The sequence below is a fragment of the Acinonyx jubatus genome, chromosome E2 (assembly GCF_027475565.1).
Source record: "Acinonyx jubatus isolate Ajub_Pintada_27869175 chromosome E2, VMU_Ajub_asm_v1.0, whole genome shotgun sequence".
Lineage (NCBI taxonomy): Eukaryota > Metazoa > Chordata > Mammalia > Carnivora > Felidae > Acinonyx > Acinonyx jubatus.
Window position 1 is genome coordinate 43,349,259 of NC_069396.1, and position 107,436 is coordinate 43,456,694.

Genomic DNA, 107,436 nt, shown 5'->3' on the forward strand with positions numbered 1-107,436 from the left:
CATCTTGCTAATGGATGCACAAAATAAGTCGAGATAAAAGCACAGATGCTCACAGACATAGTTCAAAGCTCTGGAGTCTTAATGTTAAGACGCTGAGTGTAGTTCCCAGGGAAGGAGCATGGTGGTTGCCTCTCTTGCTGCTGGGAGTGCCCACTGCCTCTATTAATGGCTCACTGCCAAACGATGCTGAATGCTATTTCCACTTTTTGCCTTTTTTTTTTTTGTAAAAGTGAAAGTCCTCTTAGGATTCCTTATGGCTAGTGAAAACAGGTACTAATGTAGATCTTTCGTGAAAGCAAAGTGGAGTAGTACAAGCTTTTGAAAAGTGAGGGGTACCTGTATATGAAATGTCTATAATAGGAAAAATCCACATGGACAGAAATCAGATTAGAGGTTTCCAGGGGATGGGGGAAGAGGAGAATGAGGAATGACTACTTAAATGCCCCAGGTTTCTATCTGGGGTGGTGACATTTTTCGGGAATTGGACAGTGGTGATGGTTGCACAACATTGCGAATGCACTAAAATCCAATGAACAGATGGGGGCCATTTCTGAGCAGACATTTCATAAGCCATTGTATGATTCAGCTATTCTTTTTTCTCTACCTTGAGATCTGCAGGATCAAAAATATCATCTTCTTCTTCAGTCTGGATCCTGTAATGAAGATGACCTGGAGCTGGCTGAAAACAGACTGAGCCACTGAGACTTAGGAGTCATTTGTTCTTGGAGCATAAATTGGCCTAAGATAATTGACATAGCCCCCCTCATTAACTGTGTTTCACACAGAAAGTAACTCTGTTTGCACCTCAAGTTACACAAAAATATTTCTTGATGGTGGATCCTTCAGCTTCTCCCATAACCTTTCCCATCAAAGAAACTCTAATATTTTTTATTATACCTGGGCATGGTCAGCAATCAGTGTCTGCTGACTGGATTAATAAAGTAAGGGCTGAAAACTCACACAAACATCTTCAATTGGTAGATCTTCCTATAAGATTTACTGACATAAAAAAATCTGAAGGTGGGAACTGGGTCAGAGGCACACCCCAGTTCAAAGATGATCTTAGAGATGAAGAGGGACCTCTAGTCTCTGGAGTTCTGAGAAGAGTTTCCTGGTTTGTGGGTACTTCTGTCATCAAGCTAAATGGACTGAAATTATTGCAATGTAGAGCCACAGGTTTAGGATGATGGCTGTGAGGCCCATGGCAAAGGCCAGCTGGAATATTTCTCCACCTTATGCTCCTTCCATGCCTAATGCTTTCTTGGTCTATGGAGGTAAAGAAAGATGGGTGGGAGTGCCCTCAGGAATCAGTGTGAAGATGGGGAGAAGGGAAACCAGTGCAGGGCAGAGTCCCTGGAATGAAGCAAGAGGGGCTAATCCAGGAAGAGAGGTGGAGATGGAGGGGGGCCACTGTAAAGAGAAAAGAAGGAAGGATGTGGAGAGAGGCAAGGTAGGGTTCCTCTGTGAAAGAGAGGAAGTGGAAAGAAGTTGGATAGAAAAGGATAAAGTTCCAGAGGAGGAGAGAAGAGATGGTTTAAGGCTGCCTGTGGGAGAGGGGAAGTAAGCAGGGGTGCTGATCTCCATTGAGAAGGCAAGGGAGGGGCGCCTGGGTGGCTCAGTCGGTTGGGCGTCCGACTTCAGCTCAGGTCACGATCTCACGGTCCGTGAGTTCGAGCCCCGCGTCGGGCTCTGGGCTGATGGCTCAGAGCCTGGAGCCTGCTTCCGATTCTGTGTCTCCCTCTCTCTCTGACCCTCCCCCGTTCATGCTCTGTCTCTCTCTGTCTCAAAAATAAATAAACTTAAAAAAAAAAAAAAAAGAGAAGGCAAGGGAGACACCAAGAAGGGTGGGAGGAATTGGGACCACACCCACTTTGCAGGTAAAAATGCTGTCTGTGATCCCAAAGGGCAGGCAGCAGAAAAAGGGACACCCTAAACAGAATCAAGTAGTTGTCAAAGTGGAGATCCAGGGACATCTCATCACCAGGGTTCTGTGGCATGACCTACAGGGCTTGGAGGGCAACAGATTGAGGTTGATCAGGGTGAGGGAAAGGATCTTATCACAGTGGCCAGAAGAATGGACAGCAGAGACCTAAATGAATGGGGACCAGGCTAAACCAACTCTGCAGATCAGAGGAACTCTGAAAGGTGGCACCACCCCAAGGTGGGACAGCCTGGCCCCCACATCACCCCACTGCCCCATTTCCTCACTGTCCTCTAGAATGCAATTTAAGTTGCCTGACTTCCCTCCCTTCTTGATTTATCCTTCCTGTTCCCCACAATCCTCCCTGACACCCAATGACCCTCTCCCTGTCCTCTCCAATACTGTTTCTGTCCCTAGTGAATTTTCTCTGTCCTCCTTTATTTAAAAAAATTTTTTTAAATGTTTATTAATTTTTGAAGGAGAGAGAGATACAGCGTGAGTGGGGGAGGGGCAGAGAGAGAGGGAGACACAGAATCAGAAGCAAGCTCCAGGCTCTAAGCTGTCAGCACAGAGACGGATGCCGAGTTTAAACTCACAAATGGTGAGATCATGACCTGAGCAGAAGTCAGACGCTTAACCAACTGAGCCACCCAGGTTCCCCATTCTCTGTCCTCCTTTAAATCCTCCCTGTCTTCCCTTCTCTTTGCACATGTATTTTCGATTTCATTTCTTCCAATTCTTTGATTTTTCCTCTCTACCATTTTTTGGGCTAATTAGCTTGTTTTAAACTTTTTGAGTGTTTCAAAAATTACTTCTTGGTTTTCAGCCTTTCTTTTCTTTTTTAAAGTTTGTTTGTTTGTTTGTTTGTTTGTTTATGTAAGTAATCTCTGCATTCAGCGTGGGCTCAAACTCACAACCCCCGAGATCAAGACCTGCACGCTCTTCTGACTGGGCCAGTTAGGTGCCCCTCAGGCTTTCTTTTCTAATATATGCATTCACAGCTATACGTATAACTCCAAACATGGCTTTAGCTCTACTCACAATTTTTGATTTCTAGTACATTTTGTTGAAGTATAACATACATACATACATACGTAAAAAGTACACAGATCCCAACTATATGCTACTATGCTATTCACTATTATGCTACTATTACTATTATTATTATGCTAGTATGGCTTTCACTAGTAACACACTCTTAAAACCACCACTCACAGAAATAGAAATTTCCAATATCTTAAAAGTCCTGCTCTTGTCCCATCACTATCTGCACAAATATACTTACATTTATATCACCATAGATTTGGCTATTTCAGAATTTCATACAAAAGGAATCATAAAGGATATATCTTTAAAAATTTGTTCCTCCTCTTTGCTGTACAGTATTTCCTTACATAACTATATCATAACCTATTTATTCTTTTTTTTAAGATTTTATTTTTAAGTAATCTTCATATCCAATGTGGGGCTCAAATTTACAACTCTGGGATCAAGAGTTGCATTATCTATTGACTGAGCCAGCCAGGTGCCCTTATATTCTCTTTTGTATATTAGATGTTCTAGCCTTTTGCCCACTTTGTATTTATGTCGTCTCTTTCTGGGTTATTTATATATGCATGTATTGATATAATTCACATACCATAGACTTCACCATTTTGAAGTAGATAATTCAGTGGATTCTAGCATATTCACAAGGTTAGACAACCATCATCACTAATTCCAGAACATTTTCATCATCCCAAAAAGGAAACTCACATCTATTAGTCACTCCCATGTCTACTCCCATCCCCTGGCCACCACTAATTTACTTTATGTCTCTATGGATTCATCTGTTCTGGACATTTCATGTCAACGGAATCATGCAATTTGTGGCCTTATATGTCTGACTCCTTTCACTTTGTATACTGTTTTCAATGTTCATTCATATTATAGCACAGAGAAGTACTCTATTCCTTTTTATGGCTGAGTAACATTCCATTGTATGATAATACCACACTTTGTCTATCTTCTAATGTGGTCATAGATATTTGGGTTGTTTTTACTTTTTGGCTATTATGAATAATACTGATATGACTGTTTGTTTTCATTTCTCTTGGGTATATACCTAGGACTGGAATTGCTGTTTCATATGATAACTTTATGCTTAACTTTTTTTTTTTATATGCTTAACTTTTTAAGGAACTGCCAAACTGTTTTTAGTAGAGCAGTGTACTAAGCATGTCTTTTTATTTTGATGCTTTGATATCTTGGAGCCTTGCTGAGCCAGGAAAGACTTCTCCCAGAGCTAGCTAATTCCTGGAGATAGCAAATGACTCCCCTGGGACCATGCCTTTGATATGCAAACCAACCAAGCCAGAGCCTACCCCTAACCACCTCCTTTGTGGGCTCTTACAGGGCTCTTACATGCCAGACCATTATCCCTCTACCTCATCATCCCAGCATCATGTACCAGATGACTAGAAACAGCCTTTATATTCAGAGCCCACTGAAATTATTAAAATGAGTCAATCTTTAGCCAGCTTGCCATGCTTTGCCATGCCTTTCTTGCCAAAACCACAAGAAAGGCCCTTGGGGCGCCATGGTGGCTGACTCTTGATTTCAGCTCAGGTCATGATCCCAGGGGGATCCCGTGGGATCAAGCCTTGTGTCGGGCTCCGCACTAGGCATGGAACCTGCTTAAGATTCTCTCTCTCTCTCTCTCTCTCTCTCTCTCTCTCTCTCTCTCCCTCTCCCTCTCCCTCTCCCTCTCTCTCTCTCTCCTCCTCCTCCTCCTCTCCCCCTCTCCCCCGCTCATGCACTCTTCTCTCTAAAAGAAAAAAAATCTCTTGCACATATTTTCCCCTCACTTCCTCTGACTCCTGGATGACCCTGGCACTTCCCAGTGTTGTCCTGCATGGTATGGTGTGCCCTCTCCTCTTAGGAACTATGAACAAAAATCTTTTTTTTTAATGCTTATTTATTTGTTGAGAGAGAGGGAGAGAGAGAGAGACAGAGAGCTCATGCAAAGAGCAGGGGAGGGGCGGAGAGAGGAGAGAGAATCCCAAGCAGGCTCCATGCTGTCAGACCAGATCCCGACATGGGGCTTGATCTCATAGCCGTGAGATCATGACCTGAGCCAAAATCAACAGTCAGTCACTCAACCGACTGAGCCACTCAGACTATACAGATAGCCACCAGACTATCTTTTCAATGGCAGTCATCTCCTGATCTGTTGGCCCCACCATACCTGAATAATGATAAAGTCCACATTTTAAAAGAAGCAGCTGCACCACTTCACATTAGCACCAGCAATGAATAAGGGTCCTAATTTCTCCACATCCTTACCTATGCTGTTATTTTCTTTAAAGAAAAAAATGGGTTACTATAGCCATCCTAGTGGCTGTCAACTGATACATCACTGTGGTTCTGATTTGCATTTCCCCCAATGACTGGTGATGCTGAACATCTTTTCATGTGCTTATTGGCCACTTTTACATCTTCTTTGGAGAAATGTCTGTTGAAATCCTTTGCTCCTTTAAAAAATTGGGTTATTTGTCTAATTGTTGAATATCTTTTTTTTTAAGTAAGCTTTACACCCAATGTGGAGCTTGAACTCATGACCCTGAGATCAAGAGTCACAAGCTCTACTGACTGAGCCAGCCAGGCACCCCAAATGTCTTTTTTTTAATGTTTATTTATTTTTGAGATATAGAGTGCAAGTGGGTGGAGTGAGGGCAGAGAGAGAGGGGGACAGAGGATCCGAAGCAAGCTCTGCACTGACAGCAACAAACCCGATGCAGGACTCAAACTCACCAACAGTGAGAGCATGACCTGAGCCGAAGTCAGACGTTTAACCAACTGAGCCACCAAGGTGCCCTTCTTTTTGTTTTTAAGGTATAGAAATTCTACATGTTTTCTAGGTATAAGTCAACTTATATCCATAGCACAAGTATATTTCCCTATGCTATGACTTTGCTTTTTTACTCTCTTAATGGCATTTTGGGAAGACTAGAAGTTATTCATTTTAATGTAGTCCATTTATCAATCTTTTCCTCATGTTTAGTTTTGTGTCCTATTTAGGACATCTGTGCTTTGTCTAAAACCCTGAAATTGTCTTCTACGTTATCTTCTAGAAGGTAAACTATTTTACATTCCACATTCAGATCTGGGATCATTCTGGAATTTGTTTCTGCATATAGTGTGAAGTTGGATCTAGATTAAATTATTCCCATATTTATGCAATACACCCTGCATCATTTTTTTTAATATATGAAATTTATTGTCAAATTGGTTTCCATACAACACCCAGTGCTCATCCCAAAAGGTGCCCTCCTCAATTACCCATCACCCACCCTCCCCTCCCTCCCACCCCCCATCAACCCTTAGTTTGTTCTCAGTTTTTAACAGTCTCTTATGCTTTGGCTCTCTCCCACTCTAACCTCTTTTTTTTTTTTTTCCTTCCCCTCCCCCATGGGTTTCTGTTAAGTTTCTCAGGATCCACATAAGAGTGAAACCATATGGTATCTGTCTTTCTCTGTATGGCTTATTTCACTTAGCATCACACTCTCCAGTTCCATCCACGTTGCTACAAAAGGCCATATTTCATTTTTTCTCATTGCCACGTAGTATTCCATTGTGTATATAAACCACAATTTCTTTATCCATTCATCAGTTGATGGACATTTAGGCTCTTTCCATAATTTGGCTATTGTTGAGAGTGCTGCTATAAACGTTGGGGTACAAGTGCCCCTATGCATCAGTACTCCTGTATCCCTTGGATAAATTCCTAGCAGTGCTATTGCTGGGTCATAGGGTAGGTCTATTTTTAATTTTCTGAGGAACCTCCACACTGCTTTCCAGAGTGGCTGCACCAATTTGCATTCCCACCAACAGTGCAAGAGGGTTCCCGTTTCTCCACATCCTCTCCAGCATCTATAGTCTCCTGATTTGTTCATTTTGGCCACTCTGACTGGCGTGAGGTGATATCTGAGTGTGGTTTTGATTTGTATTTCCCTGATAAGGAGCGACGCTGAACATCTTTTCATGTGCCTGTTGGCCATCCGGATGTCTTCTTTAGAGAAGTGTCTATTCATGTTTTCTGCCCATTTCTTCACTGGGTTATTTGTTTTTCGGGTGTGGAGTTTGGTGAGCTCTTTATAGATTTTGGATACTAGCCCTTTGTCCGATATGTCATTTGCAAATATCTTTTCCCATTCCATTGGTTGCCTTTTAGTTTTGTTGGTTGTTTCCTTTGCTGTGCAGAAGCTTTTTAACTTCATAAGGTCCCAGTAATTCACTTTTGCTTTTAATTCCCTTGCCTTTGGGGATGTGTCGAGTAAGAGATTGCTACGGCTGAGGTCAGAGAGGTCTTTTCCTGCTTTCTCCTCTAAGGTTTTGATGGTTTCCTGTCTCACATTCAGGTCCTTTATCCATTTTGAGTTTATTTTTGTGAATGGTGTGAGAAAGTGGTCTAGTTTCAACCTTCTGCATGTTGCTGTCCAGTTCTCCCAGCACCATTTGTTAAAGAGACTGTCTTTTTTCCATTGGATGTTCTTTCCTGCTTTGTCAAAGATGAGTTGGCCATACGTTTGTGGGTCTAGTTCTGGGGTTTCTATTCTATTCCATTGGTCTATGTGTCTGTTTTTATGCCAATATCATGCTGTCTTGATGATGACAGCTTTGTAGTAGAGGCTAAAGTCTGGGATTGTGATACCTCCTGCTTTGGTCTTCTTCTTCAAAATTACTTTGGCTATTCGGGGCCTTTTGTGGTTCCATATGAATTTTAGGATTGCTTGTTCTAGTTTCGAGAAGAATGCTGGTGCAATTTTGATTGGGATTGCATTGAATGTGTAGATAGCTTTGGGTAGTATTGACATTTTGACAATATTTATTCTTCCAATCCATGAGCAGGGAATGTCTTTCCATTTCTTTAAATCTTCTTCAATTACCTTCATAAGTTTTCTAGTTTTCAGCATACAGATCTTTTACATCTTTGGTTAGATTTATTCCTAGGTATTTTATGCTTCTTGGTGCAATTGTGAATGGGATCAGTTTCTTTATTTGTCTTTCTGTTGCTTCATTGTTAGTGTATAAGAATGCAACTGATTTCTGTACATTGATTTTTGTATCCTGCAACTTTGCTGAATTCATGTATCAGTTCTAGCAGACTTTTGGTGGAGTCTATCAGATTTTCCATGTATAATATCATGTCATCTGCAAAGAGCGAAAGCTTGACTTCATCTTTGCCAATTTTGATGCACCCTGCATCATTTATTGAAAATAACATCCTATACCTACTAAACTCCAGTGCCACTTTTACCATAAATCAAATGACCACATATATGTGGGTCTGTCTAGACTGTATTGTATTAGCCAACATGTCCAGCCTTACACCAACACCACAACATCTTAATTATTATAAAATTCTAGTAAGACTGGCCATTTGTTACTGTAAGTTTGACAACTTTGTTTTTCTTCCTCAAGATTGTCTTGGTTCTTCTTAAGCCTTTGGATTTCCACATACATTTTAGAATTAGCTTTACGGTCTCCACCAAAAAAAAAAAAAATGTTCTATAGATCAATTGGGAGAGTGGATATCTTTACAATATGGTCTCCAATCCATGAACATGGTCTAATCCTTCCTTGTATTTAGGTCTTTTTAATATATTTCACTAAGGTTGCATAGTTTTATGTGTAGAGGTCCCATGAGGGAGGAGGTCATAAGAACCTCCAATTTGCAGTCAAGTTGTGGGTGACCTGGGTACCTACTAATTGCAGTTGGCATCTGAAGAGAAGCAGCAGTCTTGAGGGACTGAGCCCTTACCCTGTAAAATCTGATGCTATGTCCGAGTATGCAGTGTGAGAATTAAATTGCAGGACATGCAGCTGGTGCCACAGAATTTCTTGCTGTGGGAAAAATCCCTACATATTTGGTGACCAGAAATATCAGAAGTGCAGTGGTCTGTAAACAATAAAGGAGACAAATAGCAGGAAATACTGTGTTTTTCCTTATACAGATGCCAATTTGCTTTTTTCACTCTCATTTTCTCATGAGTATACAGAGTTTTGCAAGAGCTACATGATGTGTGATACACAGCAACAGACTAAATGTAGAAGAATATGAGAATCCAGTATCTTCTATTCAGCCAGACAGGAAAGAGATTTGCAAAAATGTAAAACAATGCTACTCTGTTCACAAATGTTTTGAAAAATATAGTTATTTTCATGACAACAATGTTATTTGTATCAGCATGTAAAGGGTTTTTATTTTTATTTTTCAAATTAATAATTTTTTCAGTTTTAATCCCAGTACAGAAAATACCAATAGATACAACTCATATAAGCAAAAGCTTCAGGTGAATTCTCAAAAAATTTAAGAGTGAAAGGGGTCCTGAGACCAAAATATTTGAGAACTGATGTTTGAGAGTCATCATCAGTCCTTAGGTCATGCTCCCCTGCCAGTCAGTAACAGGCACCCTGTGTGCCCTCACCTGCCAGCAGTGCCACACACTGGACATCTGAGGAACTGCAGGGCATCCACTACTTGTGGTCCTACCTACTCATTAAGATGTACCTTATCTTCAGAGCATCAGTCATGCATCTCCCCCTTCTCTAAGTCCTGTAACACCACCTCTTCCCTATTGTATTCCAGGTCTAGAAGTAGGAGTGGAGTTACCTTAGGCTTTACCTTTTGCTCTTACAGGATTCCAATCCCTGTTTTAAATCCCCTTTGTTGGAATACCTATGGTGTCTATTTTTCTGACTGAACTCTGATTGATATGCCTGCTATACTGAATATCCTCTCTTTGGATGGCTCTGAGAGGGCCCTGTAGCCCTATAAGAAGCTTCCCTTCTTAAGCTAGTTTTGAGGGGTGTTTTTTCCTTGCAATGAAACCATCTGTGATTAAGGCATAGGGTCCATGTTTTACCTGCATTCAGACACATTCCATCCCTCCTTCCCAACGTGAAGAGGGTGAGGGATGGTTCCCATATGCTCTGAATCACATTATTCTCCTCCGCCTCCTCCTTCCTCTTTTCCTCCTCCTTCACCAAAACCACCACCATCATCACCATCATCATCACCATGTTATATAATACTCACTATGTGCCAGGCACAGTTCTAAGCATTTTACATACATTAGCTTACTTAATCCTCTAAATGAGGATTAATCCAACTAAATGAGGGAGAAACCATTATTATCCCTATTTTATTTTATTTTTATTTATTTTTTATTTTTGTGAGAGAGAGAGCCCGTGCACGCATGTGCCCACAAGCCAGGGAGGGGCAGAGAGAGGGAGAGAGAGAATCCGAAGCAGGCTCTGCACTGTCAGTGCAGAACCCGACGCAGGGCTTGAACCCATGAACCACAAGATCATGACCTGAGCCAAAGTCAAGAGTCTGAGGCTTAACCGACTGAGCCACCCGGGCACCCCAGGAGAGAGAGAATCTTAAGCAGGCTCCATGCCCAGCACAGAGCCTGATGCAGGGCTCAATCCCACAACTCTGGGATCATGACCTGAGCCAAAATCAAGTCAGAGTCTCAACCAAGCCATCCAGGTGCTGCATTATTAACCCTATTTTAAAGGTAAGAAAACATGCACAAAGAGATTAAGTGACTTGCGCATGGCAACACATCAAGTTAGTGGCATGTCAGGAATTCAAGCCTAGGTAGCCTGGTCCCAAGGCCCAGGCATATTGATTCAGTCCACATTTATTGGGCATTACTTTATGTCAGTTCCTGTTCTAGATATTAAGGCTATAGGGAGAACAAACAAATGTCCTCAGCTTTACTAAACCATCTCTCCCACATCTCCATCCCCTCTCTCACTGGTACATTGTCTATCTCATCTTTCCCACCAAAACCAAAACAAACAAAACCCCAAAACCCACTCCCCTAAACCGCTGAATCCCCTTTAAACTATGAATCTGGGTTTGATTGTTGGTTCATTCATAATTACAGAGACAAAAGGAGAGGCAGAACATGGGGCCATGCTACTGTCTTTTCAGAATTTCCATCCAATGGAATATTCCCAAGTCCCTCCCATCTTAAAAAAAAAAAAATCACTCTCACTCCCCTGCTCCTACCCCAGTACTGACTTTCTTGGCCCTTCATCAACAAGCTTCTTAAAGAAAATGTCTATATCATTTCCACTTCCACACCTCACAATCAATCCATGGCTCTCTGAAACTGGGCATTGGCCCTGTGGTGCCCCAGAAACTGGAACCCACATTCTTCTCAGGATTTTTTTCCTTCACCTCCAGAGTTTTGGAAAGTGATATCTACACTCTGTCTACACTCCCCTCTTCTTTTTTTAAATGTTTATTTATTTTTGAAAGAGAGAGAGAGAGAGCGCGCGCGCTGGGGAAGGGTGGAAAGAGAGGGAGATACAGAATCTGAAGCAGGCTCCAGGTTCTGAGCTGTCAGCACAGAGCCCGACACGGGGCTCAAACTCACAAACCATGAGATCATGACCTGAGCCGAAGTCCAACACTTAACTGACTGAGCCACCCAGGCTCCCTTATACTCCCCTCTTCTTGTAAACCATTTGGGTCCCTGCAATATGGCACCTGTTCCCTCTCGCCCATTGATCCTCTGAAATTGCCTTCACCAAAGGTATTAACACCTCTCTGCCCTTAAATCCAGAGGATACACCTCATATCTTGACATGCTTGTCTATGCCCTCCTTTCTGAGACCTTTCCTGGCCCTTTCCCAATTCTGGCCCAGATGCCTCCCTTCCTCTCGCACTCCCCAGAGCCATGGGGCACTCTGGAAAACTGGCACCAAGGGTACTGGAGGAGGCTTCCTGGGGACCAATACCTTTCTAGACTTGCCCCTGAAGATGAAACCAATCAGAAAGCAGGTCCTCTAGGCATACTTAGGTGAGTAGTCAGCATGTCGTTTGATGAACCAGTCAGGAGTTTAAAGTAAAGATAGAGTTAGAGCTTGACTATCTCAATCATGGAAAGGCAAGTGATACCTTCAGACTTGTAGCTGACTACAACTCAGAAGGAGGTAGGTTGTCCCTTCCTACTAAGGACTCTGACAAAATCCTTCACTTTCTGGAAATAGAAACCCAACTTCCCAAGCCAAGAAAGCTACTATGCAGAGGAAGGACAAAAAAAAAAAAAAAAGTAAAAGAGAGAATGAAAGAAGAAAACAACAGGAAACAAGAGATACACAGTAAAGAGGGATACTCATCAAATCTGCCCACTGTCTTTAGTCATCATAACCTTCTCTTTAGGAATCCCAGCTGTTGACTACACTATGAAGACTGGGCACTGTCACCACTGCCCAAGACCTAACCTCCTGAGTATACCAAGAGCATCTATTTCTCCACTCTCCACTCCTGCATCTATTTCTTCCCAGAACTGACCACTGGAGGTGGGAGATGTCCTGGCTCTGCTACCTTCATGGACATCCTCAATAGTTCTCTCAATTCATTCTACAAAGCCACACATTCCTTCTACCATCATGCTCCAATAGATTGAGAAAGCACCTTGGAAGTAAACTGTTACACAGCAAGGACAAATTCATGTCCAATGCTTTTCTTGAGTATTTATGCCATTATATGTACATAAATGCAGTTTCTATGTTCAGTCTCTTGTTGGTTAGGTGACCCTCCAGCCAAGGGACCCACCAGCTAAAGATCACTGCAGTTGAAGGACTCACCTGACAAGGGATACATGGGCTCAGGAATTCAGAACCCAGACAAGTTACCATACCAAAGCCACCTCAGACAAAATATTCACTAGGCAAGAGAACCCCACCACCAACCCAAGGTTCTCACCATCCAAGGGACCTCCTGGAAACCAATATACATTATTCATCCCACCCAACATTGAATTCTTTCCCCCCTCACCTCATTTTTTTTTTTATCTGGAATATCCACCTTACCCTTTAAAATGCTCCAAGATAATTCATTCTGTCAAGCAGAAGACTAGTTACCAATACAAGGAGAGGGTAGCAAAGATCATTACAATGCCAACCACCAGAAATAGAAGTCCAAACACGTCTTCCCACTGCATCTTGGTATCAGAGTTGCAAGGAAAATACAACACAGTAAAGTACTGGATGGGGCACTTTTACTCACATAAAGAAGAGAAAGAGCAAGATCAGCTCCAATAGTGGGTGTCTGGGCAGCAGGTGCAATTAGCCTTTATGAACTTCTCTTGTGCCACAGTGGAAGAACCCTGATCTCCGCCTTCATGGAGTCTGAAATACTAAAACCTGGGGTTGTGCCTGAGAACACAGGTACTTAAGCAGAACAAAGGAATACACAATGAGCCTGAAACAAGGAAAAATATTCCCACACAAGGTGATAAGCCTTGCATACACTGTGTGGGCTCTTTATCTCTTGGTCAGAAAGTGTTTCAGGCCCAAGACCCATTCTTATGTGGCAAGGGGACATTGGAAGACTGTGTACATGAGATCGCTTTTCCTAACACATTTCATGAAGACTTTCCTGGCCCCTGGGTTGTGTGTGTTGCTGCTGTTCTTGGTGCTTCTAGGTCTTTGCCTGTGCTTAAATACAGCTGTGTCATTGACAAACCACAAACTTAGTTACTAACTCACAGTTCTGTAGATCAGAATGGCTAGATTCTCTAGAATGCTCAGGATCTCACAAGGCTAAAATCAAAGTGTTGACCAGTCTGTGTTCCCATCTGGAGCTAGGATCATCTCCCAATCAAATATGGTCATAACAGGATTCAGATCCTTACTATTATAGAACTGAGGTCCCATTTCCTTGCTAGCTATCAGTTGGGAGCCACTTCAGATAGGGGCTGCCTGCATTCCTTGCTATGTAGTCTCCTCCACTTTCAAGCTAGCAATGGAGAATCTCCCTTGACTGCACTCCATCCCATGCCTTGAATCATTTTTGCCAGTAAGATGTTGTCCCTTTTAAGAAGTCACTGGATTAGTGTCCCATGGAGGACATTTTCCCTCTCTTAAAGTTAACTGATTGGGGAATTTAACTACAGGTACAAAATCCCTCCACAGTAGCACATAGATTAGTACTTGAATGAACAACTGGGAAAAAGTGTGTGTACACCAGGGAGCAGGAATCTTGGGGCCATCTTAGAACTCTACCTACCACAATGGTGATTTCCCATTTCCATCATTTCATCCACACTTATTAAATGACATTCAACTTTTAAGACCTTCCCCGTTTTCACCTTCTTTCTCTTTCAGTCAGTATAGACTAAAGAATTCTTTTCTAATTCAATATTTTATAATCTGTTATTGACATTATTCCTTTTCCTTCCCTTCTGTTTGTAATCTCCTCGTTTTCTTACAGGGCTTGTCTACTTCCTCTCTTCCATCTAGAGACGCAACTCTGGTACTGCCCTCCTGTAGCAGACTGGGGTCTGCAACAAGGAGGAGCCAGGATCCCATCTTACAGTTTCCAACAAATCCCTATCAGGACGGGTGGAGCCAATGTCCTGATAGAGGATGGAACCAAGCTCCAAGCTCCGAGTCCAGGAGAAGCAGAGAATTGTGGGACCACGCCCCCTTATGCAGACAGCCAATCAGGACTTGAGGCACTGGTTTCTCCATTGTGAAGAAGTGGCCTTTAACGTTTGGAGTCTTGGGATGCTGGAGTCTTGGTTTTAAACTAGGGGAGGTACAGTGGGCTTGGCTCTCTGTTTTCAAGACACTCAGGATCTGTCTTTGTCTGGGTGGAAAGATCATGCCCCCAAAACCCGCCCCACCTGCTGCAGGAGGTCCTCCTGCTTCAAAAGGCGCGGCTGCTGCAAAAGGCGCGGCTGCTGCAAAAGGCCCGCCTGCTGCAAGAGTCCCGCCGGCTGCAGGAGGCCCGCCGGCTGCAGGAGCCCCGCCGGCTGCAGGCGCCCCTGAGAAGCCGCCAGAGGAAACACAGACACCTGAAGAACTGGCATTTTATGCCCCGAATTACTTATGTTTGACCATCCTGGCCGTAATTTTGTTCCCTCCCCTGGGATTAATAGCTATATTCTTCAGTTACAAGGTAAAACAACACCTATGCGATGGCCCATCCTGCCCTCTACCTGCCCCTTACACCTGTTTCTGCCCTGGGACCTGGATAGGGGCTTTCCCTCAGTGACCATTGGTCCCCAGCCCTTCCCCAAGGGTATCACAAGGCTAGACTCAGAAGCCCATACCTAAAGCTCCCATCCCTACAGACTTCGCAGGCCAACAAGAACAGCGAATGGGAAGATGCTTACCTCAACTCAGGCCGAACTGGCTGGCTGGATGTATTTGCCATACTCATTGGTTTAGGCATCATTTATGTCTATACCCTATTTATGTGAAGGCCAGGCCAAGTAGTCCATGAGTCCACCTCAAATAGGACTTACCCACCAAGGCCCTAACCAACCAAATCAGCCACCATGCAAGAAACCAACAGCCAAGACATCTTCTAGCCAGAAAACCTATTGGCCAAGAAACTCAACATCCAAGCAACCCACTAGCCCAGGGACATCATACTACTTCATCCTTTTCGCTGCTGGAGCCATCTTCATCCACCTTGAGGGTCCTCACTTTCATGCCCTATATGTGCTTAGCTCCATGATACTTGGATGCTTTTTCAGAAAAAAAAAATATTTAAACCAATAAAAAATGAAGGGAATGTTCCAGCTTCTCATGTGTGTGCATGTGTTTATTTGTTTCTGAGTCAGTGTCTGTGTTTTGCTGGAGCTACGTGTTTCATATCCCTGCTTTTTCTAGGCAAACAGAACCCTCCTTCAACTTTTGAGATCCAAAAGTGAAATTGTTAAGGGAAGAATGGAAAGACCTCAAGAAATAAACAATAGATTTGGTGCAAGAGCTGATGAAGATCACCCCTCCCCCAGTCCTGAAAGGAATAAAGGAAGTAGAGAAAGAGAGACTACATGCAAGTATAACCCTAAGGAGGGTTGCATCTCAGGAAGGGGTGAGGTGTCAAAGACCCCAGATACTATTTGTATTACCTCTTCACAAATAAGTCCTATAGAGGCTCCAAGGTCGCAAAGAAAATATGCTGCATGGTAGGGAGGTCTAGGAAGAAATGACCTTAGACAGCCAAGTAGGGTAGCCCATGTCTCAGCTTGGTGAGAAGGAGGTCTACAGAAATGCAAAGTACCAGGGTGGGAATGACTAGCAGAGGGGAGCCAGGGATAACACAGGAGCCATCTAGAATGAAGGAAAACAGAGATCTAGGGTGACACGATGGATGACAAACATCGAGGGGTTCCCACCGATACCCTAACTTCATGAACAACCCCAAATTCAGACCAGAAACCCTAGACTTAGCAGAATTAAATTTCCACAATGAAGGAGAATGGGGATTACCAATAGAAAGGAGGTTAAGTAGCTGTGGAAAAGACTGCTAACTCTACCAAGGCTCATCTTTTCCTCCCGGGAGCACAACTCAGCCACATTTCCTAGGTTCCCCTGTGTGGCCATGAGACTGTCTTTGGCTCTATGGAATCACTTCTATCAGAAGTCATGTGTGCCACAAACAGGCCTGGCTTTGAAACATCTCCCATGGGCACTCTCCTCCATACTCTTCTTCCCCTAGCTGACTGGCCAAGTGACATCCATGATGCTTTGAAGGCCACAAGTTATAGAGAGGAAGAACTCCCATCAGCCTTGGTCTCTGAACCACTGTAGGAACAGTCACTGTTTCCCCAACTGCCCCCCTGGTTAGCAGAAAATACGTATTGTGCCATCACGTGTCTGGTCTATCTATTTCATAACTCAATCCACCCTAACTAGTGAAGATGCTGGAAAATAGAGTTACATTTCTCAGACATCTGGGGTGGCTACTTGAAATTCATGCCCAACAGACAGACCCATTTTGTTGGGCAGTTTATAGGAAATAATGAACGAAGGAAACAACAAAGGTCTTAGTCCATAGTTAACCTTAATCTTAATGGTCATGATGCTGTGTCTGTTTCCTACAAGATCCTGGGTATCTATGTGAATTACATGTGCTTATGGGACAATGCTCCATGTTAAGGGTGTGTCTGGAGAGGGGATTATTCCTGGTTGTCTGCTATGTTAGTGGGCCTAGAAGGTCAGCCATCCCTGTCCCTCCCCAGAGAAGCCCAGAATGCTGGGCCTGTCACATTCAGCTGCAAAGCCATGTGGAATCAGAATGGCCCATGTCGGCATGAACAGCCAGGTTCAAAAAAGTCACACTGTGCTACAAGACTTGGAAATCCAGCCAATCTTCTCCATTCCAGCTCTCTGACTCCCTCTAACCTGTATTCCACTCTCAGGCATTTATCTGGTATTTATCATTCATGTAAATATAAAACAAACAAAATTTGTAGTCTTGCATCTTGAAACATCATCATTTGAATTACTATGACACATGCAGATTTAACAATTTTATTCACTCTTCTCTCTCTCCACTATCTCCCACAGAATGAGATGACAATTTTTAACTCAATTTACAGACTTTCCATTTCATTATGCCTGTATAAGTAGATCCATTACTGGACTACTATGGTGATTACGTACTCTTGCTGACTCATATTTGAACTCAGGAGCCAACCAATGCATCTGTCTGTAATCCTTCAGATTTTTCTTCCTTTTCTTCTTCTTCTGCCTCCTCTTCCTCCACCTTCTTCTCTTCCACATCCTGCCCCTCCTGCCCCTCCTCCTCCTGATCCTCCTCATCTTCACTTTGTTTTTTCTACTTCCTCAGTTATCTATGTGCCCCTTCACTAATCATTCCCAAACTCTCCAGAAGAATTCTATCACTGCTTTCAACAGAATTTCCCCATGGTCAAGTAAGCCAGGTAATTTTTCAATTCTCTTTCTCCCTTGGATCATTAAACCTTGGATCATTTATTTACTTGGGATTTTTTAATTTACACAACATTCACAAAAATACACCCACAAGTAATACAAAGAGTATGGAAGAGCTCACTTCATGGCTGGATGTGGTATCATTTTCCTCTCTCAAAGGTAATTGCTGTCAATATTTTGTTGTAACTCTTTCTAGTTACCTTTCTATGCATTTCCATGTGCATTTGTGTCCACACACATTGCCATTACACTGTTTTTCTGTTTACCACTAGGTCTTGATGATCTTCAACACTCAATTAGTACTGAAGATCTTCAACACTCAATGCCCTGTATTCCACTTTTGAATTATTCCCCTCTGTCTTCTTCTGGCCCAAAGGGTACATTCCCATGTTCTCAGACCTGCCTTTTCTCTCTCAATGGTAGCTCACGGATTCCAGCACCTGGCATGAACCTGTAGGCCCTTCTTCCTCCTGGGAGGATAAGGATATCCTGAGTAGGGTAAGAGGGAGAGTATCCATAGAATAAACAGCTGCAGGAGAGCAGATTCTGCTGTATACCAAGAACTATTTTTGCAAATTTTATTTCTGACCACTGAAAACTTAACAAACTTTAGGACACTCACACTGTGACATTATTACCATGTCCTATGATTGTGATTCTTAACCTCTAACAGTCTTCAATTCTGATGACCCATTTATTGTAGCACCCTTGTAATAATACTTAAACTGATGTCCTCATTTTCTGGAAGAAACATGTACCTTTGAATTTTCTTTGCTGTTTTTTGGGGTTTTTTTGGTTTTTTTATTTTAGAGAGAGAGAGAGAGAGCGCATACATACAAGCAGGGGAGAGGGGCAGAAGGAGAGAGATAGAGAGAATCATAAGCAGGCTCCATGCTTAGCATGGAGACTGATGTAGGACTCAATCTCATAACCCTGGGATCATGACCTGAGCCGAAATCAAGAGTCAGACACCCAACCAACTGAGCCACCTGAGTGCACCTGAATTTTCTTTGTTAAGCCAGAAGGACATTACTAACATGAAATCCATGGGTATGTGGATTAAAAAAAGAAAAATAATAATTCCCCAATAACCCATGATAGAGCTATATTTCTTATTCAAATGAAGAGTATGAGAATCTGAGTCTCATTTAAATCAAGAGTACACTGGGTTTCTAATTTTAAAAATATTTTTATTCAAGTGCATAAGAGTGTACAAATCATATGTGCATACCAATGAACTTCCACACACTTTCACAAAATGCACACTTATGTAACCTGCTCCTTAAACAAGGCATAGACCAGAAGACTCCGGTGCCCTCTTCCAGTCACTTCCTACAAAAGATAACTCCCACCCTAACCTGCTCTCCCTTTTTAAAATAACTGCCTGGTAGACCATGTCAGGGAATGCCAAATTTACTAACGGGACTTCCTGTTGATGGATATTTAGATTATTCCTACCTTTTGGCTGCCACAAACCATAGTGCAAAGAACATCCCTGAGCATGCTTCTCTGTTCATATGAGCAGGTTTTTCTCTAGAACAGAGTCCATGAAGTGGGACTGCAGGGTTGAAGCATAAAGGGCTTTGTACACTTTGATGGCTAATACCATGATGACTTCTGCAAAGGCTTCATCAAATCACACACCTAATCCCAGTGTTTGAAAAAAACATTCTTTGTCTTCTTGTCATCACATGATATCATCAATCCTATGAAATTCTGCCAATTTGATGAGTGAGAAGTGATAGTTCCTTATTGCTTTAATTTACATTCCTCTGATGACTAGTGAATTTGAACACTGCTAAGGACTGAATTGTATCCCCCCAAAATTGATATATTTTTAATTAGTTTTTTTTGTTTTAATTCAAGCATAGTTAACATACAGTATTACAGTAGTTTCAGGTGTACAAAACAGTGAGTCAACAATTCTATACATTACTCAGTGCTCATCATGGTAAGCACACTCTTAATCCCCATCACCTATTTCACCCATCCCCCACCCACTTCCCCTCTAGTAACCATCATTTTGTTCTCTGTAGCTAAGAGTCTGTTTCTTGGTTTGTCTCTCTTTTTTTGTCCTTTTCTCATTCATTTTGTTTCTTAAATTCCACATGAGTGAAATAATATGGGATTTGTCTTTCTCTGACTGACTTATTTCACTTAGCATATGCATATACATCTGTATACATACCATATATATGTGTGTGTGTGTATACATATATATATGTGTGTGTATACATATATATGTATATATATATGTATGTGTGTATACACATATATGTATATATATACACATATGTGTGTGTGTGTATATATATATATATATATATATATATATATACACATACCACATCTTCTGCATCCATTTATCTATTGATGGGCACTTGGGTTGGTTCCATAATTTAACTATTATAAACAATGCTGCAATAAACATAGGGGTGCATGTATCGCTCTGAATTAGTGTTTTTGTATTTTAGAGGTAAATACCCAGTAGTGCGATTACTGGATCATGGGGTAGTTCTACAAAACTGATATACTGAAACCTTAACTCCCTACATAACTGTGTTTGAAGATAGCTGACAATATTGTTTTGAGAATATAAAAAGCCAAAAACAACAAAGATTAGAAAGGACCAGAAAACACCACCAGAAACTCCAACTCTACAAGCAACATAATGGCAATAAATTCATATCTTTCAGTACTCACTCTAAACATCAATGGACTAAGTGCTCCAATCAAAAGACACAGGGTAACAGAATGGATAAGAAAACAAGATCCATCTATATGCTGTTTACAAGAAACCCACTTTAGACCTAAAGACACCTTCAGATTGAAAGTAAGGGGATGGAGAACCATCTATCATGCTAATGGTCAACAAAAGAAAGCTGGAGTAGCCATACTTATATCAGACAATCTAGACTTTCAAATAAAGACTGTATCAAGAGATGAAGAAGGGCATTATATCATAATTAAGGGGTCTATCCACCAAGAAGACCTAACAATTGTAAACATTTATGCGCCAAATGTGAAAGCACCCAAATATATAAATCAATTAATCACAAACATAAAGAAACTCATTGATAGGAATACCATAACAGTAAGGGACTTCAACACCCCACTTACAACAATGGACAGATCATCCAATCAGAAAATCAACAAGGAAACAATGGCTTTGAATGGCACACTGGACCAGATGGAATTAACAGATATATTCAGAACATTTCATCCTAAGCCAGTGGAATATACATTCTTCTCCAGTGCACGTGGAATGTTCTCCAGAATAGACCACATACTGGGACATAAATCAGCCCTCAGCAAGTACAAAAAGATCGAGATTATACCATGAATATTTTCAGACCACAACACTATGAAACTCGAAATCAATCACAAGAAAAAATTTGGAAAGATAACAAATAGTTGGAGACTAAAGAACATCCTACTAAAGAACGAATGGGCTAACCAAGAAGTTAAAGAGGAAATTGAAAAGTATATGGAAGCCAATGAAAATGATAACACCACAACCCAAAACCTCTGGGACACACACAGCAAAGGCGGTCATAAGAGGAAAGTATATAGCAATCCAGGCTTTCCTAAAGAAGGAAGAAAGGTCTCAGATACACCTAACCTTACACCTTAAAGAGCTGGAAAAGAACAGCAAATAAAACCCAAAACCAGCAGAAGACAGGAAATAATAAAGATTAGGGCAGTAAGTAATGCTATTGAAACCAAAAAAAACAGTAGAACAGATCAATGAAACCAGAAGCTGGTTCTTTGAAAGAATTAGAAAAACTGATAAACCACTAGCCAGTTTGATCAAAAAGAAAAAGGAAAAGACCCAAATAAATAAAATCAAGAATGAAAGAGGAGAGATCACAACCAACACAGTAGAAATAAAAACAATAAGATAATATTATGAGCAATTATATGCCAATAAAATGGGCAATCTGGAGGAAATGGACAAATTCCTAGAAACATATACACTACCAAAACTGAAACAGGAAGAAGTAGAAAATTTGAACAGACCCATAACCAGTAAAGAAATCGAATTAGTAATAAAAAATCTCCCAAAAAACAAGAGTCTAGGGCCAGATCGTTTTCCAGGGAAATGCTACCAAACATTTAAGGAAGAGTTAACACCTATTCTCTTGAAGCTGTTCCAAAAAATAGAAATGGAAGGAAAACTTCCAAACTCTTTCTATGAGGCCAGCATTACCTTGATTCCAAAACCAGACGGAGACCCCACTAAAAAGGAGAACTATAGACCAATTTCCCTGATGAACATGAATGCAAAAATCCTCAACAAGATATTAGCCAACCAGATCCAACAATACATTAAAAACATTATTCACCACGACCAAGTGGGATTTATACCTGGGATGCAGGGCTGGTTCAATATCTGCAAAAACAATTAACGTGGTTCATCACACCAATAAAAGAAAGGACAAGAATCATATGATCTTCTCAATAGATGCAGAGAAAGCATTTGACAAAATACAGCATCTTTTCTTGATAAAACCCTCAGGAAAATAGGGATAGAGGATCATACCTCGAGATCATAAAAGTCATATATGAACGACCCAATGCTAATATCATCCTCAATGGGGAAAAACTGAGAGCTTTCCCCCTAAGGTCAGAGACAAGACAGGGATGTCCACTCTCACCACTGTTATTCAACATAGTATTGGAGGTCTCAGCCTCTGCAATCAGACAACACAAAGAAATAAAAGGCATCCAAATCGGCCAAGAGGAGATAAAACTTTCATTCTTTGCAGATGACATGATACTCTACATGGAAAACCCAAAAGATTCCACCAAAAAACTGCCAGAACTGATTCATGAATTCAGCAAAGTTGTAGGATATAAAATCAATGCACAGAAATCAGTTGCATTCCTATTCACCAACAATGAAGCAACAGAAAGAGAAATCAAGGAATCAATCCCATTTATAATTGCACCAAAACCCATAAAATACCTAGGAATAAATCTAACCAAAGAAGTGAAAAATCTGTACACTGAAAACTATAGTAAGCTTATGAAAGAAATTGAAGCAGACACAAAAAAATGGAAAAAGATTCCATGCTCCTGGATAGGAAGAACAAATACTGTTAAATGTCGATACTACCCAAAGCAATCTACATATTCAATGCAATCCCTATCAAAATAACACCAGCATTCTTCACAGAGCTAGAACAAATAATCCTAAAACTTGTATGGAACCAGAAAAGACCCCAAATAGCCAAAGCAATCTTGAAAAAGAAAACCAAAGCAGGAGGCATCACAATCCTGGACTTCAAGCCATACTACAAAGCTGTAATCATCAAGACAGTATCGTACTGGCACAAGAACACTCAGATCAATGGAACAGAATAGAGAACTCAGAAATGGACCCACAAACGTATGGCCAAGTAATCTTTGACAAAGCAGGAAAGAATATCCCATGGAATAAAGACAGTCTCTTCAGCAAGTGGTGCTGGGAAAACTGGACAGCGACATGCAGAAGAATGAACCTGGACCACTTTCTTACACTATACACAAAAATAAACTCAAAATGGATGAAAGACCTAAATGTAAGACAGGAAGCCATCAAAATCCTTGAGGAGAAAGCAGGCAAAAACCTCTTTGATGTTGGCCGCAGCAACTTCTTACTCAACACATCTCCGGAGGCAAGGAAACAAAAGCAAAAATTAACTACTGGGACTTCGTCAAAATAAAAATCTTCTGCACAGTGAAGGAAACAGTTAGCAAAACTAAAAGGCAACCAACAGAATAGGAGAATATATTTGCAAATGACATATCAGATGAAGGATTAGTATCCAAAATCTATAAAGAACTTATCAAACTGAACACCCAAAACACAAATAACCCAGTGAAGAAATGGGCAAAAGACATGAATAGACACTTCTCCAAAAGAAGACATCCAGATGGCCAACAGACACATGAAAATATGCTCAACATCACTCATCATCAGGGAAATACAAATCAAAACCACAATGAAATACCACCTTACCCCTGTCAGAATGGCTAACATTAACAACTCAGGCAACAACAGATGTTAGTGAGGATGAGGAGAAAGAGGATCTCTTTTGCATTGTTGGTGGGAATGCAAGCTGATGCAGCCACTCTGGAAAATAGTATGGAGTTTCCTCAAAAAATTAAAAATAGAACTACCCTACGACCCAGAAATTGCACTACTAGGTATTTATCCAGGGATAACAGGTGTGCTGTTTCGAAGGGACACATGCACCCCAATGTTTATAGCAGCACTATCAACAATAGCCAAAGTATGGAAAGAGCCCAAATGTCCATCGATGGATGAATGGACAAAGATGTGGTATATATATACAATGGAGTATTACTTGGCAATCAAAAGCAATGAAATCTTGCCATTTGCAACTACATGGATGGAACTGGAGGGTATTATGCTAAGCGAAATTAGTCATTCAGAGAAAGACAAATATCATATGACTTCACTCATATGAGGACTTTAAGAGACAAAACAGATGAACATAAGGGAAGGGAAACAAAAATAATATAAAAACAGGGATGGGGACAAAACATAAGAGACTCTTAAATATGGAGAACAAACAGAGGGTTACTGGAGGGGTTGTGGGAGGCGGGATGGGCTAAATGGGTAGGGGGCATTAAGGAATCTACTCCTGAAATCATTGTTGTACTATATGCTAACTAATTTGGATGTAAATTTAAAAATATATAAAATTATTAAAAAAGAATATAAAAAGTGTGCCAAAACCAAATATTTTTTAAAAATCCAATTAGAAAATGGACCAAAGCATGGCCATTCTTCTACCAAAGAAGATACACAGATGGCAAGTAAACACATGAATATGTTAAACTCATTAGCCATCAAGGTAATGCAAATTAAAGCCACAATGAGATATCACTGCAAAACTGCCAGAGTGGCTAAGATTTACAAAAAGTAGTGGTAACATCAAATACTAGCAAGAGTGCAGAGAAACCTGATCCTTATACATTGCTGGTGGCAATGGAAGACGGTATATCTAGTTTGGAAAACAATTTAGCAGTTACTTATAAAACTAAATACGCAATCCAAGAATTGAGTTGTTGGATATTTACATCTGAGAAATGAAACTTACATTCACACACAAATGAATTCACACTTGCACATGAATGTTTACAGAAGTGTGGAGCTTGAACTGACCTTGAGATCAACACCTGAGCTGAGATCAAGAGTTGGACACTTAACTGACTGAGCCACCCAGGTGCTACTATATATGTTTTCTTTGTAACAGACAAAAAAATAGAAACAATCCAATGTCCATCAATAGGTGAATTTATATACAATTTGGTATTTCCATACAAATAAATATTAAGCAGTAATAAATAGGAATGAATTACTGATACACACAACATGGATACATCTCATAATTATGTTGTGTGAAAAGAAAACAGAGAAAAGAGAGCATATATTATGATTCCAATTATGTAAAAATTCTAGAAAATGTAAACTAATCTATAATTACAAAAAATGGAGCAGTGGTTTCCTGGGGATGCTAGGGGTTATGGGGACAGAGAGTGCTGGGGTGAAAAGGGATTTCAAAGAGGCTTGAGGAAACTTTTTGGGGTTATAGAGGTGTTCATTATCTCGACTGTGGTCATGATTTCACAAGTGTTTACATGCATTCATCAAAACTTATCAAACTGTACATTTAAGTATGTGTAGTCTAAAACACAGCCACATTCCTTTATGTACTGACTTATTGTCTATGACTGTTTCTATGCTACAACAGCAGAATCGAGTAGTTGCAATGGAGATTACATGCGTGCTCTCATCACTTTGCACTGCTTCTTGGCACACTACAAACACTCATGATGCAGTTAAAATTCAAGAGAGTTTCAAGTGCCACATATATCCACATACCATGACTTGTTTTTGTTTTTCTTAATGTCATGAGCCAAAAAAGGAGAGAGAGAAAAATGGCTTCGAATGTCATGCTTTTAAGTGTGGATTATTGTGTTAATGAACTATATGGTAAACATTGTGTTTATTACAAAACAACACTGTAACTGTGCTAAAAGACCACACTATATATTGAAATTACCAGAATAAAGCCCCCTATGCAATATTCCTAACCCACTGGAAAGAAATGTTCAGAAAAATTAGAATGTGTAAAGTGGAATATCTCATCACAAATTTCTTCACAAAAATAAAAAATGAAAATGAGGCTACAGCCAAAGTAAGTTTCTGAATGGCCCATTTTTTCATCAAGCAAGGAAAGCTTTTACCAATGGTCAGTTAATTAAATCATATTTTATTGCAGCAAAAGAAAATATGTCCAGAGCAAGTAAAGTTATTTAAGACTATTCACCCTTCATGAGAATTACTAAAGAGTAGGGAGGATTGGAAGCAACATCACGGTCAATTACTAAAACATATCTACAGTAGTCAATTCATACAGACCAAAAGTAGAAAGGTAGTTGCCACAAATCAATAAATGTGATAGACTGCATTAATAGAATGAAAGATAAAAATCATGTGATCATCTCAATACATGCAGAAAAAAAACATCTGACAAAATACAGCATTTCATGATAAAAACTCTCAACAAATTTGATATAGAAGGAACATATCTGAACACAATAAAAGCCATATATGACAAACCCACAGCAAGTTTCATACTCAATGGTGAAAAGTGGAAAGCTTTACCTCTAAGATCAGGAACAAGGCAAGTATGCCCACTCTTATTCAACATAATACTGGAAGTCCTATCTAGAGCAATCAGGAAAAAAAAATACAAAGCATCCAAATGAAAGGAAGAAGTAAAATCATCTTATTTGCAGTTGATATGAACTTATATATTGTAAAATCCCCAAGACTCAAAACTGTTAGAACTAATCAACAAATTCACTAAAGTTGTAAAATATAAAATCAACATACAGAAATTAGATGCATTTCTATATGCTAATAATGAAATATTTGAAAAAGAAACAAAATATTCCCATTCACAATAGCATAAAAAAAACAATAAAATACTTAAGTATAAATTTAACCAAGGAGCAGAAAGATCTGTACACTGAAAACTATAAGCCTCTGGTCAAGAAAAATTGAAGAAGACACAAACAAATAGAAAGATATTCTATGTTCATGGACTGGAAGAATTAATTTTGTTAAAATGACCATACTACTCAAAGCCACCTACAGATTTCATGAAATCCGTATTAAATCTGTATTCCAATGACAATTTACAGAAATAGAAAAAACACTCCTAAAATTTGTATGGAGTACTCACCCAAATAGCCAAAGCAATCTTGAGAAGAAGAACGAAGCTGGAGGTATCACACGTCCTGATTTCAAACTACCAGAAAGCTAAAGTGATCAAAGCAGTATGGCACTAGCATATAACTAGACATATATATCAATGGAACAGAATAGATAGCCCAGAAACAAACCCCTGCATATATGGCCAACTAATATTTGATAAAGGAGCCAATATTCAATGAGAAAAGCATAGTCTCTTCAATAAATAGTATCGGGAAAACTGCATAGCCACATGCAGAAAAATGAAATTGGACCTTTATCTTACACCACTCACAAAAATTAACTCAAAATGAATTAAAGACTTCAACATAGAATTGAAACTGTAGAGGCGCCTGGGTGGCTCAGTCAGTTGAGTGTCAGACTTTGGCTTGGGTCATGGTCTCACGGTTTGTGAGTTCGAGTCCCACATTGGGCTCTGTGCTGACAGCTAGGAGCTTGGAGCATGCTTCAGATTCTGTGTCCCCTCTCTCTCCGCCCCACCCCTGTTTGTGCTCTCTCTCTGTCTTTCAAAATGAATAAACATTAAAAAAAAATTTTTTTAAAGAATTGAAACTGTAAAACTTATAGAAGAAAACATAACGAAAAGTTCCTTGACATTGGTGTTGACAATGACTTTTTTGGATATGACACCAATAGCACAAACAACAAAGGGTAAAATAAATATGTTAGACTACATCAATCTATAAAGTTTCTGCATAGCAAAGCAAACAATAAACACAATGAGAAGGCAACCTATGGAAGGGGAGAAAATCCTTGCAAACCATATACATGATAATGGGTTCTATCAAAAATATATGAAGAACTCATACAATTCAATAATGAAACAAAATCAATCCAGCTTAAAAATAGGCAGAAGAACAGAAAAGACACTTTTCCAAAGAAGACATCCAAATGGTCAACAGGTATATGAAAAAACACTCAACGTCACTAATCAGCAGGGAAATGCAGATTAAAACCACAATGAGCTATCACCTCACACCTGTTAGAACAGCTACCATTAAAAAGACAAAAGATAACAAGTGGTGGAGGATATGGAGAAAAGAGAAATGCTGTACACTGTTGGTGGGAATGTAAATTCATACAGGTGCTAAGGAAAACAATATGGAGGTTCTTCAAAATATTAAAAATAAAACTATCATATGATCCATCAATCTACTTCTGGGTATATAGCTACAGGAGATGAAAATAGGCTCTCAAAGACATCTGCACTCCTGTGTTCACTGCAGCATTATTCACAATAGATAAGACATGGAAACAGTAAGTATCTGTTAATGGATGAACAGATAATAAAGATGTGGTAAAAAAAACTCATACAAATACATGTTTGGACTATATATTACATATATTTATTATATGTTATATATTTGGATATATATTCAGCCATGAAAAAGAACGAAATTCCGACATTTGCAACAGCGTGATATAAGCCAGACAGAGAAAGACAAAATATCTTATGATATCACTGATATGTGTAACCTAAAAAAATCCAAACTCAAAGAAACAGAGAGAACAGTGGTTGCCAGAGGCTGTGTGTGGGGGTATTGGGGAGATGTTGCTCAAAAACTACAAACTCCCAATTAGAAGAAGAATAGGTTCTGGGGACGTAATGCACAAAATTGTAATGATAGAGAACAATGCTGTACTACTTACTTGAAAGTTGCTAACAGAGTAAATCTTAAATAGTCTCATTACAAGAAAGAACTGGTAATTATCTGTCATGATGGAGGTGTTATCTAACATTACAGTGAGGATAATATTGCAATATATAAAAGTATATCAAATCAACACATTGTACACCTTAAAATGACACAATATTGTATGTCAACCAAAACTAACCCTTGAACAATGCAGTGTGGGGGACCCCCATGCAGGTGAAAATCCACCTATAATTTTTGACTCCCCAAAAACTTAACTACTAATAGCCTACTATGGACCAGAAGCCTTACCAAGAACTTAAGCAGTCAATTAACATGTATTTTGTATGTTATAAGCAGCATATATGGTATTCTTACAATAAAGTAAGCTAGAGAAAAAATGTTAAGAAAATCATAAGGAAGAGAAAATGCATTTACAGTACTGGACATATATTTATTGGGAAAAAAACCTCCACATATGGCTTTCCTGGTGGGCCAGAGGCTGGGGAAATCTATGATGTTTCCTATTAAGCCAATAGTATCAACAATAAACTTCATTCACTGTTGTCAGTTCCAGGAATTTTTGTCAGAAATAGAAGCTGAATATCCTGATTTAAAGAAGAATCAGATAGGGAGTCAACATGGTGGAGAAGTAGGGGGTCCCGAAGTTCCCTCATCTCAAATACAGCAGTATTGAGGCCAGAAGACTTGGAATTCCAGGAATCCAGGCTACAGAGTAACAGAAACATATCCAGAGGCCCACAGGGACAGCTTGGGCAGTGTAGGCACAGAGGGGAAGGATCCCCTTCTGTGGAGAGACAAAAGGAAGAGAAAGAGAGGCTGTGGAAGTGTGGAATTGTATTTGGACAAGAGAAAAACCTCTCTGGACCAAGGTCTGGGGAATGGAAAAAACGGAGTCAGTTTCTAACTTGCAAACAGCCTTAGGAGTGATGATCCAGGGTTGGCATGACTTTCTCCAGACCTCAGCTACCCTGGGTGGAGGGTGAGGGAGCCAGCTCTGGCTCGGTAGCTAGCTCAGAGGCGAATTGGGAGAGCAGTCCCCTCTCTCGAGCACTGTAAGAAGAAGGTATATTGCAGCTCCAAGGACAAAAGACCTGCAGGTGCCAGCCAGAGGCCCTCTGTTGGCTGGGCAGAGTGGCATTACCCCAGAACCAGGTCATGCAGAGTGGAATCCTTTAAGACATAGGGATTTGAATCCCAGCCCAGCACCTGGGAGGCATGGGAGACTGTGGAGTGGAACAAACTGGCCTGCTCGCATCCCCGGCACTGTGAGGACAGCCTTAACAGTGTGGTTTGGGACACATGGTCCAGGGAGGAGAGACAGGGGTGTTGCCATTTTTCTCCCCATCACCAACATGATGGGCTTCAGAGAACAGGACAGCTGCCCCAGTGGAGACCAGACCTGCTTACACCAAACCCCACCCCTCTGTGCCTGGTAACTGCATATCTACCAGAGCAAGATTGACACTGAACCAGAGGGCTCCTCCTCCAGACCAGCACAGCCACTTGTTCCAAGGCACCACTGGACATTGGTCCAGTGGTTTTGCATTTTCTGATTTGATTCTTGGTCAATTCTTATTATATATATATTTTTTTCTTTTCTTCTTATTTCTTCCCTTCTCTATTCTGATTGTTGGTTTGTTTAAGCAGGAATTTTTAATCTATTCTTCTTACACCTCTTCTGTATCTCCTTCTTTATTTTCCTCTCTCTCTCACTCGCTCTCTCTCTTTCTCTCTCTAGATTAAGCCGTATAGTTTCTCTGATTCTCTGCCTGGTCAATTTTTTTCTTTTCTTTTTCCCTGCCCCTGTCATTTCTCTCTTTGTATGGGATGAGGCTTCTTCCACCACTACTCCCCTTTTAAATTTTTTCCAGGCTTACTTCAATGAACAAATCAAAGCACACCTGGTGGGAAGTCCAAACCATCACTACGAGTAGGGAGATAAAGCAACCAGAGTCACAACAACAGGGAGCACACAGGACACTCCAAAACACCTCCTGAAGGGCCAGGCCCTGGACAGCGTATGACCCCTTTTGAATACAGTAGTACTAGCAGGTGCAGGACACATAAAAGACAAAACTAGCCAAAATGATGAAACAGAAGAATTCTCCTCAAAAGAAATTGCAGGAAGAGGGGCGCCTGGGTGGCTCAGTCGGTTAAGCGTCCGACTTTGGCTCAGGTCGTGATCTCGCAATCCGCGAGTTCGAGCCCCATGTCAGGCTCTGTGCTGACAGCTCAGAGCTTGGAGCCTGTTTCAGATTCTGTGTCTCCCTCTCTCTGACCCTCCTCCGTTTATGCTCTGTCTCTCTCTGTCTCAAAAATAAATAAAGGTTAAAAAATTAAAAAAAAAAAAGAAATTGCAGGAAGAAATGACAGCCAGAGACTTTCTCAAAACAGATATAAACAATATATGTGAACAAGAATTTAGAATAATAGTCATAAGACTAAGAGCTGGGCTTGAAAAAAAGCATAGAAGGCAGCAGAGAATCTATAGCTGCAGAGATCAAGGACCTCTGCACAATTAATTAAGGACAATTAATTAAGAAATGCTGTAAATGAGATGCAAAATAAACTAGATGCAGTGACAGCAAGGATGGGAGAATAAGTGAAATACATGATAAAATTATGGAAAATGATGAAGCCAAGAAAAAGAGAGATAAGAAAATACTAGACCACGAGGGGAGAATTAGAGACCTAAGTGATTCAATGAAACATAATAATATCTGTATCATAGGAGGTCCAGAAGAAGAGAGAAAGAAAGGGGCAGAAGGTTTACTTGAACAAATTATAGCTGAGAACTTCCCTAATCTGGGGAAGGAAGCAGACGTCCAAGTCCAGGAGGCACAGAGAATTCCCCTCAGAATCAACAGGAACAGGTCAACACCATGGCATATCATAGTGAAACTGGCACAGTACAAAGATAAAGAGAGAATTCTGAAAGTAGCTAGGGACAAATGGGCCTTAACCTATAAGGGTAGATACATAAGGGTTGCAGCAGACCTGTTCACTGAAACTTTGCAGGCCAGAAGGGAGGGACAGGAAATATTCAATGTGATGAATAGGAAAAATATGCAGCCAAGAATCATTTATCCAGCAAGGCTGTCATTCAGAATAGAAGGAGAGATAAAGGCTTTCCCAGACAAACAAAAACTGAAGGCGTTCATGATGATTAAAACTAGTCCTGCAGGAAGTCCTAAGGAGCACTCTGTGAGTGGAATGCTTCAAAGACTACAAAGGACCAGAGATATCACTACAATCATGAAACCTACAGATAACACAATGACGCTAAATCCATATCTTTGAATAATCACTCTGATTGTAAATGGACTAAATGCCCCAACCAAAAGACATAGGGTATCAGAATGGATTAAAAAAAAAAAAACCAAGATCTATCTATATGCTGTTTACAAGAGACTCATTTTAGACCTGAGGACACCTGCAGATTGAAAGTGTGGAGATGGAAAACCATCTATCATGCTACTGGAAGTCAAAGGAAAGCTGGAGTAGCCATACTTATATCAGACAAACTAGATTTTAAAGACTGCAACAAGAGATAAAGAAGGGCATTATATAATAATTAAGGTGCCTATCCATCAAGAAGAGCTAATAATTGTAAATGTTTATGTCCCCAACATGAAACACCCAAGTATAAAATTAGTCACAAACATAAGCAATCTTATTGATAATAATACGGTAATTGTAGGTGACTTTAATATTCCACTTACAACAATGGACAGATCATCTAGGCAGAAAATCAATAAAGAAACAATGGCTTTGAATGATACACTGGACCAGATGGACTTGATAGATATATTCAGGACTCTTCATCCAAAAGCAGAATACACATGCTTCTCGAGTGCATGGGACATTCTCCAAAATGGATCACATACTGGGTCACAAAACAGCCCTAAATAAATATAAAAGGATTGAGATCATACCATGCATATTTTCAGATCACAACGCTATGAAACTTGAAATCAACAACAAGAAAAAATTTGGAAAGCCTCCAAATGCATGGGGGTTAAAGAACATCCTGCTAAAGAAATAATGGGTAAAACAGGCATATAAGAAGAAATTTAAAAATATATGGAAGCAAATTAAAGTGAAAACATGACAATCCAAACACTTTGGGATGCAGCAAAGGCAGTACTAAGAGGAAAATACATTGCAATCCAGGCCTATCTCAAGAAACAAGAAAAATCCCAATATAGAACCTAACCTCACATCTAAAGGAACTAGAATCAGAGCAACAAAGAAATGCCAAATCTAGCAGAAGAAGAGAAATAATAGAGCAGGAAAAAGCAATACAGAATAAAAAAACACAGTAGAACAGATCAATGAATCTAAGAGTTGTTTTTTTGAAAAAATAAACAAAATTGATAACCCCCTAGCCAGACTTCTCAAAAAGAAAAGAGAGAGAACCCAAATAGATAAAATCACAAAGGAAAGAGAAGATATCACAACCAACACCACAGAAATACAAACAATTACAAGACAATACTATTAAAAATTACATGCCAACAAACTGGACAATGTGGAAGAAATGGGCAAATTGCTAGACACCCACACACTACCAAAACTCAAATTGGAAAAGATAGAAAATCTGAGCAGACCCATAACCAGGAAAGAAATTGAATCAGTTATCAAAAATCTCCCAACAAATAAGAGTCCTGGGCCAGATGGCTTCCAATGGGAATTCTACCAGACATTTAAAGCAAAGTTAATACCTATTCTTCTCAAGCTGTTCCAAAAAATAGAAACGGAAGGAAAGCTTCTAGACTCATTCTATAAAGCCAGTATTACCTTGATTCCCAAACCAGACAGAGACCCCACGAAAAAGGAGAATTACAGGCCAATATCCCTAATGAATACAGATGCAAAAATTCTCAACAAGATACTAGCAAATCGAATTCAACAGTATAATTAAAAGCATTATTCACCATGATCAAGTGGGATTCATTCCTGGGCTCCAGGCTGGTTCAGTATTCACTAATCAATCAATGTGATACATCACATTAATAGAAGAAAGGATTAGAACTATATGATCCTTTCAATAGATGCAGAAAAAGCATTTGACAAAATACAGCATCCTTTCTTAATAAAAACCCTCACAAGAAAGTCGGAATAGAAGGAACATACCTTAACATCATAAAAGCTATATATGAAAGGCCCACAGCTATATAATCCTCAATGGAGGAAAACTTAGAGCTTTCCCCATGAGATCAGGAACATGACAGGGATGTCCACTCTCACCACTGTTGTTTAATATAGTGTTGGAAGTCCTAGCCTCAGCAATCAGACAATAAAATGAAATAAAAGGCATCCAAATTGGCAAACAAGAAGAAGTCAAACTTTCACTTTTTGCAGATGACATGATACTCTACAGGGAAAACCCAAAAGATTCCAGTAAAAAACTGCTAGAACTGATACATGAATTCAGCAAACTCACAGGATATAAAATCAATGTACAGAATCGGTCACATTTCTATACACCAATAATGAAGCAAAACAGAAAGAGAAATCAAGAAATAAATTGTGGGAGGCCAGACCCCGGTGCCAGGCTGAGACCGGGTCGAGCAACGGCTCCGTTGACTCAGCCAACCCGGTGGTTCCCCCTCCCATTCCCCTACTTGCAAAGGCATACGAAAGCCTTGTCAAGGCTGAGAAAGTTAATTCCTGAAGCCTGTGGTCTGTGGGTGTTGGCAGTAATGTTACCGCCCCCTTTTTTCTACCCCGGGTCAAATAGAAACAAACATGGGAACTGTGTTTTGCTAGCAATCTATCAACAAGGTCTTGTTGTGATCCGTTTAGAAAGTTCACAAGGTACACAGAACTAAATGTTTTGGTTGGCAGCGATCATGTGAAACCTGTTTATTCTTAGAATGACCTGATCCATAAGAGTCTTATATTATAAAAGATTGTGTACAGCAACAATAAAGCCGTCACTTGGGCCATCAGCCCAGGGGACCCTCCTGTTCCCAAACTGGCTTCTCTTCTCTTTTTTTTCTTACATTCCCCTACCTTCAGGACCCTGATCTCGGTGTTTGTTGCGCCGGTCGCAACAATCAATCCTATTTACAATTTCACCAAGAACCATAGGATACCTAGGAATAAACCTAACCAAAGAGGTAAAAGATCTATACACTGAAAATCATAGACAACTTATGAAAGAAATTGAAGAAGACACAAAGAAATGGAAAAACATTCCATGCTCATGGATTGGAAGAACAAATATTGTTAAAATGTCAATACTTCCCAAAGCAATCTACACATTCAATGCAATCCCAATCAAAACTGCACTAGCATTCTTCTCGGAGCTAGAACAAATATTCCTAAAATTTGTATGGAACCAAAAAAGACTCTGAATAGCCAAAGTAATGTTGAAAAAGAAAACCAAAGCAGGAGGCATCACAATCCCAGACTTTACTACAAAGCTGTAATCATCACTGGCACAAAAACAGATACATTGACCAATGGAATAGAATAGAGAACCCAGAATTGGACTCACAAAAGTATGGCCAACTAATCTTCAACAAAGCATGAAAGAGTATCCAGTGGAAAAAAAGAGTCTCTTTAGCAAATGGTGCTGGAAAAACTGGACAGCAACATGCAGAAGAATGAAACTGAACCACTTTCTTACACCATACACAAAAATAAACTCAGAATGGATGAAAGACCTAAATGAGAGACAGGAAACCATCAAGACCCTAGAGGAGAAAACAGGTAACAACCTCTTTGACCTCAGCTGCAGCAACTTCTTACTTGACACGTCTCTGAAGGCAAGGGAAATAAAAGCAAAAATTAATTATTGGGACTTCATCAAGATAAAAATCTTCTGCACAGCAATGGAAACGATCAACAAAACTAAAAGGCAACTGACAAAATGGGAGAAGATATTTGCAAATGACATATCAGATAAAGGGTTAGTATCCAAAATCTACAAAGAACTTACCAAATTCAACACCTGAAGAAACAAATAATCCAGTGAAAAAATGGGCAAAAGACATGAATAGACACTTTTCCAAAGAAGACATCCAGATGGCCAACAGACACATGAAAAGATGCCCAACATACTCATCATCAGGCAAATACAAATCAAAACAACATTGAGATACCACCTCACACCAGTCAGAGTGGCTAAAATGAACAACTCAGGGAACAACAGATGTTGACAAGGAAGTGGAGAAAGGGGAACCCTCTTGCACTGTTGGTGGGAATGCAAGCTGGTGCAGCCACTCTGGAAAACAGTGTGGAGGTTCCTCAAAAAATTAAAAATAGAACTAACCTATGACCCAGCAATAGTGCTACTAGGAATTTATTCAAAGGATACAGGAGTGCCGATTCATAGGGGCACATGTACCTCAATATTTATAGCAGTGCTATCAATAATAGCCAAATTATGTAAAGAGCCCAAATGTCCATAGACTAATGAATGGATAAAGAAGATGTGGTTTATATATACAATGGAATACTACTTGGTAATTAGAAAGAATGAAATCTTGCCATTTGTAACAACATGGATGGAACTGGAGGGTATTATGCTAAGTGAAATAAGTCAGTCAGAGAAAGACAGATATCCTATGTTTTCACTCACATGTGGAATTTGAGAAACTTAACAGAAGACCATGGGGGAGGGGAAGGGGGAAAATAATTTTAAGCAGAGAGGGAGGCAAACCATAAGAGACTCTTAAATATAGAGAACAAACTGAAGGTTGATGGGGGAGCAGGGGGGAGGAGAAGATGGGTGATGGGCATTGAGGAGGGCACTTCTTGGGATGAGCACTGAGTGTTATATATAAGTGATGAATCATGGAATCTACACCCAAACCCAAGAGCACACTGCATACACTGTATGTTAGCTAACTTGACAATAAATTATATTTTAAAAAAGAAATGTTTAAAATAAATAAAAGTTTATTTTTAAATAAAAAGAAGAATCAGATGGAAATTATAGAACTGAAAAACATAATAATGAAATAAAAACACTCACTGTAGGGGCTATATAGAATAATGGAGATGACAGAGGAAATAGTTGATTTGAAGAGCGAATTTGAAAATAGAAATCACACAATTTGAACAATAGAGAGAGAAAAAAAACATTGAAACAAAAATTAACGGAACCTCAGGGAACTGGAAACAAACAGTACTAAAAGATTTAATGTGCATACCATAAGAGTCCCAGAAGGGAACTTTATATAGTATCTTCAAAAAAAGTTTTTACAAAAAAGGAAAGGATGATCAAATACATCCCAATTTGGCAAAAGGCTTAAACTTACACATTCAAAAAGCTCAATGACCCTCAAAAAAAAAATCATCAACTCAAAGATCCATGGTCAGACCATATTACTCAAACAGCTTAAAACCAGAGGCAAAGAAAAAGTTATGAACACATCCAGGGAAAAAATTACACATGCCTAAAAAGAAACAAAAATTGAAAAGACTGTGAAGGTCTTACCAGAAATCTTGACTGCCGAAAGGAAGGGGAACAATATTTTTAACTGCTGGGAGAAAAGAACTGTCAACCCAGAATTCCAAAACTGGTGAAAATGTTCTTCAGGAATGAAGGTGAGAGGAAACTAGCAGAATACATTGTCACAGACCTACTTTAAAATAAATGCTAAAGTTAATTCTTGAAGAGGGAAATGATACTAGAGGAAAACTTGGAGTATCAGGAAGAAATAGAAGCAATATAAATGGTCAAGGTCTGGGCAAACATGAAATATTATTCTTCTTTTGATTCTTGAAAATATATATGACAGTTGAGAGCAAAAATGGTAACAGTGATGAGATTTTTCAATGTGTGTAGATGTAATACATACAGAAACTAAAATATAAAGGGGGCAAGGTGGAGGGATTAATATTGTGGCAGGTTGCTATATTCCACTTGAAGTTGTAAAATATTCTAGGTAGACCATGAAAACTTTAATTACCTTTATGGTCATCTCTACAGCAACAACTAACAAAATTTGCAAAGATATATCCTCAAAAATCACAAGAGATAACTTAAATGGAGTACTAAAATAATATTCAAGAAATCCAAAAAGAAGCAGAAAAGAAAAAGGAAAATGAAAGAAAACGAAAAACAGAGAAACAAATAGAGAACAAATAATAAAAAGGCAGAATTGAGGCCAAATATACCAATCATCACATTAACTGCAAAAGTTATAATATAGAGATTTTCAGAATGTATTAAAATTAAAAAACAAGACCCACCTGTATACTGTCTATAAGAAACCCACATTAAATGTAATGATGTATGTAGGATAATAAAGTAAAGAATGTGGGGGGAAAGACATGAAAACACTACCAAATAAGGGTGCTTGGGGTGGCACTGTCACTTGGGTGTCCAACTCTTGGTCTCAGTTCAGGTCATGATCTCACAGTTCATGGGTTCAAGCCCCACATCAGGCTTCTGTGCTGACGGTGCACAGCCTGCTTGGGATTCTGTCTCTTCTTCTCTCTGCCCCTCCCCCACTTGTGCGTGTTTCTCTCTCTCTCTCTCTCTCTCTCTCTCTCTCTCATTAAAAAAATAAATTTTAGGGGCGCCTAGGTGGCGCAGTCGGTTAAGCGTCCGACTTCAGCCAGGTCACGATCTCGCGGTCCGTGAGTTCGAGCCCCGCGTCGGGCTCTGGGCTAATGGCTCAGAGCCTGGAGCCTGTTTCCGATTCTGTGTCTCCCTCTCTCTTTGCCCCTCCCCCGTTCATGCTCTGTCTCTCTCTGTCCCAAAAAAATAAATAAACGTTGAAAAAAAAATAAATTTTAAAAAACACTACCAAAACAAAGATGGGTGATTATAATAACATCAGACAGAGTAGATGTCAAAGCAAGGATAATTGAAAAGGATAAAGAAACACATTAAATAATGATAAAAGAGACAATTCAACAGGAAGACATAAGAATCCTAAATGTATGAGCACTGACAACAGAACTTCAAAATACATGTTAAACCTGATAAATAAAACAAAGGGAGAAATAAACAAATCCACTATTATAGTTGAAGACTTCACATTCCTCTCTCAATAACTAGTAGGACAAGTAAACAGAAAATTAGCAAAGATGTAGAAAAATTGAATACTATCAACCATCTGTATCTAACTGTCATTTATACAACACTCTAGCCAAAGAAGGCAGATACATATTCTTTTCAAGTACACATGGGACCTCATCAATATAGAAACTATCCTTTCTCATTAAACAAACTTAACAAATTTCCAAGAATTAAAATTATAAAAAGCATATGAAACCACACAAAGCAAACCACATGGAGTCATATTATCTGACTGTGCTTCAAGAATTCTAATATGCCCCCATACCAATATTCCTGCCCACTCTGAGGTATTATCCTATATAATCTGTGACTGTCAATATGATGGCATATCTCTCCTGTGACTAGGTTAGGTATGTGGCACAGCTGACTCTAAGAAAGGGACATTACCTAGGTGGACCTAACCTAAATTCATGAGGCCTTTATATCTGGGCCTAGAGGTCAGAGACAGAGGAAGTCAGAGACTGAAAGTGTGAGAGGGACTTTGATGGAGGGAGATTCTCCCTTGATAGCTCTGAGATGAACAGGACCACAAAGCAAAGTACGCACATAGATTTTAGGAACCGAGAATAGATATTAGCTGATAGCCAGCAAGGAAAAGAGAATGCCCTCAGTTCCCAAACCACAAAGAACTGAATTCTGCCATAACCACACGAGCTTGGAAGAGCATGAGAACAGAGCTCCACATGAGGACACATTTCAGTAGACATATTCATTTCAACCTGGTGAAATCCTGACAACTCAGGCATACAGTTTCTGGATTTCTTACCTACAGAACGGTGTAATAATAAATCGCTATTGTCTTAAGTCACTGAGTGTATGGTGATTTGTTAAATAGAAATATAAAGCTGATGTGTTGGCCATAATAAAAGTAAAGCAAGGATCAATAGCAGACAGATGACATGAAAATCTCCCAATTCTTGGGGAAAAAACATGCAATTTCCCCATGGGTAATTCATGGGTCATGGGCAATTAGAAAATGTTTTCTAAAACATTTCAGACCAAAATTGAAGTATATAACGTATCAAAATATGTGGAGTGCAGCTAAGTGCTTAGAAGATGTACAACCTCAAATGCTTATGTTAGAAAATAAGAAATGTCTCAAATTAACGATCTAAGCTTCCAACCTAAGACACTAGAAGATAAGAGCAAAATAAACACCCCCCCCCAAAGAAAACCAGAAGAGATAAGAGTAAAAATCAATGAAATTGAAAAGGGGAAAACAATGAAACCATGGTGAAAATCAATGAAACCAACAGCTGGTTCTTGAAAATGACTGATTGATAAACCTCTTGTAAGACTGACAAAATAAGACACAAGACACAATGACCAATATCAAAAATGAGGGACAGAATACCACTACATGTGCCTGAGACACTAAAGGGAAAATAAAGGACAACTACAAACAAGTCTTTACACATAAATTCTACCACTAAGGTGAAAATTGGCCCATCCTTCAGAAACAAAAACTCAAAACTAATCAAGAAAAAGAAATTAAGTAGTTTTGTATCTAGTAAAGAAATTGTATCTATTTGTATCTATTAAAGAAATCTATTAAAGATTTTGAAACTAAAAATCTTCTGAAAAATTAATCTCCAGACCCAGATGGTTTCGTTGGTCATTATACCAAAAAACAAACAAACAAACAAACAAACAAACAAAAAAACACCATTTCCACACAATCTCTTCCAGAAAACAGAAGAGGGGAGAATATTTCCCAATATGTTTTATGAGGCCAGCATTATCTTAAGGCAGATTGTGTATACAACGCTATAGACCAATATCTCTCATGAATATAGACAGAAATGTTCTCAATAAAGTATTAGAAATCCAAAACCAGAAGTATATAAATAGAATACACCATTGCTGGGGTGCCTGGGTGGCTCAGTCAGCTGAACATCCAACTCTTGATTTTGGCTCAGGTCATGATCTCATGGTTTGTGAGATTGAGCCCAGTGTCGGGTTCAGCGCTAACAGCGTGGAGCCTGCTCAGGATTCTATCTCTTCCTCTTTTTCTGCTCCCCCACCGCCCCCCCCCCATCTCAAAAATAAATAAATAAACTTAAAAAAATACACCATCACCAACTGGGGTTTCTCCCAAGAATGCAAAGCTGGTTCAATATTAGAAAATCAGTCAATGCAATCCACTATATTAACCATCTAAAGAAGGAAAACCATGTTATTAACTGGTACAGAAAAGTCATTTGGAAATATTCAACATTGGGGCGACTGGGTGGCTCAGTCGGTTAAGCGTCCGACTTCAGCTCAGGTCACGATCTCACGGTCCGTGAGTTCGAGCCCCGCGTCGGGCTCTGTGCTGACAGCTCAGAGCCTGGAGCCTGCTTCTGATTCTGTGTCTCCCTCTCTCTCTGCCCCTCCCCCGTTCATGCTCTGTCTCTCTCTGTCTCAAAAATAAATAAACGTTTTAAAAAAATTTTTTAAAAAAAGGAAATATTCAACATTAATTCACCATAAAAATTCAGCACACCAGGACTAACAAGGAACTTCTTCATCTTGATAAAGGGCATCTACAGAAAACCTATCTAAAATCATACATAACAATGAAGGGAAAAGTTTTCTCTCTAAAATTTGCAACAAGACAAGAATGTCCTATTCCACATCTCTCCTATTCCTATTCCTATTCCACATCAGACTGGAAGTCCTAATGTGCACAATAAGTCAGAAAAAGAAAGAAATGTCATAGGGATTTAAGGGAATAAATAAAACTACCCTTATTTGTAAATGACATGATTGTCTATATAGAAAACCCCAAAGAATTTACAAAAAACTCAGAAAACAAAAAACAAAACAATCCTCTTACAGTTGATAAAAATGGGTTTAGCAAGATCACAGATTGCAATATCAACACACAAAAATCTAATGTGCTTCCTTATGCTACCAATGAACAATCAGAAATCAAATTTATTTACACAAATAGAGAAGTGCCTGGGTGGCTCATTTGGTTAAGTGTCCAACTTCTGCTTAGGTCATGATCTTGTAGTTCATGAGTTCAAGCCCCACATCAGGCTCTGTATAGTACAGAGCCTGCTTGGGATTCTCTCTCTCTCTCAAAATAAATAAATAAATTTAAATAAATAAAGGGGATTAAGAATACACTTATCTTGATGAGCACTAAGTAATACATAGAATTGTTGAATCATTACATTGTACACCTGAAACTAATATAACACTACATTAATTATAGTTCCATCAAAATAGTAAATAAAAATACATAACAGCTAGCAAAAAATGATAATCATAATACCATTTTCAATAGCCCCACAAAGCAAGTAGTTAGGCATAAATCTAAACTATTATGTGTATCAGCCATGTGTTTAAACTGTAGCTGCTGAAAAAAAGAAAGAAAAAAAAACTAAATAAATGGAGAGGCTCCCAATTACAGTGAAATGGAGGCTCAATGTCTCTCCTAAAATTGATCTGAAATTCTAATGCAATTCCTATTAAAAGACCAGCAAGATTTGTAAATCTATACAAGCATAGTCAAAATAATTCTGTGAAAGAAGAATGAAGTTGGAATACTCATTCAATTTTTAGAATCACTATAAAGCTACATTATAAGAGAACATGGTATTTGCAAAGGAACGGACACACTGATCAACAGAACAGAATAAAAAGTCCAGAAAGAGACCCATATATACGTATATATGGACTTCGTTTGAAAATAAATTGGATGGATATATATATATCTTTCTGGATATATACAGATATATATATCCAATTTATTTTCAAACGAAGTCCAGTGCAACTTACCAGAGAACAAACAGGTTTTTTTTTTAATGGTGCTAATTACAACCAATTTACTTTCAAACGAAGTCCAGTGCAACTTATCAGAGAACGAACAGGTGTTTTTTTTTTTATGGTGTTAATTAATTGAAAAACTAAATGAAAATCATCATCATCATCATCTCATCTAAAACCTCACCTCTTATAAAATAATGAAGTCAATATGGATCATAGATCTAAATGTAAAATGTAAGTCTATCACACACTTAGAAGAAAACATAGGAGAAAATCTTCCTGACACTGTATTAAGAAGAAATTCTTAGACATGACACCAAAAAGACGTCCATAAAATAAAATTAAAAAATAATTTGGGCTTAATATAAATTAAAAACTTTGCTCTGCAAATGACATTGTTGGAAAACAAAAAAGATAATCTACAGACCCAGAGAAAACATTTGCGAATCACATACCTGAGAAAGGACTTCTATCCAAAATATATAAGTCACCTTCAAAACTAAACTGTAATAAAAAGCAACTCCCAGAATTGACCAATCACCTAAGAGAGTAGGAAGAGCTTGCACTCCTTCAGACCAATCAGTAGCCACATGAGTATTGGATTCCCCACCCTATCACAGACAACCTCCAATCAGCCTATAGTAATAGAAAGGCAAGACAGGAGGCGGGTCCAGCATGGTCTCCACGGTAACCCATGGCGGGTTGGAGTGAGGGAGAGCCTCCTTGTACCCAGATCCAGATGCCCTGATGGGAGGTGTTTGAAGGGGCAGGGAGGGAATTTACGGAGGATAGGGTGGGAGAAAGCATGGGTAGCGGCAGAATGAGGGGGCAAGAAGGGTTTCAGGAGGCAGAGGGGGTGTTATAAGAAGAGAACTATTTAGAGGGAACACTGGTTTAGGAGAACAGGGAGGCTGCTATGAGTGGAGGAAGGAGAGGTTCAGACGGTCAGGACGCTGGTTTCAGAGGTGGAGAGAAGGTGGTAGAGGGAGAAAGGGCAGGCCTTTATAAGAGGACAAAAAGAGGCTATGAGACTATGACAGGGAGAGGACTTAGAGTTTAGAGTTGGTCAAAGAAGGTCTTAAGAGGAGCCAACAGAGAGGTAGTGGGTGGGGGGAAGGGGAAGAGAGCAGTTTATGGGCGAACAGTAAGGCTCATAACAGGACCACGACAGGTTCATGGGGACAAAGTGAGGGATATTACAAGTGGGATAAGGAGAGAGCTATTGGAGACATTCACAGTTTTATACGGGAACAGAGTTTTATGAGGGAACAAGGGAGGTCTCACAGATGGAAAGTGAGAGTGTTCAAGTGTTGAGTAGGGGTCTTCTTATTAGGGTGTTTTATAGGGGCAAAAAGAAGGCTGCTTTGGGAGGACCATGAGGGTGTTATAGGAACAGAGTGTGTTAACGACTCAGTTGAGGTTTCACGAAGGACAAGTGAGAGTCATCAGAGTCAGTAAGGGGTTTTGTGGGGGTGGTGTTAGGGGCCAAGTGAGACATGCTGTAGGGACCTGAAGGCAGTTATAGACGACAGGGAGAGGTTACAGGAGACAGGGAATGGGCAGGGATTATAGAGCATAGGGGTGGAGGGATGCTGGGAGATCCAGGTAGAAGGAGGTATTGGAATAAGAACAGATTAGAGGGCACATGGTAGGAGTTAGAAGGGGTTGGTAAGAGTTTTTAAGGAAATCAAAGAAGAATCCATACAGCTAAATATCTTGAAAAGGAGTCAGAGGGGACAGCACAGTACAGAAGCCATACTGAGCCATAACCCACTCCCTCCCCACAGGCGTTTGAAATTTTGCAGGACAAGCCCCCCAGAGACCACATGTGCCTGTCCATTTGTGCCTTACTCCTGTGTTTTCCCATAGGCATTGTAGCCTTGATCTTCTCTCTCCAGGTGGGAATCTGCATCAGGCTAATCCTCTCCTCCTTTCCTTTTCATCCTGGCCTTGACCCTGACTCAAATTCTTTCTTTTGTCCCTCCTGTGGGCTCACATCCCCACCTGGGTCCTTACAGTCCCATAGCTCACCCATTACAATAACCCACTGAAGCCAACTATTCCTGTCCCGCCTCTCCCCTCTAATCAGACAAGGCACAGCAACAAGTGGAATAACCGAGCCTTGGCAGCTGAGACGTCCCAGCAAGTCTACTACATGGCAGTCTTGGGGATTGTCTTGGGAAGCATCATCACACTCGCCATCTTGATTTTCCTCACGGTGGACTTATTTTCTCGTTAACCTCCTTTTCAGCAAACCACTAAAAATATATAACAGTGTTACATACCTTGGCTCTAAGTATCCATTTGGGCCAAATGGGACACCTGTTCCAAAATGTCTGGTTGCCAAGTGTTGACAGCCTGAGCCAGCACCTTGAGGTAGTTGATGGGGCAAGAAAGGGGCAGGTTGGGCAGCCCACTGGACCTTCAGGACCAACCCTGGGATCTTGCCAAGGGATGGGGGCCATGGAGGCAGGGTATGCCACTGTTTCCCCAGGGAAGTCTCCCCTCCTGCTCACATCATGCATTCATGTCATAAATCTGTTCATGCCAAGGACCTTAGCTCTGCAACCTGACTCTGGAGATACAGCAGTGACCACTTCAGATCCAACCACACCCCTCTCAGAACTTATAAATCAGGTAAAGATAGACATATCATCAGAGAGTGATAGTTCAGTGTGGTCTAATCTCTAGTAGGGTGAACCTAGAGAGGACGGTTGTAAGAGGCCTGACCTAATCTTGGGTACTTGTGGTCTACCAGAAAGCCAGGAAGTCAAGCAGCTGTCAGTGAACTGATAAGAATTTAGGTCAAGTTACAATTGTAGAGAGCTTCTGTTACAGTTATGATGGCCTCATGTCCCCCCTCACCACCAAAGCTTGTCATTTATTCATTATTCAACAAATAATTTCTTAGCACCTATGACTTATCAGGCACTGTACTAGGAGCTGGAGATTCAACAGAGCAAGATAAGTCTCCTTTCTGAAGGAGCTTACATTCCACTGGGAAGAACCATAAACAAATAGACCTCTAAGTAAATAATTACAGGGAGTGGTAAATGATAAGGAGAGAAATCAAATAGGGCAATAAGCTAAAGCAGTGCCACTAGTGGTTCACTTCTGTTGATGGTCTGCAACAAGATTAAGTGCAGAAATTTCCAGTAAGCAGTTCAAAACTCACAGAAATTTGACATGGCCATGACATCCAACAATAGAATCAACAGACTTGTCTTATTGGACAGGACATAGACCAAAAGAACCTATCTGTACATGACACTTTGGAGATATCAAAAAATGAGTCCTACTCTGCAACCACAAATAGTTTGAGGTACACTAAGCTAGAATGAGGTCTAGGAGTATATTGTTTAGAGTTATGCCAGTGGCTGTAACAAATAAACCCCACCATTTCAGTAGCTCACAAAATAGCTTACTTCGCACTTAAAGAACCTCCCAAAGTGGGCATTTCTGGTTGCCCACATATTAAGTTAGGGATCCAGGCTCCTTCCACTTGGTAATTCCACCATCATAAGTGCTTAGTCTTCTGAACCGAGGCAGATGAGAGACTAGAGAACCCCCACTTGCTTCTTAAAATCCTTAGCCCAAAAGCGAATCCTTATACACTCTTGGATAGAAATGTAAGTTGGTATAGCCACTATAAAATATAATATGGAGGCTCCTCAAAATATTAAAAATAGAAGTACCACATGATCCAGCAATCTCACTTCCTTGGGAATATATCTAAAGGATAAAAATCACTGTCTCAGAGATATCTGTACTCCCGTAATTACTGCAGCCTTATTCACAACGTCCAAGATATGGAAATAGTCCTTCAATGGATAGAGGAATAAAGAGGATATACCAATACATATACAAAGAAATATTATTAAACCATGAGAAATATGAAATCTTACCATTTGCAACAATACGGATAGACCTTGAGGGCATTATGCTAGTAAAATAAGAAAGAGAAAGACAAAATGTATGGTATCACTTATGTATGAAATCTAAAAAAGCCAAACTGACAGAAACAGAAAGTAGAATGGTGGTTGCCAGGTGGAGGCTGGGGGAAATGGGGACAGGCTGTTAAAAAGATACATCACTCAGTTATAAAATGAGTAAGATCTTAGGATCTAATGTATAACATGGTGGCTATGGTGAACAATACTGTATTGTATACTTAAAACGTGCTAAGAGAGTAGATCTTAAGCATTCTCACCAAAAAAAAAAAAAAAAAAGTAGGTGCGAGGTAATGGATGTATTGATTGTGGTAATAATTTCACAGTGTATATATCAAATAACTATGTTGTATACCTTAAATATGTTACATTTTTGTCAATTATACCTCAATAACAAATAAAGCTTTGGTGCTAGGTGACATACACCTCTTGCTCTCAGCCCATTGGACATAGCTAATCTCATGGCCTCACCTGGTTGCAGGGGTCTCTGGAAAATGTAGTCTTAGACTGCACAGCCAATAGACACCTAGCTGGCTTTGCCACAGAAAGTCTTTCTAAGATGTTCTTTGAGCTGAGACATGGAAGCCCAAGTGTAAGAGCTGCTCCAAGAACTGTGAGAACAGGGTTCCCAGAGTAGGAATGGCAATCAGAAAGCCTTAATGCTGGAATGAGCTTGGAGATTCAAAGAACAAAAAGGAGGCCATTGTGGCAGTAATGTCACACATCTACTCTCCAAAGCAGGTGGGGTTCTCTCTTCCCTGTAAGAACCCTTGTAGGTGCTTATGAAGGTCCCTAAGATGACCCCCAATCCCAGCTCTCCTGAAGAGGAAATCCAACACTTGTCCTTTACCCTCAGTCTGACAGAGGTCTGCTTACAGGAATCTTTGCAGACATACGGCTGCCTATCTTTAGGACCTCCAACCCCCTCCTATGCCTGGCTCTGCCCTGGGTGATGCTGGGGATACAGCAGTGACCAACACAGACCCCATCCCTGCCCTCAGGACATCTGCAGTCCAGTGGAGAAAACAGGCCAACCACCAGATGGGGCTGTGAATTGTTCTTTCATTTATTCTTTCAGTGAAGTTCTATTGTTCATTTATTACAGTGCCATTCTGGTGGTGTGTGAAAGATGATAAACTTAAGTAAGAAAATATTAAGAGTACTGGGGAATAAAAATAAAGCATGGTAAGGGTGATTGGAAGTATTGGAGATAGGGGAGGGGCTATAGTTTGAAATAGAGAGGCAGGTAATGCCCCAATTAGGATCTGACTTTTACCAAAGACTTGCAGGACTTAGGAGAGGGAAGCAGACATGTATCTGGGGCGAGAGTCTCAGGCAGATGGAACTACTAGTGCAAGGGCCTAGAGGGAGGGGCACATCTGATATTTCTGAGACACAGTAAGGAGGCCAGTATAGCTGAAGTGAAGTAACGTAGGGAATGGTTAGAGATGCAATCAGGGAGGTAACATAGGCAAGATCAAAGAGAACTTACTTTACGCTGAGTGACATGAACAGACATTGGAAAGATAAGTGACCTGTGCCAACTCAGGTGTTAATAGTCTCTCTCTAACTCTGGAGGGGAGGAGACTTTGGTGCACAGGTGACGGCAGGGAGACTCATGTGATATTCCAGACGGGAGGTGATAGAATATTAGGCCAGAATGGGGAAGAAGAAAGGGAAAAGCCTTGATGAATTTTAAAGGCAAATAGGAATTGCTGATGCATGATATGGGTGCATGATTTGGCCTTGGGAACCGGAATCACAGAGCTGCCCTTGTCTGATCTGGGGAAGTGGGAGAGAAACAAGTCTGGGGAGCTACACTGTAATGGTCATTCTAAGGTTTGGGAGCCAATGTTCTAGCTGCAGGCTCGTTCAGCAGTGGGCATGTGACCCTCTTGAGCAAATGAAAATGGGATAAATGGTTTCTGGAGCTTATGGTAGAGAGAAGCAGCCCACCTCTTCCATGTTACCTTCTAAGACCACATCTTTCTCCTCCACCTCGGCTGGTGCAGGGTAAGCTGTTCTGCAGCCAGGTGGAAGAGGCTAAAGCTACTAGGATGAAGGAGGAGCCAAAAAAGAAGCAAGCGCGAGGAAGAGGAGCCAGAAACTGGGTCCCCAATAACATCATCATCATCAACATCATGATAGTTGCTGAGCCGTCAACTGTTTGCAGGCACTGTTCAAGGAGCTTATGCATGTTGTCTCATATAAACCCCACAACACTAAAAACAGGTATTATTACTGTCCCAAATTCATAAATGAGGAAACTGAGGCTGCAGAGATTGAGAGACTTGCCCTAGATCATTTAGCCTGTGAGTGGTGGAATGAGGATTCAAACCCAATGAGTCAGACTGCAGAACTTTTGCTTATAATTGCCTTTCAATGTTTGAGCGGCTGGATTACACCTCACCTGAACCAGGACAAGGAAGTACCTCTTTTAAATCACATGAACCAAGATATTTCTTATTTGGGAGGAAAAACACTACAATGAGTTGGGTTTGGGGACATTCGTAACCAGAAAGAGGCTTAGCTGTGAGAGTCCAGAGGAGGTAACCCAACCAATCTGGGGTCGGGGGTAGGGGGAGTCAGAGAAGGCTTGCATGGAAGGGCACATCTGAGATAAGACTTAAAAGACTGAGGAGGAGGTAGCCATTGAAGATAATGAAGGGTGATGGAGGTAGGGAGCACAGCAGGAATAAAATCCCAGAGATGGGAAGGAGGGAGCCTTGACAGGTAATGCCCCAGTGAGAACACTATCTTCCTCTCTGGAAAGGTCTTAACCTAAGGATAAGTGTCCTCCACTCAGCCCAATCATCTCTCCCACCAGCCCTCTGCTAAGCCTCAACTCTGTCATCGCCTGCCCCAGTTACCGGCCCTGGCCTGTCTCCTCCTCTGATCCACCATCTACAGAACACCCAGAATGTTCCTCCCACTTTTTTTTTTAACTTTTAATTTCATAATTTATTTAAATAAGTGTTTCAAATCAACAAACTGTGAAGAACAAGTCTAGCCCCCATGTGACATCCACATTTGGCAGATGTAAACATTTTCCTATACTTGCACCGGATCTCCTTTTTGAAAATTAAATGTTGTATGTACAAATTAAATGCCTCCCCCTTCTCCTCTGTTCTCTTCTTCCCTCCCTCCATCCCTGAAAGAAACCACCAAACTCATGTTGCCGTAAACAAATTCTATGTGTATTTTGTACTTTTACTCAATGGATGTGGACACACTTGATGGTGTAGAGTTGTTGCGTTTGGGCATGTAGTAGTCCTTAGTGACTTCTGCCAAATCTTTCCAGCTCTTCATCTTCCAAGACTCACCTTCTGGGTCTCTCACCTGGTCCAGTTGATGTTTCAGTTGACATGGTCATAAAAGGTCAATTGTTAGTAGGAAATTAGAGACAGGCTAGTCTAAAATGTGCCAGATGTTGATCACAAATTTTAAAACACTATGTCCAAGAGGCAAATGATAAGAATCCATCTCTGGATATTAATGCTACTAAAGAAGGTTTTATCCCCCAAAAGTAGTGTCCTATAGATGACACTTCTTAAGCTTTAATATGCATACAAATCACTGATAGATTTGATCAAAATGCATGTTTAGGGGGCGCCTGGGTGGCTCGGTTGGTTAAGCGTCCAACTTTGGCTCAGGTCATGATCTCGAGCCCCGCATCGGGCTCTCGGCTGTCGGGAAAGAGCCTGCTTTGGACCCTCTGTACCCTTCTCTCTCTGCCCCTCCCCAGCTCATGTGTGCTTTCTCGCTCTCTCTCTCAAAAATAAATAAACATTAAAAAAAATTTTATTAAAAAAATTTAATGCATGTTTTGATTCAGTAAGTCCAGGAGTGGAGGGGCAAGGGATTCTGTATTTCTAACAAGCCCCTGGAGAATGCTGGTCTTTGAACACCTTGTAATACAGCAGCAAATTACAGACACTGATGTGAAAGCTTGAAGCTTGTCAAACAGGGACCAGGAGCAGAATACAGGTGATGATAATTATTTTGTCAAGTATATTGAACAGACCAAACACAGTAGGGGTACAGAGGGGACTTATATTTCTTCCGTAAGATGCCAATCTCACCTTTTTGTATCAGCCTTTTGGAGGGTGGAGACAGAAACATCCTCTTCTTATGTAAGAGAGGAAGAGGAAAGCCACTGCAACTTCCTCTGTGAACGACAGCTTGAGGTAACAGCAATTCCACAGGCATCCAGAGTCTCTGCTTACAGAGTGTATCAGGGTTCCATCAGAGAAGCTGACCCACTGGGGGGATGGATAGATGGACGGATAGATAGGCAGATGAACTGGGATTTAACCTTATGCAATTGGAGTTATGAAGCAGTCCCTAACATTGTGGTCTTAGGGTCTGATGCTGGCACTTGAAGTGCACAGGGCAGGCAGTTAGGAAAGGAAGACAGACATAAAGTGGGGAGAAACTCGACAAGGGGGCCTCTGCCCTTGGTGGTGTGAACGTCCACAGGAACAGCTGCCATCCTTCATTACGGAGATAAACCCACACCTGGCCCAGGAGCTGAGAAGCTGGGAGGAAGATCCAGGAAAAGGTGAAACAATTGCTGGCCCGGCTGCTGCCCTGTGCAAACGTGATGACCCAGCAGAGCCAGCCAGTGACAACCTGTGTGATCTACAAAACGGCAGCTGCTTCACTTCTGCCCACCAAATCTTGCCCAAGGCTCTCTATGGGTCCATCCTAATTGAAATCATACAGAGAAGGTAATTCCAAGATACAGTTCGTTCAGCCTGGTCAAGCTGACACATTACAAAGCCACAGCATAGAGACTGGAGGAGAGTGGTGAGAAGTTCATCAGTGACTGCCGGGGAGATGGTCACATAAGCAGCTTGAGTGGATGTTTCTAATAATTTCCGGGTGGCATTTCTTTAGAGTTGGAGGGGAAACTGTAGTAGTTATCTCTTATTTGGTTTTAGCCTTTCTTCCAAAACATACAGAATCCTTTTATGCCATAGCTTCAGTCAAGGTGTATCTGATTAGTTATCATTAGGTCATGGTTATAGATGTTTCATTAGATAATATTCCAACTTTCAGCCAATTCTCTTTTTTAATAGATTTTATTTTTCACGAGCAGTTTTATGCTTACAGAAAGTTACACAAAAAGAAAGGAAAGTTCCCATATACTTCCTGTCCCTCCACACATATTTTCCCTTATTATTACCATCTTGCAGGAGTATGGTACCTTTGTTACAACTGATGACCAAGAGTAAACATTATTAACTAGAATCTATGCTTCACATTAAGACTCACTCTATATTGTACGGTTCTGTGGCTTTTTATAAATGCATAATGTGATGTACCCACCATTTCAGTATCACACAAAATAGTTTCACGCTCCTAAAAATGCCAAGCCTCGGGGCGCCTGGGTGGCTCAGTTGGGTAGGCATCCAACTCTTGATTTTGGCTCAGGTCATGACCTCACAGTGGTGTGCACTGATGGCATGGGGCCTGCTTGGGATTCTTGGCTCTCCCTCTCTCTCTCTGCCCTACCCCGCTTGTGTGCTCTTTCTCTCTCACACACAATAAATAAATAAACTTAAAAAAAAAAAAATGCCGAGCCTCACCTTTCCATCCCTATCCCCCACCTCATGATCTCCTAGCAACCATTGATCTAGTTTTGCCTTTTCTAGAATGCTATATATTTGTAGTCATACAAACGATCTTTTCGATCGTCTTCCAAAGTGGCTGTATCATTTTGCATTCCACCAGCAATGAATGAGATTCCTGTTGTTCCACATCCTCGAAAGCATTTGGTACCACTTTTTTAAATGGATTTTAGACATTCTAATAGGTGTGTAGAGTTATCTCATTGTTTTAATTTGCAATTCCTTAATGACATGGTATTAGCAACTTTTTGTGCTTATTTGCCACCTGTACATCTCCTTCGGTGAGATATCTGTTCATAACTTTTGTCTATTTTTAAGTAGATTATTTGTTTTCTTATGGTTGAGTTTTAAGAGTTCTTTGTATATTTTGGATACAAGTCCATCTTCAGGTATGTGTTTTGCAAATATTTCCTGCCAGTCTGTGATTTATCTTTTCATTCTCCTAACAACCAGTACTTTCTTTTTTTAATTTTTTAAATTTCATTTATTTATTTTTTAATTTACATCCCAGTTAGTTAGCATAGAGTGCAATAATGATTTCAGGAGTAGATTCCAGTGATTCATCCCCTAGGTATGACACCCAGTGCTCATCCCAACAAGAGTCCTCCCTAATGCCCCTTGCCCATTTAGCCCATCCCCCCACCCTCAGTTTGTTTTCTGTATTTAAGAGTCTCATATATGGTCCCCCTCCTTATTTTATATTATTTTTGCTTCCCTTCCTTATGGTCATCTGTTTTGTATCTTAAAATTCCACATGAGTGAAGTCATATGATATTTGTTTTTCTCTGACTAATTTTGCTTAGCATAATACCCTCTGGTTCCATCCACGTTGTTGCAAATGGCAAGATTTCATTCTTTTTGATTGCTGAGTAATACTCGATTGTATATATATATACCACATTTTCTTTATCCATGCATCTGTCGATGGACATTTGGACAGTACTTTTTAAAGCCCCTGGAAAGGCTCATTGACAAATGGCAGACATGCTAATTGATTTTGTTTTTTAATAGCAAAACACCCTACAAAAGGCAGAAGGGTGGCAATGTTTGAGAGAAACGGCACCTTTTGAGAATTAAGCATTGTGGAGTAGTAGCTGCTAATCTTTCTTCCAGGAAACCCACCTGGATTACATCAGCCCCTGGCACCCCCTTCTGCTTCTCAGCCCTTATGAAGCACTTAGAAGCTGGTCTCAGCTTCTCCCCGAAATGTGCTATCTCAGTGGTGGTGCCATGTCCCCTTGTCCTTGGGCCAGTGACTCAGCCAGTCCTTGGATGTCCCCTTAACTCCTCACACCCACATTGTTATCAGCATCTCCCCCAAAGCTGTCCCTTCTCTCACATCAGCATTTCAAGGTCTGCTCCATCTAATCCCCAGCCCAGAGCTGGGACCTCACCCTGGATACCCCGCCCTCTACAGCCAATCAGTCTCATGACCCACTCAGTGTCCTCCTCTCTTCTCCGCATCCCTACTTCACCCACCATTGCCCTCGACCCCCACACCTCATCCTGCCCCACCCTCGTCCCTCAGTCCCCAGCTTTATTCTCACCCCACCACCTCTCCCCTCATTTGTTTATTGAATAACTACTTAGAGACTTAGGCTTTATACTGGACACCGAGGACAGAGTAGTGAGCTGGGCATGCATGCTCGGTAAAAGGTCCCTGAATGTTGCCATTCCTCGGGGGCCTGTCTGAGGCTGAGTGGGCTCTCCAGAACCCCAGCCCCAGTATCCTGTGCTTTCAGGGGCGAGCGACAGACCTCGCACACTCCCTGTGTCCCCAACTGACCCAGTCCTGCAGCTTATACTCTACCATCCCTACCTGGTGGTGGTGAGGCTCTAACTCCCCCACTGAACTGTGAGCTCCACATGGGACTGGACCAGTCTCCTCCACCGCGATGTCCCCAGGGCAGGGTCGGCAGCGTCGGCTCACGAATGTTATGGAATGGTAAAGACGAACGAATACCTGGAAGAATGCATGCCAGGGAAATATTAGGGTCCTGCTATCGGCCCCCTATCCCTCAGACCGGAAACACTCTGTTTCTGAAATCAAAAAGCATAAGTTTGGCATCTCCGCACCTGACCTCCATGGATGAAAGTCCCATTTGGTCAAGAAAATCGAGGGAGGCATTTGGGACCTTTTGCCTCTTGGGGACACTTGGTAGTGAGCGGGAGGAGGCCGGAAGCGAAGAGGCCTCACCGTTTCTCCACACCCCTTTCGTCTTCACCCGAAGGGACCCATCCAGGAGGAGCCAGACACGCAGGACTGCTCCGCGACGCTGAAGAGCCGCGAGGCCCCAGTCTGCTTGGCAACCGATGGCGTCACTGACGGCGCGCCTGTGACGCCAGAGGCGGGCGCCACACTTGAAGAGGGTGCGGGAAGCGGCCGCCGCGGCGCGCTGACATGGAGTTAGTGCAGGAAGCGCGGGAACTGGGCTGCTGGGCGGCGGAAGAGATGGGGGCGCCCGCGGCAGCCCGGGCCCCGGAGTCAACTCTGCGCAGGTGAGGGACGCTCTGACAGTGAGGACTCCATACCTTAGAGATAGTCTCCGGGGGTGAGAACCCCACCCCTCACTGAAGACCCTTCTTCGTCTTCCCCACCTCTGCCCCAATGAGAATAACCCCCGAGGGCGTCCCCCTTACCCACCCACACACCCAGTAATATATCTGGGAAGAGGATCCCGGATTGAGTGAAGACCCACCCCCCACTCCCACTCCCACCACCCAGAGTGAGGGCGAGGCACCAGTAAGGATCCTCTGAGAGTTAGTAAAGCCCCCAAACTATGTAGAAGTGAGATCTTTGGAGCAAGACTGTCCCTACAGCACCTACCACCCCTACCGTCCCAAGCCAGTGAGGAGACTCCAGGTCAGCAAAGACCACCCCACTGGAGACTGAATCTAGAAGGGTGATGATCCATATCTGGTAATGAGAGAGCAGTTCCTGGCAGTATACTCTCCACTCCCACCTCTGGAAGTGACCAGCGATAGCCCTCTCCCAGAGAAAGGAATCTCCGCACCCCCCCCCCCCCCCAGGGAATGAGAATATCCACACCCAGTGAAAAGCCCACAACTCAGTGACCAAGAATTCCCCAGGAAGGAATATCTCACCCCAAAGACTGTGGACACATCCCCATTCGCCCCAGAAGCGACAATTCCCTAGTAAAGACTTTCCCCACCACTGCCACCCTGGGAATAAGGATCCCCCAACCTTTGTGATGGTATACCACACAAACAGGCATACCCTTACATACTGTCTCCACAGACTGTGTCTGGGCCAGGGGGCCGACATCTGGGCCTATGTCTTGCGGCATGTGCATAGCCAGAGGTGAGCCTGGCTGCATGAGGGAGGCTGTGACAGGGGAGGGGACACAGGCAAACCTCACAGTAACACTTCTTCCTTCTACCTCTCCACTGTAGGAATGTCAAGAAGATCCGAGGAAACTTACTTTGGTAACTGGTTCTAAAAGCTATTCCTTCCTATTTTCCCTACTCCCATCCAGCTGTATTTTCACCCGTAGCCTCACACCTCCTGTCTCCCCCTGGAAGTCCCGTCACCCGCTAACTCTGGCCTCATTTCCTCAGGTATGGCCACCAGGACAGTCCAGAGGTGAGAAGCATGTATTATAAGATTTTCTTCCATCCAAAAAGAGGATGTGTAGATTTCTGCTCTAGGCCCAGCTTCGTGTTGTGTAATGCTGGGGACTCTGGGTTGATCTGCCAGCTCTGATCTCGACACTCAGGGCTTACAGTCCAGGGGAGACAGGCATGAGCTGGATGTTGAGGGGACGTGGATATGAGGCATCAAAGCTGATGAGGGGAGATGGGAGAAGGGACTGGTTTAGGAGATATACTGAGGCCAATGGAGGACCTATTGTGTGCAAGAGGCCCAGGTGACATCTGGGGGAGGATTCCAGAAGACCTTGGGACTCCTAGATTTGGCTCTTCGTGGGGAGATGAGAACTAGGGCACAGCTGTAGTGTCATCAGTGCAGAGACAGGAAACAGGTTAAGAGGATAGGTGAGGCAATCCCAGGAGGAAGGAGGAAGACAGATGGTACCCTAGTGTTCTTCTGGGCCTAGAGAATCAGACACAGAAACTGCTTAGGAAAAAACCCCTGCCACCTACCTGTGCAGGTGAGGAGACTGGTGTTCCACAAAGGGCAGCCAGGCCATGCACCTGACTCTGTACCTGATCCCACCAGGCCCGTCGGAAGTTGGAGCTGGAAGCCACTGTTGCTCGCCTGCGGGCAGAGATCCAGGAGTTAGACCAGAGCCTGGAGCTGATGGAGCAAGAGACCGAGGCTCAGGGTGACCTATGGGGCTGGGAAGATGAGCAGCCTGGAGCTGATGGAGCAAGAGACTGAGGCTCAGGGTGACCTACGGGGCTGAGAAGATGAGCAGCAGTGCTGATGGTCACCCCATTTCTCTTACAGACATGGCCATGGAGCAGGCCCTACAGAGCATTCAAGACACCCAGCGTCGTGCTCTCCTCCTCCGGGCCCAAGCTGGGGCCATGCGAAGACAGCAGCGTGGGCTTCAAGATCCCATGCAGCGGCTACAGAATCAACTGAAGCGTCTGCAGGACATAGAGAGGTAGGCCTCAGGTTCCCAGGGACCAGCATTCACCAGGCCAGGTGCACAGACATTTTCCTTAGAGACCCTGACCCCTTCTTGGGTTCCACAATTCTGAGCTCCACTCCTTAGGATTTAAAGTCTGTGAGGCCAAGAAATTTTGTCACCTTAGCCACTTACATTTCCAGTGCCTAGAATGGTGCCAGCTGTATACCTAGGGAATGTTCTGGGGAAAGAACAGTAAATAAGGGATAAGTCCCTGCCCTCATGGATCTTATACTCTGATGCAGAAGAGAGAGATGGTAAATTAGGAAGCAAACTCTATAATTGCAGGGAGACATAAATGCTATGATAAAAAGGGTAGTGTGGAGAACGGGAGAGGGAGATGCTACTCTAGGTAGGATGGTCAGAAAAGACCTTTCTGAGAAGGTGCCATTTGTGTTGGGGGAGGAATCTCCATGGAGAGGGGCACCAAGAGCAGAGGTGCTGAGCTTGGCATGTGGGAAGAACAGCCAGGAGGCCAGTTTAGCTTAAGTTACACAGGCAAAAGGGAGAGCATGAGATGAGGTCAGAGACAGGGACAGAATGCTATGGAAGCATCGGAATTTTACTCTGAGGCTGGGTTCATGCCCTAGCTTGTCCACTTCTCTATGAACTTGGGCAAATGATTTAACTTCTCTGTGCCTCAGTTTGTAAGCACTGTAGAATGGGGATAATGTTAAACCTACTGTAATAGGGTAAGTATGATAATTAATGAGTCAAATCACGCAGAATGCTTAAAAGAGTTTCTGATACCCACTGTTGCTATTCTGAATGTGGTGGGAAAACACATTGTTTTCAAGGGTTTGGGGCAGAAAGGTGACATGACGTGTCAGGTTTTAGCAGGATCGTTAACTACTAGATAGAAACAGACCACAGGAGCCAAGAGCAGAGACCAGTGAGGAAGCTAATACAGCCAGAAGATGACAGTGGTCTAATTTTAGAGGTGGCCCCTGAGATCCAGGTTCACTGATCCCTGTGACTAGCCTTGCAGCAGGAGGAGACACAGATATCTGTTCTCCTAGCTCTCTTCTCCCAGGGACCCCCACCCCCACTGTATTTTTCTCTCCAGGAAGGCCACAGTAGATATAACCTTTCGACCCTTATCATCAGCATCCCTGGGACTGGAGCCTGTGGTCCTGGTAAGAGTCCTGGGCCATGGGGAAAGAGGTGGAGAGTCTGGGGTCAGGTGGGTGGGTGGGTCAGTCTGGGTTCCTCTCATGCCCCATCCTCTTTTTCCCAGGGTGATGTCCGAACAGCCTGTACCCTCCGGACCCAATTTTTGCAGAACCTCCTAGTTCCTCAGGCCAAGGGAGGCAGCATCCTGTGAGTGTCATCCAGGCCCCACAGACCCTGCCAAGAACCTGGGCTTTGAGGGGGGAGTCACTTATCTGTTAATTCCTCAGCCACTGAGCCTCTGGACTATGTCAGCTGCAGATCTTGCCCTGACGGCTCCCAGGCTGGGACAAGGAAGAGACAAATCCATCACAGATAGTGACAACCAGGTGGTTAGGGATGTTGGAGGCGGGGAAGCCTGAGAAACTCCAGGTACCCAAAGGAGACACTACTCAGCTAAGGAGTCAGGGAGGACAGATTCTCTGGTGAGGAGGCTTAGCGAGGGTAAAAGGTTAAGAGAGTATTCTAGACAAATAGCACATGTGAAAGGCCCTAAGTCTAGCTACTTGGTATAAGCAGGGAACTCAAGTCTAGGAGGCATGGAATCCTGATGGACTTGGTTTCCTCATCCTTAAAATAGGGACAATAGCCCGCACCTTAGGGGTAGTGGTAATCAGTAGAGGGAGTGTTGACATGATCTTGTAATATTCTCTGTCCCCTTCCCTAACCTTGCAGAACCCCTCGAGATGACCACTTTGGAGCTTCCTACCAGCAGTGGCTTAGCTCAGTGGAGGTGAGGGGGGCTTTCAGGAAAGGCCACACCTTCTGCCCCATGAGCGAACCTCAGGGTGCCAGAACCTAACTCTTGATCACTGCCTCATCACCATGGGTCCTAGCTCACAGCCCTACACCCATCCAGCCCTACTTTACCCTTCCCCCACTAGACACTACTGACAAACCATCCTCCAGGCCACATCCTGGCCTCCTTGGAACACCTGGCTGAGGAGCGGGAGGCAGAGATTCGGTCCCTGTGCAGTCCAGATGGGCTCCAAGATACGGAGATAACCAGGTGTGAAGTGGAGTGCTCCTGAGGGTGGGGCAGGGCCAGGGGATGGCTAAGCCGGAAGACTCAGGGCCAGGCACAGTCACCTGCTGATGGGGATGGAGCTGAAGCCCAATGATCAGTCTGGCAGGTGGGCTGACATTGGCCATCCCTGAGAACTCAGGAAGGGGAGAGGGCTCCTCCCTCAGCAGTTTTATCCCACCTCCAGGTCCCAAGCACCAGACCAGCCAGACTCCAGCCGGGCCCTGCCGTCCATGGTGCATCTCATCCAGGTGACCCCTAGGCATCCTTCCCAGGGTTCCATCTCCTTCCCATCCCAAGCCCCAGTTAATCCCCTCACCCCCAGGGATCATACCCACCCTGACTTTATACCCCTGCCCCAGGAGGGCTGGCGGGACGTGGGTATGCTGATTGCACAGCGGGGCCCCCTGCTGAAGGAGCATCAAATCCTGACCCAGCGCCTCCAAGGCCTGATGGAGGAGGTGAAGAAATGTGCCCTGGAATCCAGCGAGAGGTGAGGGGGCTCTCTCAGCAGAGACTCTAGGCCATCTCTCTCCCAGAAGTCTCAGAATACTGGACATTTTCTGCCCCTGTGGCTCCCAGCTCTGCCTCCCTGCTCTTCTGGTTTGTCTCCGGGTTTGTGGCTCCTTGTGCATCCTCATAGATCTGATTTCCCTCTTCCACTATGAGTCTTAGTCACCTTCCTCTCCCTTGCTCTCTTCTGCTTGCGCCCCAGGCAGGCATTGGTGCTGGGACTCCGAGGCTGTGGCCTGTGGGCAGAGCTCAAGGCCCTGCGTGCTCAGAGCCAGGAGCTGGAGGAGGTGGCTGGGCGCCGGCAGCTTCTGCTACAGGAGCTACAGGCCAAACAGCAACGGATCCTGCACTGGCGCCGGCTGGTGGTGAGAGGCGGGCCTCAGGGGAAGTGGCAGTGCTGCATGGAGGGCCAGAGAGAGGCTGGGAGCCTTAGGATCCAGAACTGGGCCTCTGGTGGTGGGGAGGGGCCCAGGATGAGTCTTCCAAGAGGAAGCAGGACCTGTACAAAGGGGCAGGCAGGGCCAGAAGCTGGGAGGTAGGAAGTAAAAGCAGCCCATCTCAGTGGCCTCATGGTTACCCAGGAGGAGACACAGGAACAGATCCGCCTGCTCATCAAAGGCAACTCAGCCAGCAAGACGCGCCTGTGCCGGAGCCCTGCAGAGGTGAGACGGGAGTTGAGGCAAGGTCTGGGTAGGGCTAGGGCTCCTACAGATGGGGCTGGGTGGCTCCAGGCTGCCCTTCCCATCCCTTTCCTTCCCCACAGGTACTGGCTCTGCTTCAGCGAAAAGTGGTCCCCACATCTGAAGCGGTGGCACCACAGTCCCAGAAACTGCTTCATTGTCTGGAGGAGGAAGCCCGGCATCTTCCCCACCTTCTGTTGGACACCTTGCTTCGGCACAGCCCTGGAGGGTAAGACTGGAGCCACCCCTTATATCCCCTCCCACCGATGACTATCACTCCCTGATTCTACTCCAAAAAAATAATCCCAGGCCCCCAGTGTTCCCAACCTGCCAGACCTCGCCCACAAGTCCTCAGTCCTAACTCTGGAATCCTAGTCCCCAGACCCACCTCCAAGTTCCTGGGCCTCCTGAGCCCACCTCTCAGCTCCCGGAACCTCTGGAACCCAAGCCTCCTCCCAGTGCCCCACCCAACCTGGACTTTCCCTCCAGGTTACAGCCCCTGCCCACGGTCCTGCCATCCATCTACCAGCTGCATCCCACGTCCCCAAGGAGCTCCAGCCTCATAGTGCTGAGCCACAGATTGGGGCTGCCTGCAGGGAAGGTGAGTTTCTGTCCCTTAGGACCTGTCTTCCCACTCCTACCCCCTCCCAAAATGACTGTCCTTCCCCCTCCCTCCAGGCTCCAGAACTGCTCCTCCCAAAGGCTGCCTCTCTTCGTCAGGAACTTCTATTTCTCCAGGACCAGCAGAGTCTCCGGTCCTGGGATCTGCTCCACATGAAGACCAGCCTGCCCCCAGGACCATCCACCCAGGGTAAGGCCTTGCCTTCATAAGTGGCATTCCTGCCCATTCCCAGGGCCATCAGCCTCCAGAAGAAATCACAAACACTCAGTGCTGACACAGTGCCTACTGTGTGCTGAGTCAGCTTTAAGCATGTTCACGGGTTTCATCTGCACAGCAGCCCCATGGGGTTAGCACTGCCATTTGCCCCATTTACAGAGGCAAGAACTAAGACAGGAGGCCTTGGTGGCTGCTTAGGTAGCAGAGCTAGGATTTAAATCCAGGCAGTCTGACATGTGTCTGTACTCCTAACCAGGTGACACTGCCTATCAAATTGCAAAGTTCTCATGTATCACCATCCAATAGGATACTTGAGTAGTTAAAAGCTAGGCTGTGGAGTTAAACTCTTCTTAGCCCTACCTATTCCCTGCTGTGTGATCTCTTTGTGCCTCAGTTTCCTCCTCAGTGGAGTAAGCATAATCATAGCACCTTACAGAGTTGCTGCAAAGACTCAGTCCGGTTACCCAAACAGGGCACTGAACAATCCACAGCATACAGTAAGCGCTATGCGTCTCTGGTGTGGTTGCGATCTTTTTGTCTGCACATGTGGAGTCTCTTTCAGTCCTTACCATAAGGGTAGAGATTATTAAGACCAATTTACAGATGAAAATACTGAAACTCGGAAAAGTTGTTCATCACTAGATTCCCTCAGCTAGCACTTGCTGGGTTGCTACTGGCCCCCAGAGCTCAATGGGGAGAGGACGCCCGAGCTGTCCAGCCCCAGGGATCCCAGTGGTAGAAGCAAAGAGCGCAGAATCAAAGGATAAATAGGTGGAAGAGGTGTATTGATGAGAAATGAACCGAGGTGCCATCAGCAAAGCAGGAAGAGGCCATTTTCGGGGCTTGAGTTTCAGGCTCCCTGCCTCCCCCTCCAGTGACAGGGAGCTGTGTCGGGAGCAGCCTAAGACTGGCACAGCATCGTCGCACCTCATGGGCATCTTGGGCTTTAGCATGTCTGTAACAGAGCATAGTTCCCCCTGTTCTGAAAAGCAGTTTTGTTTTTCTTCTGCCTGGTTTCCTTCCCTCAAAAAGTGACCTTACCCTCCTTACTGAGGTCAGCAATCCACGAGTCATCCTAATTCCTCCCAGGACCCTAAGCCGCCCCCCCACCTTCAACCTGTCAACAAGCCTTGTAGGTCCTCCTTCAGAGTGCCCCAGTCTGCAGCCTGCCCTGCTAGCCTGTGGCTCAGTTACACCTGACTGCAGAAGTGGCTGGAGAAAGGGCACATGTCATGCCTGAGGTCAGAAGGCAAGGATGGAATGGAGTCAGGATTCAGGCCCAAGGGCTCTGACCACAATGCTGATCTGTACTTGCTCTGAGATGGGCCTGTTTGGGCCTATGGAGAGGGACTAGACCCAGTCATAGTCTCCAGGGCAACACTGCTGGAGTGAACCTACAGCAGTCTGAGGAGGAAGCCTCGGGGTGGGGAACGCTGGGAAGGGCTTCCAGGGGGAAAGTGGTGTCTCGAATGGGCCCAGAGGGATAGGTGAGGGCTGATAGTAGCAGAGGTCACATAGTGCAAACCCTCAAGTACTGGCCTGAGGAGCTCAGACTCTCTCTTGGGGGTACTGGGGAGTCTTGGAGGGTTCCATGCAGGAGAGGGAAAGGATCAGGTTTATGCCTTAGGCAGATCATTCTGGCTGCCATGTACCAGAGGCATGGACCAGAATTGGAGGCTGAGGCCTGGAGCATAGGAGGGAGGCTGGGGGGTGAGTAGGGAAGGGGGGAAGGGGGAGGAAGCTGAAGGATGGGCCGAGAAGATTGATGGTCTGTCCTGGAGGGAGGAAGGTATCCGGGATGAAGCTTGGGGGATGGTGGGCTTGCCCTTGAGATGAGGAAGTGGGAGGAAGGAGAGGTGTGGGAGAGGTGAGGTCAACACTAGGTGACTGGAGACTTGGTGACCCATTGGCTGTGAGACCCCAGGAGCCAGAAGACTCAGCACTGCCTCCTGGGTTTCGCACCTGCAGAGCTGCTGCAGATCCGGGCAGCTCGGGAAAAGGAGCAGAAAGAGAATCTGGGACAGGCTCTGAAGCAGCTGGAGAACCTGCTGAAACAAGCGCTGGAGCGAATCCCCGAGCTACAGGGGGTTGTTGGGGACTGGTGAGAGGGGGGCACGATGGTGGGGGCAGGGTCCTGAGCTGGGTGGACCGGGCAGGACCTGGGGGTGCATGCAGGGGAGGAGGTGTTGGGGGGGTGGGGTGTGGAGGCCACTGAGTGTCTAGAGTCCCGGGCCTTCCCTGTGACACTGTCTCCTTTCCCCAGGTGGGAGCAGCCAGGCCAAGCCGCCCTGTCTGGGGAGCTCTGCCAGGGCCTGTCCCTGCCCCAGTGGCGGCTGCGCTGGGTCCAGGCCCAAGGCATCCTGCAACAACTGTGCAGATGAAAAGGGGGCCCAAACAGAACTCAAGAGCTTCGTTTGTTCACCCCATCGTAAGACCTTTGGAAGGGAACATTGCCCAGATATATCAACCCACCGTCTCTACCCACACTTGCTGTCCCCCTCACAGGCTGTTCTATTCCTCTCGATTGCCTTGCACCTGTCCTTTCATCCCATCAAAGCCAAGGCAGTGGGCTATCTGGACCCCACCCTAAGTCCCCCTGAAACTCCCCTCATCACTTTCACCCTTAGCAAAACATCATTGAGCACCTGCCCTAAACACTGAGAATCCAGCACTGAACGAAATGGACAGAAGTCCCAGACTTCAGGAAGCTGTTATTCTAGGACAGGGAAATGGACCCCTGGCAAGTTAAGTGGGCAAAATATCTAGTATGTTGGGAGGTAACTGCTCTGGAGAAAAATAAAGCAAGCTGTAAAGAGGTGCAACTTTATATAGAAGGCCACACACACTCTGTAAAGGTAATGAGAGGGAAGCATGTGGGTGTCTGAGGAGGGCTTGTGGGGGTCAGGGGTGGGAGGGAGGTTGCAGCTTAGCAACAGTCCTGAGCTCGAACATGCCAGTGTGAGGGTCAAGGAGACGGGGCAGGGGCAGGGGGCGGGGTGTTGTCTTCTAGTTTTTATGTAGTTTCCTTTTTTTACATCTAAATCTCTGAAGTCATTTGGAATTTATCCAAATGGATCCAATTTTGTCATATTTTACATGTATCCCAATAGCACTTCTTAAAATTCTCAGAGCAGTTGTTGCCTCTGAAGGAGAGGTGGGTAGCAGGGATCAACCAAGGAGGAGACAAGGGAACTTTGTAGAGTTGGAAGTGGATTATATGTTGAAGGTAATAAGGGTAGGTGTCAGAACCCATCTAGCTATACTTTTTAGGTCTGTGCATTTCACTGTAAATTATTCTTCAATTTATAAAGTAAAACTACCCACCTATATAAAGTAAAACTTCAGGTGATCTGAGATGCCACCTCTTCATAAGCTAAGTTTCCATGATTAATCAGGCTATATTTGGACTCTCTCCAAGCCTATTGTCTGTCTGACTCTCATATGCCATCCCCACAGTGTTTTGATTATAAAGATTTTGAAATATGTTTTAGTATCTGAAATGGCTGGTTGCTGTCTTGCTCTAATTTTCCAAGGTTTCCCTCTTGCTAATTTTTTTTCCAAAATGAAATAAACTTTATACCCAACTTACCTGGTTCCAGAAAAAATACACAGATGGGGGTTTTATCGGGGTTGCAGGGAGTTTACAAATGAGGGAGATTTGACATCTTTGTGTCTTTTAACATGTTTGCTTTACAATGTGCCACCTTAGTGTTCCCCTCCTCTCTTCGTCTTGGCTCTTAGCCAAGACTGAACACGGGGGGCCCTTGCCCCCTCTCCCTGCTTAATCTTTCTCTGTAGTACGTCTTCTAATATACTTTATGTTCTACTTTATTTATCCTTTATTGTCTTCCAAACAGAATATGAGTTCCATGAAGGTGAAGTTCTCTATAAACTAGAAGTTGGGCAAACTTGCCTAAATATAATTCAAAATCCAGATGCAGTAAGGGGGATTACTGATGAAAACATAAAAACAAGAAAAAGAAGGAAAGGGTAGAAGGAAGGAAGGAAGGTAGAAAAAGGCAGAGGGAGGGAAATTTATAGACTAAAAGACAAGATTTTAAAGATTATTTTGAGAGAGCGTGCAAACGAGAGCAGGAGGGAAAGAATCCCAAGCAGGCTATGTAATGTCAGTGTGGAGCCCAATGTGGGGCTCAAACTCACGAGTCTTGAAATCATGGCCTGAGCCAAAGTCACGAGTCCAAGGCTTAACTGACTGAGCCACCCAGACACCCCAAGACTTAAGATTTTAAAATTGGAACAATTTGAGCAACAAAATAAAGTAATACTGAATTACAACCCAAAGTATAAAATATGAGTCCATACTGATAAAAAAGATGTAATAAAAGGAGAATAGACAAATCTCCTGTGCAGAAGAATTACAAATAATTTATGTAAATATGCCATTCTCAAGGAGGTGGAATTTAACTCTCCACCCCTTAAGTGTAGGCTGGGCATAGTGACTTCCTTCCAAAGAGCATGGAAAGGGAGTAAAAAGAAAAGTATAGTGGAGAAACCTGACAAATGGTACCCCAGCTGGGAGATCAAAGTTAACACCAACAGTTATGTTGATAAAATGTACCTTTGATACGACATGATGAGAACTTCACTTTACTTCTGCAGCCTTTCCCCTCACCCCCACAAAATGCATAACCCCAGCCTAACGATGAGGAAAATAGCAGATCCCAAACGAGGAACATTCTACAAAATACCTGACCAGTACTCCTCAAAACTAACAAATTCATGAAAAACAAGTGTGAAAAATTGTCACCGGCAAGAGAAGCCTAAGAAAATATGACAACTACATGCAATGTATCCTGGATGCAATGAACGAACAGAAGAGCTTAAACACTAAGAAAATCAAAGTATGGACTCTAGTTAATGATAATGTTAAAAAATCTTATCACATCTATTGTAAAGAAGCAAACAAAAGCCAGTATTTTAACAAATCATTCATTAGTGCTGATTTAATCTTGGAACTTCAAGAAACCAAGACAGCCAACAAAAGTTTTGACAGAAAAAAAAAGACCGACCAACCAATCAAACCCAATGTGCATACCTTATTTGTAGCCTGATTTTATACAAATTTTTTGAGGCAGAGAAAATTGAACAGTCTGGGTGTAAGATGACACCAAAAAAGTTAATTTTTTCCCCGTGTGTGTGTGTGTGTGTGTGTGTGTGTGTGTGTGTGCGCGCGCGCGCGCGCACCGAAATCCGAGACCGAAATCAGAGATTAGTTTTCTTGGGCGTGAAAAGAGGCCTTATCTGTTAAGACACACATCATGAAGTATTTGTGGAGGAATTGATGTCTGGAATTTGCTTTAATATACTCCAACAAGAAGAGGGAGGAGAAGTATAGATGAAACAAGGTAGAATATTAGTAATTGTTGAGAGGTACATGGAAGCTCGTTATATTCTTCTCTAGTGTTGTGTATTTTAAATATTCATAATGAGGGGCGCCTGGGTGGCGCAGTCGGTTAAGCGTCCGACTTCAGCCAGGTCACGATCTCGCGGTCCGTGAGTTCGAGCCCCGCGTCAGGCTCTGGGCTGATGGCTCAGAGCCTGGAGCCTGTTTCCGATTCTGTGTCTCCCTCTCTCTCTGCCCCTCCCCCGTTCATGCTCTGTCTCTCTCTGTCCCAAAAATAAATGTTGGAAAAAAAAATTTTTTTTTAATATTCATAATGAAACCTATTGAGGACTAGGAAGAAAAGGAGGGGTCAGCTGTGTCCCAAGAAAGGACACAGAGACCAAACCTACACACGACTTTCTGAGTTGCCGCATTCTACTACTCTAGGCCTTTACGATTCCTCCCATCTCTCTCCATTTTCATCTAGCAAGAAGTCGTCAGGTGTTACCTTCTCCTCCTGGAGAAGGTCAGGCGCCCCCTATGAGCTTCCCACATCCTGTTCCTGGTTTTTCTGGGAGTCACCGGTGTCAGTCTATCCCAGTTGGGAAGGCTACGGTATTCAGCAGTCTCCAGCCTCAAACATCCCTGGGCTGACGCAGACTTCGATGCATTTTAAAACTTCCGGAACGAGCTTCAGTGGCACAGGCGGGGCCTCCAAACTTTTCTGAGCTCTCAAAGGCCCAGTTTCCTCTGTAGGGACGGGGCCAACTACTTTACAGCGCTCTCATTAGCCTTCGTTCCTCCAATGAAGGCGTGGCCACCTCATTTGCCTTCACTTACTTAGACCCAGGCTCTTCATTGGTTTGTTTTTCCCGCACTCTGATTGGTCTATATTCCTTCTAGGGGTGGGCCCTCCAGGTGTGGCCAGATTCTCATTGGCCTTGCTCCGAAGGCGAGACCCCCCCCCCGTTGGCGTATGATGTCATGCACCAGCGCCCGTCGCTTTCGCTGATACGTCATTCGAGGGCGCCCAACCCGACAAGACCAGAGAGTAGACAGCGGAACTGGTGGAGGCCGCTGAGCCGAGGCGGTAGTAGCGGCGACAGCGACGGCAACAGCGATGGCGGGGGCGGGGCCAGCCCCGGGACTCCCGGGTGCAGGAGGACCTGTGGTCCCGGGCCCCGGCGCCGGCATGCCGGGCAAGAGCGGAGAGGAACGCCTGAAGGAGATGGAGGCGGAGATGGCCCTGTAAGGCCCTTGGCAAGGCGCGATAAAAGCCCTCAGAGTCAGAGCCACCGAGCCCTGGAGCCTCCAGGCCGCATTTATCCCGATATGGCTCTATCATGGGGAAAATGGGACCTTCGGGATTGTGCGGGCGGGAGTAAGAAGAGATTGGCAGGGGTGAAGGCTCTATCGCGGTGTACCCAACGTTTCAGAATTAATGGAAGGTCCTGAGCTGTGTTGTTGGTCTTGCCTCCTCAGGTTTGAGCAGGAAGTTCTGGGGGCTCCAGTAACCGGCATCCCGACTGCTGTGCCTGCGGTGCCCACGGTCCCCACCGTAGAAGCGATGCAGGTCCCAGCAGCTCCTGTGATCCGTCCAATTATCGCAACCAACACTTATCAGCAGGTACGACTGAGCTGAGCACAGTGCTTGAACACAGTGTTTGTGCCAGGCATTGAGAACATAGTAACAACTAAAGGAAACAATACCTCTGCCCTTTGGGAGCTTATATTCTAAAGCCTGTTGTCCAGAAAGTTGTCTGAAATGATGAAAATGTTCTGTATCTATTTAAGTTTACATTGAAGTTCAGTAGTTCCTCAGTCTCATTAGTCACATTCACATGCTCAATAGCAAGTTGTATATAACTAGTGGAGAGGGAGACTACTAAAAAGAAGACAAATAAATGAAACTGGTTCATTCTGTCAATAAATAATTATGGGGTGCCTTCTATGCACCAGGCACTGTTCTAGGCATTAAGCACATAGCAGAGAACAATATAGACCCAAAAAAATCACTATCTTTTTGTAGCTTACATTGTACTGGGGAGTGACAGGTCAAAGAGTAAGAAAAGCAGAGGTTTATCAGCATGGTCAGGGAAGGCCTTTCTGAGGAGGTGACAGTTAAGCAAAGATATAAAGGGCATGATACGAGGAACCATGGAGATATCTGGTGGAAGAGCATTCCCAGCGGAGAGAACTGCCAGTGCAAGGGCTGTGACACAGGTGCATCCCTGACATGTTCAAAGAAGAGCAGAGAAAAGTGTGGCTAGAGTACAGCAAGCAATGGGGAGAGTGGGAAGAGATGAGGACAGAGAGGTGATAGAGATAAGACCTGGTAGGGCCTTGTGGGCCACCTTAAAGACTTTGGTTTTTACTCTGATGTGGGAGGCTGTGGAAGGACTTTGAGCAGAGGAGTAATAGGGTCCAACTTAGAAATTAATCATGGCTGTGTTTGGAGAACAGACGGTAAGGGGGCTAGGGCAGAGTCGAGGAGACTGAAGAGGCTACCATAATAAGCTGGGCAAGAGATAATGATAGCTTGGACCAGGGTGGTAGCATGGGAGATGAGAAAGACAGGCTGGACATAATTTCAGATAGTGTGAGATGCGTTGAGGAAGATGAAACAGGATAACAAGATGAGTTGCTCCTGGGAGGGGCTAAGGACAGTTTTCGCTAGTGTGATCCCAAAAGCCTCCCTGAAAAGTGACAGTTTAGCTTAGACTTAATGTTGACAGATAGCCAGCCCCACATAGAATGCAAAGAATGAAACCCTTGGTCTCCCAGGGTAAGCCAGCCAGGGCAGCTTGGTGGCACTGAGTCAGGCCCCTCACCCCAATTTCTTCCCCAACAGGTTCAACAGACTCTGGAGGCCCGGGCAGCTGCTGCAGCCACAGTGGTTCCTCCCATGGTGGGTGGCCCTCCTTTTGTAGGTCCAGGTAAGTAAGGAGTGGTGGAGGAGAGGGAGCCAGGGGATCAGGCAAGGTGATAAAATGGGATGCCGGGGATTCTCCTCCCACCATCCTTGTCTCTTCCCATCCCAACAGTTGGCTTTGGCCCTGGTGATCGGAGTCACCTGGATAGTCCAGAGGCCCGAGAAGCTATGTTCCTGCGTCGAGCAGGTAGGTCTCAGGCCAGGAACCCCACATTTAATGAAGCACTCTTGTTTTGACTACTCTAGCATCTTGCCTACATCATTGCGCTAACTCGCCTGCTTAATTTCATCCCCACCCTGACATTACCATCTTCCTAAAGCACAAACCTGATCATGTACTTCATCAGTTTGGCCTTAGTAGAGCTTGACTTGACCATTGCAAACCACCCTCCTTACTGTCACTCCTAATCCTTATTCTTTGTTGTGTTTCTCCATAGCACTTAATACTTTATAACAAGCTGTACAGTTTTTTTTTTTTAATGTTTATTTATTTTTGAGAGAGAGCGCAAGCGGAAGAGGGGCAGAGAGAGAGGGAGACACAGGATCCAAAGCAGGCTCCAGGCTCTGAGCTGTCAGCACAGAGCTCGATGCAGGGCTCAAACTCATGAACCATGATATCATGACCTGAGCTGAAGTCAGATGCTTAACCGACTGAGCCACCCAGGCACCCTGTAACAAGCTATACAGTTTACCCATTATGGCTATCCTCTTTTGTTTCCTCTAAAATACAAGCTTCATGAGGGACGAAAGTCTTGATGTCTGCCACATTGTAAGCATTACGTACTATCTGTTGATGGGATAAATAAACCATCAAACAAGCACCAAGCTCCTCACCTAGCAGTCAAGACCCTACATCATCTGGCCCCTTATGGAGAGACTCTCACATACTCCCCAGGAGCCCTAAACATTGCTAGGATATGCCCGCAGTATTCTTGTTGACCTCCCTTCTCTCTCCTGCTCACTGCCACCCAACTGTAATCTTCCAAAGCCTATTGCCCAAATCAGAATCAAGTTAACCAAAATCAACTAAACCCTATCCTCTCCATGGGTCATTCTTACATTTGTTGAGGTGACCTTTACAGTCAATTTTTGTGACACTACTTCCTTATACGTAAGAAAAAAATACACGTTCTGTAAAGTTCTGGTACGATCTGTATTGGATCAAACTTGTGTTACTTAAATCCTGTTAAACTTTTTTGTCTGACGTTTGAGAAATCTTAACATCTCTTACTCTTTGGTATGGTTTTGATCAAAATGCACATCTGATTTAGTCACCCTGGCCAGCTTCCAGTCCTGCTATGGCTCCCTGGTGCCCTCAGGAGGACATTCATGGTCCAGCCAATGAGACTATTCTTGGATGCCTACTGTCTTCTTGACCATTCTCTTATGATGCCCTCCAAACTGCAACTTCTGCTATTATAATTTATACTAAACTGAAAAGGGAAAAAAATTTGTTTGTAAATGTTCTTCTTGCCAGTAGTCTTTACAGTCACGCTTTGCCTGACCAAAGGCAATTGGGTCTTTATTATCCTTTGGGTCTCAGCTCACAGGAAGCTTCTAGTCGCCCTGGCTAAGTCAGAGGGCTCCTCCGGGCTCCCACCACTCCCCAGGTTTCCCCCTTCTAGTTCCGATCACTCTGCCTGGGCTTTACCCCATCCCAGCCCTGATCACTCTGGGCTGTCACCCTCTGGTGAGACACACTGGGCTGTCACCCTCCTACTCTGGACCAGAAGATCCCTGAGAGTTTTTGGTCTTTTGGTGTGTCCTTATTATTGTCCAGAACAGGGATGGCCCAGAGGAGATGTTCCGTGGTAAATTTTTGCTGAATGAACAAATCGAAAGACTCTTGATCTCCCAGAAGGTTCCCCAGACTCTTCTCCAGGATTTCTTGGATTCTGAGAGTACCTACACACACACACCTCACCTCAAGTGCCCCGGTCCCCCATGACACACACCCCCATCTCTCTCTCCCACAGCTGTGGCCCCCCAGAGGGCCCCTATCCTGCGTCCGGCCTTCGTCCCCCACGTGCTACAGAGAGCAGGTGAGGGGGCCAGGGTCATCATCCCTGCCACATAACTTCCCCCCTCAGCCCTCCAACTCCCCCACTAACACCCTGACAGATTCTGCTCTTTCTTCTGCAGCAGGTGGTCCCCGCCCTATGGCCCTGCGGCCCCCTCACCAAGCCCTTGTGGGCCCCCCTCTGCCTGGGCCCCCTGGACCACCTATGATGCTGCCACCGATGGCTCGGGCCCCAGGGCCCCCCCTGGGCTCCATGGCTGCTCTGAGGCCTCCTCTGGTAAGTATGGACAGGGAGCTAATGGTCAAAGGTGTAAAGGGTGGGGAGATGCTCAATCCTGGCCTGGTAGGCTGTGTCTAAATCTGCCTTCTTACTCTCTGACTCTGTCTCAGTCTCTGTCTTTCCCTATTTCTTTTGGTGACTGAGTCTGTTTTTCTTTCTTTTTGTGAGGAAAATAGAGAGAGAAACACATGCAATGGGTTCTGTCTCTGTTTTTATTCTATTCTGTCTCTATCTCTATTTTTCTCTTGATTGTCCTTCTCTGTTTTTCTGTCCTGATGTCTTTGTCCCTGTGTCTGTCTCTGACTAGAGACTCCTTTCTCTGTTTAGGTCTCTTGTCTGCTTTCTGGCCTCAGGCCCTTGCTTTGTTGTATAGGATGGGAGTTAGGTCTGAGCCTGTGAAATGGCATCCCTCATTGTCTGCCCTTGCCCACAGGAAGAGCCAGCAACACCCCGAGAGCTGGGCCTAGGCCTGGGGTTGGGCCTTAAAGAGAAGGAAGAGGCAGTGGTGGCAGCAGCAGCTGGGCTGGAGGAGGCTGGCGCAGCAGTGGCTGTTGGGGCAGGAGGTGCCCCCACCGGCCCTGCAGTCATTGGGCCCAGCCTGCCATTGGCCCTGGCCATGCCTTTGCCTGAGCCTGAGCCACTGCCCCTCCCACTGGAGGTTGTACGAGGCCTACTGCCCCCACTGCGCATTCCTGAGCTCCTGTCCCTGCGTCCTCGACCCCGGCCCCCACGGCCTGAGCCACCCCCTGGCCTCATGGCTCTTGAGGTAAGCTCTCAGGGAGCATAGCAGTCAGGGGTGGGCAGCAAGTAGAAAGGGCTGGGAGAGCAGGCAGGAACCCATGCCTTTTATACCCAGAAAGACATTTAGTCCTCTATCGATGAAGGTAGGAGGGAACCAGGAAATTGGAAGGGCTGGGAGGACATGGGAGAGAAGGAGGCAGATACATGTACCTCACATCCAGAAGCACATCTAGTTGTTTAATTATGGAACTAGGAGGGCAAGGGGTGAAAGAAAGTGGGAGAGTCTGAAGGGGACATATCGGTCCAGGAGACTCCCAACACCAAGCCCTTTGCACCCCATCCCCTTTCCTCCGCAGGTCCCAGAGCCCTTGGGTGAGGACAAGAAGAAAGGGAAGCCAGAGAAATTGAAACGCTGCATTCGCACAGCAGCTGGGAGCAGCTGGGAGGACCCCAGCCTGCTGGAGTGGGACGCAGGTAAGTGGGCCCAGGTGCAGGGCCAGGCACCAGGTGCAGGGCTCAGTCAAGGACACACCAAGGTCTCCTTGGGGCAGACTCAGGGAGGGTAGGTCCACAATTGCCACCTCTCTGTAAGGCAGGCACATGCTATTTGCCTACCTCATGGAGGGCTAAACATTGGCTCTGAAGGGCAGGCCCTCATCTAAGCCACTGGACAGAATTTGGTAGAGGTTATTGGCACCTAGAACCTTCTGACCTCTGCCTGAGTTGCTAAAGATAAAAGAACGTTCTTTTTTCTCCCAACTTATGAAAAAAACAATTTTAAGTTTATTTATTTTGAGAGAGAAAGAGAACATGTGGGAGCATGTGCAAACAGAGGAGGGGCAGAGAGAGAGAGAGAGAGAGAGAGAGAGAGAGAATCCCAAGCAGCCTCTATGCTATCAGCCCAGACAGAGCCCGACATGGGGCTGTGAGATCATGACCTGAGCCAAAGAGACGGATGCTTAACCAACTGAGCCACCCAGGCACCCCTTCTGATGAAGAATTTTAAACACTGAATTTAACAGTGAACAGCCAAATATAACCACCATCTAGATTCAGCAATTAACATTTTGCTGTATTCACTTTATCCTTCTATGTGTATGTGTGTTTCTTGGATTTTGCTCAATCATTTGAAGCAAGTTATAAATGAAGTTCTCACTTCACTCCTAAATACCTCAGTATTCTTCTCCTAAGAAAAGTGGCATTCTGGGGGCGCCTGGGTGGCTCAGTCGGTTGAGCGTCCGACTTTGGCTCAGGTCATGATCTCACAGTCTGAGTTCGAGCCCCGCATCGAGCTCCATGCTGACAGCTCAGAGCCTGGAGCCTGTTTCGGATTCTGTGTTTCCCTCTCTCTCTGACCCTCCCCCGTTCATGCTGTCTCTCTCTGTCTCAAAAATAAATAAAACGTTAATTTAAAAAAAAATTTTTTTTAATTTAAAAAAAAAAAAAGTGGCATTCTGTTTTGTGTCATAATACCATTAACATTCCTAAGCAAATGAATGATAATTCTATGGTATCTCATATTCCCTTTATATTTAAATTTCCCCAGTTGTTCCTAAATTCTGCTGTAGCCATCTTTTCCCATGGATCAGGATGCATGCCATTTTAGATCTCTAGATTATCTCCTAAGGAGAATGGTTTCCCTCCTACCATTTTGTCTTATATGTAACAGTGTTTTGAAGTGTCCAGCCCAGTTGTTTTGAAGAAGGCCCCTCCCTCTGAGTTTGCCACATAATTTCCTCTTTAGAGTGGCCTAACTTGTTCTTAGAGAGTGTCCTTAATCACCACAGAAGCTGTGGGGCAACCACAGTGCTAGCTGAGAAAACAGCCCTACCTCCCATCTGAGTCCTTGACTTCTGCCTCTTGTTTTGGGACTGTCTACCTGCTCCAGGCCAGGGCATGGCAATGTCAGCCTAGGTATGGTCGGTGCGGGCTGTAGCCCCTAGTTCTGTGATCTTGAGCAAGTCACTTAGCCTTTCTATCCTTTCCTCACTCCAACAAGGGGATAATAATAGTATGTGCCTTGTGGCAGAAGGGATTCTTTGGGCTTGAGTACATTCAGTCTGGCTCAGGTCCAGCCCAGAGGGTATGCCCAGGAATGGAAGCTGAGGTCAGCCTTGGAGAAGGATCCGACAGTGTGTTCACGTTTCAGAGACTCAAGGGGGGAGTTAGAATGGGCTTTCTCTAAAGCAAATGGGTGTGAGGGGCCCAGGGGATATCCATGGGGACCAAGGGATGCTGGGGGCTCAGAGGAGAAGCCTGGCTAGGACAAAGTTGGAGCCTTAATTCATGGGAATGGAGAACATGGCTCTGGGGTGGGGAGGTAAAGGCGAGGACTCTGGAGTCAGGTACCAGAGTTCTTGTCCCAGCTCTGCCACTTCCTAGTTGAGTAACATTGGGCAGGTGACATGACCTCTCTGTGCCTCTGTGTTAAAGGGTGTTGGGAGTGCCGGATGTGTTAAAACCTCACGAGTGCTTAGCAGAGTCTAGCACAGGGTAAATAGCATATAGGTGTTGGCTGTTGTTACTGAGAGGGCCCCAGGCAGAGACCGCTGGGGATAGAGGGAGGAGGGTTTGGGGGATGCCTTCAGAGAAGGTGGGGCTATCTAAATAAGGCAGACATGGGGCCAGGCATCTGCATCTTCTGACCTCCTCTCTCCCAACCCCAGATGATTTCCGGATCTTCTGTGGGGATTTGGGCAATGAAGTGAACGATGACATCTTGGCACGCGCCTTCAGCCGCTTCCCATCCTTCCTTAAGGCTAAGGTGATCCGAGACAAGCGCACAGGCAAGACCAAGGGCTATGGCTTCGTCAGCTTTAAGGACCCCAGTGACTATGTGCGCGCCATGCGTGAGATGAATGGTAGGTGAAGCCTCTCTTAGGGACAGTGGGTGTGACCAGCATCTGGCCTAAGCCTGACCCCAAGCCTGACCTTGAACCCTCCATTCCCACAGGGAAGTATGTGGGCTCGCGCCCCATCAAGCTGCGCAAGAGTATGTGGAAGGACCGGAACCTGGATGTGGTGCGCAAGAAGCAGAAGGAGAAGAAGAAACTGGGCCTAAGATAGGGTCTGTGGCCAGGCACCCGCTCCCACCTGGCCGGGCGCTGGCTCTTCCCCCAGTTCTCTTTGGAAGATCCCCAACTATCCACCCATCCACCCTCCCCAAAACCAGTTTCAATAAATTTACGTTATTTCCATCCCTGGCTGGGCTTAGAAGCACTCTTTGGGGAGCAGGGCTTGACATCCCCAGACCTGGAAATAGTGGGGAGCTTTATAAGTTTACCTAGCCAAACATGTAAATGGGCATTTTCAGTGCCTGTCACATCTTCCTGAAACCTCCTAAGTGTGTGCTGAGTACAGCCCATTCCACAAAGGAGGAAGCAGAGGCTTTTAGCAAGGCCAAAGCCAAGCTGAGACTCAGACCCGTTGTCTTCTCACTCCAGCTTGTGTTCTCAGCACCAAGGTAGGGGGTCTTCTGGGCCAGGCCTTCTGGAGCCCACAGCCTTCCAGGCTTTCATCCATTCAGCAACCTCACCGAAGGCCTAGCCAGTGCTGGGGACATGGTGACTGAAGCAGTCTCAGGCCCTGTTCCCTCAGAGCACATGGTCCAGTGGCAGAAGATAGGCCCACTGCCACACAGTGAGAGCCCAGAGTGGTCGGGACTGGGAGAGTGGAGCCCAGGGTGCTGACCTGGCAGTCAGCAAGGGCTTCCTGAAGGAACTCGCCACTTCTGCGTCTGTCTCATGCTCTTCGTGTCATTCTCTCCCAGTTTCTGCAGTTCTCATCCTCTGGATCTCAGACTGTTTTCCAGTTTCTTCACTCTGCCAAACCCCAGCCAACTTCTCTTGCCGTACATCTGTGTGGGCGTCCTCGAGTGTTTCTCTGTGTCTATTTCCCTGAATGTCTCTGTGAGTGCCCCTCTGTTTCTTGTCTCTAAGTATCTGTATCTCTCTGAGTTTCTATTCTCTGCATCTGCAGGTCTCTCTTTTCCCAGCCCCAAGCTTGACTCTGCCTGTCTGAAGTGTCCAAGCAGAATCTTGAACACTAGGCTAAGAGCTTAGACTTTGCCTTGAAGGCAGCAGCAAGCCCTAAGTAGTTGAAACCAAGTTCACGCGGGGACTGGCATCAGATTTGCACTTTAGAAACAGCCCTGACACTGCCGTGCTGTGGACTGGAGGTCTGAAAGGGGCTAGGGCAGGGACCAGGCAGAAGAGGGATACTCCATGATTCAAGCATGGGGAGGGGATGAGGGTCTCCCAGGGCCAAAGCCAGCAGAACCCTGGGTTGAGAAGGGGCACTCAGAGGAGGAAGGAAACAATGCCAAGGCCTCTCAGGAAGCTGATTACCCAGGAGAGGTGTCAAATTTCCTCTGTTCCCGCCTTCCTCCCTTACTGCTCCCTCTCTGACGTCACATTTTCCAGTCTGGTTAGAAGGGTGAGGGTCTCCCTCCCTCACAGGAAGTGTCCTTCAGCCCCCTGTCACCTGGGCCAGACAACCCAGCCCCAGGACCCTCAGACCCTATCCCCACATCACTAGCCCTCCCTGCTCCTGACCCCCTTCTGCTCACTTCAGTCAGGGAGGGCAACAAGGGAGGAGATGGGAAGAGGGAATGATTCCAAAAATGAAGTTTTAAATGTGTGTGTTTAAGTCTTCCTGAGGAGAGGGAAAGAAAGCTCGGTGGGGTTGGGAGCCAGATGGACAGAGATGGAGAGGATGTGGCAAGCAGAGATGAGAGAGACCGATGGAGAGGCAAGAATGGCAGGTCAAGGCAGTACAATGGGAGGGAAGATGGGGAGAAAACGCAGAGAGAGAGAGAGATGGAGACTTGAGAGATAAGGAAGTAAGGAGAGAGAAGGGAAGGGACTGAGATTCAGCAGGAGAGACTGGGTGACAAGGCCTCACTGGATCAAGCCTGGTGCAACAGAGACCCAGAGCCAGGGACACCAACCTAGAATAGGGAGTCATGGAGACTGACACACAGGAGAGAGACCAGCTTCAGGGGGAGGAGGCCTGGGGCATGGTGGGGAACACTAGGTTAAGGTACCCTTCAGGTCCTTGGGTTAGATAGATGGTGGAGCAGTGGCCTGGGAGTTCTTTGCTCACCCAATGCTGAAGCCAATCCCAACACCACGCACCCATCATGTGCCCTGGGAAGTGGCTCTCCCCTTTCAAGCCCAGTTTCCTCATGTAACACCAACAGAAGAGTAGTGCTCACACCTCCATCCTCCTACCCTCAGAATGGTAAATGATTAATGGTCAAGCAGGGTGAATATTGAAAAATGCCCATTATTAAGGAGGTTATTTTTAATGGTAAACACTTACTAATACAGCATAATGGGTACAACCACAGGCTCTGAAGCCAAGCTACCTGGGTTTAGGGTTACCAGATTTAGGAAATAAAAATACAGGACACCTAGTTAAATTTGAAGCTCAAATAAACAAATAGTTTTTTAGTATAAGTATGTCCCAACTATTGCATGTATAGATGTATATGTTATATGTATATGTGGGGGGGGGGGGGATGCCGAATCATTTGAAGTAAGTTACAGACATCATAACACTTCGCCCCTAAATATGTGTCCATTTCCTTATAGAGACATCTTTCATGTTATAATACCATGATCACATCTAAGAAAATGAATAATTCTATATCTTATATTCAGTTCATACTCAAATTTTCCCCATTTGTCTCAAACTATTATAGCATGGAAAGGCATGGATTCTGGACATGAAGAGAAGTAGAAGGAAGTCTGTTTCAATTTCCCCTTTCATAAAATGAAGACTAGTACCTACCTCATAAAAGGATTAAGTGAAAACCCAGTGACACAGTTGGTGGCAGGCAATGAGCCCTCAATAAATGTTAGCTATTAGAAGTACTGTCGTCATTATTTGTATCGTTGATGCTGTTACCATGATTGACACTCCTCAAGAACAGCCCCAGAATGTCGTCCTCAAAGCCCTCGAAGGGGAGAACTCTGCCCAGTTGGGGATTCTGGGTCAGCTTCCCCCAACCATATCCTTCCTCCCCACCCCCCACGCAGTCCCCCTGCAGATTGTGACGTAGGCCGACCTGGGGTCTGGCCGGAAATCCCCCTTCCTGTTGTAGATAAGCCTGGCGCAACCCAACTGACCCCAGACCCTCCCCCCTTCCCCCCCCCATGTCGCAGGATCAAGACCCAAGACGGAGAACCTGTCCAGCAAGTCCCCCGCCCCACCCCCATCACCCCGTAAACTCCCCTCCGCACCCCGGGTCTCGCGCAGCCCGCTGTTCCCCAAGCTCCTGTCCAAGTCCAAGCCATCCCCGCAACAGGATAGCCGGAGCTGTCAGGAGGCGGCGGACGGCCATCCCTGAGAGGGGTGGAGGGTGGGGGGGGGACGACGCTTGGCCCCGCCTCTGTCCCTGCAACTCGACCCAGCTGCGACCCCCAGCTCTGACGTCTCGGAAAATTCCCCCCCTGCCCCGGCCCCCAGGGGAGGGGGTGCATGGTATGAAATGGGGCTGAGACCCCTGGCTGGGGACAGAGAAACCCGCCAGAGGTGAGCATGAACTGGGGACTGGATGTCTGGGGGTCTGGACTCTTGGGTCTGAGGGAGGGAGAGGGCTGAGGTCCCCTACTCCTAGTCTGAGAAAAAAGGACACTGGAGGCCAAGATTCCAGGGTCTCGGGGAAGAAGGGAACAAAAGGCCTGGACTTCTGGGTCTGAGGGAGTCTCCAGCCAGACTCCAAGGTCCCTAAGTGTCACCAGCTCACCCCTTCCCCTTTTTTCCCCTGCCCAGAACATTCACAAGGAGCATCCATGGACTTGTGGAACTGGGATGAAGCTTCACCGCAGGAAGTGCCCCCAGGGAACAGGCTTTCAGGGCTGGGTAGGCTGCTGCACTGAGTCACTGTATGGGGAGGGTGCACAGGTGGGGGTCTCTGCTGACCCCGACCCAGCCCTAACCTCCTCATTGCCTGCAGATGGAGCTGAGCTCGGCTTCTATTTCCCTGAGCTGGCGTTCCCAGGGGACACGCTGACAGTGGAGACACGCTGGAAAGGTGGTTTTGGGCTGGGACACCTGGGAGCTGAGGAAGGTGAGAGACTGGGCTGCTGGGACTGAGGGAGGAAGGGTGTGTTCCTGGACTCCGGAGCCAAATGGGGGGAGGGCTGCGGGTTTGAAGTCCTGAGGTTGAAAGAGGACGAGGCCAGGGTCCTGAGTTCTAGGTATGCGTGAGTAGGGGCTGGAGGTAATAACTCATTCCCTGAAGAATAAAGACTGCTGCGTGAGTGGTCGAGGGGACGTCTCTAGTCACTGCTCACACCTTCCCTAAACTCCGTTCTTATCCCTCGCAGGGCTCTCACCGCTGGACTGGGGCTTCACGTTAACGCATCCAGAAGCTACATGGGAGGCGGGTGAGTGTGTACACAGAGGCGGGAGAAGAAAGGGACTGGGGTCCTCCTCCGTAGCTGGAGGTTTAAACTACTCGATCGTTGAGGGGAACGGGGCTAGGACGGGAAACACCTGTGTCCTCGAGGTGGCATGGCCTAGATCCGGGAGCCCAGGGCCCCAGGGCTTAGAGCTTAGACTCCAAGAACCCCCGGGCCAGAGACCGGGACACCTAGGCTCCCCTCACTTGAGATCTGTTGCTCCTCACAGATCCCGCCCGTCAGGCTCTTCCGTGGTCGGGAGACTGGACGGACTTGACGTGCAACGGCTCGGACCACTGGAACGGCTTCTCCCAGGCCCCGGGTCCCGCCCCTCCCGGCCTGGGCCCCGCCCCCTTCGCCTGTTCTGCGGGGACAGCGGATCAGAACTGTGCCACCTCCGGGGGAGGGACCAATTCGTGGTCTTGTGTCCAGGCCGCCCCCAGCTCCACCAACTGGGACAGTTCTATTGGTCTCGACGGCGCCACCTACTGGGGCAAGGACCTCCGCGGGGAGCCTCACGCGGACTCTACCATTTCGTGGGTTGGACCTGCGGTCTCAGACTCTACCACCTCCTGGGTCTCGGGGCTGCATACGGACTGCACCACTTCTTCAAAGGGATACCAGGCTTCAGATCTCACCACGTCCTCTGAACCCAGCCAGCAGTCGGACCACGTAACCTTGGCTTGTTACCCCAAAAGTAACCATCGAGGTGAGGGGTCCGCAAGACCGGAATCTAATGAGGCGGGGCCTAGGCGCGTAGGGGCGGGACCCAGGAAACTGGAAGTTAGGGGGCGAGGCTGTTACCTAAGAGTCCGAGAGAGGTGGTGATGGTGAGTCCTGCGGGAGGAGAGGACTAAGACACTGGTAGTCTTCCAGGGAGCAAGAGACCTAGGCTCCTGGATTAGTTGAGAGGAAAGAGGTGAGGGTCTGGATATCTGGGTCTCCAAGATGTGGCACCCGAACTCCTAAGTTTCAGAGATGGGGGCCCCGGCTGCCTGGGTCCCTGAGGCCGATGCTGGGGATCCTTATGTGGAGGGATCCGGACTCGCTGGGCCCGAAGGGGATGGACTTCTGGGCCCCGAGTTGGGAAAACCGGACACGTGGACCTTCGAGGCGAGGGAGCCCGGACATATGGGTCATCGAAGCGACTTGGTCCGGGGCTAGGAAGCCTGAGTGTTCACCTGCCTGCACTCCGCAGGTCCCATTCAGCTGTGGCAGTTCCTCCTGGAGCTGCTCCGAGACGGGGAGCGTACCAACTGCATCCGCTGGACGGGCAACAGCCGCGAGTTCCAGCTGTGTGACCCCAGAGAGGTGGGGCAGCTTCCCAGACCGGCCAAGTCCCGCCCCAGTCTCGCCCCAGTCTCCTTCAGTTCAATTTAGCCGAGGCAGTTTGCCTAGCACTTGACCTCCCCCACCCCACCCCAGCTCGTACTCATCTCTACCCCCGCAGGAGTTAAAGGGACTAACTCTTGCCCAAAACGTACCCGAAACCGCGTCCCCCGCCCCGCGCGTCTGTTGCCTAGCCAGGCTCCCTCCTGACTCTCAGACTAAGCCCAGCCTCCGTCCTAGGTGGCGCGGCTCTGGGGTGAGCGCAAGAGGAAGCCCGGCATGAACTACGAGAAGCTGAGCCGAGGCCTGCGCTACTACTACCGCCGCGACATCGTGCGCAAGAGCGGTGGGCGCAAGTACACGTACCGTTTTGGGGGCCGCGTACCCGGCCTGGTCCATACCGACTGCGCGGGAGGTGGACCGGGAGGAGCGACCCAATAAAAATACCCCGTCAGATTAGTCGTGTGTGCTGCCTGCGTCCTTCCCACTGACACTGACTAAACCCACTAAGGACCCTAAGTGTGCACCACCACACTCACATCCCACCCCCACCCCCGGCCTGTGTGATCTTAAGACGCGCGGTGACTAAAACACACCCAGACCCTTAGGGGACCTACTTGTGTGTTCACTGTGTGATGGGATATTCAAAGGAATCAACTCAGTCCCTTTAGGGCCTACTGTGTGCCTGCCCGTGCTGGGACTCGGACCCAATCACTAACGTTTGAGTTTACCTGCTGTGTCCCTTCTGAAGAGAAGACTCAAAACTCCAAAAGAGGACTTATGTGTGTTCTTCCAGTGCTTGGGACCATTAAGTAATTAGACTTAGTGCTAGATCCCCCAAACCACCTACTGTCTCACCACTCCAAGTTGAGGGTGGTTGAACTTGGATCTAGATCCCAAGGAGAGCCTACCCCATTCTGGGAACCACTGAGTCCCTAAAGAGTGGTCCTCCTATGGACTGACAAAATGACAATTTTAAATATTTGGTCTGAGAAGGACTCACCAGGAAGGTGACATTGAAGCAAAGACCTGAAGGAAGTGAGGAAGGGAGCCAGCTTCACAAAAAGCATTCCAGGCCAAGGGGAGAGCAAATACAAAAGGCCCTTAGAGGGAAGCCAGACTGCGTGTTTAAACAGGAAGAGGCCAGTATGGCTGGAGCAGTGGGAATAAAGAGAAAAGGATAAGAAATGAGGGTATAAGAGGGACCAAACTGTGTAGGTCATTTATAAGGACTTTGGCTTTCGACTGAAAGAGTCAGACAAGACCCAATGGGAGGGTTCTAAGCCAAAGGGAAGTGATGACTGAGGTGTTAACAGGGCCTCTCTGGCTGAGTGGATGATTGTGGAGGGCAGTGGGAAAACCAGGAGGCTAGGGTGTGGGCTGCTTCTATAGCCTAGGCTGGCTGTGCCTGTGGCTTGAACCAGATGTCGAAGATTCTGGATATATTGCTTCAGGCAAAGACAAGATTTCTTGATCAGCTAGCTGTGAGGTGTCAGAGAGAGTCAGGGATACCTCTGTGACTAGAATAGATGTGTCACTTTCCAAGATGGACTAATTTCTGCCAGACCCAAGCTTTTATGTTCTTAACCCCTCCTCTCTGTGATGCAGGACTTTGGTTTGAGCCTTCAGGCACCCAAATCTGTGTTAATTTGTGCCTTCTGGAGTTTGGGGAAAGACGGTAATGAACAGGGAGGTGGAAGTCTGGATATTCCTCACAGTATGACAAATGACCCTGGGAGAAAGACTGGTTCGATTTCAAACCCCTAACAATTGATCCCGTAATAATCATGAAGAGGGTAGGGACTCGTGTTTGTTCAGTGATGCATCCCCAACCCTTATCGAAGTACCTGGCACTGGGTAAGCGTTAAACAAGCAATACCTGCATGAATAAGGATACTTCCGCTGGGATACTTTTCCCTCGGCCCACTCTACAGATAGTCCCAGGACTCGAAACTCCTTTCCCTAGGTAAAAACAAGAGATGAGAAACTGTAACCAGGCATCTCAAGCCCCAGGTCGGACCTTTGAAATGCGCACGCTAGCTCACGGTTGGGCCGGAAGTTATGATCAACAGGCATTCAGCCCAATAGGATTTCGGAGTTCTCCCGGATGGGCATGGCCTTAATGGCTCCAGAGACGGCTTTTCCGCGGGCGTTCTAGCCCCGCGGAAAACTCTCACACAAGCCTGCTTCCGGCCGGCCTCAATTCCGCTTCCGGTCCGACTCTGGCGTCTTTGCTGAGGGTCACATTGAGCTGCGAGGTGCTTCGGGGGTGTCTTTAGGTGAGTGTCCAGGGCTTGGGAAGCTGGGACCCTATCCTGGGGAACTGAGGAACCGGACCCTCGTTTCCCCGAGGACGAAGTGAGTTTCCGGCCCGCGGCGTCTGGCCCCACCCCCCCCTGGTCCCTAGGGTCCTGTTCTGTTAGTATTCGTAGCTAACGATTATTTCGGTCTTCCTTAATTAATGCCAGGTAACGTTTCACGCGACTTTATTAATTCATTTAATCTTCACTCCAGCCCTATGAGGAAAGGCCCGCAATTATCCCTTTTTGACAGTGAAGCAACTGAGGATCAGCGATATTAAGCTACTTAGCCGGCGACCGGGGTTTGGATTCCGTAGTTAGGACGGTAGTGCCCTCAATCAGCAGGCCGTAGGCAGACGTGGCTCCCGTGGCTTGCCCGGGCCGCGGCCTGGCCTTGCACCCAGGTTTCTGGTTCCTCCTCCCTCTTGACTGTTAGAGGGCCTAAGAGTCATTCCTGAACCACCCTCCCTCCCAGGTCTCCCCCCAAAACAACACTTCAGAACAACTCTTCTTCTGTGTCCCAGCGCTGGTATTCTACGTCTCCTCCCCATGCGCCTCTACCCTTTCCCCCCAAAGATTCTACTGTGGTGCCCCAGATCCCCACCACTACCTTGGGTCCCTTGAATTTAACACTGGCCTGCTCACTACCTTGGGTCCCTTGAATTTACATGGGCCTTTGTAACCCCATTACTCTTTGAATTCTCTGGAATAGAGGCAGTTTCACATTCCATGGAGAAAACTGTGTGTCACCTCATAAGAGATACAGCAGAGCTTTTTGATTCTCAGTCTGCAAAGTCCATAGAATGCAAGGTGTGCTAGTACTTGAAGGGGGGAAAATTACATAGGTATTTTTCCTAACCTTTTTTAAAATTTCTTTCTTTTTAACTGTTTGTTTATTTTTGAGAGAAGCGAGCGGGGAGGGGCAGAGAGGGAGACAGAGAGTCCTAAGCAGGCTCCTCGAGTGTCAGCACAGAGCCTGATGCGGGGTTCCAACTCACCAACTATGAGATACAAACTGAGCTGAAATCAAGAGCTGGAGGCTTAACAGACTGAGCCATCCAGGCACCCCTTTATTCTTCTTAATCTCTAATTTAAATGTAGCATTTCCTTTTAAGAATGGAGGCATCAATCTTGGTAATATTAGCATCATCTGTCGCTTTGTCAGCAATCAAAATCACAGGTCATCTTATATCACATTATGGTTGCGGATGTCACAGAATACATCTTCACTCGTGACTACTTCAGAATTGTGGTAGTTAATAAATCCTCTGCTACATACAACTGGTTTTCTTTATCGTCCTATGCAATCTTTTAATGCATTAAAAAATATTCTGAGAAAGGGTTCATTAGATCCCTGAGGAGTTCATGGTACCAAGGAGATTAAGAACCTCTACAGTGTAGATCTGTCAGTGATGGAGTGTGGCTCCTCCACTTGTGTGACCTTGGGAAGTCACTTGGATACCCTGTCCCTTATTTGTGAAACAGTGATAGTAATAAGTAATAGTTCCTACCTTTTAGAGTGGCTGCAGGAGTAAAGTGTGTAGAACAGTGCTTGGCCTATACTGAGTACTCGGTGAATGTTAGCCAGTGTTATTTTGGGACGAATAAGGCCCGATTTTGCTAAGGAGTCCCATCCCCCCGCCCTGCCAAGCCCTGCTGTGACTTCCACACTTAGATGTGTGGATTTGCCCCACGCTTTACCTCTGTTTGTATATGCTGGGAGGTAGAAGGTGGTGGCTGATTCACACCTAACCTACCCCATTATTCTGTGTCTGGGTGGGCTGACCTCCCCATGCCCAGGTCTTAGAACTTTTGCCAACCTCCACTGCCTATGCCTCCAGGACTCAGCACCATGGCAGAAGACATCAAGACCAAAATCAAGAACTACCAGACTGCCCCTTTTGACAGCCGCTTCCCCAACCAGAACCAGACCAGGAACTGCTGGCAGAACTACCTGGGTAAGCAGGGTGTAGACGTGGGAGGGGATGCAGACCTTTTCCTGGTCCCTCACCTCATGTCACTTATCTGTTGTCTCCTACCGGATCTGTACATCCCAGGCCTCTTTTTTTGTTGTTGTGGGCATCCCACCTTGCAGGGCCCATGCCCCTCATCACAGCTGTGTTCAAGTTCCAGGATCTAGGTCAGGATCACAAACTTTGGTTCCTATAATGATTTTTTTTTTTTTTGAAGACTATTTGTGTGTATATGTGACAGATGTAACATGGAAATATGTAAAGCATAATGTACACCTAAATGAATAATACTAAAGTGATTCCCCTGTGTAACTATAACCTGGATAAAAAATTAGATACTGGCCAGCATTCTGAGCTTCCCTGCCCTGGTTTTGGACTTCCGTAGTCCCTGCACATGTCCCTCATGTTACCTCCTCATTCCTGACCCCAGAATTTTCAGGTCAAACAGTAGTTCTCTAGGGGCCATGAGATCAATTTGGCGAGGCATGTCTAGCCTTTTTCAGCACATTTGTAGGAATGTACATTCTTTGTCAAAAGTGTGTGTGTGTGTGCGCGCGCGCGCGCATAATTGCTGTGAAGTGAAAAATATTTCTCTGAGTTTTGATCAAAAATGGGTTCCAGGGGCAACTGGGTGGCTCAGCTGGTTAAGTGTTGGGCTCTTGATTTTGGCTCAGGTCGTGATCACACAGTTTATGAGTTGGAGCCCTGAGTTGGGCTCTTCACTGACCTCGCAGAGCCTGCTTGGGATTCTCTGTCTCTCTCTCTCTCTCTGTCTCTCTCTCTCTCTCTCTCTCTCTCTCTGCATGCTCCCCCCCCCACTTGTTCTCTCTCTCTCTCTCTCTCTCTCTCTCTCTCTCTCTCAAAAATAAACATTTTTTAAAAATGTGTTCCAGTTCTTGGTCTGGGCTGAACCTGAGCCCCTTTCTTCACAGACTTCCACCGCTGTGAGAAGGCGATGACTGCTAAAGGGGGTGATGTCTCCGTGTGTGAATGGTACCGGCGTGTGTACAAGTCCCTCTGCCCCATATCCTGGGTATGTACTGCCTGCTGGGGCCCTTGGAACGCTGGATGGGGTCTTAGCAGAAGGGAGTGTAGTAACTCGGTGGGGGCTCATCTGTGAGAGGCAGAGGAATCACAGGGCATCGCACTGTCCATAGGACTTGGCCTTTGCTTTGTGGAATTGCCCTCCTTCTCTCTTTTTAATGATACTCTCAGCCAGTCAGGACTCGCAGCTGGGGCAGCTGGGGCCGTCTCCATGCTACATCCATCTTGCTCACGCAGCCCACAAATATGCGTATGGCCGGCTCCCTGTCCCTGTGGGGCTCGCCATCTTGTGCATTTCTGTGCCTTGTTATTATGAACACATTCAAATTATACATAAAAGTAGAGAGAATAATTCAGTGACCTTCCACTTATACCCACTCCCCAAATTGAGTATTTTCAAGACTTTTCCACATTCCCTTCTTCTGTCCCCTTTTCTTTGCTGTAGTGTTCTGAAGGAAATCTCAAACATGTCTTTTTACCCCTACCTACTTCCGTGTGCTTCTCTAGAAGATGCGGACACAGTAAGGCAATCTGGCTAGCCCTGATTGACCAGACCTTTTGTCACTATTTAATACTCTGTCACACACTTTAAATAAAGAATTTATCTTTAGGGGCCCAAGTCCTTCTGATTGAGCCCCCCACCTCCCAAATACTTATGTTTAACATTGTACTATTTCCTCAAATCAAAGATCCTCTTGACTGCAAAAAACATTGAGAAATCTTTTTTTAAAATGCCAGAAAGGAATGCAATTAATTCTAATTTCAGAGATGTAAAATGCAAAAACCTTGTGTTTTAGGATCAAAATATGGTAGTACAAAAGTCATAGTGGTTATTAAAAAAAAAAAAAAAGCCAGGGTGCCTGGGTGGCTCAGTCGGTTGAGCGTCCGACTTCGGCTCAGGTCATGATCTCGCAGTATGTGAGTTCGAGCCCCACGTCGGGCTCTGTGCTGACTGCTGAGAGCCTGGAGCCTGTTTCAGATTCTTTGTCTCCCTCTCTCTCTGACCCTCCCCCGTTCATGCTCTGTCTCTCTCTGTCTCAAAAATAAATAAACGTTAAAAAAAATAATAATAAAAAAAAAAAGCCAACTGTGAGCAGTACAGGAAAATAAAAAGTAGAAGCCATCTTGTGCTCCCCAGTGCTCCTTCCCTGAGGTAACTAGTGTTAACTCGTTCCCTTTTTCCTGTGGAGCCTCTGTATGGATGAGTCACACGACGTAGTCTTCAAATTGCTTTGACTTCTCAGTGTGTCTTGAAGCCTTTTTTTATAATAATGCATACAGATCTGCCGTTTTAGGTTTTAGTAACTTTCAGATGCTTTTATTTAACCGATTCCCTTTTGATGGAGATTATGTTCTCATTTTTCAGTAGATATGAAACATCCTTGATGGACTTCTTTGGGGCTTATTTCTTGAGAACAGATTGCCTTAATGCAGTCTTCCTCAGCTTGCTTAGCTCTCCTCCCACCTCTCTGCCCACAGTGTCTCATGTGTCTTTGAGTGCCCTGTGCCCTTCCAGGATTTCTCCTTGTCGCTGGGTGATCTTGGGTAGCGTGATGTTGTGAATTCATAACATCCCTCCTCCAGCCTCAGAGCCTCCATTGGGTGCATGCTGGACAGAGGCCTGGGAAGCATGCTTCCGGTCCCAGTGCTGCCCTCCGCCCCAGTCTCCAGGACCTGGGCCTGCCCTTACCTTGGGAGCAGCAGATTGTGTGGTTCCTACCCTCAGGTGCCTGCTGTGTCTGCCCTGTGAGGGCTGAATATAAAGATATTCTGCCAAGTCCCTTCTAAACCTGGCTGCCCTGGCTTCTTTATTTTAAAAACTTGGTGAAGTAAAAACAAGTGTTTTGTTATTGCTGTTGTTGTTGTTGTTAACATTTTTTTTCATGTTTATTCATTTTTGAGACAGAGACAGAGCATGAGCCAGGGAGGGTCAGAGAGAGAGGGAGACCCAGAATCTGAAGTAGCCTCCAGGTTACGAGCTCTCAGCACAGAGCCCGACGAGGGGCTCAAACTCATGACCTGTGAGATCATGACCTGAGCTGAAGTCGGACACTTAACCAACTGAGCCTCCCAGGCACCCCTGTTTTGTTTTTTATGAAAAATATAACCACTTCACAAAAACTTAAAAAATAGAGAAAGGGCAGAAAAATGTTCCCCATCCTCCTGACCTCCCTAATAATACTGTCGCATTTCCAGGTGTTTCCTGTGTATTATTTTCAATTAGTCTCTAATCCCAGTATGTGTATTTTGGAAGGGCATTTAAAACATTTTTTCCAACCACGTTTTATTTTCCAGGTTAAAAAATCTTGAGTTTCTCTATGAAAAAATAGCACTGACTTTTGTGGAATCTTCAAAACAGGAGATTTATGTAATGTAGAAAGTGAAAGCCCCCGAGCCATTCCCTTCTGATCCTAAAGTTAACTTTCCTTAGTCATTTGGCACAAATCTTTTACTTCCTTTTCTGTGTGCTAATGTGTGTGTATGTGTAGATACGTGGTTATGTACTTTTTAATACTAATGTGGGTCATACTCGTGACACTGTTTTGTGCTTTGCTTTTTTTACTTAACATGCATTGTGTACCTACTTCCATGTCAGTACAATCTGCTCACTTATTGGGCAGCCATCATCTTAATAGTTATAAAATATTTCCTTCCCTTTTAGCTGGATTCACATCTTTTCACTATAAAATAGTGATACTTCAGTGTACATTTCCATTCCAGGAAATGTTTTCTCCTCTATTTGAATGGTTCCCTTCGTTTCCTTTCCATGAAGTGGGATTATTGGTCAAAGTGAAATTTCCAAGTTATCAGACCAACCTGATCCTTTAAAAAGAGATGGAGAGGAGGGTAAGGGGCATTAAGGAATCTACTCCTGAAATCATTGTTTCATATGATAACTAATTTGGATGTAAATTTTTAAAAAATATAATAAAATTAAAAAAAAAAAAGGAAATGGAGAGGGGCGCCTGGATGACTCAGTTGGTTAAGCATTCAACTTTGACTCAAGTCATGATCTCATGGTTCCTGGGCTCGAGCCCTGCATCGGGCTCTGTGCTGACAGTGCAGAGCCTAGAGCCTGCTTCGGATTCTGTGTCTCCCTCTCTCTCTCTGCCCCTTGCCCACTCGAGCTCTATCTCTGTCTCTCAAAAATAAACATTTTTTAAAAAGAGAGAGATGGAGAGAGGGTCAATCCCAGCGACTGAGAAGTTCACTCATAGAGTCCTGTGGACTGTGGACAGTACAAGTCCAGTATGAGGGAATCCAGGTGAGCGTTGACCTGAAAAGATGTCCATCTCCACTCAAGTCATCAGGAAAACACAGCTTAAAACAACAGAGAGAAGTTTGTTTTTACCTTGCATTCTGGTGCAAGAATTATAAAGATGGACAGTGCTAAATGTTGTTCTATAAATTGGTACAGTCTCTTTTGAGGTCAGTTTGGCAGGATCTTTCAAAATGGAAAAAAACATACACGTGGCAGTTTTACATCTAGACCTACAAAGATGCTCCTGTGTGAGGATCTTCATTGCAGAGTTGTTTGTAATTCAGAAACAACCCGAGCTAGGTAAATGTTGGTACATTTATCTTGATCTTTGTGACAGAAAACAGAAAGAGCTCTAAGACTTGTGGGAAAAGCAAGTTGCAGGACAATATGTAGTGTGGCCCAGTTTGTCTGTATGTTTTTTAAAGTACAGAGTATTCATGATACATGGTGTGTAAGTATGTAAATAAAATACACATCACTTAACTATGAGCGAGCTCATTTGTAAGCACTTGATATCCTCTAAGGGCAAACGTGCTGAAAAACAGGATGAGATGGATACTGTTATCGCTATCCTCATTTTTTTTTAATGTTTTATTTATTCTTTGGAGACAGCGCGAGCAGGGGAGGGGCAGAGAGAGGGAGACACAGAATCCGAAGCAGGCTCCAGGCTCCTTGCTGTCAGCACAGAGCCTAGTGCAGGGCTTGAACCCACAAACCATGAGATCATGACCTGAGCTGAAGTCAGACGCTTACCCGACTGAGCCACTCAGGTGCCCCTCACTGTCCTCATTTTATACAATTAAAAACTGAGCCCCTGAGGGTGCCTGGGTGGCTCAGTCTGTCGCGCACCCAGGTCTTGATTTTGGCTCAGGTCATGATCTCATGATTTCGTGAGTTCAAACCCAGTGTCCAGTTCTGTGCTGGGCGTGGAGCCTGCTTAAGATTCTTTCTCTCTCCCTCTGCCTCCCTCCCCACCTTGTGTGTTCTCTCTCTCTTTCTCAAAATAAAAATTAAAAAAAAAAAAACAACAAAACAGGCCCTGAAAGATTAAGTAATTTGCCCGAGGTATCACAGCTAGGAATTCTGATTCAGTCTTCCTTATTATCCGTGCTTTGGTCCACTGCCTCTAATATATGGCATATATATGTGAGTGTGAGGGTGTGTGTATATCAGTGGTTGTGCTTCTGACCGCCTGTAGGAAGGTCCACAGGTTGCAGAGTGTTTCTTCTAGGGAGTGTTAACAGTTTGATACGGGCCTTTCTGTTATTTTTTATATGCCTATATGCGTACATCTCTGATCAGCAGGATCACACTCTGTATTCAGTTTTGCACCTTTTTGCACTTGGGAGATCCACTCGTGCCAGGGCATAGATGAGCCTCTTTTTTGTCTCGCAGCTGCCTAGTGTTCTTTCCTGTATTCTGACAACCATCACTGAGTGTTAACTCTGGGGTTCCTGAAATACGGCACAGCCGTACTCTTGAACCTCTTTACAGTCACACATCTCCCCAGGGACAGCCCTGCAGTGAATGTGGGATTTTTCTGCATGTTACTCGCCCCCCTCCAACCCTCACTCCTGAAATAGTGGCAGTACTGGGCTTACTTGTTGACGACTGAGCAGGTGAGCAAAGTGAGGAAGACCAAGGTCACTCATCTGGTTTCCCCACAGGGGAAGGGAGTAACATTGGCTGTGTTTCCACAGGTGGCAGCCTGGGATGATCGCCGGGCGGAAGGCACGTTTCCTGGGAAGATCTGAACTGGCTCCACCCACCTCTCCTCCGTACTCCATCCTTCTCCTAGGGCAGTGAAGGGGGACCTGGGTACATGGTGATCCCCACCCTGGGATCCTGAAGCATGGCTTAACTAATAATAAATACTCATTGGAAAAGTGTAAGACTGTGTATGTGTGAAAGAGCTGGATGATCAGGCAAGAAGCTGGGGTAGAATTAGTACCTTGACCAGTAAGAGGGGCTTCAGGGTGATTGTTTTTTTTCTGTTTTGTTTTGTTTTGTTTTATGTTCTGTTATTAAACTGACTGCCTTCTCTATACCAGACAGTAGAGTGAGTTGATTATACAAAATAGCCTCGAGCCCCTATACATGCTAAAATTTATCTGATTATTCCTTTGTTATCTATATAATTACAAGAAACGTTTTTTTATGTAATTTTTGAATCATGTGAAAACAGTATAATAAAAACTTGTGTGTACCCATCACCTAGTTTTAACAGTTATCAACAGAATACCAATCAGTTTCATCTCTAATTATTCCCCTCCCCCCTAGGTGATTTTAAAGCAAATCCTGGGGATTTATCCAGAGATAAGTATATGTATCTCTTAGAGATGCAGATTTATTTTACACATGATTACACTGCCATGAATTACATCTAAGATATTAACGGTACACTTTTAATATCGTCTGATCAGTTTTCTTCACAGTGTGGAATTTCTCCCTCTGTTTTGGTCCTCCTTTTTCATGTTGATCGTGGTGATGATTGGAGGTCGTTTTAAGCAGGCCAGATGAACATTTTTTCTTGCTGCCTCCAAAGGAATTGCCACACAATAGTCCAGAATATCACCCACCAGATTTGTCAGCAGGGATCTCCTGAGACAGTTGACTCGCTTAGAGGACCAGGTTGTGGCTGAATTGGTGTTTCCTCAAGACCACTCAAGTGGTTGAGAGACAGACTTATCTGAAGCATATTCGGGCAAGCAAAGAGAGGATTCTTGCATTGAGGGAAAATGGCCTAGGGAGGGGTCTTCTGAAATGGCTGCCTACGAGGAGGAGAGGCTCTAAACAGAGGATCCTCATCTATGCCCAGGGACTTTGAGGAACTGTAGCTTATGTCATGTGTTGGAAATAAGAAAGAACTTAAACATGGTGAGAATTTCAAGTGAATCAGGATGTCCAGAGAAAAGTCCAGATGTAGGACTCACTCTGACCCCAGATGCCCAATTCTGTCTGGAGGCAACTGCCATCAGCAGTTTCCGATGCATTCTTCCAGAGACTGCCCACACATCTAGAAGTATTTATATGTGTATATATAAATATATATACTTGATTTGGTGAAGCTTTGATCTGGTTCTATTTCCTCTCTGATCCACTTCTTGTTTGCTCCTGCAGTTCCTGCCAAGCTGGCCTTCTCAGTGTGACAGGAACTGTGAGCAAACCAGAAGTGTCAGCATATGCCAGGCTGGCTCCAACCTCAAGGCCTTTGACGTTGCTGTTTGCCCTGCCTGGAATGCCTTTCCACCACGTATCCACCAGGTCTTCCTCACATAGAACTTGGGCCCTCCCTTGATCTCTTGACCTACAGTTTCAACCCCCATACACAACGTTTGCAGCCCTTGACTCCTTTTGTTTCGTAAGCACTTAACCACTAACATTCCCTGTTTTACTTAATTCATCCTTGATAATTTCCCCCCTCCCACACACACTGGAATGTAATTTCCATGAGCGCAGGGATTTTTTAGAATATGTATTCCCTCTTTAAATACTTTATTATGAAAAATTTCAAGCATACAGAAAAAGTGGACATCCGTATAATTGCTATCATACCCACCGCTTAAATTTAACAATTGTTAATATTGTGTCATATTTACTTTGTGTCTACATATTCTTTTTACTGAACCAATGAAAAGTGCAGTTGGAAGAGTGCCTGGATGGCTCAGTCAAACGTCCGACTTTAGCTCAGGTCATGATCTCACGGTTCATGGTTTAGAGCCCCACATCAGGCTCTGCTGACAGCTCAGAGCCTGGAGCCTGCTTCAGGTTCTGTGTCTCCCTCTCTCTTTCTTTACCCCTCCTCCACTCACGCTCTCTCTCAAAAATGAATAAACATTAAAAAAATTTTTTTTAATAAAAGTACAGTAGGCCCTCGAGCAAGGTAAGGGTTAGGAATGCCGACAATCCATGTATTAAAAAAAAAAAATCTATGACTTTTGACTTCCCACAAACCTAGCTACTAATAGCCTATTACTGACTGGAAGCCTTTTTGATAACAGAAATAGTCGATTAACACTCGATTATTTTCTATGTTCTATGTATTATATACTATCCTTACAATAAAGTAAGCTAGAGAGAGGAAAATGTTATTTAAAAACCATAAGAAAGAGAAAATACATTTACAGTACTGCATGTATATGTAAATCTGCTTGTAAGTGGACCTTTGCAATTCAAATACATCTTGGTTCAAGAGTAACTAATTTCCAAACATATTGACACTTCAGTCCTAAGCACTTAAGTATGTATCTCTGAAAAATGACACGTTCCTTCATACCATTATCACTTGTAAGAAAAACTAACATTAATTCTCTAATGTCTGATATTCCGATTTCCCAAATTGTACCCCAAAAGTCTTCTATACTGTTGTTTGTGTTTTGTTCCAGGATCCAATGAAAGTTCAAATTCTACGTTGGTTTTTTAGGTCTCTAATGTCTTTTTAAATTCTACAGTAGCCTCCCTGCTGCACCCCACCCAGTTTTATAAGACGGGACTTTTTTTTAAGAGGCCAGGCCGGCTGTCTTGTAGAATGTCCCCCACTCTGGATTTGCCTAATTGTTTTCTCATGGTGTCAATTAACTTCTGCTGCCATCTTCTGGAGATCTTACAAACTGGAAGTTTGCTCTAAAGGCCTGATTAGGTGCAGGTTAAGTACTTTTTACAAGAATCCTTCCTATGTATCTGACTTCTTGCTTCCCGTCAGGAGGTACTTGGTGCCATGTCGCCCCAATAGTGCCGGTCAAGTCTAATCCCTGGGAATGGTGATGGCCACCAGGTGTCTCCTCCAGAAAGATGTTATCCCTTTTCGTCACAGGCAGATGACCTGTTGGGTGGTGCTGTGATGAATGGTTCTGCCATGGCACCTCCACAACCTTGCACATCTCCACGTAAGCCACACAGGGAAAACTTAACTGTGATCTGACCTGAACTTTGGCAGAAGGCCTGCTGACTCCGGAAACGAAGATGAGTGGTCTTGTGAAGAGCTGCCGTGAGGCAGTTTCTCATCCACTTCCGTCTCTTTTTTAATGTTTATTTCTGAGAGAGAGAGAGAGAGTGCAAGCAGGGGAGGGGCAGAGAGAGGGAGACACAAAATCTGAAGCAGGCTCCAGGCTCTGAGCTGTCAGCACAGAGCCCAATGTGGAGTTTGAACCATGAACCATGAGATCATGACCTGAGCCGAAGGTGGATGCTCAACTGATGGCCACACAGGCGCCCCCCCCCCCCGCCCCCACCTCCGTCTCTTGCAGGAGACTGCTACAAGACCATTTCTCATCCACCTCCCTTGTTTCCATTCAGCATAGGACTTTCTTCCTCACCCTTCCGTAGAGCTGCAGGCTATAAAACGACTCTGAAGCTACCATGCTGAGCACCTTACCTGCCTTATCTCTGGCCTAACAACTCGAGCTAAAAATTGTATTATGACCCCTACTATACAAGTGAGGAAACTGACACTTCCAGCCTCCTGCCAGTTGATGTGGCTGTGGATTTCCTTTTCATGTGTCTGTACAGGAGAGGGTTCAGTGCAGAAAACCGAAACCTCCCAAAGCATATTAAGTAGAAAGAGACTTAATATGAGGAATTTGGATATAGTATCGCACCCTTATTTCATTATATTTAACTCAACACGAGCCTACATTTTACAGTTTTGTTGTTGTTTTTTTATGTTTATTTTTGAGAGCATGAATGGGGAGGTGCAGAGGACAGCATCTGAAGTTGGCTCTGCGTTGACAGCAGAGAGCCCGAAGTGGGGCTCAGGAACCTGAGCTAAAGTCGGATGCTCAAACGACCGAGCCACTCAGGTGCTCCAATATTTCTTATTTTTAAGTAATTTCTATACCCACCATGGGGCTTGAATTCACAATCCCAAGATCAAGAGTCACAGGCTCCACCAACTGAGCCAGTCAGGCACCCCAAACATTTTTAATGACATTTATGAGACTGTTGGAAATTTGAATACTGACTGAATATTTTATTCTGTTATTGTTAATTTTTTAGGTGTGATGACAATACTGAGGTTGTGTTTTAAGCTTTTCTTTTTTAGAGATACTTCCTGAGTATACTGAATACTGACATATTTATGGTTTCCAAAAATGCTTAAAATTGGATCAAAACTCCTTAGCAGTTGGAAGACCAGGAGAAGCGGGCTCTAGCCTGGGTTTCCAGAAATGACTCTCAAGAAAATACTCAAGGGGCGCCTGGGTAGCTCAGTCAGTTATATGTCTGACTATGGCTCAGATCATGATCTCACGGTTCGTGAGTTTGAGCCCCACATCAGGCTCCGGGCTGGTGAGCCTGCTTCAGTTTCTGTGTCTCCCTTTCTCTCTCTGTCCCTACCCTGATTGCACGCGCTCTCTCGCTCTCTCTCTCTCTCTCTCTCAGAAAATGAATAAAACATTTTTAAAAAATTAAAAAAAAAATACTCAAGCACAGGCATGCTACAGGGCCCAGCTACCCCTCCTATAATTGAGGAGTTGAGGAATCAGGCAGTGCCTACTGGTGCCATGAACATGCTATTACAACTGCTCCAGGAGCAAGAGCCCACCATTCCCATGGCTGCTACACGGCATAAAGCTGGAGCCAGGGTAGGGGTGTCCAGGACAGTGCTTGGAAAATACCTCAAGCGGAAAATACCTCAATACTTACTGCCACTCCCCCATACTCCCAATCTTAGGGGCTTTCACTGCCAGAACGAATTGGACACCCCGAACTCTAAGTGAAGTTGAGCCCAGGTAACCTTTTTTCCCCCAGCTTTACATATTGTGTAAGTTTATGCTGTACAACATAATGATTTGATTCATGTACGTATTACAAAATGATTACCATAATAAGGTTGGTTAATACATCCATCACCTTACGTAATTACTTTTTTTTGAGAGAGAGGGAGATCTAGAGAAGCAGGGCTCACCCAAAGCAGGCTCGAACTCATTAACTGTGAGATCATGACCTGAGCCAAAGTCAGATGCTTAACCAACTGAGCCACCCAGACGCCCGCTCACATAATCACTTTGTGTGTGTGTGTGTGTGTGTGTTCATGTGGCGAGAATATAGAAAATTTACTCTTAGCAACTTTTAGGCACATAATACAGTGTTGTTAACCATCGTCACTATACTGTACATTAGAATCCCAGAACTTTCTTCAATTTATAACTAAGTTTCTACCCTTTGGCCAGTATCTCCCATTCCCTGCCCCTGCCCCCCAACCCCCACCAGCCCCTGGCAACCACCATTTTACTCTGTTCCTATGAGCTTTTGTAGATGGTACAGATAAGTGATACCAGGCAGTATTTGTCTTTGTCTGGCTTGTTTCACTTAGCACAGTGCCCTCAGGGATCACCCATGTTGTCACAAGTAGATTTCCTTCTTTTTAAAGACTGGGTGGTATTCATGCGTGTGTGTGTGTGTGTGTGTGTGCACTACATTTTCTTACCCATTTATCAGTCTACGGACACTTAGGTTGTTTCCATACTTGGCTATTATCAATAGTGCTGCAGTCAACATGGGCGTGCAGATAGCTGTTCGAGATCTAGTGATTTCATTTGCTTTGGATATACATCGACAAGTGATGTTGCTGGCTTATATGGTAGTTCTGTTTTTAACTTGAACTTTCTTACTGTTTCCACAGTGGCTGTACCAGTTTACAGTCCCACCAACAGTGTGCAAGGGTTCTCTTTTCTCTACATCCTTGCCATTATTGGCTATCTCTTATCTTTTTTATCATAGTCATTCTAACAGGTGTGAAGTGATATCTCATTGTGGCTTTGGTTTGTATTTCCCTGGTCATTAGTGATGTTGAGCACCTTTTCATGTAACTTGGCCATTTGCATGTGTTCTTTGGAGAAATATCTATTCAGGTCTTGCCTGTTTTTAAATTGGGGTTTTGTTGGGGGGTGGGGGTTGCTTGCTCGCTTGCTTGGTTCCTTGGTTGGTTTTTTGCTATGGAGTGGTATGAGTTTGTTACATATTTTGGATGTTAACTCCAAGATATGTGGTTTGCAAGTATTTTCTCCCATTTCGTAGGTTTCCTTTTCATTTTGTTGACAGTTTCCTTTGCTGTAAAGAAGAAGAACTGGGTTTGATGTAATCCCAGTTGCTTATTTCTGCTTTTGTTGCCCTTGCTTTTGGTGTCAAATCCAAAAAGTCATTGCCAAGGTCAACATCAGGGAACTTATCCTTGTTTTCTTCCAGGAGTTTTATGGTTTTAGGTCTCATGTTTAAGTCTTTAATCTGCTTGAGCGGATATGTGTGGTGTAAGATAGGGTTCTAGTTTTTTGCATGTTGCTCTCAAGTTTTCCCAGCACCATTCATGCAAGAGCCTGTCCTTTCCTCATTATAAATTGTTGGCTCCTTTGTCAAAAATTAATTGACAGTATATGCACAGGTTTATTTCTGGGCACTCTATTCTGTTTCATTGATCTGTGTGTCTTTTTTTAATGCCAGTACCATACTGTTTTGATCACTTATAGCTTTGTGATATAGTTTGAAATCAGGAAGTGTGATGCCTTCAGCTGTATTCTTTTCAGTCTTACTTGGGCTATTCTGGTCTTTTATGGTTCCATACAAATTTTAGGATTGTTTTCTCTATTTTTGTAAAAAATGCCATTGGAATTTTGATAGGGATTACACTGAAGTTATAGATAGCTTCAGGTAGTATAGACATTTTAGCAATGTTAATTCTTCTAGAACACAGAATACCTTTCCATTTATTTATGCCTTCTTCAATTTCTTCCATCAATGTCTTACAGTTTTTAGTGTGCAGATCTTTCACCTCCTTGGTTAAATTTATTCTTAAGTATTTTGTTCCTTTTGATGCTATCATAAAGATTGTTGGGGTGCCTGGGTGGCTTAGTCGGTTAAGCATCCAATTCAGCTCAGGTCATGATCTCGCAGTCCATGAGTTCGAGCCCCATGTCGGATTCTGTGCTGACAGCTCAGAGCCTGGAGCCTGCTTTGGATTCTGTGTCTCCCTCTCTCTCTGCCCCTCCCCTGCCCGCACTTTGTCTCTCTTTCCCTCAAAAATAAATAAACATAAAAAAAAAAAAAAAGATGGTTTGTTTCTTTTTCACATAGTTTGTAACTTGTTAGTGAATGTTGGTTTGCAAATTGACCTCTACAAACAAAGGGCAAGGAGAGACTGAGGAAAGAGGTAGACTGCTCAGATTGGTAGGTGGAAGGTTTAATAAGCAAGAGAACTTTATCAGGCTTGTCTTGGACAGCCACAAAATGGGTATGTTTCTGCACCTACTTACCAGAATCTTAAAGTTTGCAGAGTCCTTAACTGGGTTCAGTAACATATACATTCCAGATGGTCTCAACAACACCTTACTCTGTCAAGGCTATGTCCTTCGAATACCTCCCACTGTGGGAATGGTAGGCAGAGCGTACATTCCAAAGATAAGGTAGTGGGTGAGGAGCCTCCAACTGCCCCCGTCCAGCTCAGGGGTCAACAAGCAGTCCTGTCTTTTTACCTCCTCCAACAGTGTATCGAAATGCATTTTGGTATGTTTACTTTGTATACTTCAACTTTGCTGAATGTGTTGATTAGTTCTAACAGTTCTGGGGTGGAGTTTTAGGATTTTCTTTATATAAGATCATAACATATACAAAGAGAGACTATTTTACTTCTTCCTCTCTGATTTGGATGCCTTTTTTTCTTTTTTCTTTTTCTTTTTTTTTTTTTTTTTTTGCCTAATTGTTTTGCCTTGTGTTTCCAGTATTAGATTGATAGGAGTGAAGAGACTGGGAACCTTTGTCTTCTTCCTGAACTTAGAGGAAAAGGTTTTGGCTTTTTGTTGTTGAATTTGATGTTAGCTGTAGGCTTGTCATACATGGCCTATATTATGTTGAGGTATGTTTCTCCTATGCCCAGTTGAAAGTTTTTATCGTTACATTAAAGAATGTTGAATTTTGTTAAATGCTTTTTTTGCACATATTGGGATGATCCTATCATTGTTATCTTTTTATTTTGTTAATATAGTGTATCACTTTTATTGATTTACATATATTGAATCATCCCTGCATCCCAGGGATAAATCTCACTTGATCGTGGTATATGATCCTTTTCATGTGTTGCTGAATTCAATTTGCTAATATTTTGCTGAGAATTTTGCATTTGTATTTATCAGGGATATTAGTCTATAGCTTTCTTTTCTACTAGTGTACTTATCTGACTTTGGTATCGAGGTAATGCTGACCTTGTAAAATGATTTGACAGTGTTCCCGTCCCTTTAATTTTTTGGAGAAGTTTGACAAGGATTGTTATTAAGTCTTCTTTAATTCTTTTTAAGTTTATTTATTTATTTTGAGAGAGAGAGAGAGAGAGAGCAAGAGAGGGGCAGAGAGAGAAGGAGAGAGACAGAATCCCAAGCAGGTTCCACACTGTCAGTGCAGAGCCCCACTTGTGGCTCAAACCCACAAACTGTCAAGAGTCAGACTCTTAACCAACAGAGCTACCCAGGGACCCCGTATTAATTCATCTTTCAATGTCTGGTAAAACTCACCAATGAAACCATCTTGTCCTAGACTTTTCTTTGTTAGGAGGTTTCTTATTACTGACTCAATCTCCTTACTTGTAATCAATCTGTTCAGATTTTCCATGTCTTCATAATTCAGTCTTGGTAGGCTCTATGTTTCTAGGAATTTATACATTTTTTCTAGGTTGTTCAATATGTTGGTAAACAATTTTTCATAGTAGCCTCTTACGTCCTTTGTATTCCTGTGTTATCAGTTGTATAGTCTCCTCTTCCATTTTTTATTTTACTTATTTGAGTCTTCTTGTTTTCTTAGTCTAGCTAAAGGTTTGTCAGTTTTGTTTATCTCTTTAAAAGACCAATTCTTAGGGTGCCCAGGTGGCTCCGTCTGTTGAGTGTCCGACTTCAGCTCAGGTCATGATCTCACGGTTTGTGAGTTGGAGCTCCGTGTGGGGCTCTCTGCTGTCAGTGCAGAGCCTGCTTTCCATCCTCTGCCCCTCCCCTGCTTACACTCTCTCTCTAAAAAAAAATGAACAAACGTTTTTTAAAAAAGAAAGAAAAAGACCAATTCCTAGTTCCATTGATTTTTCTATTGTGTTTCTGGTATCTTCATTTATTTCTGCTATGATCTTTATTATTTCCTTCCTTCTGCTAACTTTGGGATTTGTTTTTTTTTCTTTTTTCTTTTAGTTCCTTGATGTGTAAATTCTGGTTGTTTGAGATTTTTCTTTTTTCTTAATGTAGGCATTTATCTCTATAAACTTCCCTCTTAAATGTTTCTGCTGCCTCCCATAAATTTTGATATGCTTTGTTTCCATTTTCATTTGTCTCAAGTTGTTTTCTTTATTTTCTTTTGATTTCCCCTTTGACCCATTGGTTGCTCAAGAGCATGTTGTTTAATAGCCACATATTTGTGAATCTTCCAGGGCTTTTAAAAAAATCATTTTCTCCTTTTTATAACATTGTGATCAGAAAAGATGCTCGTTATGATTTCAGTCTTAAATTTTCTAAGATTTGTTCTGGGGCCCAACATATCATCTATCCTTGTGAATGTTCTATGTGCACCTGAGAAGTGTGTTCTGCTGCTAGTGGATGGAATGTTCTGTATATGTTGGCTAGTTCTATTCAGTCTAAAGTATACAGCTCATGTCCAGTGTCTCCTTATTGATTTTGCATCTGGACGGTCTATCCATTGTTGAAGGTGGGGTATTGAAGTCCCCTACTATTATTGTGTTGTCTGTTTCTCCCTTCGGATCTGTTAGTACCTGCTTAATATATTTAGGTCTGCAATATTACCTGTATATATACAATTTTTATATTCTATTGATGAATTGACCCCTTTATCGTTACATAATGACCTTCTTTGTCTCGTTACAGTTTTTTACTTAAAAGCTATTTTGTCTGATGTAAATATAGCGTATTGCCCTTTCTCCCTCTCTTCTCTCTCAGGGACTCGACCATTGCATAGAGTTTATCTTAATGGATCCCATCATTCACTTAGGCTTTTTTCACTCTTTATTTTTTTTAATGTTTTTATTTGCTTTTGAGAGAGAGACAGAGCGTGAGCAGGAGAGGAACAGAGAGAGAGAGAGAGACACAGAATCTGAAGCAGGCTCCAGGCTCTGAGCTGTCAGCACAGAGCCCAATGTGGGGGGCTCGAACTCACAAACCCGCAAGATCATGACCTGAGGCAAAATCAGACGCTTAACCAACTGAGCCACCCAGGCGCCCCGGCTTTTTTCACTTTAAAAAAAAAATGTTTTTTTTGTTTTATTTTGAGAGAGAGAGAGCATGAGCAGGGGAGGACAGAGAGAGAGTCCCAAGCAGGCTCCACACTCAGCATGGAGCCCGATGCAAGGCTCAATCTCACAACTATGAGATCATGACCTGACCTGAAATCAAGAGTGGAGGCTTAACCAAGCCACCCAGATGCCCCAACTGTTTTTCATTCTTTACTCCACTTGATCCAGTCTGTTGCTGATTCTTTGTATTGCATTTTTCATTTCATTCATTGTATTCTTCACTCCAGAATTTATTTTTATTTGTGTGTGTGTGTGTGTGTGTGTGTGTGAGAGAGAGAGAGAGAGAGAGAGAGAGAGAGAGAGAGAGAGAACATGAGCAGGGGAGGGACAGAGGACCAAAAGTGGGCTCTGTCCTGAGAGCAGACAGCCCTATGCGGGGCTCAAACTCATGAACCGTGAGATCGTGACCTGAGCTGAAGTCACTCACTTCACCGAGTGAGCCAGCCAGGCACCACTTTTTTTGATACTTTATAATGACTTATATCTCTGTTAAACTTCTAGTTTTGTTTGTGTGTATTTTTCCCGAATTTCTTGAATTGTCTTTCTGTGTTTTCTCATAGCTCACTGAGCTTCCTTAAACAACTATTTCAATTCTTTATCAGGCAAATCACAGATATCCTTTCTTTGGGGTCAGTTGCTGGAAAATTATTGTGTTCCTTTGGCGGTATGTTTCCTTGATTTTTCATGTTCCTTGAGGTCTTGCGTTGCTGTGTTTGCATTTGTAGAAGCAGTTACCTTATCCAGTCTTTACTGATGGCTTCAGGTAAGAAATACCTTCCATAAGCTTCGTGAGGGATTCTGACGCTTTCTCAGACCTTCTCTATGGATACACCTGCTCCATACTTCTTGTTCCCTCTTGGGGAAGGGGGTGCTTTTTTTTAAATTTTTATTTTATTTTATTTTATTTTATTTTATTTATTTATTTATTTATTTATTTATTTATTTATTATTATTATTTTTTGAAATTTACATCCAAATTAGTTAGCATATAGTGCAACAATGATTTCAGAAGTAGATTCCTTAGTACCCCTTACCCATTTAGCCCATCCCCCCTCCCCCAACCCCTCCCGTAACCCTCAGTTTCTTCTCCGTATTTATGAGTCTCTTCTGTTTTGTCTCCCTCCCTGTTTTTATATTATTTTTGTTTCCCTTCCCTTATGTTCATCTGTTTTGTCTCTTAAAGTCCTCATATGAGTGAAGTCATATGATTTTTGTCTTTCTCTGAATGACTAATTTCACTTAGCATAATACCCTCCAGTTCCATCCATGTAGTTGCAAAAGGCAAGATTGCCTTCTTTTTGATTGCCGAGTAATACTCTGTTGTATATATACACCACATCTTCTTTATCCATTCATCCATCAATGGACATTTGGGCTCTTTCCATACTTGGGCTATTGTCAATAGTGCTGCTATAAACATGGGGGTGCATGTGTCCCTTTGAAACAGCACACCTGTATCCCGTGGATAAATGCCTAGTAGTGCAATTGCTGGGTCGTAAGGTAGTTCTATTTTTAGTTTTTTGAGGAACCTCCATACTGTTTTCCAGAGTGGCTGCACCAGCTTGCATTCCCAAGGGAAGGGGGTGCTTTTTAAGATGATAAGCCTCCTCTTGATCCTGCAAAGCCAGACCAAGTGCTGCCTGCCTCCCGTTTGCTTTCCGTTGGGTTGTCCTTATTGCTCAAGTTTGCTTGCTTTCTCCCGGCCCCTCTGAGTCAGCCGACTTTCTGCACATGCTTACTAGCCACCTTCAGAGACTCACTCTCAGTCCTCATGGGCATCCACAGGGAGCCAGCCACGGGGTGGGCGTGGGTGTGTGGGTGAGGCATGCACAGCACAGGGGATGCCCATGGATCAGTTGAGGGGACCCACAGGCAAAGCATGGGCGGTCTCCCTGATGTCTGCAGTGCAGTCAGTAGGATCCAAGTCCCTTTGATGCTTTCCAAGACCCCCAGCTACTATTCTCCCAGCTGCTTCCTGAGCCCTAGTTGCGTAGAACTTCTCTTCAGTGCATCCCGTCTGAGGTTTTTCCACCAGGTGTGTGATGGAACTTCTCTGCTGGACTCCCAGGTTTCCACAAAGGCACTCTTGTCCATGGGTGATTGTCAAAATCAGTGTTCTTTGGGGTAAAGAGAGTAGAAAAACTATTTCATCATTTGATTACATCACCCTCAACCTTTTCAAAGGTGCAAAAACTCTCCAGGAAAAATATGTTTCTTACCTTCTCCTCTAGCCATGAGAAGGTGACTGCCATTACTGGTTTCTTGTGTCTCCTTCCAGAGATAGTTTATGCATTTGCAAAGAGACTTTCCCTCCTGCCTGCCTGTCCACCACCGTAGCCTGCTATTCCTGGTGTTCTGAACCTTGCTTTTCTTCATTGATAACAGTACTTAGAGATCATTCCTCGTCAATCTGATATTATTAAGGTTTTCAAATTGTGCAAGCAATACATGAATATATTCTCCTGATTAAAAACAAGAAAAGGAAGCTATTCTGGCAAAGGCAGTATACACACAGAGAAGCAGTACAGTGTAGTGTTTAAGGGGATAGGCACTAGAGCCAGACCGCCTGGGTTCGAATTCAGGCTCTACTGCTTACCAGCTGTTAGACTCTGAGTAAGTTCCTTGACTTCTCTGTGTCTCTGTTCCCTCATCTATAAAATGAAGTTAATTACCCCTTCTTCATAGAGCTGTTGTACAGATTAAATGAGATACTACCTGTATGATGCATAAAATAGTGCCTAATACTATATGTAGGATGTTTAGAACCGTGCCCAGTGGGTTGGAAATGCTCTCTAACTATTAGCTGCTCTCAACACATTGGTCTTTCTAGGCTGTGGACATACCAAGGAAATATTCCTTCTAAATGTCTTCTATTATTATTATTGTTATTATGGTAAGAACACCTAACACGAGATCTAGTCTCTTAACAGATTTTTAGTTTACAATACAGTATTATTAACTAGAGGCACAATGTCGTACAGCAGATCTCTCACACTTATTCATCTTGCATAACTGAAACTTTGCACCTATTGATTAGCAACTCCCCCTTTCCCCTTCCCCCCAGCACTGGCAACCACCAGTCCACTCTCTGCTTTAATGAGTTTGACTATTATAGATACCTCTATAAATAGAATTATGCAGTATTTGTCTTTCTGAGATTGGCTTATTTCATTTAGCATGATGCCTTCAAGTTTCCTCCATGTTGTCACATATTACAGGATATCCTTCTTTTCTTTTTTTTTTTAAAGTTTATTTATTTATTTTGAGAGAGAGAGAGAGTGCACATGTCAGCAAGCAGGGGAGGGGCAGGGAGAGAGGGAGAGACTCCCAAGCAGACTCCACACTCTGTGCAGAGCCGACGTGGGGCTCAATCTCATGGCCAGGAGACCATGACCTGAGCCAAAATCAAGAGTTGGTCACTTAACCAACTGAGTCACCCAGGCGCCTCAGGATATCCTTCCTTTCTAAGGCTGATTAATATTCCACTGTACGTATATACCATGTTCCCTCTGTCAAGAATGTTCTTTCCTGTCTTTTACCTGCTGGCCTCATTCTCCTCCTCTGCACCCCAGGCTGCATGAGGCGCCTCCTCTGGGTTCACGCATTCACCTTTGTGTTCCCCACTGGCCCTGATCACTCTGGCCCATGCTTCCTCTCTCGGGGCCTGGGTCACTTCAGCATCTCCCTGACCATACTGGGCTGTCATTCTCTGGTGAATGTCTGTCTTCCTGTTCTCCTGTGAGCCTGGGAGGGCAGAAACTGAGCTGGCCTGACCACCACTGTTTCCCAGCATGGCCCCACATAAGGCTGGGCCTGAGAAAACTCATTAGGTGCACCGTGTCCTTAATGCTTTAGTTCTGGCCTGATCATGTGCTTGGTGCTCAATGAATTTGAGAAAAAAATAAAAGGACCTTTTGACAACTCTGCCTCAGTGCTTTCCTCCTTGTTTCACAATCTCACACCCCGTCCTAGTCTCCCTGTGCCTTCTCTCTTCTTTCCGCCTCATCCACACTTCACGCTGGCCCCACCCACCTCCAAAGTCCCCCTTTCTTGGGAGCTTGCCCAGCCCTACCCATAAATTTCAGGCCCTCCATTACTCAGCTGACCCAAGGAGCCCCTGAGATTTCAGCCTTTGCTTATGACCTTAGCGCCCAAACTTCAGGTTTCAGACTCTGTAGACGGACTGCAAAGCTCTGTGCTGCTATTGTTCTCTATCATCTTTGCCAAAATGAACTTGGAAAGGAAACTTAACCTATGAAATATTGCTGCAAAAAAATGGATGAGCTAGAGCCACGTATGTGATGAAAATAAATTTCGAAAGCATAATGTCGAGGTGAAAAAAGTCAATTGCCTAAGGACATATAAGATAGAGTTTGTCTAGAGTGTATCGTTATATAGAACTATATATTGATAAATCTATGTATATATTAAAAACATGAAAGCGTGCAGGGGAGTGGGAACCCAAAAGGCTCATACACATTTGGAAAGGTGCTCAAAATCATCAGTAGTAAAGAGAAGTGAGAGCTGAAGTAATGGCGGGTGCCACTTGGCACTGAATTACTCTGGCAAAAACTAGAAAGTTGGATAATGCCAAGTGTCAGCAGTGACGGAAGGGTACAGGAACGCTCATGAGTTCTCGGTTGGAGTGTGGACGGGACAACCATTGTGGAAAGCAATCTGGCACGTACATATTCATGACCCAGCCATTCTCCCTGGAAAGAGACATGTACGTCTCCAAGGGCCATGCATGAGGGTGCCCACAGCAGCATTATTCACAGGGGTCGTGGGGGGGGGGAGGGGGGTTGGAAGGAGCCTGAGTGTCCTCACTGGGGAGGAGACAGTAAACCGTGGAGGGGGCACACCAGGGGTGCCCCAAGCAACCATGAGACACCGTGAACTCCATGTGTCCAGAGTAACACGGGTGGATCCTAAAATCAGTGCTAAGCGAGAAAAGAATGCACACAGTCATGGGCATATAAATTAGAAGACACTTGCACCTGGGTGGCTCGGTCAGTGAGGCGTCCCGACTCTTGATTTTGGCTCAGGTCATGATCTCACGGTTCGTGGGATCGAGCCCCGTGTCGGGCTCTGCACTGACAGGCGCTTCTCCCTCTCTGCCCCTTGCATGCGCGCTCTCTCTCTCAAAATAAATAAATAAAAACTTTAAAAAAAAAGAAAAAGAAAACAAAACATGCACAGGAAGCAATGGTATCCATCCGACAAGAGCACAGCCAACTAAAAAATATGTTCAACATTCGAACATATGTGAATGTTTGCCAGTAGAGGGCACTGACAGAGACAGGGATATGGGGACATAAGGAAATAAATCAAATGTAAAACAAGAGCTACCTTGTGGAAAATAATGAGCTGAGGGAATGGAATTAACTCAACCCATGACGCCTGAGATCTGAAAAAGAGGACAGTGTAAGGGTTGTGGAGGATGATGAGCCCCAAATGTAGGAATGAAGTTGTCTCTGGGGTGAGATCAGGTGGCTTCAAATGCCATCTGCAATGTATGCCACTTGAAAAAGAAAAAAAATCAAAATCTTCAGTGAACATAGAAAAATACTTACATTTGACAAAAATACTTACATTTGATGTAGGTGTTTGTTACAAGTATTCTGTACATTTTCTTGTCTGCCTGGAATATTTCCTATCAAAATTTTTAGAAGACTTTCACCA

The 107,436-nt window shown here is 44.2% G+C and overlaps 6 protein-coding genes and 1 long non-coding RNA gene across 16 annotated transcripts; 6 read left to right on the top strand and 1 right to left on the bottom strand.

The window, feature by feature from the left end:
- The first annotated feature begins 14,467 nt into the window (after positions 1-14,467).
- On the top strand, positions 14,468-15,527 carry PMIS2 (PMIS2 transmembrane protein). Its single transcript, XM_027044850.2, has 2 exons — positions 14,468-14,888; positions 15,064-15,527. Exons 1-2 carry the CDS (start codon positions 14,592-14,594, stop codon positions 15,190-15,192), a joined length of 426 nt encoding a protein of 141 aa, XP_026900651.1. The 5' UTR covers positions 14,468-14,591; the 3' UTR covers positions 15,193-15,527.
- A 27,545-nt stretch (positions 15,528-43,072) lies between these two features.
- LOC106974714 (synapse differentiation-inducing gene protein 1-like) lies at positions 43,073-44,715 on the top strand. Of its 2 annotated transcripts, none has more exons than XR_001430182.3 (3): positions 43,073-43,185; positions 44,219-44,329; positions 44,521-44,715. XR_001430182.3 is itself a non-coding variant. In XM_053210044.1 (3 exons), exons 1-3 carry the CDS (start codon positions 43,107-43,109, stop codon positions 44,668-44,670), a joined length of 273 nt encoding a protein of 90 aa, XP_053066019.1. In that variant the 5' UTR covers positions 43,090-43,106; the 3' UTR covers positions 44,671-44,715. The 2 variants fall into 2 exon arrangements, 1 of the variants encoding a protein (XP_053066019.1); XM_053210044.1 differs by having other exon boundaries at positions 43,090-43,118.
- A 3,809-nt stretch (positions 44,716-48,524) lies between these two features.
- Positions 48,525-54,322, bottom strand: LOC128313166 (uncharacterized). Of its 2 annotated transcripts, none has more exons than XR_008293473.1 (3): positions 54,091-54,322; positions 50,464-53,977; positions 48,525-49,720 (listed from the first exon to the last, which is right to left on the bottom strand). It is a non-coding gene; the product is annotated as an uncharacterized LOC128313166 (long non-coding RNA). The 2 variants fall into 2 exon arrangements; XR_008293474.1 differs by having other exon boundaries at positions 53,834-53,977; positions 54,091-54,315.
- A 26-nt stretch (positions 54,323-54,348) lies between these two features.
- On the top strand, positions 54,349-63,686 carry HAUS5 (HAUS augmin like complex subunit 5). 3 transcript variants are annotated; one of them, XM_027044733.2, is made up of 19 exons: positions 54,349-54,513; positions 55,274-55,336; positions 55,429-55,461; positions 55,594-55,618; positions 56,213-56,318; positions 56,444-56,603; positions 57,694-57,763; positions 57,865-57,947; positions 58,473-58,530; positions 58,682-58,806; positions 59,009-59,072; positions 59,184-59,314; positions 59,537-59,699; positions 59,916-59,996; positions 60,098-60,243; positions 60,504-60,615; positions 60,693-60,825; positions 62,821-62,953; positions 63,116-63,686. In XM_027044733.2, exons 1-19 carry the CDS (start codon positions 54,416-54,418, stop codon positions 63,231-63,233), a joined length of 1,902 nt encoding a protein of 633 aa, XP_026900534.1. In that variant the 5' UTR covers positions 54,349-54,415; the 3' UTR covers positions 63,234-63,686. The 3 variants fall into 3 exon arrangements, with proteins under 3 accessions (XP_026900534.1, XP_026900536.1, XP_053066020.1); XM_027044735.2 differs by lacking the exons at positions 55,594-55,618; positions 56,213-56,318 and having other exon boundaries at positions 54,476-54,513; XM_053210045.1 differs by lacking the exons at positions 54,349-54,513; positions 55,594-55,618 and having other exon boundaries at positions 55,285-55,336.
- Positions 63,687-67,207: 3,521 nt separating this feature from the next.
- Positions 67,208-75,366, top strand: RBM42 (RNA binding motif protein 42). Of its 5 annotated transcripts, none has more exons than XM_015071985.3 (10): positions 67,208-67,444; positions 67,679-67,823; positions 69,048-69,132; positions 69,241-69,315; positions 71,105-71,170; positions 71,250-71,425; positions 71,862-72,194; positions 72,526-72,643; positions 74,836-75,030; positions 75,123-75,366. In XM_015071985.3, the coding sequence occupies exons 1-10, from the start codon at positions 67,317-67,319 to the stop codon at positions 75,233-75,235; spliced, it is 1,434 nt and encodes a 477-aa protein (XP_014927471.2). In that variant the 5' UTR covers positions 67,208-67,316; the 3' UTR covers positions 75,236-75,366. The 5 variants fall into 5 exon arrangements, with proteins under 5 accessions (XP_014927471.2, XP_026900588.1, XP_026900589.1 ...); XM_027044787.2 differs by having other exon boundaries at positions 71,271-71,425; XM_027044788.2 differs by lacking the exon at positions 71,105-71,170.
- A 2,961-nt stretch (positions 75,367-78,327) lies between these two features.
- On the top strand, positions 78,328-81,366 carry ETV2 (ETS variant transcription factor 2). The gene is made up of 7 exons (XM_027044825.2): positions 78,328-78,706; positions 78,947-79,036; positions 79,131-79,244; positions 79,504-79,563; positions 79,808-80,287; positions 80,777-80,889; positions 81,148-81,366. The coding sequence occupies exons 2-7, from the start codon at positions 78,967-78,969 to the stop codon at positions 81,346-81,348; spliced, it is 1,038 nt and encodes a 345-aa protein (XP_026900626.1). The 5' UTR covers positions 78,328-78,706; positions 78,947-78,966; the 3' UTR covers positions 81,349-81,366.
- A 1,671-nt stretch (positions 81,367-83,037) lies between these two features.
- LOC106974716 (cytochrome c oxidase subunit 6B1) lies at positions 83,038-91,531 on the top strand. Of its 2 annotated transcripts, none has more exons than XM_015072023.2 (4): positions 83,038-83,186; positions 85,049-85,165; positions 86,113-86,213; positions 91,187-91,531. In XM_015072023.2, the coding sequence occupies exons 2-4, from the start codon at positions 85,060-85,062 to the stop codon at positions 91,238-91,240; spliced, it is 261 nt and encodes an 86-aa protein (XP_014927509.1). In that variant the 5' UTR covers positions 83,038-83,186; positions 85,049-85,059; the 3' UTR covers positions 91,241-91,531. The 2 variants fall into 2 exon arrangements, with proteins under 2 accessions (XP_014927509.1, XP_014927510.1); XM_015072024.3 differs by having other exon boundaries at positions 83,131-83,265.
- Positions 91,532-107,436: the final 15,905 nt, after the last annotated feature.

Coding starts and splice junctions, on each gene's coding strand:
- PMIS2 (XM_027044850.2), top strand. CDS start 14,592: ATGCCCCCAAAACCCGCCCCACCTGCTGCAGGAGGTCCTCCTGCTTCA. Junction 14,889..15,063: donor CTATATTCTTCAGTTACAAG/GTAAAACAACAC, acceptor CCATCCCTACAG/ACTTCGCAGGCCAACAAGAA.
- RBM42 (XM_015071985.3), top strand. CDS start 67,317: ATGGCGGGGGCGGGGCCAGCCCCGGGACTCCCGGGTGCAGGAGGACCT. Junction 69,316..71,104: donor TATGTTCCTGCGTCGAGCAG/GTAGGTCTCAGG, acceptor TCTCTCCCACAG/CTGTGGCCCCCCAGAGGGCC. Junction 75,031..75,122: donor CGCCATGCGTGAGATGAATG/GTAGGTGAAGCC, acceptor CCATTCCCACAG/GGAAGTATGTGGGCTCGCGC.
- ETV2 (XM_027044825.2), top strand. CDS start 78,967: ATGGACTTGTGGAACTGGGATGAAGCTTCACCGCAGGAAGTGCCCCCA. Junction 79,564..79,807: donor AGAAGCTACATGGGAGGCGG/GTGAGTGTGTAC, acceptor TGCTCCTCACAG/ATCCCGCCCGTCAGGCTCTT. Junction 80,890..81,147: donor AGCTGTGTGACCCCAGAGAG/GTGGGGCAGCTT, acceptor CCTCCGTCCTAG/GTGGCGCGGCTCTGGGGTGA.
- LOC106974714 (XM_053210044.1), top strand. Junction 44,330..44,520: donor CCTTGATCTTCTCTCTCCAG/GTGGGAATCTGC, acceptor CCCTCTAATCAG/ACAAGGCACAGCAACAAGTG.
- HAUS5 (XM_027044733.2), top strand. CDS start 54,416: ATGGAGTTAGTGCAGGAAGCGCGGGAACTGGGCTGCTGGGCGGCGGAA. Junction 56,319..56,443: donor GCAAGAGACCGAGGCTCAGG/GTGACCTATGGG, acceptor TTTCTCTTACAG/ACATGGCCATGGAGCAGGCC. Junction 56,604..57,693: donor CGTCTGCAGGACATAGAGAG/GTAGGCCTCAGG, acceptor TTTTCTCTCCAG/GAAGGCCACAGTAGATATAA.
- LOC106974716 (XM_015072023.2), top strand. CDS start 85,060: ATGGCAGAAGACATCAAGACCAAAATCAAGAACTACCAGACTGCCCCT. Junction 85,166..86,112: donor CTGCTGGCAGAACTACCTGG/GTAAGCAGGGTG, acceptor CTTTCTTCACAG/ACTTCCACCGCTGTGAGAAG. Junction 86,214..91,186: donor CCCTCTGCCCCATATCCTGG/GTATGTACTGCC, acceptor GTGTTTCCACAG/GTGGCAGCCTGGGATGATCG.